This window comes from Ruditapes philippinarum, unplaced genomic scaffold (assembly GCF_026571515.1).
Source record: "Ruditapes philippinarum isolate M1 unplaced genomic scaffold, ASM2657151v2 ctg367_1_1_1_1, whole genome shotgun sequence".
Lineage (NCBI taxonomy): Eukaryota > Metazoa > Mollusca > Bivalvia > Venerida > Veneridae > Ruditapes > Ruditapes philippinarum.
In genome coordinates this window covers 1-144,179 of record NW_026862689.1, presented here as the reverse complement: position 1 = coordinate 144,179, position 144,179 = coordinate 1, and the positions used below count along the sequence as shown (strand labels likewise).

The following is a 144,179-nucleotide window of genomic DNA, read 5'->3' as shown; positions in this document are numbered from 1 at the left end:
ACTGGAATCGCGTATGCTTGTTACTGTTGTTTTATATTAAAATATGGACAATATATACACAACAACTTTACATATTAAGACAGTAGTAATTGCTTAATGTCCAAGAGAGTTTACAGTTCATTGCCTACTCTAACAACTAAGATAAGAATGCGTTGCTTTGCACAGACATTTCTTGCAAACAAGTACATATATAAATATGTATATATGTAATAAAATAGACGTGTTTATACTGGGCTATAAACATAGATCAATGAAGGCAAATATACAACAGATGTTACAAGCTTCCATATGTGACCATGCTATTGACTTTAGTAGTTTCCATGAGTCACCGTTACAAATTAAATCAAGGAAAAAACACATAAATTCACTGTCAAAGACGAGGGCAGTAAATCATATTTTCCTAAATATTACCCTCGAAAGTACAGTTTATCAACTTAAAAGAACATTTATTACCGAATTAGACTGAAACTTATCATAAAACTTTTCTGTTTCATCGGAATATATTGGATTTTATGCTTGTAACGATTGGTTAATTGGTCCCTTTAACGAGATAATGTCGGGTTCTAGATGCTATTTGTTCCCACATTTTCTCTGTATAATTGCCGTTCAGTTGACAGGACCATTTGTACGATGTCATTTAGTGTCAGTCTCCGTTATATCCCAGAAGCTTCTATACAACAAACCGTTTTCTGGTAGAATAATTCTCACAGGAGTTGAATGCTGACTGTCATTATTAATAAGATTAATTACAGTTTCTATTTAACAGAGGACAATCTGTATACCTGCTTTCGGTATATATTCTGTTTTCGACAACTCAACTTTTACTCCTCATTTAGTAGGTAGTACAGTATAACTGAAGAACTCATATCCACTACTTTTAAAGCACCAGGCACCTGTTCCTTTGACTGACTTAATCAGCATGCATGTATAATTATACATTTGTATCACGTTGACAGAAGTCAAGGTCACTTCAATTCTAAATCTTATTATTATTGATCTTTACCTTGAAATTACCATCCTGTATCTCTTCTATGCGTCAATGGAAAGTATTTGAAAGACTTGTTTTAACATATATTTCTAACCAGTATTTTGCGACATCAGCAAATCTTTAAACAGGACTTGGCATACCGGTCTCTTATAGATCTTGTAAGGTATCAGTATTAAATGTCCTTTTCTGACCAACAGAAAACAAAGGGTCGTTGATCCGGTCGTAACATCAATGTAAAATTATATCAGAGCGGTTGTACCTGAAGGTTCCATCTTGGGTCCTCTTCTATTTCTTATTTTTATTAATGATATTCTTGTTGACATTCAGGCCAATATACGTCTATTCTCCGACTTGGTAAGTGCCGTGTGGCAGCTGTAAAATGTTGCCCCGTACTTCACATCAGTGTTGTTATATTTTTCTGGTCCTTCGGAATCATTGATGCCTGCACTATTAAGTGTTGAGAATTGAGTACCGCCCAAGCCGGTGCTAGGGGGCGTGAGGGATGTTGCACTTATTCATTATCCCTCATGTACAGTCTCAATCAAACCGAGTCTGCAATTCTTATGTAATTTTGTTGTGATTAATGCTTCCGAGGGATCACTTTGTTTCCAGATTTTTTATTACAGTCGAAGATCCAGAACCGCAGCAGAAAATGTTAACGCTGATTTACAGAAACTTTCAAAATGGGTCTCAAAGTGACATGTGTTAAAATGTTAGTCTGCTTATCTGTGATATCCGCCATATGAACATATCTGCGAATGTTTCAAGATTCAATATTTAACTCGTTCATGTTAAATGTTGAATTCTGCTTAAACCGGTGCTAGGGGTGGACGGTAGCACGCAATTACCACTACCATCCATGAACAGGCTCAATCATACCGAGCCTGCAACATTTTCAATTTTGCTGTGTTTGGGCTTTCTGTACGGATTCTGTTTTTCTACATTTTCCTATTCCTCTTTGAAACGCAGCAACTATTTCCAATTTTTAAGAAAGACTTATTTACACCAACAAATACTCTACCACAATACTTTAACTTTGGAAAACATAAAAATCAAATAATTCCCAACGACTGTATTCGTACAAACTGTAGCTTACTTGCAGAGGACATCTTTTCCAAAACATATCATGACATCAACTCTTTGGGCTTCATGAAACAGTCTCCCACTTCTTCTTTCTTTATAGACAGTATGATATACTACAAGACCATCCTTGTTTAACATCATCAACAACAATAATTGTTCTTTTTCTCTAAAAAACCATTATTTCAGAGGATACATCTTTACCAATTGGAAATAAAATTAGTTTGAATGTATATTCCAAGATGTACATATATTGAAAAGTCAAAATGTTTTTACTGGACTGAAATGGTCCAACTTCTTTATAGAAGATGCCATTGTGCAGTCCGCAAAGTTCTACAATGTCCAATCTTGTATCTATACATTTTCTTTTTCTGTTATGATTTCTTTCTTTATGTAAACCTTTTTAGCGCTTCTTTATGTTTTCTCTCGATTGTTTTTGTTCTTTAATTAACTTTGTCTTTTAAATTTTTCATATTTAGTCATAGATGTGTAGATATTAGTCAACTATTTGTATCACCACCACATTCTGTGCTATAAGCGAAGAGAATTCAAAGGTTTTAGCTTTCAGTTCAATCCACTTTTTCATGATTATGTATAAATCTTTTGTATTTTGTATATTGTATAAACTTTTAAGAAATTTAACTTTATAAAAATATAAATATGTTTAAACCAAATCGTCAGATGTTGCTTCGTGTTTTTTTTTCCAGTTTCTAAGGATGTCTTTTTTGTCTCAAATCTCCAGCAGTAGTGTACATGTATGTCTAAATCATTGAAATGTTCAATCGCAAACTTGCTTGTACATACTTAAGATGAACAACGTTGTTTTTTTTTAAATAATTTTTAAATTTCTAAAAACACGGGTAAATCCCATTTATAGTTAATGTCTTTCGATGAAGAGTTTTTGCCTTCAAAACAGGATGCGGTGAAATTAAGGGAATTATTTTAGGTCTTATGAAACCTCCACAAAGTTATGAAATGTGTTTTGTTGAACTGTTCAACTGCACCAACGCAAAGTAATTATCACAATTATCATTTAAGGACAAATTTAGGACTGTCTCGACAAGAATAATTATCAAATGATATATTACTTGTCAATGTTATTGATGAAATGAATACCGAAACAGATAATCGGCTACTGGTAAAGAGCTAAAGAATTTTAAAATTTGTTTTCAAAGTTTAAAGAAGCAAACTTTTAGCTTATTTAATTAAACAATCGGACTTTATTCCAAATTAATATCAGTCACGTGGTAGAGCAATTATCAGGAATGTAGAGAAAGACTCAGAACAAAAGACTTTTGCCCAATTAAAGCTTAGTACAATGTGAGTTTTGCCATATCGAGGAGGATGCTAACCATTTCTTTTTTAATTGTAAACTTTTTGGTGTTCAAAAACTCCAACTTTTCACTTCCACTCGCCCTTTTCATCCATTAATTACAAGTACTCTCCTTTATGGAAAAGAAAATTTATCAGACGAGGAAAACTCTTTTTTATTTCATGAGGTTCAAAAATATATAAAAAAATACACATAGATTTAAATAATAACAAATAAGTACATGTAAAAATAACAATCGTTGTTCCAATTTTAATTCTTCTAATTCCCCATATAAATGACATATTTTGACAGCCATGCAAACCATCACATACAGTGCAGGAAAAAAATATGTTTTTTTTTAATATTTAAAAAATTGATTAGCAAATGTTTTTTTCTTTTAAATTTAATGTCGAATTCTATTTGCTACTTTGTTTTTGTATCCGTCTTAATATTTGTAATTGCTCATGTGTATAGTGTTTAAACATGTTTTTGTTTCTATATCTTATAATGCTTAAAGGAAGGGCAGTTACTAATGTTGCTAGAAATTGTTGTTCAACCCTTTTGCCCTTTTTTAAAAATGTTGTTTTGTGGAAATAATGTTCTTAGATTGTATTCAAAGAGCAATAAAATATTATTAAGCTAAACTAAGTACAATGTATCTCATTTGTGGCGAAAACATTCAACCCATCAATTCAGCTACTGCTTCTAAATGGCAAACAGGCACCAGTTAACTAAGGCTGGTTATCCAGTGATGACTTGATAACAGTATATATTAAGATCAATAAATGTATGGAATGATTGAAGGGTTGAAAAATGTGAGTACAGAAAACAAAATCAAGCTGGTTTACACTGGTGCGTGTAGTGGTTTTATAGTTGAAATTTGTTTGGTTTGCAATCTTACCAGTCACGAATATTTTGTCATCTAATACATCTGCGGTAAATCGACAACGAGGCTCAACCATACTTGCGCATGCATTCCACTTCCCTGTGTCGGGATTATACCGCCAAGTTCCGTCTGACATATCACCGGAAATCCAGTCTTTACCGCCTACTATAAACAGCATGCCGTTTAAAACAACTGGTCGGTACCCAAGGAGGTTACGCAATTTATGAAAAATAGTTGTATTCATTTTTGGAAACATCCTGTCTTTTGTCCGTGGATCTAACATAAAGTAATAAACTCTGTCACTTCCGGTTGCCCGGTTAAATAGCAAGATAAACTCATAGTCCGGTCTGTGCTGATGATGTCGTATACTCATGTTTCAAACTTTTGAAAAACCACAAAATCCGTAATTCAGAAATGTTACGTCATACAACATGTAGCAATGTACGCAGTTAGCCAAGTGTAATGATGCACATTAGAAAAAACAGTTATTATAATGCATGTGATACTCAATTGACGTTCAAGTTAAAATATCCGGTAAAGTATGTTTTTGATTTTAATCGTTTATTTCACGACATAAAGCTGCAAATCAAATCTTTTAATCCGACGCAAAACACCTAATTTAAAAACGAAAAGTTTAAATAAGAAGGTAAGTCGTGATTTGAACAATATAAATTTTAAGCGCATATATTGCACCTTGTTTTAATCCTTTATAAAATATTAACAATTAACATGTATAGTTATAGAACATGTTACATCATTTTACTTCATTAAAAAGGTTTTTCTTTTATTTAAATGATAAATATAAAGCATAAGGAGACATGACCATGGCAACCAGTCTATTAAACACTCAGATCGTTTCAGATTAAACAGATGATGTTTTCTCTAAAGCCAATGTACATATCAGCTGCTATGTCACAATATTTAGTTTATTCTTATTGAGAAAGTATTCAAGAAAACGCCAGTAACAAGAGTATAGATGGTTAATGTTCCTATGCAAAAGGTTTGTCTTTAATTGTACAGTACATATTGATATTGTCTCACTTATACATTATTTCGGACATTCACAGGACAGCTACGCAGGAATATGTCTGGAGTCTGCAGTAGAAGTATTTGCAGTACTTATGTGGTTTGTTCTGTACCAGTAGCTTCCAACTTCCAAACATAAATAATTTGAAATATCGGTATTGGACGAATACCATTGAAGTTATTGCACAAAAACTACGGACCATGACAAGGCCTTTAACAACGGCCTTACAGAGCTAACTCGACTTCCGTGTGCCGTGTGGCGGCCGAAAAAGTCTACCCGTAAACTGTTGTTATATTTTCATCCACACGGAATTGTTCGGTACCCGCCTTCATGTCCAGCTTGCATATGCCATTTCGCCCGGTTTTGGTTCTATGCCTTCTGGGTGTCCTGCTGTTGTGGCTGGAGTGTGTCGGGGCTGCGTTCTGTGAATGTTGCCTTTGCCTTATTGATCTTTGTTTTCATTTCTTAATTGTTTTAATTGACGATATCACTAAGTGTGCGATCGTTTGAATTACACAATTTACAGGAACTGTCATGATAACGTCTAAAATATATAAATTCAACTTTTATTTCATTACATATATAAAACAATATTTATAGCATCAAAATATAAAGGTTGGTGACATGGAATAAACAAAAAACATAAAGTACAACTCAATATGAAACATTCATATTACAAAATAGTATTTTATACAGGGTCCTTTTCCTAGTATAAACATAGACTTTAGAGTGCCAAATATTCTGTCAGTGTTTCGTTGTTACAGTATTTTTTACACCAAGGTGATGATTGAACCATCTTTTAAGAAGAAGTTCACTTACGTCACAAAAGTAATGTTACAAAAACAAAAATGTTATCTCAGGGAGGTGCAGTATTTAACCCATTGTATAACTTGTATAAAAGTTGACTAGGCAATTCTATATAACCAACTATAAAATATCTAAACTCTTTCATATAAGGCATTGGCAATTTTTAAGATGTTTAATACGTGTATTACTTTATATGAGATCCATTAGGCAATGCTACATGTCGCATGTATAAGCTCTAGGCATTGCAGCTTCACATAAGAAGACTTCTATGCGTTTTCTTTGCACGCCAATATAAAGTAAGTGAGTTTTAATTTTGATTCTAGAGGCAAGATATATTTTTGTTGTGAACCACCAGGTGATAATACATGCATAGTAATTGTCTTACTTTTTGTACTTTCAGAGAAGAAGATTTCTAAAAGACCATTTTACAATAAAAGTCTATGTAAACTAAGTGAACCCTAGGACGTGCTAATTTTGACCACAGTGCCACTATCTATATCGATTGTGTCTAGTGTTAGCTCTTGTTACCTTCTTGTGCATCAAACTTGAGTTAATGATTTAAAATTTTGCAGAGGGCCGCCTTAGGATCCTTCCTTTGAAGTTTGGTCCAAATTTATCTTTTGGTTTCACGACGGACGATGGACAACCGGCCATAATGTAAGCACATTTCTTAGCATTTTATGCTCCACTGGACATAAACACTTCAGATTAAAATGCACAGCGAATCTAACTCAGAACATTATTTTAACAAAACGTGCCAAATGAGGCAAACCTTTATAAGCATTAATATATTTCGCAGATGAAAAATGTGACAATATCATACAAAGAAAAACATAGCTAGATTGAACATAGAGTACATTGGCGAAATAAAAAGAGCATACAGGTGTTTGAGTCTAACATGGTCTTATACAGGGACAGTCAGTCGGGTGCTAACTGTGTCGTGCATCATACCAGACAATATACAATGTAATACGATTTTTATCCAAATAAATCGCAGTCTTAATTATTGTAAATAACATTTTTGTAAGGCAAGTCAATCACATTAAATCAATATCAGAGTTTCTAATCGATAAATGAAAGGTTATACTAGAATTATATATTGATCTGGCCCTTTGATGATAAAGCCATTTATGTGTATGTACTCGAACCAAAAACTGATTATTTTCCCCCAATTTAAGACTGACTCATCTGTATAAAATGTCGTTTCTTGTTCATAAAAACATATCAATACAATTATATGAACACAATTTTTGAATCTTCACTTAGAGATGGCTATTATTTCGCCTAAAATATTGGATCAAAGAAATCGGTAGAAGAAATTAAGATGATAAAAAGAAGAAAATTACAAGGTTATGAGTTTTAGTACAAAATTCAATTATTTCTTTAACTTCTTTTTCATTCACATCAAATTTACAATTTATAAATATGCTTGTATAAAATAAATTCCGATAAAATAGGAAAACTTATTAATTTCAATATGTTATTTGTCAAATGAAAATAACACATGTATAATTAAATCCGAAAACGATATTTTACTGTGTGTCAGAAACTAAAGCCGCCGTATCATGGAAATGCTCAAATTCAAATTAAATTTTATGATAAATATGTAAATTATTCGTATGATAATAAATGCATATTTTAAGTGTGGCTTTTTCGGTTATGCAACAAGCTGCATTTTGCTGTCAATTGTTTCTTATTCTTAATGAATGTAAAATTTGTATACCGGAGATGATTTAATGCTACTTATGTACAAATTTCGTCCACAAAAATATATAAAAAAAATTAAACAAAACAAGCGTATTATATATGTATTGTTGTGATATATAAGACATTTGTTTACATGTTTATTTACATTCCGCTCTTTACAATGTCTGTCAACTTGACATAAGGTGATACTCTGCGGTTTTTGCGGTTTTTGTGGTCTCGCGTGACAGAAACACAAGTTACGATTACATCAGTTCGCATTTCTATAGACGTGTTGTTCTTTGTTGATTTCATTAACATTCCGGGTATATGCGTAACACAACTTCCTGTTTCCTATATTGTTTTAAAACACACATGTACTATTAAATTGGTTTCTTGCATTACAGTATTATTTTAAGAAGCACGCCTCTAAAACAGAAAGTACGTTTGTATATCAATATCTAGAGATTAAGTAAATGGAGTGTCAGTCATAAATTTTTAGCGAAAAAAATGAATGAAACCCTAATTTATACCCCCATAAGACTTGAGTGTTGTATTTTTCCGGCCGAAAAATACTTTGTATGTGCCAACATAATATTATGCATATGACTTTAATATTTCAAAAAATTTAAACATAGGCTCAATATCATAATCTTTATGATTCTATTAGATACGATATGCAAATAAACCAGTTTTAAGTCGCCGAGTGTCTTTTTTAAAGATATTTGTTTAATATTCTCAGAGAAATGAGCGAGAAGCGTCTGTCTTAAATATGATGACTACTTATTGATATGATGACTACTTATTGGTATGATGACTACTTATTGGTATGATGACTACTTATTGGTATGATGAATACTGATTGGTATGATGACTACTTATTGATATGATGAATAATGATTGATATGATGACTACTTATTGATATGATGACTACTTATTGATATAATGCCTACTTATTGATATGATGACTACTTATTGATATGATGAGTACTGATTGATATGATGACTACTTATTGATATGATGACTACTTATTGATATGATGACTACTTATTGATATGATGACTACTTATTGATAACATGACTACTTATTGATATGATGACTACTTATTGATAACATGACTACTTATTGATATGATGAGTACTGATTGATATGATGACTACTTATTGATAACATGACTACTTATTGATAACATGACTACTTATTGATATGATGACTACTTATTGCTATGATGACTACTTATTGATAACATGACTACTTATTGATATGATGACTACTTATTGATTACATGACTACTGATTGATATGATGAGTACTGATTGATATGATGACTACTTATTGATAACATGACTACTTATTGATATGATGACTACTTATTGATAACATGACTACTTATTGATATGATGACTACTTATTGATAACATGACTACTGATTGATGTGATGAATACTGATTTTACAGCGCTTAAATATAAATTAGTATAATTTATTGTCAAATAATGGCGGCACGGGTATTGGAGGGGTAGAGGGAGCACGGTTTTTAAAAAGTCCGTCAGTGATGAAATTACATTAAGTTGAAAATTAAATAGCTTTTATATGTGGGTAAAGTTGCATGATATTTGAATATTGTTCCTGTCGTTCGTTGACTAACAGTAAACATATAGAGGGAAGTTAAAAATCTTTCGACAAAGAAGATATATGATCAAAATGTAATTGTAAAGCTGACTCATCTGTATTACATGGTTGACAAATTCACACTGTGAGTATGAATATATACGTAGAGTCACATTCATTGATTAAGTGTATGCATAATTCATGTCGCAAATAAGTAAACTTGTAAACATGACCCGGGCATAGTCCTGAATCATGTTCGGTATCTTTGATAAATTCTGTCAATATATTCAACAATTATTTTGATAATTTCTCTTGTAAATTTGTATAATGGAGTAGTTTTTTTTATTAATTTTCAGAAATTAATTTCATAGAGTTCTCATTAAAATATTAAGCAATATAGAGATTTGTCAGACTCCCAGGATGCACAGGCTGGTCTGCTGGTCGAATTTTCGCCTCAATTCTCTCCATTATTGTATTGTTAAACAAGCGCTCAAAAAAGCCCAAACGGCTCATCACATGCTAAAATAAAAGTGCACACTGAATATGCTCATCAATATTTCAAAATACTCATCCATACAGTAAGATATTGTTAAATGAATAATATTTACGTATTGCTAGGTAATAATGATTCAAGCGTTTCTTAATCACTTGAATGAAGCGTGAACCTTGTATCAACTGAGCAATCTTCCAATTTTATTTTATTTTATTCGATAACGAGGTTGATTATAGGTATTAATATAAGGTTAACCCATGATAATCTGTTCAAGTCTTCATTAAATGCCGTTAATCCGGGTTCATGAGATAGCTCTTAAACTTCTTTTATTAAACAGTTTCCAGATGTACTTCCCATTTATTATACATAGTATACATCATAGTTGTCTGTCATCGTCCCAGTGGTGTGTTTATCTGTCAATTAATCGAACTAATTAGTTAATAACACTTTGATAATTTTAATATTTGGTGAAGTCACCCTTTAACCGCATTGTGGGATGATGCATTCAACCTATTCTGTGGGAAATAAGATGAACATGGGCATACTTCTTCACGATCCATTGATAATTCATCATCATAAAATGTAAGGTGTAAACGTCTGTGGTTTTGCGGTTTTTTCATTCCTTCAATTCATTGTAAAGATCAATATTATATTCGAATTTGAGCCCTATTATGCTTTACTATGTAGGGGGGCATATTCTTTTTAATAGCTACATGCTTTAATGGCTTTAGATCATGATTTAATATAATTTTAATGTAATAACATATTTAGCTATATGAAAACTATTTAAGACTTAGAAAAATTAAGAATATTTAAGCCAAAACAATAATACAGTGGGTGTAAGATTACATTTAGTTAAATTGATATGTCGCAAATATATTTTTATTCATAATTCATATGTATTGAAACTTTTTCAAGGTTTTTATCCTACTTTCTGTCTTGATTTAAACGTGAATCAAGGTTTAAAATTAGCAAATTTGGATTATATACATGTATATTCAGCCAAATAAAGGTCGACGTTGTATTGTTTATTTCTTCTGAATTGAATATGAGTTTTTTTTGTACTAATAGTCAATACTTTGTACTTTCAGAGACTTGTATTACATATTAACAAATATAGCTATGTGGTACTTTGAATGTACAGTAGCTAGAAATTATCTTGAACATAATTCAAATCAAAACAGTTTAACAGACTTTTAAAAAAAGCAACTATGAATGGATTCATACTATGATTAGTGCATGTATAATAATTTTATGAAAACAATATATTTTATCAACCCTGCTTCACATATTATACAAGCAATGTTGCTGCAACAATGTGCACACCTCATAAATCGAAGGAGTCATTGAGTATTTAGTGTATTGTATTGATACACTAGAAACTAGAAATAAATATATACATCTAAACTAAATGACCATACTAGAAAAAGGATGTAATTCTCAGAATGTTTATTTGTACTTGAAAACACAATGTGAGTGACTGTGTTCAGGCTTAATTGCAAAAACAGGTTTCTAAGTAAATACTACCTCTGAAAAAATACCATAGTCATCTCGTAAATAAGAGAAATTGATAAAAGTTCAATATAAATACTATGTTTAAGTTTGAATTCATTCGGACAAAATAACCACACATACAATTTTAGTCATTTAAATACGAGAAATTCAACGTCATTAGTATGTAAACAAGTACAGTTGTTTTGTTGATAGATAAACCTGCTTAGTCAGGCATAATCAAACACCACAGATCGGCGATGGTTAGAATTTTATTGACATATCTTTATGTTAAAAGAAAATTTCAGAGAAAATCAAAGCTTTGATGTGAATGCATATACACCATACATACTATGATCAAAATTGTTTCAAATGATTTACACTAGAGATAAAAAGAAACCCTGCGGATTTATACCCCTAAACAAACGAAAATTCCGAATGAATGAGAATTATTTTTATTATTGCTATGGTTACCATGCGGCCGTTTATGGCTCATCAGTTATTTACAGGGCGGGGGTGAGACGACCTAAGGATTTCTCATTAACTATAATGAGAAGAAACAAAGCAAAACTGGTTGGTCATCAAGAATGACTGTACATGTATTCATTCAACTTTTTCATCCCTTAAAACCACAGTTAAAGTTCTTGGCTTCCGGGGGGATATGTTGACAACATCTTCAAGTACATTTTATACTTTCATAATGAACACACATCTATTCATATAAACAAATTTAGGAAATCAAATAAACAAAAACTCACTTCTTCACACAATTTCGACGTGCTTAATTCTTATTTTAAATGTAGAAAGATGTTGATAGTTTAGAAAATTCAATATATACATGCAATGCTTGTGGTAAATCACTTACTAACCAGCTTAAAAATCATACTAAATTTCTCGAGGTCATCCGACTTTGCTTGTAATTCACTTTAAGGAGATGCTGCAAAACTTGTTCCTACTTTTCAGGCGATAAATCAAAATTTAGGTACATATATGTTTATTAATTGTGACCATTTATACAATGCTTGTAATGCCATCTTAGGCTACTTGAACTACTACTACAATCAAGGATATGTTTGAATGAGTAATTTTGATATAATCAAAAGTTACTGTGGTATTGATAATTTAATTTCCACGTAATCATAAAATCATCTTAATTTTAACTCATTATTGTAAGTAATTTCTGGGTAAACCATTAAAACTGATTATTCAGATTATACAAAGTCGCGACCAGGAACATCTTGTTATAACGAGTTATTCTGATTTATATGTGTATTTGATTTACAGACTAATAGTCAAATTTTACAGATGGTCTGCAAAATATATTAACAACAGATGTATGTTGTGTGCCCGGACAAAAGGCAGGAGACCTATAGATTGTGGTTGCCCTGGGTGACCCCTTCGTTGGTGGCAGGTTATTACTAATGATGCGTGCACATGTGTGAATCATAAAAAATGAGACTAACTATTTTAGGCTAGTGAAGTCGAGAGATATTACTACTACGTTTGTCCATCACCATATTTTTCCCTCCAGCATGTATTTCTCAGAACATAAATATAACAAACATGTCATTCATATTTTTGTATGAGTATTTGCGCATGAGTGAGAAATAGATAAGGACTTGGTGAGCCAATCAGTTGAATCATAAATAAACATGATTAATAATCAAAAATAGTACATGCATTATAATTTTGTATCAATCAATCAATTTAGTACATATACATACAGTTGGCAGTATCATTTTGTTTGGGAGTTTTTCTAGCATACAAAAAAAACTTACAATTTTAGATATTTACAATTCCTTAATGTATAATATAAAAAGCTATTCATCCATGTTTTATAGGCGGAATTAGACAGGTAAAGATTTTTTTTAATTTTACAATTTTCTGAAATTTATTAATATAGGAATAAATTGAAAAAAGTATACAGATCATATGGTACAATAAAATTGTAGAAGAAAATGAAATATATTAATAACACTTATACGTATATCATCTATCTTAACATCTACGGTATCTGTGTTTTAATAAGGTTAAAACAAATCTTCTTAATATACTATTATATTAATTAAGTGCGTCATTATCGGCATTGTTAAATATTATCAGACGTATCAGTTACCCCTAAAACTGCTGAAATTCTTAAATAAACTTGATTTGGAACCGTTTTAAGGATATCATGGTGAAGTTGTTTTGTTTTGTTTTTTCATTCACTTTAAATACATTTGATAGATCAGATTTTCTTTTTTTTTATTATAATATATATATTAACGCATGCAGTACATTTATCTAGTGTTGTCCTCACCAGATAATGTGACTATTCAAATAGTTATTTCTTATTACATTTGCACTTATCTGATATTTTTTATTGTTATTAATGAAAGTGGATTGTATAACATTTTGAAACTTTGGTTTCTTTCATCCGATAATTCTGTATTTATTGAACTTCTTTATACATATAAAATCATTCTCCAAAAAAAAGACTTATTTAATAATGGTACTTTACACATATTAAATGTACTGAGATTCTATAGTTTACTCTGTCAGTCACTTTGTACTCAATGACAAAATGTGTTCCGTACAAATAACCCGGAGTGTGACGGGATTGGTTCGGTTTTAGATCATTGATGAAATAGTGGAACATTTCGATTGGTTACGGGTTTTGCGAACAATAAACAAATCGATCGGACAACTTCTAACAGAAATTGGTCAGAGAAACGCAGACGAAATGTGTGTAATAGCTATCTTTATCTAGTTTGCTCATTGTTGTCAACAATTTCACGATGAAAAAATAACTTTTGTCACGTACAAATAGTTCCACTACCAAAACTATTACTCTTTTATTCAAAATTTGTTGATATTATAATTAAAGTACCGTTCCTTTTCAGGGGCTGTAAAATAACAGCTTATATAGTTCCGAGATTAAAAAAATACGAGGAAAATTGGTAGAAATTGAAGATAAGTATGTGAAAAAGAAATAGCAGCTTCATATATATTCTCTAATCGTTTATAAAACCTTTTAAGATAACTGTTGTTTGCTGTACAATCAAATGAACAGTTGTTTCGTTTATTCCAAGTAAATTTAACACTTTTTTGTTCACTGTTCATTACAACAAAATTTGAAATTCAATTGAAGTATGATTTATTTGTATACATGTTTTAATAAGCAACATCTGTCGCGTGAATCGTTCACATATTGTGCTTCAGCGTTATTTGAACATGTCGTCTGTTCTATTGTTTTATCAACATATAATCATAAATATTGATTTATTACATCTTATGTGTCAATTAATATAGAACAATAATGAGACTTAAAGAAATGGGGCAAAATATTGAACAAAATTGTATTCCTCTAAATTCGGATTCATCAGGTTATTATCGTTAAAATGATTGGGTCATGAGTTGCAAAAATACTAGAATCACAGAATTGCCTTCTCCCGCGTTATCATCAACGGGCTGACAGACGGTCACATGAACAGACGAAAACTTACACAGACACTCAAAAAAGAATGAGTGTCATGTGATAAATGCTGACATAATGATTTGCAAATTTTTCAAACGTAAATTTGATTGAAATGTACGACTTGAAGATGACCTATATCTAAATATCACAGGTGAAAAAAATGAATAATTCATGAAGGGATCGGTTACTTTTTAAAGAGTCAAGGTTATGATGACATTTCAATTGGCCTTTGTTAAGGTCTACATCTTAATTATATAATAAATTAACAACAAATTACATAGACATCATCTATAACGCATACAGAAGGTCCTGTCAGGTTTATTGTCCTAAATTAAAAATGCGAAACATCAATTTGAAATTTAGTTTAAACATTCACCATTCTTGCATGGTCATTTGGAACGTTAATTTTCATTTGAAATCTTTGTTTTTAATTTTGTTTGTTTGCCTCACTAATGAATTTGACTTTTCTGTAGATTTAGATCATGTTAGATGCTTATTGCGTTAAGAAAGTAGTTGTGAATGTGAAATATTTCTATAAAAAAGTTGCAAAACGTAAACAAAGTATAATCACTGTTACTTCACTAATGGCAAAAAAAAACAAACAAAAGATGGTTCAGCCTTATGGGAAACTGTATCAGTCCACCAAAATAAATATAAAAAAAAGTTTTAAAAAAATATTTTGGGGCTAATATGGCTTTAATTTTCAAAGCACTTATTATTTTGAATAAAAATTAATTTAGCCTAATCTTGACTGTTCTTGTTTTCGGTATTCCATTTCTGTGTTGAAGTTAACGTAAAAACAAACTTCTAGGTATAATAAATCTTCAATTACCTTTGCCCTCTAATGATGATCGTGTTTTGACAACTATTTTGATAAGTGAACTGTAAAGAAACGCTAAATGGTCTAACATGCTTCACCTCATTAGTAGACAATTATTCCGTGTAAATGTTGCCATAGTAACCAGTAATTAGCTTCGTGATTTTTGCAGCTTAAAATGAATCTGATTAAATGCCCCCATGTCAGAAAGTCAATGGTATGTCATAAACGGACGCTGGCCAAAGTGGCCATTTTCTCGCATAATTCCGTCATCGTGCATGACTGTAGGTTATTATAAATACTGATATAATTATTTATACATTTTTGGCACGTGATAAGATTGTCAGCAAATCCCCCACTGATAGAACTTTTAACATAATTGGCTACAATTATGTCTCTTTATGGGTAAGATCTTTTAGATCTAGAAATATCTCAACTATTTTACAGACTATAGTACATTAGAAAAAGAAAAAAAGTTTTATAGAATGTATTTAAATAATAACATGCGCTAATACAAGTTAATTAACATAACTTTTTAAATTGTATTTTTAAGGTGTCTTATTTCATCCTCTTGACATAAGTTTTTTTGTTTGTTTAAAAACAAATAAGACAGAGCATCACCATGTTAATAAAGTCTGAAAAATTGATGGTTCAATAAATGAAATGTTCCTTTGATATCGATAGAGTGTAACTTTATACTAAGTACGAGAAAATGCTGGTCGTCTCTTTTACATAACTTGATAGTATCACTATTGGTGTCATCACCTTTGTCTTGTGTGAAGTATGTGACCTAGTTTAGACGGCATAGATTACAACACTGACACAGTTCCTTCTGGTTGCCTGTGTTGGGTCTGAACCGGTTTTTGACAAAAAGAAAACAACCAGTCTTAACTGGACGAGAGCGTCTCTTGTTTACTATATAAAAGCATAGGCATGACGTGTGCTAGATCTACATGTATCACTTACTTATTTTCTCCTGATGACCATTATGAAATTACTGTGTCATAACCATATAATTATATTATATATTAACGAACGTTAGTAAGACTTAAATTCTGCATGTATTATATGTGTCACTTAGTGTACATGAATAGTTAGTTATTGCATAACTATACATTAAATGTCAACGTAAAGTTTAAATATAGATCCTTACGAAGATTATTTAAATAGTATCAAATTCATTGCAAATATTAAATACTGGTTAAATCATCAGCTTAAGACAATATTGGTGCAGATTTCATCAGATAAATCAAATATTATTTTTTTAATGGCGTAAATAAAAAGATTTTTAAATTTTCCTTCATACTTTTAAACCGTACCAACATTTCGTCTGCTGTTGTATACAGGAAGGTTAGCCATTGATTCGCCTGCATCGCGCATGCGCTCTCCTCTCATCGCAATGCATTGTGGAAAAATAGCAATGTAAAGATAGCGAATTAGTCTATTTTTAGTTACAAATGATCTCATCCAAATAGGTCATGTGACGTAGCCGAGTAAACTATCATTCATGTATTTCGACTCATACATGAATTGTTGATAGTGCGGAGTAGTTCAGTTTCTTCACATACCGATATTCAAACAGTTGTCTACATTTATGTCAGCAACAGATTTCATCTGTTCATCAATTGTTAGCCAGCCACCAGTGGCACAACAAACGTTTGTTGAGGCTACAGCTTGCGGTGGCGTGTGTTCGTCTGTCTGTCCGTTCCGTGATAACGTACAGCTTGGAAATAATTTAGTTCAAAATGCACAAAGATTGTACAAATTTTGTGTAGACTTTTTGCGGATTATTTTAAGTTCTAGCCATCCATTAGGATTTCAAATGCCTGAATCTGGGGACGTCGAGGTCTTGAACCCAAACGTTTCCCGAGGCGTGGGGGTGCTGGCCAGAAGGAGGATCGGATTATCATTAGACTTTTCTGACATTTCAACGGACGACTTAGTCACCAAAAGGTGCAAAATAGAATCAATGAATATTCAGATAAATAACGGACCCTATCCTCACAATGGTGGGTCAGGGATTGGACATAGGACCATTCTTCCGGCGGACTTAGCATGTCGGATTAACAGAGCAAAAACGGTTCTTGTTTTAGATTGTCGACCGTTCTTTGCTTATAACGCGAATCATATTCAGGGAGCTGTGAATATTAACTGTTCCGACAGATTTAATCGTCGGCGGCTACTTCAGGGAAAGTGCTCATTAGTAGATCTTGTTACCTCTAAAGAAGGAAAGGACCTTTTCAAGAAAAGATCTAATAAAGAAGTCGTCGTATATGACGACCGGACCAAAGACATTAAAGACGTGGCGACCGATGCCTCAATGTATATAGTTCTTTCAGTGCTCCGTCGGGAAGGAAAACAAGCTTCAATTTTAAAAGGTAAATATACAATATTTTAACTTATTTTTAACTAACAGTCTTAAAATCTGTATTTTGGTGTGTTCAACTAAATGGTTTGCACATTCTTTTATAGTTTAAAGATTAAATACCAATCTTTAATTATTTACCAAACTTTTTCAAAATATTCTATACGAAGTGTTTGATACAGCCCTTCGGCAAATATTTTCATTTCTTTAAATTCATTTATGTTTAGCATTTCTTTTCTTGTCTCATGTCAAGATGTGTCACAAAATCTCACACACAATCATAATAGTACATGTACACCATGAGTCATTGTGAAGAATGCCTCGAGGATAAATATCTTGTATTTGTAACGTTACTTATCGATTACTTAGTGTTTGATCGATATCTGATGATAGGTGAAATAAGTAAATAATGGACTTGTACAGAAAAGAGAATTAAAACGTGTAAAGATGCTATTTAAGAGCTCTCGGCACGACACTGATGATTTATCACCAAGAAATCTTGTTGTGACGTAAATCCCTCCATAGATAACATATGACACGGCGTTATTTTATATCTTTATAAACATTGTCATCAGATAATATGAAACAAAAGGTTCTAACTTTCACCTTTATCTAATCTTTAATAATTATACCATATATAATATCTGACGTCACTTAAATTGTATGTTGGCTCTTTTTTTTTAATGTTGTGGTTAGATTTATTTCGAAATGAAATTACGCATGCGGAGAAATTTTACTTCAGATAAGTGCATAATGGTATCCGATGTTGCCTTCATGAATAATGTAGTGTGACATTCACATAATGATGTTTGTGGTTAAGCTATGATTTTAAGATATTTCATTAATTCCAACAGAATGTAGCGTCTATTGAACGATATGGTTCCGTGCCGTTCCGGTATTCTAACCGTATTTTGTTCAACACTGAAAAAGATTAAATCGTGTAATATCAGCTTTTCTGACCATTTTTTTGTATAATTATTCATTAATAGAGTTTTTATGATAACAGCGGGTGTTTGAAGGAAGGTTGTTTATGTTTTCACTTTTTTTCTATAAAAGGACGTCATATCTATACCTGGGATCGAAACAAAGTTGAACTACTAAATATATTATTGATCAGTCAATTTGTTTACCATTAAATTAGATTTGACTTTCATTTATATTAAAATGACCCCTTGGATTTCTATATTTGTCTGCACAGGTAAATGGTCAACAAACTAATCTTTAATCATTAGGTAATTGCCTGTGTAATAGAAACTGACCAGGCGGTGTTAATCTTGTGTACATAATTCATGGCACAAACATTTAGCCCACAAAAACCGCAAAAACAGCGTATACCACCTGATAGAGCTATTATCATGTCAAACTTCGTTTATTATCACACAGAACCTAAATTATCAGCGCAAAACCGCTTTATCTATCACATAAGTCAATTCTGACATACAGTAGTCTTTAAGAAACATATCTATGTATTATCAGATAGCGAGGAGAATACAGAAACTATGTGTATCACTGAAAACACCAGAAAATGGTGCTACAGATATATCTGCATGTACCCATGGGCTACTGTTGGCTTGATTAACAGATAAGCCACATTTTGTGCATAACTTGCCAATGAGGTCATGAAAAGGTGCCTAATTGATCCTAATTAGAGTAGAATTGTATCAGAATATGGTAAAAGAGGACGAAACGTCGAAAGAACCAAACACGCGCTATTGGACTTGCGATTTTCTGTGTCTGTTATTGCATTTCTGTAGAGATGTTTGAATTTGGCTGACTCATCTTCTGAAGTCACGATTTTGTTAGAATAAAATGCCAGAGTTAATTGGATTACTCGTAGCATTGGCATCCCCGGGTTAATAAGATGTAACGTAATGTTTAATTGCCATTTATTTCTGCGTATCTGCGTCTACTATTTTCACTGTTAATGACATACTTTGTTTTGTTTAAATGAGTATTAAAGATATCGACAATAGGCGTTTTCCCAGATCATTTGCAAAAAAATGCTCTCTGGTACGATTGTAAGCGCATGCGATCAGAAAAATCTCAAAAAACAAATCCCTGCGCCGTAGTAAGTGTTTTACTATTTTTGTAGGATAAATGACTCACCTTGATCGCATCTATTGCTCTTAATCTCATATTGCTGAAATATCAGCGATTTTTTTGCTCCACCAGAAGAAATCGGGTATTTTTAGAAACATGTACACTGCCAGTGGTTCTAAGATATATTTCGTTGAAAGAGAAGTTTTGATTAAGATTTGGCAGACATAGTATAAAATACTCCCCTGATACGCGTTTGATTAATTACAAGTTATTTTAGACTTTAAATTCTTATAGTCAGGCGGGCATAAGACATTAATTGAAATAAAGATGCGCCTGATTGTTTGACATTAAATAGTTCAGGATGTACTTGAATAGACTTCTTGTTTTAATTGCGAATTATGACCCGCTGTTTGAAAAGAAAAATTCTCTTCCTTTGTTTAGTTTTCATTTCTTTCCACTGGGTGACTAATCATTTAGAATTGGGGTTCGTTTAGTGACTCATGTTTCAGATTCCCTCTTTGTATAGGGACCATGAGTTTAATGACGTCACTGAACCATTTCGAAGATGAATCTGTCGGCTGCGACGGTTGCACCATTTGCACTGCGCGCGCGTTCTAAAATTAGATTTATCATAGAGATCAGCTGTTCTGGAGATGTAGCACACTTGTAAAGCCACAAAAATGTTGTAACACAGATAAACAGACTCTCTTGACGTAGATTTGTATACGTTAGGAATCAAAACCCAGGTAATAGCTCCTGATTAATGAATGGAAAATACCTTCTTCGTGGGAAGCAGATATGATCAGAACGTCGTAGATGCAGCAGAAGACCGAAAGTGGCGAGCCGCCAATCTTATACATGCGACTCTTACGTCAATAAACTATACAAATTTGTCATCATTTTGGTTTATAATAAAATTACCCCCACCTCCCCTCCTTCCATCTTCCACACAAACAAAGAATTCTTTATGAAAATGCTTTTCTTATTTACAGGAGGCTTGGATGACTTTCAGTCTGACTACGAAGACTTATGTAAGAGTTCTCTGAAGGCCCACGAACATAAGCCATTGTATAGCCCCACGACACCTATTATAGAGCCCGCCATTGAAACTGCGACCGCGTCACAGATTGTGCCTTTTCTTTACTTAGGTAAATAACCTTAATTAATTAATCTTTTTTTTGTATTTGTTAACGATTGGTCTTGCTGATATTGTTTTTCAAAAAATAAATAGAGAGAAAAAAAAACACCTAAAAAACAATGCATTTTAACGAAAGAACAACTACATTTTGCATTTTTGTACGTTAATCAACTCATACTTTTTTTCTTACGTTATAGGTAATGAGCGAGACGCGGCCAACTTACAGCGTTTAAACGATTTAGGAATCACCTACGTTCTTAACGTCACATCACACATACCTCTTCATTTTGAAAATCATGGAATAAAATATAAGAGAATTCCAGCCTCGGACAGTGGTCAACAAAATCTCAGACAGTATTTTGAAGAAGCCGGTTTATTCATAGGTAAGCAATGATAATTTAAAACAGGAAATATATCGGGTTAAATGTTAAAGTTTACTCATGATACCGACATTTCGATTTTTTTTGGACAGGTTTTCTTCATTTAAAGCATCTGTTGTCACAACTTCTTTGTCTTGCGGCGGGAAAACGATGTACGTCGTGCGACTAATGTTTCCGTGATAATCACACCTGTCGCATCAGCATTGGATAAAAAGACCAATTAGTTTCGCTCGATTATTAGGATAGTATGACTAACGTTTATGTCAATATTTGTTATATAACAACCGTTAACCGGTGTTTAATACTGGTTCCGCAGAGCATTATTTGTCGTCTGCAGCCGTATCATTTACTGTTGTTTCTTTGTTAAATATTTCCTTCAGATAAAAAAAAACTTTATGAAAATTAATAATTATATGATACGACTTGATATGGTTGACGTTTTGATGACTCATTCACGGTATCTATGGTATTGAGTGGAGGTTTCAATTCTAATTATTGACTGGATCTTTTGTTACGCAATATTGCCCATGCCACATTTCGTTAACCATATCTCGTAATTTGTTCAAAAGCGGCTTCATCATGACTAATTAGGTTTGGTTAAATAACACTCAATGAATTACCGAGCGCGTCAATTAATTCAATTCAAAAAGAGATAGCTGAAAGAGCGGAAATTCGAATTTCACGAAAAGTGGGTCTTTAGCATGTACCTAAGAGTTTTACTTGCGAACAAAACGGCTGCTGACATGAAGAACCCTTGGTAAAAATAACATGTGTACAGTAGTCAATCTAGAGAGAGAACAGGAAATTAAAACACGAAAAAGATTACCGGGTTAACAATCCGTTTATAAATATCCGCTATGAGTTTTTTCCTGAATACTTTTTTGTATCGACTTCAAGAATTATTATTAATTTTTAATGAAGTAACACACGCTGTGTGAATAAAATGATGAATAAATAATGTCTCATGAAGCACTTAATGATGTGAGGTCTACTTTAAAATTATCATGAAATACTTTTGAAATACTAAGATTGAAAACTACATGTTACAGAGGAAGTAAATAGAAATCTAAGATTTACTTAATTTAATTGAATGTCGTAATAGAAGCAAAGAAAAAAATTATCTGAGAATAGTTTGCTGAACCGTATTTATTTCTTTTATTTTTTGATTTTCTTTGTAAATTTAAAGAGCTGTTCAGAGTCATTGACTTGACTTGACTTATGTATACATGAAGAGAAAAAGAAATGACTCATTATCAATAGACAGTGAATGTGACCATTAAAATATCTCTCTATATCTACATGAAACTTGATAATCATTTATCTATATACATGATAATTTAATTTGAGAATTTTTGTCTGAATAATAGGCCAACCATGTGGACATTAAATCGACTAATTTTAACTCTTACAATAGAGTCTGAGTCACCGCAATTTTGTATAAAACAAACTTTCGATTTTTATTAAACATTTCTCTATTTTAAGTACAGGTTTATTTGTTGTGTCGTCCAGTGAAGTACAAACACTTAAAGAAACCACACGGAGCTCTTACAATAATCATTTCAAATTTTCTTGGATCCGATCCATTGTCAACAAATTTCGCCGATAAATCATTTAGAACATGTTGAACATACAACTTATAGAGAAAGCGTTTTTAGTTGGTTTACCGAGTCTTCGGAAGCTTTTAGTGAAGTGTTGATTGATATTTTATACTTTAAGATCAGCTTCCTGTATTTTGAACGATTTTTATGACTTTTTTTCTCGAAAACGTTTTTTTCCGCTGTCACTTGGGATCAGTTCCGGTTCCCACGAGCTATACTCAAAAACGTCTTTCACTGCAATCGGATACTATTGTTTATGCTTCAGTCATTTCTTTTGTTTCTATTGTTGTTTTTTGGTCATCTTTGATGACTGTTCAATACGTGAAATAAATCTCTAAGCGCCACCATTTCCCGCCGTTTGTATTGTGGCAGACGACACTTTGTTGACACCTGTTCTGAGTCACCATAATGAGATGCTGCCATTTATTGTTTGAAAATCTGTGAAACGACCTTTTTTATCTAGTAAAATTAAAACATTGTGCGTCACACAAACGTATCTGCCGTTTCATTTGCTACTTTCCTTTGTGATTTACCTTTGAAATAATGAATTTTGAAGGAAACAGATGTTTACCTGAAATCGTTAGTGAAAAAAAATCAAACTCTTTTTTCCACCAAACCAGACTTGTGTTGCTAGAATAGTCAGTCAGTCATTCTTGTGACTTTTCATTTTGTATCCATTCGATAGATGAGTCATGGGAAATACTGCAAATAGAGAATTAGAACAGTTATTAATCGAATATTGAACGGCCCAGTGTATTTGATCGTCTGATATTGTGATTTTAGTTCATTTTAACAGAGACATTATCTATGTCTCTGATTTTAACGACTATGTGTCGCGGACATTAAGTTTTAAATAAGCTATGCCTTTTTTATAAGAATATTTCATTAAACAAAAATAACAGAAAAAAAGATCAGGCAATAATAAAACCCCTGTGAGCGACAATAAGCCAATATCTGAAAATATGATATAGATATGTTGCCAGGATATAACGCTGATGGCGGCATATGGTCGACTGACTCATACCTTTTATATCATTAATATACATCAACAACCATATTAGACAAACCATATTGTATACTTGTTTTTTTATTCTGCATATGTACATGTATTGTATACATGTATTAGAGAAAATCAAAAAGTCCAATATTGTAGAATAAATAATTCATCAAGTTTTAACATTAAAGTGACTGTGACCTTTGATTTTTTACTGTTATTTTAGGGTAAATTTCATAATATGACAAGTAACTAAGTTACTGTATGTCGAGGATATATATGTAAATTATTCCCGTACAGTAAATGTCGTGGGACATTTTATTGCGCATTAAGACAATAAATATGTCACGTGACAATATCTTATCATTACTGTATGTTTTGCAAAAATGATAACAGAAAGTAAGTTTAGTATACTCAAAGGTTATGTGCCGTTGATTGTATAATGCGTTATATATGTTTTGAAAGATATTTTATAAATACATGTACAATGTAGTTGCTTGTGTACAGAAATGTATATTGTTCAATTAGTTTAACTTAATTCGGTTTTTAACATTTTTGTTTATATTTACTTACAGACGAAGCACGAGAGGCAGGTGCTAAAGTACTAGTCCATTGCCAAGCTGGGGTGTCAAGGTCGGCTACAATCACGATAGCATTCCTCCTCCGCCACTCTCGTATGTCAATGACAGATGCTTACAGATTTGTGAAATCCAAGCGCCAAATTATCTCCCCTAATTTCAACTTTATGGGTCAACTTTTAGACTTTGAACAGGCTTTAAATCAGGGACTAATTTCAAGAACGTTAACTCCGTGCATTGAAGAAATCGAAACGTTCGTGTGACCCGGATGTTTCAAATTACTCGTTATACGGATGCTCAAATTATATTCGGTTCTTTTCTGCATTTTAAAAAAAAAAACTGAAAAATATGTTCAGAGTTGTCGAACTTTATCAGGGAAACGAACAACGTTGCATGCAGTTATTCATTTAAAGTTATTTCAGCGGATTTCAGAAAATGATTAGTGACAAGAAATAATGATGAAGTGACGGTCCTGCGGAGTATTTGGAAATTATTTCATTCCCGAAATACAAAGAGAGGGGAATTAGAGAAATGAGATTAAACAAAGCAGAGAGTCTAAAATGACAGACAAGAGGATGCAAAGGAATCGCTGAGTCAGCGTTAATTTTCCCCGTACATGGTTTTATAACTTTGCGCGGGAAAATAGAAAATAATTATTTGAAATCCAACTGACTTTGATAATTATACTCTCGACTGGAGAAAAAAGAACATTCCTAGCAGTGACTCATTAATAATGGAAATCAGATGTGAGAGAAAAAAGTCGGGTTGAGAAGAAAATTACATGTCTTTCACTAATTTGTTTCCTGGCCTGTGCAATCAATTTTTGTTCTTTTTTAATTTTTGAACATGGGGATGTCAGAGATGAGCAATGGGTTGGGTGGAGAAAATTACAGAAAGTGAACATTACAGATGGTACAATTATATAACAGGCATACTTTTCTCATCAATTGAGAATTTGTAATAACAGTGGTGATATATCAGAGATTAATGTTACGGAGGCCACAGTGATTAATTTTTCATGGTATGGTGTACTGTTAAGGCCATCTCTCCAATTCTCCATCCACTCACTTTGTAAATATGCTGGTTGAATCATTCTCTGGGTATACGATTATTAAGACATTGCATATGCATATAATTGATGCAGATGGACCTAGGTCAATGTTTTGATCTATGTCGCTTAATTAACGTTATATGAGTAATATATGAAATATACGAAAGGTGGAATATGTGTGAAAAATGATAACTAGACTCACATCCAAAGAATTTCCGACCAGAAATGGCATTTAATGACATTGAGACTAGACTGATCAACATTAGCTATAGGAGAAAGAAATCCTAATTATGTTTAGATATTTTTATATAAAATTTCATTATTTCATGTTAGAATTTTATTTTGAAATATTTGTATTTGAACAGTATGTTTAAATGTTGTAATATCACACACACACATAAGTATTATCCGGGTAAGAAAAACATGCTGTGACTATAAAAAGAACATGGCTAATTTAGTTAGTCAGAAAGAAATCGTGTAAAAAAGAAGAAAATTGCTCAAAAAAGTTAAACATATAATACAAATCATCAGTTTAAAAAATCACGGAGGCCTTAACCTATTATTATGTGTGAATCACATTTTTGGTATTTTTTGGAAAAAAGGGGACCAATACAAAAACACCTTCGAGCAACGTAAACAATTCATTCAAACATTTTGTGACATCTTCAAAGAAGATATTTTGACAGCTCTCTTTGTCCAAAATCAAATACCGGTTGTCAAGTAACAATTCTGTCAATTTTAACAATTAGTTTAATTACGGTAGTCTTGATTTAGCTGACATTTCTTGATTGATGTGATTTGAAAGAATGTTTAAAGGAGACTTTAAGTTTTATTTTTTAACACAATTTAAACTTAAATATTTTATTCGATTTATATTAACGATAGGCCGAATTATTCTGTCGTTAGATAGCTTTTTAAAAAAATTTATTTCATTTTTTTATTAACTTTATTTAAATTATTTTGCGGGCGGTTTTCTAGATGTATCATAGTTTTATATTATTAAGATAAGTTATTTACTTTGACAACCGTTAATAAGATATGAAAGTTCGAATACACTTGACAGTAGTTTTAATGACATTTTATTTTGAATTTGTAAACTTTATTATTTCTTTCAGAAATCGTAATTAACGAAAATGAGATATTTTTGAAATATAATCTTTTATCTGGGATCATTCATATTGTTCGTTCAAGGGAAGTTTTTCACGTTAAGACGTTCTATTTATAATACAAATCTTAAAGCAAACACTCTGGGGCAGCGTACTCTATTGTTCACCAGTATGTGACTCATGACTGTACTATGTGTTAAATACATTTGACAATCTTAGCCGTGAGCTCTCAAATCTTTAAGTCCTCATGTACGCTGTACTAAAACACTGTACTGCGCAATTAAGTTTATACTTCAAGACGTTTAATACATGTTTACATATTAATTGTTTATTCGTGCGTATTTAATATCCTTTTATTTTATGTTTGTTATTGAACTTATGATATGAGTCAAAACTGTAGACTACTTGAAATGTTTAAAGATTTCATTGTTGTAAGTGATTAACGTAGATTTAAAGTTTTAGTTTTAGTAATCTTTTATCATAATCTTTCCCTGACAAAATCTTAACTACTTTTTAAGTTGGATTGATTCTTTTTATTTATTTTATTATGTTCAGACCTCCATTATTATCATATTGGCTAACAGTAATATTTGTACCCAGGATAAAAAAGACGGGCGTATTTTAATGTCGCCACCGTGTATTTATTTAACCAATCATGATGTTTACTTACTTTATGATAACATTGATTTATGATTCAGAAATGTACACTCATTTCGTAACATAGCTAAAATCAATCATCATACACACAAAAATTATGACTAGGTTTTCTAATTACTTTTTGTTTATTTTATTGACCACAACATACAGAAGAAACAAACAAATACACCCGGATCTCTCACCTATAAAACACATGTAACTACCTCTGCTTCATTAAAATTTGTTTTAATAATAAGTTTGATTAAACAAATTTTCTTTATTTTTTTTTATTTTTTTTGTGTGTAAATTAATTGTTAAACTATCAGAATTTTATGAGTGTAATTAATATTTTAATATGATTATGATTTAAAAAGATATTTTTTCACAATATAGATGTAAACATGTACATTTGCTATAGTTTGAGAAGGCAAGACAATTGCCAAAATTTTAATTTGATATGTGAAACCATTGCACTTATTACAGGTTTTACTTCGGACATTTTTTAAACAAAAATAGTATAATTATGGTTATATATATTATCATTTTAATTCATACTGGTTATATATTGTCAATTGGATTTCTGTGTTTTTAATTTATGAATTAAGTGCTCTTCATTATGTATTCATAATCTATATGGAGTCTTGTGACAAATTAGTCATTGGAGTATGTCATGTAGAAAAATTATTGAAAAACAAAAAAAATAAAAACGAGAAATTAAAAAAATATAAAAATGATATTCTAGTTTGTTGTGTATTACATTTTATTTCAATGAAAGTTATGTAAATGTAATGTCAGAAAAGCAAACAGGTGTTACCGAGAGTCATTTACAGTGGCTTACAGCTTTAGAGATACCTAAAAACAAGTTTTAAGACCCAACACCCCGTTGTTGAGTTATATCAAACGTTACACATAATAACTATTCCTAGTGAATACGAATTGTATACATCTTTAAAAAAAACCTACAGTTTTCACTTGTGAGTGAAGGTCGTTTGCCTAGAAACTAGCATAAACTACATAACGTATGATAAACCTTTGTATAACGGCCACGTCCAATACATGTTTTATGCCATTACAGGACCTTTATTTTCCGGCTAGTGTTGTACGTCTTTGAGGTCAATCAAAAACAAATTATGTTTTTCTAACCTACTTCAGTGTAAGCTGCTTTTATTTCCGATCAGATATTTGAGTTACTAAACCATGCTGTCATTCTACGATGGTGGTTCCATTACATCAAATTTGATTGACGTACAAATCGTTATATAGTTCCCTTTACGATAATAACAACAACACTATCTTAGGGTATCTGACGTTAATTCAGGCAATAGTTCAAATTTTGTATCAATATTTAACCGAGTTTTCGTGTTTGGCTGTTTTAAGTACATGTGTACATGTAGAATCGACAGCGACTTTTTCATTATGTGAGGAGAATTTGGTCTGCAATATTTCGAAATTGTGCATTTTATAATTATATAAGCAACGAATAAAAATATTAGTTAATTTTTCATTAAAGACATGTCACCCACCTTTTAGACAGATCATTTCATAGCGAGTGACAATTACATTTACTTCTACAACAGTAGAGAAACCGCAACATTTTCACTTGGTCTAAACGGACAAAAATGTCATTTTCGACACAGTCGACGACCATGTGTCGGAAACGACCATTACGTTTATTTTGTGCAAGTTTAATTTTATCAAAGAGGCTTTAGAGAATTCGCATAATGAATGACAACGCATTTTATTTGATAATTATGCAATTTGCATGACAGAATATACGCGAAGAAACCAGATTGTATCAATGTTTGTTTTTATCTGGATCAGAAAACCTTTCAAGGCCGCCAAAATCATCAAAACAATAAAGTTGAAAACTTCCGTGTCAAAGTTTTGACAACCTCGTGTGCTACTTCACTAACACCTTGCATGAGTCATCATCATTCAGTTGTGTACGGCTCACTGCACCAAAACCATATGGTGTGAAATAGTTAAAATATAAAAATTTTAAAATCAAGTTTCATCATCACCATCATAGTCTGAATCACGGTTTCCATGACGATTTTTTTTTCAAAAACCAATTATTTATGAATGAAACTATGATATTTTACTTTTTTCCAACGAGTGAAAAATTAGTGAGTCACAGGCGCTCGTAAAATTAACCAGCCGTGCAAAATGCACGCAATAGAGTGAAACGAATGGAAAAAAGCGGTGAACGAGTTTTTAAATATCCGAATATTGACAAGTCATTCGGTGAAGTATGAATTATTTCCTCACACAGCTTGTGTAAGATTCACATTTTAATGAGTAAACATTACAAAATATTTTTTTGTGGCCAGGGTGATTTACTCACAACACATGATGCATGAGCAGAAATTCATACGCCCATTTTGATTGTGTTTTATGAAGATGACTACTACGTATAAAATCGCTCGAATAAGAAACAGTCTGGCCTTCCACTGACTAATGTCTGCGTTCGTGATGAAAAGATATTTAGAATTGCATTGAATACAGTTTTTTATATCAAAAATTGACATTCATAACATCTTGAATGTTAAATAGGCACTTACAATGAATAATATAACATAAGCTGTAACATCGTGAAAAGTATACAGCACTGTGCCTATAAGTGTGTGAATTTGTTTTATTACTTGTTAAAATAATCTTCCTTTTTAAAAATTATAAGATTTTACTTAAGAATCAATTTTTTTTCACTTCAAACCGACGCCTATATACTTGTTACATATGATTCATTTTTCATATTTTTTTGTGTTGTTGTTTGATGAAATAACGCGAGCGCATGTTTTTATTTAATTGAGAAATCGGTTAACAAAAACGCTCTTGCATCGTTCATTTTTTTTTGCCTGAGAAAATAATAATGTATCTTGTATGTGTGATAACTTCCTGGCAAGCTGGCTCATGTTTAATATGCACAATGTCCATATGTTATATATGTAAACACTTAATCTACAGGTCAATGTTCTGGCAACCATTAATCCCTATCATATGTTTTATATCATCCAAAAATTAATCATACATGAAGTTATTTCTTTTTCATTCATGCTAATACTCGTATATTTATAGAATCTGTTCGTACTTCTGATGCGAACTGTTTTGTCTGTTTTCTTGTAAACAGTAGACTTTCCGTTTCTCATAGTTACAAAATACATATCCGAATATACCAATAAACTGTCCATTTATTATCAAGAGTTATTTCATTAACTATTCATTTTATCATAATTATCATTATATATTCTCGCAAAGGGCTCTTTTGAGGAATGGACTTTGGTCACTTTTTTCTTATTTAATACCCATAGTGTGGCTCTCCAGTTTCTGGTAAAATATAACTGCTTAGGAGCCATCCGTGCATGGACGGACACCAGACGTAGAGTAGCTAGCTGAATATCTTTCTCATACAAGATAATCCAGAGTATTTACTCCCGCTGATAAGGGGCAAGTGATTTGAAGTCATCAGTCTCCATCGGGCACCAAAACCAGCGAAATAGCTTTCTTAGACTATACTATCCAGAGTATTTGACTCCCACCGATAAGGGGCACGTGATTTTAAAGTCATTGGTCTGAACCACGTGACCCAAGAGGTCCCTACTCTTGTCCAAACTATAATTAATAATTTCTCACTAAAAGTATTTTTCTTATACTCTAACCAACTTTTGTTCTTACATTATAATTATAAGATTTTAAGCAGCATCAGTTTGCATCTGTTAACCTTTACAAGAAATCCCTTATTTCAAACCAACTTTAAAACCGATCCACACAACAATGCGGTAATATACCAGTCCCTTTATGTACCAAATTAATATATTTCATATTGCGGCGACGTTAATACCCGTCCCTTTGCTGTAGTTAAAAGAGTTTTGTACGGAATTGCGGCCAGATATCGCAAAATTTGTAAATTTTGTAACATGCACTCAATGACCTGAGCATTTATGAAATCATTCATTAATATTAGAATTGATCTCAGTACATATTGTGTCTGGTATTGGGATTTTATTTGTAATTTACCGAATATAATAGTCTACGTCATAAAACAAGTTAGACAAAGATGTTGTAATACATAAAATTTATTAATCTACCGCTTGAAAGTAATGATACAACATGCATATAACTTATATTGTTTATAATCGTACTTAACGACTTTAAAGCCATTTCTTCCTCTGTGTAAGTCAAGGTCGAAAGGTCATTACTATTTGAAAATATTTACGCTTTATTGCGAATATTTTTTATTATGACCCGTTTTGTTCACAGTTTGTTAGTCGCACGACGGAAATTCCCACGATAAAAACGGCGAAATCAAAAGACTGACCGACACGGTCTGAAGTGACCGAGGCAATTTTCAATAAATGGCTTAGTCATACCAATAAAGTCAAGCTTAAAACTTTAAAGCGTAAAACGCAAATGTAATGATAGTGTTATTATTGAGGTCATGTTTTACAACCGAAATTTAACTAAATATTTGATGAGTTTAAACTGATGTTTAACCTGACAATAGGAACAAGACTTTATTAGAAACGATGTAATAATTCAAACGGGTAAAGGTAATCCGTTGCCATTCACAACAGTTTTTCTCTGGGAGGGGTCTTTAATACAGGTTTGACCATATAAAAAATTCATAAAATGTCGAAGAATGCTCTGGACTGAGCATTATTTATGTTATGTTTCGACAAAAACAATCTACTGAAGGTAAAAAGTAAGTACGTGTATATACAAATAAATATAAAATACATCTACATATAAATCACCAATGATCGATGGGATATTAGTAAAGTCAATGCTGCTTCTACCAATATAAGTTGTTGAAATGAAAAAAGCCAAATATAAAAAAATACCCATTATCTATGCGTAAACATATTTCAGACACTGGAATAAACAGGTCATAAAACAAAACAAAATCTTCACTGACGGAAATCATTTGTATCTTTAACGAAGTAGCATTGTTTAATTTCAGTCCAATTATTTAATTCCACTCTCCGTGTGGCGCCGCGATTTCTGTAGCTCTGCATTGTTTTTCAACACAATTATGACTAATGCATGTGAGGACGCTTTAGTCTAAACATCTCTTAAACAATCTTACATTAATCATCATCAGTATTTTAACTTCCACAAGGAACATTTTTCTTTCAATAAATGAGCCACAAGAATAAAATATAAATGAGAAGGAGGTGACAAGTGTTGTTTTTTTATCTGTTATTGAATTATGATACGACTGGTTTGTACTGAAAACAGAACGGGAAAACACTTGATATTTTTATTTCTTTTTGTTGAAAACATTTTAAATACGAAATTTAACACACGTTTTTATATATGTTCTGCTAGCTTTTAAATAAGACATAATACCATGTAAAAACAGAAACACACTTTCCGTTTTTTCCTTTCAAATATTGTAATCATCCTATTAACTTGTTAAAATCTATTTATTAAGATGTTTTTGTATGTAATGGAATGGTTTCTAAATATATCTGTCAGATTGTTTTATTTTCTGACAGCGAGTGTTTCATTTTCTTACCACAGTAGCCATTAGAATAAAAAAGAGTGGGATACAATTAAAGTATACTCTATGATAGCATACTGTCGCTTTATTAAATTACTAACCTCCGGCAGGAAATCATTTTAGCAAAACTCTTTAGATCTATATAGATCTAGTTTTAATGTCGCCTTATTGTTTCACAAACAAAACATTACATTAAACCCATGTGTCAAAATAACGCACATTTCCTGCATGTACATCCAGCATGTTTCTTTTTATGAACTCATTGTTTTGCTTATCTGCTGCATCAACAATATTTTAACTGCCAAATTTTTGCAGCAGCCGACACTTTCCAACGCTTCCTTCATTTCACGAGATCTATTTGATGACGTCACAAAGCATCATCGTTTCTATCATAGAACAATTAATTACCAAGGTGTAAAAGTATGCGTAGAAAGGTTACATAGGTAAATGATTACAAAGTGTACCGCATCAAAGACTACTAAAAGTAATTATTATAATGAAAAAAGCGTATTTATTTTAAAATAATGTGTATATAATGTCTTTGATGGGACCGAATTGTACTTAGACACACGCCTCTATAATACTGAATCTAATCTAATGCCTTGGAAGAAGATCTTGATAAAAGCAAAGGTTAAATATGCTTTGATTGACCTGAAAATAACAATGATTTTAGCCAAATAACACTGGTACAAATACTTTTAAAGTATTTCAAGTGTTGTCCATGCTGACAAAAGTTAATACTTTAAATAGCTTGCACGTGCAATGCATTAAAATCAATTCAACATTTTACGTGTTGACAACATTTGATTTTATCTGATAACTTTCGTTGGGTTTATTTTTGTGTGTTACTATTACTAATATATGTTAAATAAGCGACATTTTTTTCCTAGTGTAAGATGTATATTTAAATGATCATAAGATATCATGATTATGACTGTAACAGTTAATCATAAATACGTCGTAAACCATTCATTTTAAATATTGAAATTAACTATATTAGTAATCTGTATATCCTGTTTGTAAACGTTAGTATTGTTGATTCTTTTTTTCTAAACGTTAGGGCATGATATATATGTTGAACCTGATTAAATATATACAATTATGATGACACCAATACTAGTCTTGTTTTACAAGTTTATGACGTAGATTTAATTGATTTAGGTGTTTCCGATATATTGAATTGCTGGCGTGGTACAACCTATCGATCTATTGCTTTGAAAAGTTGTATTCCTGCATTGACGTATATATATATTGAATATAAATAGCTTTACCCTTACAATTTTTCCTTTATCAACATTTCAAATAGTCAGTGTTTTTTTCCAGCACATTTTTCCATTTTAATTATATTACGTGTGCAACCTACCTACGCAGAAAACCAAACCGATTTTTTTCTTAATTATTGATTGGCTCAAAAAGTCATAATTTACGACAACAAACTATTTGAATGTTGTCTTGCACTTTTAGAATATATGTATAGAAAGATTATTTAGTTCAAGTCCATGTAATCGAAAAGATATTTTCATTTTTTGACCCGCCTTGAAAGGATAGTTAACTAGGCACTTTCATCCGTCTGGTAATGCGTCCGGCGTCGGTGGAAAAATCACGATCAAAACAAAACGTCATACTCAAAAAAAGAAATACCTGCTATTTCCATTCTTGGGTGTTTATTTATTGTTATAAAAGTTTTCTACGTACAATTATATTTGTTTTATACCTTTGCAATTACAGGTATAACAGCAAAAACACAGGAGCCTGTGCGTTATTGTAACAAAATGGGTTTTATGATTACGTAAAGGATGCCAAAAAGTAGTTTCTCCCCCGCACAGACACGGATTAATCATTATACCATACCTACTTTTAACTTTAGAAGTCATAAAATACTGAGCGTGAATATCGTGCCACCTTGAACATTAAATAAAATGCACGATTATTTCTAAGTCAGACGTATGTCCTACTTTTTGATGAAAGTTCTCGAAAACTGTACATGCTAGAGTATCGTCAATGAGTAATTGTTATTGTTCTTATGCTGCATCACTCAATATTATGTTAATAATTTTGCCTGTGGTGTACTTAATATTTATTGAGTCATAAAATTTGAGAGATGAATTAAACGTTTGAAAAAAAAAACTATACTATGGAATTCCCAGCATCTTATTGAACACTAAGGATCTAGTACTTTACGTTTCTATGAAATATTTCACATTCTCCGGATCGTTATAATACTAATCATTGCATTATTCATATTATAAGTATAACACAACTGTTCTTCTAGAATGTAAGTATCTAGACATGTTAGTAACAAATTAAGTAGTTAAATCTTGTCATAAATCTTGTCTCATTTCTTCGTTAGGAACATTATGTAAGACATATTTTGAGCTGCATGAACACAGGTTATCAATTATATTTTGTCGCGATGACATTCATGTTACTGGATTTTTTATATAAGATTAGAAGATTATCTACATATGGTATATGGTTTAGAGGAATTGAAATATATATACACTTAACGAAACTTATAAGTACTCCGACCAATTTTTTATTATATTGTGTTAGAATTACTATAACTAGTGTAAGTCGATAAAAGTCTATAAACTTTAATCATAGCATCATGATTTTATAATAGTAAATGCATTTTACAATAACTCAAACTTAACAGAAAATCAGTAACAGTAACAGTAATCACCATTGTAAAAAAATCAAATACCTTCAAGTTTAGTATATATTTTGAAAACCGGAGTTTTCCTGCAAGTTTGAAATCGGAGTACTTGTAAGTTTCGTTAAGTGTATTATTACGAAGCGTATCAGGGCCTACAATTGGTGAGATGTTTTGCGCTAAGTCGACTTATTTTTATTTGCATTGATAAGATACTTTTGCATCTCTCAATAAAATTTACTGACAAAGATGAGAAGCTTTTAGGCATTGCAACTGAATTTTTCTCGATATGCTTGAAGCTTTTGTCTCTTCGACAAAAATTCTGTCGAAACTTCTTGATTTCACGACTTTGATGAAATATTTAGTAAGACGCAATGACGTTACTTGCATTGACAAATAACTCACGTAATTCAACAAAGTTTTGTTGCAATGATTAAAAACTTCTAAGTATAACGTATAAATCATTATGTCTTCATAGAATGTTTTATGTATTACGTATTAATCATAACGTCTTCATGGAATGGTTTTGGTCAAAACGAGAAGAAACAAGTTGACATGACGTGAAACCTTTAGATATGTGGAGGCCCTGATAAGCTTCCGTATATTATAGTTTAGTTAATAATATTTAATTGCAGCTATTCGATACAGACATTTTCTGAACAAACTTGCTCTAATATAAATGATTCCATTTCTTAATTTTGAACTTTGTTGCAAAGAAACGTAAGTTTATTAATATCATACCCAAAATTTTTATTTGGGCGTCGATAAAGTAACCAGACAAGATTTCTGCAGTCATCATTTTCAAAATCACCTTTTTTGATATAATTATATGAAAGTGTTTGAAATTATTACACGCGAATAGCAATCAAAAGACGACCTGTATGATATAACTAATATTACTGTGTTATTGACTATTTCATTGCTTCATAACATTAAGATAAACCATAAATGAGCCGTGCCAACATAATGGGTTTGCTGGTCGCAAACCAGCATGGATCCAGACCAGCCTGCGCATCCGCGCAGTCTGATCAGGATCCATGCTGTTCGCTTACAAACCCTATAACAAGTAGAGAAACTGATAGCGAACAGCATGGATCCTGATCAGACTGCGCGGATGCAAACCCATTATGTTGGTTTTGTCGTGACGCGGCTCAAATGGTTTGTTGTTCATGTTAAAATCATGGAATGAGAAAATATGCGTTTTATACCTCTTCCAGGGTCCTGTAACATTCTTATTACATTGTATGATCAATTTTTGCAGAAGACATACAAATAATCCCTGATACTTTTGACATTTTAAATATTCATAAATATTATAATGCAAGTCATCATAAATGAGATACCTGTATACAATTTCGCCACATCATTTTTCTTGGTTTCAATCATTCGAAAGCATATTTTTTTTTGTCATCCAATATAACATTTTTTGCACAAGCTCATAGGATTTTGCTTTTCTTACAGTGTAACTTTTACAAAATAAGGAACGCATGTTGTTTGTTGTTGTTGTTGTTTTTGTTTTCTTCTCTTTTTTAGGGGGGGGGGGGGATCGTAGAATCGGCATAAATGATGTAAGTAATATATGCCTTAACATACTTATGTTAATTACTAAATGAAATAAACGTCATGACAAAAGTTATTGTATTTGTTTGTTTGGAATGAAATGTTTACTGTGCACGTAATAGATCATGTCACATTGAAGGTATTTCAGAATATGCTGTGGGAATAAAAACCTTCAAGAAACATATCTTAGTGTCATTATTTTGTACATGTATTTATCAAATTAATATATATATTTAAAATATTCCTTATTCCAAGTATACTCAAAAACAGCAGTAATATTTCTTTTCTAACGATTCCAAACAAGTGCAAACTGCTATCATCGTTTAATTGAAATATTTCACATTTTCCAAATGTTTTAGGTGATGCTCACAAAAGAGAATGCAATTTTCTACTCGAATTCTTAAAAAAAATGTACATATTTTATAGTAATTATAGTATAAGAGAATGTCTATTAATTCTCTTTAACACAATTATTTGAATGATGTAAGTAGTATTCTAGAAGATATAAATATTTGCCTCAGGTATATAATTATTGTGATCAAATGAGTAGGAATATACCAGACAGACAACGGTCAAGGTCGCACAAAACTATTATTTATTTTCATGAGGAATCGCATTGTTTTTGCTATAGTTTTTCCCTGGTAATTGATGTTTGTCAAAATATATCAAATTCATGTTACATAACTTACATGCTAGCGAACAGAACACAATAAGCAATAGCCATGGAGCAGATGTCAGTAGTTTTTGTAAAGACTTAGCACACAATTCTGAAATTAGTAATGAGTTTTGTAAGGTTATAAGCTTTAGTTACTGTAACAGTTCAATAAAGTGAAATGAATTGCTAGAACGAATCATTCTTGTTGGTCAGTTAAGATTCAGCATTTCTTTCATGTATATCCGGTACAGATAATGTAGCTGACTTGGATGTGGACGCACATACAGTATGGTGACCAGTAGAGTTTCCTACATTATAAGCCAATGCCATTACAATAAAGCGAGACCAACTTGACCATCATTGTAATCTAACAAGACTCTATGCTTTTATTTGGTCAATTCTTATTTGAATATATTTGGACATAACAATTCATAACTAAAACTACCGCAATGTAAATGCATACTTCGATAATGACTGGTGACTGCAAATGCTCGTCTAGACAACTGATTAAAACTTGGAAATATTTAAATGTTAAGAAAATCTATTTCCTGTCTAATGATGAAAAAACTAAACTAAGAAATTGTTTTTAACCTCTGAACTTGTAATAAATAGTTCACGAGGAGAGGATTTAGTCATCTGATTTAAGACATTGACATTTGTAAACATGTTCAAGTAAACATGCTAGTTTTGTACACCTTTCATTACTTTTATTAGCACAATATAAAACAACGAGACGTTGAATGCTAAAGCGGCCTTTCAGCTTTTATTTTTTGTTGGAAAATCAATTGTGTAATTTCAAACTATTTATTTCAGTAACTTTATCTCCAAAAAATGCATCCTAACACTGTTTTAAGCCTTCTGCAAACCAGTGTCCGAGAGTTATTTAAAGCTCGCCAGTGACTTTAATATATAGTTTCCCTTGAAATGGCAGTCTTGTATGGGCCATTCATAAGCGCGTCTGACGTAAAGATGATGATTGGCAAATGTGGGTATTACAGAGCCAGATAATCTTGACTTCTCAGATGAATTTGAAATTAATAATAAACAGTGTTAAGAAATTGCTGAAAATATGAACTATACTGATGTGTGGTAAATGTGCCAAGTATTAAAAGTCTTTCATGATATGATCACTTCAACTGGAAATTTGAGAAAACAAATGGACTCGTTGAAAATTTTAAACTATGCAAACGTTAATTGTAGGGTGAAACATCTTGCTATTGTATATTATGTTAATGGCTATCTCTATATCTGACTGAAACAAAACATGAAAAACATAATATTCAAGGTTATTTTTAACATGTCATACGTGTAACATAACATCAATCCAGGTACAAAAACATAGAAGGGTAGAAAGTCAACAGCATGTATCTATCTATCCACATAAGTATAATAATCGTACAGTGGCGGGGGATTCACTTTGTTCCTACAATAGATAGGCGCCGACGTCATACCCCCACATAAACACGTTTCTACTAAATGAGAGTCAATACATACACATAACTTCTCATTATACCTTTGAAGTTACAGGTGAAGTAACAAAACATTATAGTCAAGTACGTATTATAGTGGAACAGGTTTAATGGTTACGTCAAGGATGCCAACAAAATATTATACTTCTTTTTGTTCTCCCCCGCATAGCAATAGCAATGTTAATACAGCAATGTTGATACAATGCTACTAATATACCTTCATTATTGTAAATAGCAATATAACTATTATCATTGTTCAGATATGAAAACACCCAGACCAACTATAATCAGTAATTGAAATGCACGAGATATGGGTTCATCGAGCTCATATTGAAAAATTGACATAAACTAATTATTGTTGTTAAAATTACATTGTGTTTCTTTACGACTAAATGGAACTTGTACACTTCACTTGGTATCTTCGACATTTATTTCACTTCCTTGAACAGCTATGTTTATTATATACTTGTATATATGTATGATGACATATGAATGTATTACATACACATATACGACCCGGCATTATGAAAATCTGTTTTGTTGACGAGTGAAACCCGGAATAAGGATGTTGACGTAATGCTAATAATACTATTAATACGATATAGCTGAAAAATAAAAAAAAATAGAATTGGGGAATATAATAACAAGATTATAAGAGTGTATCTTTTTTACTTCTGTTTGGTTCCATGGATTTTACTAACACGGATTCCACTCAGCTCAGCGCCACCTAGTAATATCCGCCAGATCAAGGCCCTATTTTACTTAACTTGTAAACTTGACACAGGAATTGTCTTATAAACATGTGTACATCTTAAATTAAAATATCAAAGCAGCCAAATAAAACAAAGAAATCTTTGCCAAACTGTTTAAACAATTATAGAATAGAAATAGTTTTACTTTAATATAACAAATTAGAGAAGCATTTCTATGCAATTTTTTTTTAATTTACTTTGACACCATGCTATTATTCTTTCATTTCTATTGCGACCATAAAGAATTTTAAACTAAGATGAAAATGTGAATAATTCAACTATTTGTAAATATCTGACATATAACAAAAGCGCGCCGTTACATCGCTTTGTTGGTTTACTATTTGCATGAGAAAGCATTGCGCGTGTGCTCCCGTGCATTTGTATAGTATTTGCATTCCAACCATTCTTTTTACATATTTGAAATTTTACATGGTTGATGCATTAATAATAATAGCTTATGGATATGAAAGAATGAATGACTGAGTAATTTATAGGTTTTATGATCACCCTTTTATGACACAATTAATGGCATGCAGCAAAAAAGAACAAATATGCACACAAATAATGCATATTCAAAGCAATAAAAATATCAAAATTTATCAAGACATACACACCACTAAACGATAATGCTCAGAACTGCACGAACTATGATAATACATTCTGACGTTTAATTCTTTAAATGCAAAAACATTCTCTGTACTGACCCTGGCATCATCTTTGAACCCAAAGCGAAACAAAAGGATCCATGTCCAAATTTTGAAAACATCCTTGGTAGTTTCCATAACTGATCTTTGAACCCATTTGAAAACAATAGGATTCCTATCACCTCAGTACTATTGCTGACAGAACCCATTTGGAAACAAAAGAATTCTTATGATCTCGGTAGTATAACTAACACATCTTTGAACTCATTGGACAACAATAGGATTCCTATCACCTCAGTACTATTCCTGAGTCCTGACAGATCTTAGAACCTATCGGGAACCTATAGAATTCCTATGACCTGGGTAGTTTCCCTGATAGAGAGGCAATAGGATCCATGTTCAAATTTGCAAACATTCTTGTTAGTTTCCATAACAGATCTTTGGATCCATTTGGAAACAATAGGATTCATATCAACTCAGTACTATTCCTGACAGATCTTTGAACCTAACGGGAAGTAAAAGGATTCCCGTGTAGATATTTGGACCCATTGAGAAACAATAGGATACGTATTACTTCGGTATTTTCCTTAACATTTTTTTAGAGCCCATCGGGAAACAATACGATTCCTATCATTACAGTTCAGTAAGTCTGTGTTGCCTTAGCAAGCGATAAAGGTGTAATATTTTATACCATACCGTGTGATTAAATTTATAAAACATTTATTAAGACTCTTTGAAACATCTTTATGTATGAAAGCTAATATATTTATCCTAGAACATGTGGGGTGGGTGGTCAATGACAACATCTTATGCTAATAACATTACATTTTAAATGCTATTAACTGTATAAATTGAAGCCTAGCTTCTCATCATCCTGTATTATGTAGGAGTAATAGTATTATATATTCTAGGTTTGTCACAACTAATAATTTTAGTTATTATAAGGGAACGGCTGGTTGTTCTGTAACCGATTGATGTCAATACCCTTGATTCTATAACAAAGGACGTTCGAATGGTTATAAAACATAATGATAATAGCAACATAATCTAACAAAAGAACTAAGTTGATCAACATTTATTAAACCAACAAGAACAGAAATTAATTAGAACAACACACTGATGTATTACAACTCAAGGAATATCGGTTCGTGACCGCTAAGGTCCATATGTCACATTAGAAATGACTTTAGAAATGTCTGTTCTAGAACAGAAAATAATACTTGAATGCTGAAAAAATAACTTATGATTATATATTCTGAATGAATGGAAATTCCAGCATATCATTCATGAAAATATTATATTGGGGGGTTCAGTGAAATACATTTGATCATGATGATTTTTAACAAGAATTTAGCTCAATAATATATTTATATTCCTGTGTCAAGAAAAAGTGTCAAGAAAAGCCGGATATAATGATATTATAAAAAATACTGATATAAAATAATGCTGAAAGCGAAATAAATCGTATACCCAACGACAAAGTCAGTTTTTTTGATCAAGAACTACTTCCTATTTAAAATTCAAAATCCAACTTTAGGAAGTAAAATACGTTCTTATTACATATAAACATGTTTACAGGATATATTATACTGTCGTGTTGATTCTTATTTGATATTTCACTATGACGTATACTGATCGATTAATCGAATGATTTGGTGATTGAAATAGGTAAGTAGTGGGTAGGTGGTTTACGTAAATACAACATGGCATACATTCGCACCCTTTCTGGTTTTTATTTTCTAATCTTCAAGTTGGTATTTGATCTTGCCATGTCTTGACGTAAATATGGGAATAAAATATATGTCAGATTTTTAATTAAAAATGCTGCTATTATTTGGAATTCATTCACAGAAGGTGTAGTTATAGATTAAAAGAGTAATAACTCAAACTCACAATTTAAAGCTACTTTTCGTAATTGATGTATCTTGCATACCGGCCATGAATCTCAGGTTACGATTATAAAGATTAAAGTAACGTAAATGAAAATGTTGAAATAAAATATATACAAAAATGCATGTTGAAAATTTTGAAATAAGATATAAACAAAAATGCATGTTGAAAATTTTGAAATAAAATATAAACAAAAATGCATGTATACATACATAAATACAGTTCAGTTGTTACAAATAGCGGATATAATAATATATATACATGTATGCACTGTTTTAGAGAATGACCCATGAACTTTACATTTTCCTATATGAATAATAACGTTATCCGGAAACAAAATTTGTTTCATCATGCATACAATAACTGAGGATATGACTGCAACCGTTTCGTTTTCGTGAATTTAAAAGAGGAAGATGATGAAGCGATGTAACATTTTGTACATGTTTAAAGTAGATCTACATCCTCTTACTCAATCTTTCGTTTAAATGTATCTAAGTTATCTAATACAATTCGGCTAGTTTATATTCATGTATGTGTGTAGAAAATAAAGACGAAAAGTAATTTTATTGATATATGTAATCAAGTAGAATTTTTATGGAAGTCCAAAAGGCTACAGTAAAGAGATCGTAAAAAGACAATTAAATTAAATCGTCTGGTCAAACAAATCTAAAAAAGCTTTTTTGAAAGGTTTTATATCATTTTTTACTTCTAACGTATATGTTTTAACACTATAAGCTATTTTTGATGTCAACAAATGTTTGTTGTCAATATCTTAATTGTCATTTCTTTGGATCATACGTGTCTTTCTAAATGGTTAACACGTATTTCAAAATTCATCGTGCAAATTAATTTTGAAAACGAAATAAGCTTTTATTTTACATTTGCATTATCCTTACGTAATACATGTTGCAAATTGTACTTGAACTGTTTACAAAGAAATGACACATATCACATAATGTGAACTCACTGTGTCATGTAAATATATCATGTATTAATTTATTATGTATATGTGAGATGATGTACTTATTTTGCAAGTCCTATATAAAGTTGTAGTTCTGTTCTGACCTGTTCTGTTCTTTTTTAAAGGTATCCTTCTAAAATAAAGATGAATTGAATATTTGTTATATTTATGTCAATGGTTTATATAAAAGAAACAGATGTCTTTCTTCAGAATCATGCGGAGTACACAAAGTCCATGTGGAATATTACAGCGGTATTGCTATCACGTAAAATACAATTTCTATCTCTCTTGTGACGTCACTGTCCGAACAAATGCGTCAATAAACAGACCAAAAGTCGGTATGAATGAATTGTTAGGGGTTGAATCACTATCAGTTATAAAGTATAGCGGCCATTACACTGTAAACATAGGAAGAGTAAAGCTTGTGATATGTATGAATGCCGTAGATGCTAATTATAGTCACGATGGAGATTACTGGTCATTGAAAAGAGGCAGACGTCATGAAAGAGTATGTGTGTTGTAATACTGACGAAAAGTTTTGCAGACACCAAGTGTTTTTAATACAAAATGTTTGGCATTTTTTAACAATTTTTATTCTTTATTTGCAGAATTCTTCAAAAATGTTTCTTGAAGATATTCGCTTTTGAAATTGTTATTGTTACGACATGTTTCGATATTTGTGTCTTGTAAAATTGTGTTGATGTGAACAGTAGAGCTGCAGTGCTATTACTCGTAAATAGTAAGATTCTACCTTTCAAGGTGCACTTATTAAACAAGTCCTATATGTATCAGACGTAAGTATATTATACAAAATACCTGTTTCTACACGATCAATGAAATGAAATTGGAATGGCAAAAATACAAAATGCAAAATGACTTGTTATAAATTTGATATGTCCACGCATTGCGCAATACAGTAACATTGTTTATCATTAGAATTTTACTTGTTTATGATAATAGCATTTATTCATAGTTTAGTTGATAGGTCTTTAAGTTAGACATAGTTTGTCTTATTGGCTTCATATTTTAGAACTAATATTTAATGCAAGTTCATTGTATTAATTGCGAGTAAGATTCAACGATATGTGGTACGCATTCATAAGACTGTATAATGTGTTATATCAAACTGAATTATTACAGTCCTGTCTTTCTTGTCAATTAACCATTCAAAAACAAATGACAAATGAAACTCATAACATGTGAAATAAGGTTTAAACAAGGCCAATCAAAATAGAAAAAAAATAAGTTAAAGACAGCACATGTTTTCAATGTCAATATATATAGCCTATTGATCTTGATATTTAAATTCTTTTTCAATATCAATAATCGAATCTTCTTGTATACGAAAGACAAGGCGTGAACTATGGAGGTATGAGTCACAGTTCGGAATGGTATTTATATATCTGTAGAGGTAAATCATGGTAGCATAACCCTGGATTAACCATAACATTGTCTATTTTAGACAACAATTCCGGGATGTATACAAACATGTGTTTATATATAGTATAGTACTAATAACAGAGATAACCCGAGAGTTGTCGGTCAATGATGGAGAAAAACAACTCAGACATGTTTATCGGATACCTGTTGCTTCTGCCGACTTTCCGAATATGAATATTTGGCAATTCGTTGGTAATTAAATTTTTTTTTGAGCTAGGAAATAAATTTTATTTACATAATCAGTCATGGATACCAACTTAGCATAATTTGCAGGTACCAATCCTAGTTTATTGGTCATCTCCAGGAGGTTGATATGGTAAGCACTGTTCTAAAGTCGATCTTTTATATGTAACAAACAACCTACAAAAACAACATTCACAAACAACAATTGTACGTGTCACTAGTTAGTTCATATAGTACAGGCTAAGATATAAGTAATGCATTTCAAAGTTTTTAAAATAAATTACAAATTAATGATAACATATTGCACATTCCTTTAAGTAACATATCGTTTTTATTATAAAATCCCGAAAGTCTCACTATCTTAAAAAATGCAGTTGCTCGTCTCTGTTGAGATGTCAATGTCCGAACAAGTGGGTAAAATAAGCAGTCCAAAAGTCAGCATGAATTGTTAAGGTTTGAGTCACCATCGGAGATGATTTCTGTTTGTATACCTATGTAAATAATCAACAGGCCATTGCACTGGTTTAGCCATAACAACATTCGCCATGGAAAACAATTTGTAGATATGTCTACAAACATATATGAGGATAATATACAAGTAATGTAAACAGTGTGGGTCAGTTCATGCAGGAATGGGGAGAAATTCATACGTCCATATGCTAAAAATAACTTCATTATAACATCATATTTGGAAATGGGTTACTCTATCTATCATATTTCGAAGTTTAGTTAACATTCATTTGGTTGCCCGGACATTACATTTAACTTTTGTGTTATTTGTACATCTTGAAAAAAATCTGTCCCTATCAAACCTCTTGTTTTAGGTTTTTATTTGAATTGGAAATAAACTGATAATTTTACCTGATATGACATGATATAGACTTTTAAATTTTCCTTACTTAATTTCTTTCCAACAGGTGATTCGTAATGTTTAACTGTTACACATAAAGAGCCAATTTTTTATGCAATTAATTAATTAAGATTTATGTTTGAACAATTATCTGATTTAAAAATTTAGTTTACTTGCACTTTTTATATTTGTACAACCTTCAAGTACAATAAAATATAGTAACATGCCCATTTGAGTGTTTCTTTTGAATCGAAAGGGGAACCAAAAACTTAAAACTGAGTGAAGGCAGAGTGAAATAGTGCTTTAAGTAGTATTATTCTTAAAGTTCAGATTTTCATACATTAACATTTCCATATGCTATTTGGCGAAACAACTATTTAAAAAATAAATTCAGCTAATATGTGTCTGAATATGACGAAAGAGTTAATAACTAAAGTGTTAATAACTTAAGTAACTGATGTATGTAAACGAATAGAACACAAATAAAAGATTATCAGATAAGCAAAACAAATCTGACCCTTACCCTGCTAGAACAGAAATTGATTAGTCATGGCCACCAGTATAGAGCCAGGCCAGTCGGTACTTCCGTGCAGTATGAGACCAAGCTCTATACAGCTGGCAGCTCACATTTTTGTATCAAAATCCCATTTAGAACTTAGAACTCATAGCTGGGCCAATCTATTACATGAATTCATCAGATTAGGGGAAAATAACTGTAATTTTACGTGTTTTCTATCGCATTATCTAGTGAAATGTCACTATTCCAAAATGTAATGTGTGAAAGTAAGCAGACTATGGTATTTAGAAGAAACGATTTCTTTGTTGATTTGTTCCAAATATACTTCATCTGCTCTTTACTTTCATATCAAGGACATACACCGAACAAGTAAGCTTTAGTCTAACACAAATACGTCAATGCATGCAAAGCCATCTGATAATTGTTGGAAAATAAGACAGTTACATTACACATAACACACTGGTTCAAAGTCTGTATAGAATACATAATGGTTGATAGATTAATCTGTCGATTAATGATTTTTAAAGTATTATATGCAACAATGGACTGTTTCAAAACCAAAGTAGAGCAAATATCTGGAAAAAAAGTGTGATCCCTCCGAAGCATTAAAAGCAGCAAAATTACACGAAAATTGCAGACTCGGTTTGATTGAGTCTGTGCATGAGGATAGTGAAAAAGTGCAACATCCCTCACGCCCCCTAGCATCGGCTTGAGCGGTACTCAATTTTCAACACTGAAAGTGCTGGACAAGTCATTCATAACAAGACAATCTAGAAGAAGCATATGGAACATCTGTTACATAACTATATAAATGAGAAGATTTCATTATTGTATTGCAAATTAATATTTTTTATCACTTGCTTTTAACACTGCATCCCAAGTAGTGATTGGTGTACGAGTACTTTGTAAAGGTTCTTTTTTTCTTTTCTTTATCTAAATGATTGCTTTATCTAAATGATTGACGATAATACTTCTTGTCTGAACATTAGACTATCGTTTGTATAAATGTGATTTAAAAATATATATAAGATAAATACATGAAGATTCATGCATGCACATGTGATTTTAATTATCATTCCATTTATCTTTCATGTGAGAAAGCTATCCAGCTAGCTAACGCAACGTCGGATGTTCTACTCAGGTGTCCGTTTGTGCCTAAAATAACTCACAGAGGAGGGGGGGGGGGGGCATCTAAGGTCTTCCTCCACCAGTAGCCATATGACCTGTACTGTGTTGGTGCGACGTTAATCCCAATAAAATAAATTATCACAAGAAGTGAGTAGTGTGACAACTGTGAACAAAAAGATAAACCTTAACAATAATCTTCAAGGAAAAACATTATCTGTATTAAATATTTTGTTCAAATATTGTTTTTAGCGTTAATTTGGATAGTAGCTATGCTAAACAAAACTCCTGCTTATATTAATGTAAGTTATAACACGGTACATATTCATATCGGTACCCTCTTTGCGAAATCTACTAAACGGTACCCTCTTTGCGAAATCTACTATACGGTACCCTCTTTGCAAAATCTACTAAACGGTGCCCTCATTGCGAAATCTACTAAACGGTACCCTCTTTGCGAAATCTACTAAACGGTGCCCTCTTTGCGAAATCTACTAAACGGTACCCTCTTTGCGAAATCGACTATACGGTACCCTCTTTGCGAAATCTACTAAACGGTGCCCTCTTTGCGATATCTACTAAACGGTACCATCTTTGCGAAATCTACTAAACGGTACCCTCTTTGCGAAATCTACTAAACGGTGCCCTCTTTGCGAAATCTACTAAACGGTACCTTCTTTGCGAAATCTACTAAACGGTGCCCTCTTTGCGAAATCTACTAAACGGTACCCTCTTTGCGAAATCTACTAAACGGTACCCTCTTTGCGAAATCTACTAAACGGTGCCCTCTTTGCGAAAGGTACTAAACGGTGCCCTCTTTGCTCATGCACAGGTCATTCTCTGCTGAAAACAATAAGGCGTGACAGGAAACTTATCAGTAGCAAGAGGTAACCGCTGCCGCTGAGAAACCGAAAGCAATGGGTTTTTTTATGAATTTAAAATGCATTTTTGAGTATTTATTGCCATTTGCTTAAAGATAATATAAAATGGAAACATATAGTATGCATGGTGTGTGTATATAATTAAATCACTGGTTCAATGGCAATGGGCTTGGCGAAACATCGCAATTTGTGTAGTGCGGTAACGGAAAAATTGACTCATTCCTTTGAAACATTCAAGTGTTCCGTGGTATACTTCTTTTTCACTCGACATACCCACTTTTTTCAACAGAATCTACATTGGATTGGTGTGTGTCGCCTTATTGTTTTCAGCAGAAAAGGATATGTGCATGAGAAGGAGGGTACCTTTTAAGTAGATTTCGCAGAGGGTACCGATATGGATATGGACCGTGTATAAGCACAACGGAAGAAAATTTCATTTATTACTGTCGAATCAGAACTAACGTATAACTTTGATGCTTTTATCATAGTTTTGGCACCTTTCTGTTGAAAATGTGCCACAGTTAAATTGTATACATATACATGCACAGTGCGTTAGCTGGAGTGCAGGTATTAGTTACCCGTACTCCAGAGCATGCCCATTGATTGGAGTTTACTTATTGCGATGGCAGGGAAAGGGAAAGCGATAGAAATATCATATTCAGATGCTCGTAAATTGTTTTTTTCTGGGGTTTCATATTATGACAACAGGGAAAGTGTTTTTATGTTTGACTATGATACAAAAGAGTAAGAACATCAGAACACTCGGCAATCTGATTAATACTCGGAGGCTACGCCCCCTCCCTCGTACAAATCAGATAGCCTCGTTTTGCGATGCTCTTTCTATTACATAATACTAACTGATTTTTTTAAATTTATTTTATTATTTTAGTTGTTTATTTTAGTACCACGTACATATGAAATGTTATATGGTGACTGTGTTTTATGTGATATCATTCAAAGATATTAAATGAGCAGACTCTTTGTTATAAAGCCACCCAGTTAGCTCAGATTTACGGATGGTGTAAGTCACTTTCGTTGTGCTATCCTTTATACGGTCATTCACACTTTACCTCTGCTCTGGTATGTACAGAAATTATCAGTCTCTTACAAATGTGAAGGATACAACTGGAAAACTGCTTGACAATCTGTCCAGGAACGATGCGGTGGCTGAACTGTGCAGTTGTTAATTCAATGTGGATTACTGTCGAAATCCGGACTAAAAACCACCACCACCCTCACCACCACCACGCTTTTATAATACTTCTTATCATCTTTTAATATGTTTCTTTGCTCTTTCAAACTATTGCATTAAGCAACATGTACCTGTTCATTTCATATAAATTTCATTCTGCGTCTATATTTGTATATCATAAATACTTGTATAAGCAATACAATATTATCTTTTATTCTGTGTGATCGTGATTGTTCTGATTTAACAGGAAACACAAATGGTTAATTCTAAAAACATAGAAACATTTCACCACGTCTATAAGTCGGGAAGGAACACCTGAGGTCTTCCTCAACGAGTTGCAATTTGTCGTTAACAGTGTCATTGTGACTTAAAACAAAACCCCCAATATATATATATATGTGTATTTAAAATGTGTTGTTTTTTGATGTTGTTCTCTTTCTGTTATTGTTTTTATGTTGTTGTTTTTTTACAAATACAGTTTTCCATTTTCAGATACATTTTCCCGTTCTGATGATGAAAATTTTCCATAACGATTTAAAATACAACTTTGAAGTTAAAAATAGCAATGTGGACGAAATACCAGGAGTTCTAAATGATAAATAGATAAAGCTGAAAGTTATTGGAAAGATTCGGAACAACTCAACATGTGGTTTCTGGATCACAGAGATTAGCCCAAAGCTCTAACAGTTAAGATAATTGATAATTGATTATCAGTAAGAATGAACGAACGCACGAGAAACTGGCTTTTACTTTTATCCATCCGAGAAGATAACTGGTTATTTTCAGCCGGTTGAGTTTGTTTGATTCAAGGTAGCTCGGTAAGAAAAGAGATAACGCTTCCGTTCCCTGATTTTTAAAAAAAATCATATTATTGTTTTTGGATGTGCTAGACGCTGCATTTTGTTCGATAATAAATTTCTTGATATTCTTAGGCAAGATCGAATGGCTCTAAAAGGGTTAAAAAGTATTAGAAATTGCTTTTAAAGAAAAAAAGTTAATTTTACAGACATTTGAGTCTTTTATATTTCTTTTTGATATATTTTTTCAATAATTTAATCATAATTTATCTCAATGTAAAATAACATTATGCCAAACCAAGGGTATATAGTGAGTGAACAGGTGAAAGTCAAAATAAGTTTACATCTCGCATTAATTCTTTTCATATTTTTACTTCGCATGAATTGTAAATAACTCGCGTGGCCTAAAGAAATTTCTGTAAATATCCATTGGAATAAATGTATGTAATTTTCAGTTAGGGCAGTTTTTAAATTTTATTCAGATTTATATTTTATCTCAAACATTTTCCAGCATCAACTGTTAGTCAATTATGATTACAACTATCAATCTTTTGAAACAGATAGACACTCAGCTTTTAAAGCTTGACAATGAAAAAAGAGCATGCCACTTTGAAGGCTTACTTCATGGCATGGCACTAAGGTGTCGCATTGAAGGTTCCATAATAACTGCTCAAGAACACATCTGCAGATGTTACTAAATTCAAAATTTCATAATGTTCGTGTTTTAATGTTGAATTCTGCTTAAGCGGGTGCTAGGGGGCGTTGACGGTAACTTACACTTTCCAGTATCTCAATCAAACCTAGCCTGCAACATTTTCAGTTTTGTCGTTTTGGGCGTTCTTTAGGGATTCTGTTTTTCTTCTATTCTACTGTCTCGTAACGGTGTCACAAGGACATTTACGTTAACTTACTGCACTTGTTTTCATGTAATGTATTAGTGTTATCAAATTAGAAGCTGATTACATACTTATAATATATTATCATGTATACAGATAAAGACTGTTACTGTCATTGGCGCATAATTTAAAATTTCACAATATTTATCATCTTTATCATTGTGTATTTTGTAATTCACTACATTTGCCAGTGATTTCACATCGTACGACATCCATTTATTAAAGTGATTACTATCTGTTTCATCGTGTAGGTTATCAGTCTATGTTTGTTGATGATGCTGCATTTTGATTTTACCAGGTACATGTATATAGTAATAATATAATAACTTGACCGACCTAGTGGAAAAGGTTGGTAAAAACAAAAACTTTCTTTTCATGGATTACATGATTGATTTGACAAATAAGATCATTTTCATTTACAATTAGTATTTTGTTTGAAGTGTTTCCTTGGTATTTGAATTGCTCACTGGGTCAGTAGTAACTTTCATAGTATTTTCTCCAGCATGGCTTCATTTATCGAAACCAATTTTAATACATAAATAGTAACTATAGATACCAAAAATCAGTTCTAAGGTCACCCAGTCAACATTTATACTACATGATTAAGCATCACTTATGTGATATTGAGTAATGTTTAAAATGGTCCCATTGTTTGATTAATGTGTAACTTTTTCTTGGGTAAGTATTGTTTGGTTTTAAAATAAGATAATGTGTATAAATAAACCTACATAATGATATTAATTATCGAATGTATACATTTTTCGTTGATGCGAAATTATTTTCCAGTCATATTAATTTTTTGGCTCATTTCACTAGATTTTACATGTAATTGTTTTGATTGATAGCCAGGTATAATGCATCCGTTGTTCATAATATAAAATGATCATAAGTAATTGAATACTTTAGAAAACTTCACAAAACGCGTTATACATGTATATTATCATATCTGTTGGCTCGTCAGTATATGATCGATTGACTGGGTAAATGACAATTAGCTAGAAGGACTGGGTATGGGGAAATTGTAATCATTCTCAATATTTGTATTAATCATAATTCTGTGAACTTAAAAAATGTGTTGCTTGTTCATGTAATTTACTAATTTCACATACATTGACATCTGTACAGTTTGTCCATATCAGAAAAAGAAAAAAGTCATATCTAGTAGATAGACTTCAAAGAGACTCCCAGTAATAGGCATATATTCATCTCAATATTTTTTGTGTATGTTGGCCTTCTAGATGCTAAAATATAACACATTTGATGGATGCACGTTCGTCTGTTCTTAAATCTTAAATGTCTTCGAAATCACAGCAATTATATCAGATAATGACCTATACGCTTCCATCTTTCAAGCTCTTGGTAACGTTTCTAATACACTGCTGTATTAACACTATTACTTCCTGTAAGATGTTTGTCATGCTTAGTAATGTTTTAATTAGCAATTTTGTCTAATACATCAACACATTTTTGTTTCTTTCCTTCAATAAATTGACTATCCAACATAAAAAACTGTAACAAACTCGACGGACCTAGCGTATGACTCACTAAAATGTATTACAAATGGTGCAACAAATTTAAGATAAGTAATTTTATATAAATGTATTAAGTTGTATGTACATATATTAAATAATAATGAAAAAAGATCATTCCATGTGAATCGGTGCATTTAAAAGGGCCCGATGAAACGATACAAACGACGGGAGAACTATACCCTTAGAACTGCCCGGCATTGCCGCCAACTTTCCTAAAGTCTTACAGTAAAAAATAAAGACTTTCTATTAATAGTTTCTTATGATCTATATTGATAAAGACCAGTTAAACATTTCTGTGAGACTATAACATTCGAATCATGAAGCCTTAAGTAATTGCTGATAATGTAGATGGTATACAAAGAAGAAAAAGTATTGGTGAACATGGTCCAGTTTCGAAATATTGGATTTGTGCGGTATGTATCGAGGTTACAGAAGAGAAGGGATGGTACGATGCTAACTATGCTGTGACAATCCTGATTATTCAGGGTCATATTTAGCTCGTTAATGACAAAGGAATTATCAGTCATGACAATATTCTACTATCTACAATGATAGTTGTCTTAAACAAATGCTTTATTATACAATCAAACCAACGCACCTTGTCAGTTACAGATGGTAAAAAGATGACAAATAAAACTGAAATTTCTATATGTAAAATTAGCTGTCCTCTGCATGGTATATATAGATGATGTATATAAGTTAATATTTCAACTGCAAACGGCCTAACCTTTTTATGTCACGCACAGACAGCAAGTATGTCAATATCAACCATCACGCAGTTGACACACTTTATGTTAACAATGCAACAAGGACGGGAGATAAGCGCGTATTTATCTTCTGTTTACGTCGTTCAGTCTAATGATAAAGGACGAACATCTTTGTTCAAGCGTTCGTGAAAAGATGATAAACAGTCTGTTTTCAACAGAGAACAAGGTCACCTTGTAAAAGGACTGCAGACCGAAGGTTGAATCTTACAAATCTTCAGACTGTCACTACCAACAAGCATTTAGCTGTTCCTTTTAGCTGATGCTACTGCGTTTTTTATGATGTTTTGTTGCCCTAAATTGACACGATATTGTTAATTCTTAATCTATGATTTTTTTATGTATTATGTCAATTTATGTGTTTAATATTGGCGCCTTTAAGCGCCACTAACAACAGTACTTTTATGACAGTCTTTGGTAATACTGTAAGGCGATAAAACCTGCCACCTCCTGCATGCATGACGGACGGATTACCACTGGGCCACCGCTGAGCTTACGATTTATTATGTATTATTTTTCAGGAGGAAGCAGGTCTATTGATATCTAAACATTGTACAGATCATGGAGATATAAACGATTATATCATGTTATTGATGGGAGGAAATGTTTTAAAACCACATGATAAAGTCAGAGTGACATTTAAAATTGGGGAACATCTCAGTTTCATGCAGACCATGTAATGTTTAAGTCTTGTTTCATATAAATACAAAAAAGAATGAATTGATATAATTGCAGTGTTCTTGAACGTAACATTTGAAAAACAAAACGGGGTTTTAGTTCATTGTAGAGCAATTTAATTATCGAAACAAAGATTTGGTCCCTAATTTTTACACATTTCTTTTATTATCACAATTAAAGACTACTTTTCATATTTGTTTGTATCCTGAATGATGCCCCCACCCCACTACATAGCATTGCTAATGTGTTCTCGTATGCTTTCACCATGACTCTCTAATGAACTTAGAGGAACAGAACAGAAAGCTATAAATATTAAACAATTAATTAGTTATTGTACCAAAGTATACATGTTTGAAAGATAAGAGTTCAATTGCGGTACACTTGAGAAAAGAAGTTTCATTTAATCGCGAGGATTAAAATATAGAAATTTATACAAGTACCACATTGTGAATTACATGTGTTCTCATTTTTATGTTTGTCCTAACCCAAAATAGAATATTCCGCTATACTAGTATTTCATAAAATTATCACCTAATTTTTTTCTAATAGCATGCCACTAGTGTGTCAAGAATGATCAAGGTTTTTGAAATGTTTGATAGTTTTTTATGTTTTAACGAAAACCATGTTAACTGTTCACTGTTACATCATTTCATATCCCACTGACATTGATATGCAAAAGATTGTACGTTCTAGTTTAGTTTTTTACATCAATGTCATAAAGTAGAATTATACCATGTTTTATTGTTCACCTGCTTCTACTTTTGATATGTCTGTCTGTCCATGGTATAGCGGAACAGGTAAGACACCCAGGTCAGAATACTAACTCTTGTCGGGCGCTCAATTTTAATACTTTAATCTTTTAATTCCAGTGTAAAAAGGGATCAGTCCTAAACAATTATTAGATGACCAACACCTATTTTTACAGGTAAACAAAATTCCTACTCTTATCAAAGTAGACATACAAACAAACTTTAATATATTTTGCACACGATATATCATGGAGATATCAATTAGAAGTATAATTATAATGATAATATAAACAACTGTTTTACAAATTATTAAACATGTGCACATAAAATCATTACAATATTGAAGAAGCACGTGCGTTTCAGCAGAAGAATTTTTTTTTTTAAAGAGTTCGCTGATTTTAGCAGGTGTCTATGCTATTACTGTTTTACTTTATACATAAACATCAATTTCAGATGAAAATTGCCGCGTCATGGATATTGAATTTTGAAATGATTCATTTCCCCAGAATGAAGATGCATTTATTGCACATTTAAGACAAGCATGTCAGTTCAACTCGAGGCAATGATTCATTACAATGATACAAATATAACCGTCTTGAATTATTTAAAGTAAGGTATTTAAATGATTAACCCGTCTTATTTTAGAATATTGTCCGCTTCTTAAAGGAAAACATCTACATAATGTTTGTTGTTGCTGTTGTTGTTGTTTTTGCAGTAATTTTCAAAATCAAAAACATGTTTAACCACTACGAATGAATAAAAGTTTTTACAAAACTCTTTAATTTTAACCAATTCGACACTGTTTCTTTTTCTTTCTTTTGTTCATTGCAAACAGCAATTCATCTGTAAGACGATGATTTAGATCTACAATTGTTTCATAATTTGATTTGATAAGTTTTATTTCATACTGACGTAATAGATGCCTTAAATAAACTGTAAGACCGTCAGTGCAGAAGAAGATCTTGAGGACAAAATTAAAGTGCCGCAAATTAGACTGTACCACAGACAAACAGTAACAACATAATAAGTGTAATTAGATGAAATTAGAGCACTGTCGGTTAGTTTCTGATTGGTTATTACATAGCATGAGGACCTTGATTAGGGGCAGTGGCATCATAAAGCAATGGATTGGATAACACATGATACAACATACTTTTTTATTAATGTTTACGTCTATGAACTTTGAAATTATATGTATATATACACAAGTAATGTTGTTGTACTATCTAGCGTGAATTCTGTCCTATCTAAAGTAAGTTAGAGTGCCAAAATCGTAAAGATAATGAAAGTCTGCTATTGAGAATTCGGTACAAAATTTACTTTGGCTATGTCCTAGATAAGCAAATGGTTAATAAAGAAAGGAGGCATTCGAAAACACCAGGGCTTAATTCAGGGCAAGCATTGAATATAAAATGTCAAAATTCTCTTAAACTAAATTTCAAGTCAATATGTACGATTTTTGTAATTTCAAACTCCGATACTACCTGTTCAGATAGAACGCATCAGTGTTGTTAATATTTGTTTAAAATTTACTTTTGTGATATGTTGCTGACATGTATGTGATGATGTACAATAATTGATATCTTATCTGTGCAACGTGGACTTAAAACTTTATATGATTTGATGAATATATGCATATTTGTCCATAACTGCTGCGTCTTAAATGCAGTAATATAATCGTGTTTATTTGCAGGTTACACTTAATATATTGTATACCTAATTAAATACAAGTCATTAAATATGAGTAATAAGTTTATGCAACGTAGACCGATTTAAAATATCGCACTATATGTGTTCCTTTACAGCATACCTTTTTGGTTAATGATCATTTTATTGTAGGTGAAATATTTAACAACTCCTCAAACGTGAAATATCAAAAGTTTTATTTCAAAACTTTATTTCTAGGTTGTTTCATTCAGGCACGAGAAACCACTTGTTTGTCAGATGACTCAATCTTTTGGCAAAGCCTTATCACTGACGGGACTATTTTTGGCGCAGTAATACATATAATAGTTCTTATCAGTTTCGAAGACCTCGTAAGATTTGCAAAAATGCAGCAATATGCGAAGGTTTGAGATAAAAAACAGCGAGTTAGTTTTTAGTAGGTTAATACTTCATTAGAAGTCTTAAACATCATATTTTGATAACGAGACGCACGTGTTCGTCACGTGACCTTGACCTTTATTGACTTGCAAATTTTTTTTTTTCACCATTATTTATATATAAAAAGCTTTGTTTGAACATAGATTATATAATGGCTTATTGACGATATTCTTAGCTAAAATGTCATTTTTACAAACTTAATGTTCCAGGAATTCAATCTCCATTGTTTATCACTATAAACCAGGGACCGAGACATACAGTTTTATTCTATAGTTTGGATATTTAGAGACAGGAATTATATTTTAAGTGCTACCTGGTATCAACAGGTGGTGATTGATTTAACTTCGCAGATATTTAGACTTCTTTCAATCTATTTCTGTCAATCAACACGGCCTTGTGTATGTGTAGATAAATCGGTCAAACATAGAACAAAATATACATCTTGGAGAAAATTGGTGATTCATTCGATTGGCCTACTGCCATTAGTGTCGAGCTAGACAAGATTGCTCTCTGATCTTTTATGTTAGACCGTTTGGTGCTAGCTATCCAACCCGAAGCAAAGGCGTAAAAGTGTTAACAAAAAGCAACACGTCATACGCCATTATTTTTGGAATCTTTAGATAGAGGTTAAGTTGACCTTTCCGATATGGCTGCTGTACGAGCAAAAGTTATAATAATATTAGATTAATAAAGTAAGGCATAGCTTAGTTAGGATGGTAAGCCTTGGTAAAGGTCAGACTGGCTAGTGTGTTGATTATAGACTTAGGTTTAGGATTCAATGGTCCCTAAATATATCTTAGAATTAGGTTTTCAAGCTAAAAATGTAAATTTTCAATGATAATGAAGTATCTAACATAATATAAAACTGATCTAATATTTTTACAAATACCTTCACTCAAAGAGGATACCCCTCTACCCTTTTCATTAAATGTTCTACTGACATATACTTTCAATACATAAACTATACAAGAAAGGCATTGATGCAAAGCATCAAAGGGCGTTCAAGCAAGAAATGCAGCAGGTGCAGATGAACTAGTAGATATATGATGACAAGATATTCTTATAAACTTTTCAATGGTTCATTGGTTTTTACCAGAATTGTATAACACTTATGAATGAACGGACGAAAGACATTGTTCATTATTTATAACTTTGATTGGCATGCTAGAAATTAGAATATTACTTGTTATTTCTTTATGATCGTGGTTATTAATAGCAACGGATATACATGTATACAATCATTTATAATCCATATGTGTAACGCATGATCAACACCATACTTGTGTAATTGTCCCTTATTATGTTATCGCTATTAGCGAAGACCCCCTCTTAAGGTATCTGTTCACACTTAGTAACAATGTGACACTTGTTATATTAACATGTTGATCATGTTGAGCATAATTGTTTATTATACAATAATTGTAATATCTATTTTAAGATTTTATGAATATTGTTTTCTTTTCTTTTTTTTGTGTTTTATGCGCTATTTTAATACTTAGTTTTTACGTTTACTACTATTTTAAGAATCCAATTGTCATATTGACCGACGATTATAAGTCAAAACTTAACTGGAAAAAAGTCAGTAAATCATGGTTAATCTTTCATTATATAATATTGTATATTCTTAAACCATATACATGTACATTTGTATTTTTCTTTATCATGTTTTAAATTATCAATCAATTGAATAATTCATAAAATCTGATTTGTAACTATGAATAATTCCTCGGCATCTTTACTAAACACGAATAACAAATTAAATAAAATGTTTCAAAGTTGATAGTGTCATATTAATGCCATAAAAATGTACACTTTTTCTCAATTATTGTACATATTTATTGTTTTTATCTCATATAGATAAAATAAAACATGCGATTTGTGTTGTTGGTTTTTTTTTCGAATTGTATGTTTATGTATAATAATAATCAATAAATTTGAGAGTTGATCTGTGTTTATTAATTATTGTAACCAAACTAAGTGACAAACATTCATTTTGATAAAAAGCTTATTTATCTGTAAAATATTTGTTCTGTTCTGTAATGATATCAAACATCTACACCAAAACCGGGAGAGACCGGACAATAAACGTGTGGTACTATTCGCCGGTCACTAGTAAATCCCGGGAGAGACCGGGAATTACCGATAGGAGTACATCCCTCTATAAATAGATTTTCGGAATATTGAGGTCATCAACTCATCATTCTATTAACAGCTTTCGGAATAACATACCATAATAACCCACTGTGTACTACAAAATGATAAACAAAAATACCCCGAAGAGCGCGATTTATTGACGGAAAAGGTTATTTCATTTGAAAATGTTTGCATTGGGAAATTCTCCAGTTCGCCATTTATTGTACATATCGCGACTAATTAATAATCAAGCACCCTCATACCGATCGGAATGATCGGCTTTTATTATGAACAACTATAAAAGGCTCGAGAAGTTGCTGTCGCCCTTTCTCATTCCATAAAAGGCGCCGCGCTTCGGCGCGGACGCCAATAAAAAGGAAAGAATGGAGATTTTTGAAATATTTAATTTCCTTCAGAACATAATGTAGTGTTAGTTTCTAAAATAATTGTCATACTTAATTCATCCAATCACCCGAAGTCCCTTTGAATCTTACGGTTTTCCATGTACGTCTTCGGTCAATCGCTGGCCATGTTACAAACCGATTATTTGACCTAATTGTTTTCATTTGCCACCACTTGTCTTTTTTCCCAGTACTGTTAAGTCAAGAATGTGGACGTCAAGTGGTTGCATATGACTTTGTTGAAAACTTTAACTTGAATGACCAAAAGAAGCTTGGTTTTATAGCACATACTAAACTATTTGTATGATTTTTATAATCAAGTAAAAGTTTGTTAGATCAGTATTGACAAAATAAGTGCATATTCGTCTGTTCTGAAACTGAAAGGCGACAAACTCTGTCATATGTCCTGTCTTTAACGCGAAATACATTTCTATCCACGACCAAACAAATTTTTTGACTAAGAACTGAAAGGCGACAATCTAAATCATATCACCCATACTAAACGCTGGCCCTAACACATTTTGAAGATCTATTAAAATGACAGCCCTCGTCACTTCCGTTATAAAGCTGAAAAAAGATTAAACAGTTTCTAAAATACCCGATTTAAAAGAATATTCTATGAATGGTTATGTAATGGTTGTGTCAGTGTGGGATTTTTCACATTGAAAATGGCTCGATCACATTTGAATAAATGTAAACCAGGTTTTTTGAACTATGTTTTACGTTGAGCCAAAGGTGAGGTTGGCACAATGTTACATGCCCGATTAAATGGGTCAACATTAACTTTATGGTAGAGAAATCACGCAAGATATGTGTCCTCGTGGAAGAAAACACACGAGTTGATACTTGGTAAAATTAGAGTTCTAGCAAAGTCATTTTGAGAAATGTCGTAGTGAAAATGGATCCGTAATGATGAGAAAAATGTTCTCAGTGGCATAGTATTTTTCGATATTTTAAAGACAATGGTGTTCTTTTAAATCTGGCATTTTTAAGTGTTGAAGGCTCATATTTAAACAAATAACAAAAATGTGAAAAAAGCCAGCGTTTAGTAGGAATGTATATGCCCAGTCCTTTAAAAGCGCGAACCATATTCTCGAAATACATTTCTATTCACCACCGAACTCATTCTTTTACTCATAAACTATTATGATATTTTTACATATTCCAGTAACCTGCAAGGAATCCATTTGGAGAAAATGTTAAAGAAAGAAACATGATGATTCATATATTATAGAATTACGGTTTGAATGCAAGTGTTATATTGCTTTGTAAATTGTGAATCTTATATATAATTGGTGTTTAGTCAAAATATATTGACGTGCCAAAGCTTGATTCTGAGATATTTTCGTTCTGGGGCAGAATCTCGCTTTAACGTCAAAACCAAAAGGAGACCTTTCTGTGGTGAAACGTGGATTTCGATGTTAATGTAAAAATGCAGACAATTTAAACTAAGAATCTATTCAACAATACAATTTTAAGAAATCAACAGCACAAAAAGTGCTAGACAATCAACTTAGAAGAAAGTAAACCACGTTAGTTTCATTTCACCGTCTCGTTTGTGTACTAACGCCGCCATATTGTGATGTTGCCACAGTAATGAAACATGTACGCTAAAAATCGATATTGTTCGGTACCGTGCGTGAATGTTGTCATTTTTTTTGCGTGACAAAAAAAATATGAAAAACTGTTAAACAGTGCTTATTATTCTTTAATGTTGTCATTATTAATTATATTTATTGCTACATTAAAATAAATCGCCAGGAAATAATCTTTAATTATTTTTTCTATTTGATTGAAATCTTTAAAATGATGCGGAGAAACTTTTAATTTAGACCTCTTTTTTATAAACATGTTTATCAAAAGGATAAACAAATACCGTATTTCATTAAAATTTATATTGTCACCACTCTGTAGTATTATCTATGTTAGAATAATTATGTAAGTAATAACTTGCTGCGTATTAAAATCAGCAACTCCTTGCCTAGGAAAGTTTTGTTTTCCAAACGTGCATTACGCTATGATTCAAATGGTAAATTCTTGCGTTAATTTTTCATTCCTTAACAGTTTTCAGAAAAGTAAAACTCGTTACTCCGAGCGCCCATTTTTCGTTTGTCTGCGTGTACATGTACCATTTATCCGTGTAATAAAAGACTGTAATCATAGCATGGCGTAATGGCCTGGATATTTGGGTGTTGTTTAAGCGATGTTCCAGAAAAGGTTTTGTTCCGGTATAGAAAATATATTCAACCATGTATTTATTTTTGAAACGTTACGTGTCAACTATTCCACAACGCCGACACCGGTACGCTGACCAATATAAATTTCGGAAATGTTGACACTGCGCAATTCTGTTTCTTTCTTACTTAAATTAGAGGCGAGATATTGCCCAGACACGAAAATAGCACAATATCTCGTCGCGCAGTACAATTAGTTGGACTAAATTGGTGTTGTACAACTGAACACTACTATCTGATATCAAAAGCCTTCAGAGGGTCAAGGACTTGCTAACAGATATCGTACACATTTGATAATTTTACGTCACTTTAATGTTTAAGCTGAACTGTTGTTGTTGTTTTAACCTAAAATTAGACAAAGGACACAACTTTGTAATTCTATATAGACCAAGAGGGCAATTCTTTCTGGGTGTGTGTTGAGTGGAATGTGTCTGTGCGGGGGGGGAGTTGTTGTTTGTTCGGGGGTTGTTTTCTTTCTTCTTTATTTTTTTTTGGGGGGGGGAGGGGTGGGGTGTAGTGTTAATATTTGCTTTTTTGTAAACGTATAATGTTATTATCTTTTGCTGCATTTTTTGCTGTTGTTTGTACATGTATTACTATAATTAATTTTATATTATTATTTTTGTTCAGTCAATTACTGTATTAACTAGGTATGCGTTGCCTGTTGTTTTTAATTTGATTATTAACTGCATGCTTAATAAACTCTGATTGTATCTCAAAAATATATCTTTTTTATCCTGTAAATCATGAACAAACTCGATCAAAGCGATTCGCCAGAGTTTCAATTCGACCTGACAAGTTTCCATTTTGTGAAATATTGAAAAAATAATGTTTACATTCACATACAGTCTGAAACAATTTATGCGCGATTATTTCATCATTTTAAACAATTCACCATTTAAAATAATCAAATTACGATTGATTTCGTTCCAAAATTGTTTTTAGTTAATTTACTTATTTTTATGATAAGTTGGTTAAATTGTTTGCAAATATCCATATCCAAACTACGCCTGCCTCTGAGTTTTAACATATCTAAGACCTCTGTATTATCATTTTGACCACAGACTTCTAAATTTAAATGACATTAACAAATCGCTGTTAACTTCAAAAAATAAATGAAAAAGAAAGAAATATATAAATCTTATAATCTATATTATTCATTTTTGTATTTTTTTTTTGCGAGATCAGCTGTGTTAATGAATTAATAAATTTCTTTCTTTATGTTGATCTACCAAGACGTGTACCGCTTCTTTCTGATTTACAGGAACACAATTGAACATATGTTTACTATCTTTATGAGCAATGACACACGAACATGATCACTTAATTCCTGGATTATTGTTACATATACGATGACGTCGTTATTTGTTTGAATAGAGCTTATGATAGAGTAAATATAAGATCAAAAACCCAGGTACAAATAGCACAACTAAGTAAAAACATGTTACAAACTGAGCTAAAAATCTTCTTTTTATGTACCAGATGATGAGCTGATGAGTATTTTAGGCTTTTATCATCTTCGGGATGCTGCTTTACCGTGGGAAAGTTATTTTTTCTAAGCAAACGTCTGTGAGTGAGTCATGCTTGCGAGTAAAACTGAAAGTTTCGTGTGCTGGTAATCAGAATAAGAAATGTTGCAGGCACGTGAGGTATGTGCAAACACATGACTGTTTGACTATATATAAGATTAGTGTTTAGTCAAATACACATACTAGAACAATGATAGATCATGGCACTGCATCTTTGACTTGAAGGTCAACGAATTTTCTAATTCTTAGTAATTGCCTTCTTTTTTCCTTCAACAAGTCTTATTTTAAATATTCATTATTCTGAAATGAAAATTTGACATGATCGGATCAATATTACATACGAATATTCATTTTGTTTTAGAAATAATGTTTCATTTTTATTGCAAGTAGATTACATTCTACATGTATACATGTAATATGTAAACATGCCGTAAACATCCTTTGTTGTTGAAAGTGTTTCCCTTAATCCTTTTAAATTTACAGTGTATTAGTTTCCTGTCTTTAAGCTTATAGCTAAACTAAAATAAATTCTGTATAAACCAAGCCCGGACAAACTTTAAACTGTGGATTGGTCTGTTTCTTACAAAGATAGCTCAGGCGAGCCATTTGCCCCCTAACACCTGGAGATAACAGTAAAAAGATCACTTTGTATAGCATAAGGACATACTGATTTGTTACTTTCGGTAAGTTTGTTATATACCATCCAAGGGAAATAAATGCTGAAAAACTTGTCATATTATACATTCGGGTACAAAAACTTTACTACTGTCTTATGAAATAATGCCAAATGAGCCGCGTCACGACAAAACCAACATAATGGGTTTGCGACCAGCATGGATCCAGACCAGCCTGCGCATCCGCGCAGTCTAATCAGGATCCATGCTGTTCGCTATCAGTTTCTCTACTTGTTATAGAGATGTAAGCGAATAGCATGGATCCTGATCAGACTGCATGGGCATCCGTGCAGTCTGATCAGGATCCATGCTGTTCGCTATCAGTTTCTCTACTTGTAATAGGGTTGGTAAGCGAACAGCATGGATCCTGATCAGACTGCGCGGAAGCGCAGGCTGCTCTGGATCCATGTTGGTCGCAAACCCATTATGTTGGTTTTGTCGTGACACATCAAATTATCTAAATAATCAACAGTGCAAAATCTTACTATTTTTGTTGTTACTTCTGCCTTTTCTATTTATAATTAATAGCCTTCCATTTTCAACAGTACTAATACACGAGTAGGACTTTAAACACCAAGGCAAAGACATTGGTTTGCCATATTTTTGAGTCATGCAATTTGAAGAAGAAAAAATCTTTCCACGATCTGGATCCCACGGGATTCAAACAAAACCAATGATACAGATTGTTGTAAATATATCACTTAATAATTTTTTTGAACCGGAAACCTAGATTTAGTTTATCAGATAAAAATTATACATGCATCACCATTAGCCAATTTAGACAAACAAAAGATGATTTAACAATACATAGTTTCAGATCCAGTTCAATTCAGAAACAAGATTTATAATCATTTTAATCTGACTAAATTCCCACAGTGAAAGATGCACTAAACAATAGAAGTAAAATGACACATGTAGCAATATGTTTATTATTACAGTCTGAAACAACATAATAGCCTGCAACTTCAACTGAGAACAAATATCCTGGTTGTTCTTCCTGGTAGCTGGTACTATGTACAGTTAAGAATTTAACCAACCCTGACACTGTACATATTAAACATTTTACTGCCTTATAGCGTCGGTTGAATCCTGTTTAAACCGGTGCGAAGGTGCATGAAAGATAACGTAATAATAATAATAATAATAATATCTTTATTTAAAGAAGGTTACACATTAAGAACATACAATAACAATCATATATATCTTATTTCCAATGTGGCCATCTGAAATAGAAAACAACAACAACAACAGGACATGCATAGGTAGAAAAATGAATGTATAATATGTAATTTTTAGAATAATACAACTCATATACTTTCGACAGACACTCAACAATTTGTTTAAACATATACGTATATTGCACCATTCGTTCGTTCGTTCATTCGTTCGTTCATATATTTATTCATTCATTAATTCACTCACTCATTCATTCATATGAACATCAAGATATTAAGACATTAAGGTTATTAACATTACGAATATTTAAAGGTATATTGTTCCAAATGTTCATGTCATAATAAGAAAATGTGTCTTTAATATAATTTGTTTTAGGTCTTGTCCATAATACAATATCTTTTCGTGACCTAGATCTTAAGTTATATATTTTGTTGTCGGATAAAGTCATCAGTTCTGTCATATAAGTCGGTGCCATGTTATTTAAAGTTTTAAAAACAAGCACCGCCGTGTGGTATTTACATCTGTCAAGGAACGGTAACCAATTAAGAGTTTCGAATAGATTTATTGACGGAGATCTTTGAGGTTGCTGTAAAATGATTTTAGCAATTCGTTTTTGTAACTTACAAACATTATTTATGTAGTTTGTGTTTCCTTTACCCCATATAATACAAAGGAAACACAAACTACATAAATAATAAACTAATAAATAACGTACTCTTTATTATATCACATTATTAGAATCTCTCAAACCGTACATAATTCTTTCTGTAATTTCAAAAAAATGTAATGGTTTAGTTAAAACATTTGACTTTGTCTAGCTTGGAATATAATTTAAATCATTATTTTCAATTGATAAATATGTAATCCCTGCAACGATGACAATAGAAGAAGAAGAATAACAATCAGTATCAGTATTGATGGCGTTTATCAAGGAATGTTTAATAGTATCATAAGTTGTCTTTTATGGTGTGATTTATTCGATTCTCTTAGGGCTACTTCGAAGTCCGTCTTGAAATTGTCTGTTAGTCAGTTTTCATTGTTTCGGCTGCAGTAACTGGATCTTCGACCATAAAAGCTGGTATTATCGGCGAACATACTTATACTGGCATTACGTCAACAATAATATCAATTCACATATGAGGATACAACCCGCTCTCATGTAATTCCACCTCAAAATACGACCCCGTGATTTCAGTCCGGTATATAGGAGGAGAACCTATCAGTAAGACCTGTGTGCCAAACCTTGACAAAAGCTTAACTGATGTCGCAAAAGAACCTGCTCGGACCTCCTTTCCTATTGCTCCGGAAAAATATATGATACAAGTAAGTAAGCTGATTTACAGTTTGATTCTGTGGGGACGAATCCGGACGGAAAATATGTTATAAATGTGTTTAAAACAATTATTTCAGACACCTTCCAGGTTGTACATAGAATAGATATGGCACTCTAATTTCCAAGTAATGATTGGTCACTTAGAACCATGTGTTTCTTCCAATTCTTGAGAATATAGAGATGCACGAAGATATTATTTTAATAAGTTAAAGAAAGGAACAGACAGTTCTTTGGATTTTTTAATGATCCTGTTGTAAATTATATCGGGCCCTGATGATCAGCGTTTATAAAATACTCTACCTCATTGTCATGTTAAAGGTTAAGCAATCATGTACACAAAATATATAGGCAAAATCTCTTTATCTGACAAAATGTATTTAAAACACAAACACATTCTTGCACATTACAAGTCAATTTACACATTTTACATTAATAAAGTGACCATATCTTGAAGAATGAGACATTTAAAGACAAATACATTTATAAGATTTTCAATTACTGCTTTATTGTAACTCCATTATGCGCCCAATGATATATAAAATTCTGTTTTAATAACAATTTTTGGCATATTTTATGAAGAATTTAACAAAATTACCAAGTAATATTATGTAAAATCTGCATATGCACAAGTGGTCCAATTCGTTACGGAGGAAAGTTTGTTAGTAATTTCAAAAAGTGATTTATACAGGTTGTTCTTTTAAATAAAAGAAATAAAAGGATTTGACATAATTATATGGAACGCCATAGCTGCCTCATGTTATTACATTTGTTTTTATCTTGCCCAGAAAGCGTCTTATTATGTCAAATATAAGCGTTGTACTGCCATTGTAATGTGTCGACTTATCTAAACATCGCCTTATTTTGCGTAATAGTAGTCTTATCTCTTTAAAATGTGATGTTGACTTGTGTTAACATTGTTTAATTATTTCAAACAGTAGTGTTGTCATGTCAAAATGTCGTTTTGTCTTGTCTGAAATGTGTCATATTATGTCAACTAGTCGCGCTATTTGGTCAAATTGTGGAGATGTTTTGTCAAAATACTGTCTGATCATTTGAAACAGTAGTGTTCTCTTGTCGTAATTTGGTGTTGACTTGTAAAAGCACAGCTTTATTTTATCAGACTGCCATGGAATTTTGTCAAAATACGGTGTTTAAATGCCTTAACATTGTTTTATTGTGTCAAACAACTGTGTTAATTTGCCAACGTACATTTTATATCAAATATTCGAATTATCTTGCCGAAATGAGGTGTTGACTGGGCTAAATCGTGCCTTATTATATGCTATTTTGTCAAAAAGCGGTTTTGACTGATTAAAACTCAGTCTTATAAAGTCAAAAAATTGCGGTATCTTGCCGAATGTGGTAATGACTTGTCTAAACTCTTTCTTATACGGAAGCTTATAATGTAAAACAGATGTGTTATATTTTCGAAATTTGATGTTTTCTTGTAAAGCACAGAAACAGTCTTATTATGTCTAATAATTGTGTTAATTTGTTCAAATTTAGTTCTGTCTTGAGAAAAAGCTGTCTGATTTTGCTGAACTGTCCCCTTATCTTTTTTGCTCTATCTTTTCACGCTCCGCGTGGACTCTGGTCACATGATACTAAATTTTGACAACATCGCATCTGGACATGATAACACGATTATCTGACATAATAAGACGGTATTTAGACATGTAAACGTCATAAACTGGCAAGTTAACGCCACTGTACTACATACTGATACTGTGTTTCAACAAGTAAACACCACATTTGAAAAGGAAAAATGATACTCGCCATAAAAGGACGATGTTTAGTAAAAATAACACCGAACCTTGACAAAATAAGATGACACTTTGACAAAAAGATAGTAATTTTAGACAAGTCATCACCACGTTTCGACAAGATGATATGACTATTTGACATAATAAGACGAATATAAACAAGTTGAATCTGCATTTAGACACACAAGCATGACAGTTTGACAAATTAAAATAGCGTTTTAACAGTGCATAACCATAATTTGTAAAGATACCATCATTATTTCACATAATAAAACGGTGTTTAGGCCGGTTAACATAAAGTTTGGATAAAATAGCATGGCGATCTGAGAGAATAAGAAGTGTTTAGACATGTCAATACCATCTTTCGACAAGTCAACAATACTGTTTGACATAATAAATAACGTTAATACAAACAAACAAAATTTATTGGCAAGTCAACATTAGTATTAAACATAATAAGGATTTTTATAGACAGGATAACAACAGTTTTAGACAAGAAAGCATGATGTTTTCGCAAAATAAGACAGAATAACACCACCTCATACAAAGCAACATAATAGTTTGACAAAACAGGACAGCACTCAGCCAGGTCAATATAACGGTTGAACAAGATATCACTACTAGCCGACATAATAAGACATGAGTTTGACAAGTTGACACCAAGTTCCGACAAGATAACACTACTGTTTCACATAATAAGACAATTTCTAGACAAATTACCACCACAGTTGGACAAGACAGCATGCTATTTTGACATAAAAGGCATTTTCTTAACAAGATAACACCGAATTTTAACACAATGACATGGCAGTCATACAAAATGTGACGGTGATTAGACAAGTCAATACCACATTTGGACAGGACAACGATAGTATAACATAATACAATAGTGTCATAACATACCATGATCACTTTTGGACAAGATGACACCAACTTCCGACAAGATAACACTACTGTTTCACATAATAAGACAATTTCAAGACAATTCAACACCACATTTTAACAAGTCTGTGTTCAGACATATTGAAATCTTAATTCGAAAGGATGGCGTGCATGTTAGACATATTAAGACTTCCATTCGGCATGTTAACACCGGGTTTGCACATGATAACATGACGTTTTGAAATAATAAGACAGTGTTTAGACAAGTGAGCACTACGTTTTGACAAGAGAAAATGAATATTTGACCTATAATAAGACTTCGTTAAGACAGGTTTTCATAAAACGTTGGCAAGCCAACACTTCAATTATACGTAATAAGATGCTTTTAGGGGAAAATAAAACGAAATGTAACAACATGAGGCAGCTATGGCGTTCCATATAATTAAATATCTTTAAAGTGAACCTTCAACGGCGATCATATAAACGTAGTCTCCAATTACAAGTGCTTATGGGTTTTTCTTTTTCCAAAACTTTTAAGGCCTAAAAACAAGAGGCTGTCACTAACGCTACATGTTTTGTAGATGTTGTTGATTAGGAATTTTAAATTTAAAACCATTTACTTGTTTAAGCCTGTGTCAGGTTTATTTTCACACTGACATTTATGGACAGGCTTGATTAAACCAAGACTGTAAAAAAGTAACAATTTGGTCGAGATAGCCGGAATTTCATGCAGACTTTTAAAATTGAAAATTGCTCATGTCAAATTAAAGTTTTATGAATTAGACCGTAAATGTCTTTGTCAGTCCATGGTGGACTCTTGCAGAGTGCTAGTTCGCATGTGTGCTGAAGAGTCGCTTAGTTTTTTGTTTGTTTGTTTTTTTGTGTATTTTTTGTGTAATTTTTTTTTGGGGGGGGGGGGGGGTGGCTTTTCTTGATTGATTTTTGATTTTCAAGTCCACGTTTTACACTTATAATTTAAGAAATATTACCCTTGGACTGATGGGAAAGAGACGTAGACGAGACGAAGAACGTGTACAGGAGTTCAGTATATTAATCGGTCAAAACTCATTTTGAAATTACATGATATCTTCAACCTAAATTTCAATCATTATCAGATTTAAATGACCTGCATACAGTAAATCGTGCACATTATTCACGATTTCTTAACTTATAAAGGAATTTTGAGATCATTTTTTCAGTTACTTTCTACTGGTCACTTACAGTAACAATGAAAATAGCTCTGTTCTGTGTTGTTTTTGTAGCGGTATTTGGTGAGTATACTCAGTCATTTGTAATAAAAAGTAAAAAAAAGTTGTTAAGTGTAAGATACGTGGTCGGATAGGACTTATCTATAAATAGTAAATATAAAATTTATCTAGAACAAAACCTTATTACTAAAAATATAATTGTTCATACTAAATAACTTAAAACACTACCAACATTATTCTTTAAAGAAATATTCAATCCAAATCATAGATTTTTGTTAATTTTATTATATTTAAGATACTTATTGAAAATGTGTCCATTGTAGACAAATTCACGTTAAGTAACAAAATTTATTATTTGCGTGTTCAATTAGATAGATCGCATTAAATGATGTTATCACTAAATATTTGTTTAGATATTTTATGTATTGTTGAATTTCTGGGACTTATTCCCGATTAGGTAAAACATAAGATTGTATTCTATTGGATTCTATTCTATTCTATTCTATTTTTTTGGCTTGCAGCCACGGCTGCAAGCCATTTGTTTTGGATTAGTTGTTCCGGTGAGGTGGTTTCCGGCTTACATTTGTTAGTGCATGATGGAACGGGAACCCAGCTGCAATCATGCAAATCGCAACTTTTCGGCCCTTTCCGTCACTCTTCGGATTAATGATATTAGCCGAGGTAGTTCCGATTGCAATCGTGACAATTCGGGCGATTCCGTCATACTGCGGAATCAGACGAAGAAATATTACGGAAATCTAAGCTATTTTAGTTACTTCGGTAAAAAATATGATTTCTATTTTTACTTGATTCCGTTTCAATTCTTTTTCAAGACGCAAAAGTTAGTTTCTTTTATAATTGGTTTTTGTCTTTATTATTTTTATACAATAGAGAATGGTTACTGTAGTAGTATTCCGTCTCCAAAGGGCGGTCCTGCTTACCAAAAGATCGTGACCGAATCACGCAGAATATTAGTGCATGATCAAGTTATATTTAGATCTACTGACAGAGTTTAAAGGTCTTGGTGAGGTAATCTAACATAACATTGCATATCATTAACCTTACCACGTGATGATCTCCTGTGTTGTCGATCTAAAGGTGTAACATAGTTGATACATGCTTATTAATTGGTACAGCGTAACGAAGTCTTTTAGTGCATTTACTTGTCTCTAAAGCTGCTATATAAATGAAATTAGCAACTGCCAAAACGAATGACTCTCTCTGCGAAAAAAGTGGAAATGAAATGTTCACACTTGTTTCCCTTCGGTATGATAGATTGATCTCCACGTGAGAGCCAATGTTAGTATTTTTACGATTGATTATTTTCTTTATTAGTTTTATACAATAGAGAATAGATTTCGAATCGTTTTTGACAAAAAAATATTCGTTTTTACAAAAAAAGTTGCTACTGTTATCGTCAGCATGTTCCCGTTCAGTTATAATCAGTGGACTTCTGGTCCCTTTTTGGTCCAAATTTGCACGCATATAACACTGGTGCTCAAACAAATGGGCACAGGTGCTCGTCCAGTCTTGGGCTTACCCTACCTATCCCTTTAAAAGTGAAACTTTTTTTCGAGAAAAAAAACTAAAGAAACCCTTTATGATATACAAATGCCGTAATTCAAAAAAAAATGTGAACAAAAAAAATGTAAAGGGAAGGGATGATGGCACAACTGAGCAAGCCTTTCCTTTTAAAAGGAAACTTTATTACCACTTCAATCTATTCTCAGAGCAGACAAGCGTATAATTGTACGATATATGCATGGCATCAGAAAAGAAATACTTACATGTGAAAATTACTTCGCCGCTTAATGAAGTTCAACATATTTTTCATCAATTTTCTTTCTATTAGCATTTTAAAATGGAATTTTCCTGCATTGAACATAAAACAATAATTCATGGTTTATCATCCAAAAGCTTTATAAATAATTAATCACTCAGGACTACCGACATTCCTTATAATTATCATTACGTATTTGAATTAGAACCGTGCATTTCTTCTACAACAAACTCAAAATTGATATCTATTGAATATGTACATGTATTTCCAATGTAAATGGACATAACTGTCTCGTATTACGTACTGTTTCGTCATGTTCTTGCAAAGATAATCAAATGCTTTGATTGCAGTAAAAACATCATGTGGAGCAATATTGCTTTCTCTTTTCAAAATGTTACTGCTATTATTAAGCTAACTCTTCAAATCTGTTAATCATTTAACTACAATGATATGTGTTATTGATCTCTCTTTTATATAAAAATGACATTTTCAGCACTCATTTCCGCTGAAGAATGTCGTTCTACCGGCGACTGTGGTCACGTGACATGCCCAGAAAAGGATTATGTTCTCGACTGCCACAATCGTCAGTGTACCTGCACTCATGGTTAGTGAGATTTTTTTTGTTTTCTGTTACAGATCATAAGTGCTATTTATATTGCTGTTTAGACAATACCTGTTTTCGGTAAATATGTTTGCATCAAAAGTAAAAGAAGCTAACTCTATACACGCACTGTAAAAGCAAACTCCTATTCATTAAGTATAAAAAGGGTGGAACTGTTGAGATCAGAGGAGAAGTTTTGAGAAAGGAAAGTAAAAGGTGATGGTAATAGAACAAAGAGGGTTTTGCCTTCATCTAAACATTGCTATAGAGAACATTTTAACATCTCTACTGTGCCATAGGATTATTTATTTAAAGAAATTTTTTATGTATTTATAAAAGCCGACCTATCTTTGTTTTAGTCCAACAACAGTGTACCACTGACACGAGTACATGTCATGATGATAACTGTCATCGAACCTGGCACTGTATAGACGGCAGATGTCGATGTGGATTCGGCTTTGGAGGTGGTTTTCCCATCGGCGGGGTCGGAAAATAATGTCATGTCATTGTTTCATTTGTAAATAAATATGTAAAACCTACATTTGCGTTCTTTAAATTACATCATTTATATTGTATATACACGGAATAAATGTTTAAGCAATGTCTTTTTTTTTTGTTATATGTTTATTTTACAATGAATAATCTTAACAATACCGTGGCCAACCTCTTCGGCATGTTTGGCGGACTTAAAATATGTACACACTATACGTAAAACATGTACTCATTCATATTGGCAATCAATGGTCTGAAATATATGTAAAATTAATAAAAACTATTTACCTTCGAATTTACGGAGACAACGGTTTCTTTTTTGAAATGTATTTTTTAAATCACAGGTAAACTGTTTTTCGATTATTTCTACAGCCAGTAAACCCTTTTAACATAGTACGTTCAAATAAGCAAGTAGTAAGATTTGACCGCAATGGTTCAGCTCTAAATGGATAAAAAAAGAAACTGTTTATGTATCAGGTGAAATTCAAAATTAGCACAACAAATTATAAAGAGACCACTGTTAATATCCACAGTAACACTCTTTTAATAAATATGAGACCTATATGAACTAGGTGAGCTCACAAATTGTTGTCTTCCTGTCGTCGTTGTCAAGCCCTTTGTATCGATTTTCCATGTAGTTAGCAAATCACGATTTTAAAACTGTTCTCCAAAATATGTTTAGTCAAACAATATGTTTGATGGAACTAAACAGTTCTGGTGAACAGTCGTCAAGAGAACTTGCTTGCAGTCTTAACATTTGTTGTACTAAAACTTCAATGAAAACAGACTTTATTACAGATAACGGATTTTTAAGAGAACTAGTCTGTGACTTTGACCTTGTAGTAACGGACCTTATTCCCGTGCTCGACAATCATCACGGCGGAAACCATTTGTATTAATTGTGTAAATTGATTTCAATCTATCCATGCACCTTTAAACCAAACTCAACAAGTATTAATTTGGGTAATGGTGAACATGACATAACATGTATTTCGAGTAACTAAGAAAAACGAATATGAAAATATACAAGAAAATGGATATAGCGCTAGTGAAAGAAAATTTAATAATCACACAAAACAACTGTTGTAACTCTGTCATAATCGGATTTTGGTATAAAGTAAAGGGACTCCTTTCAATATAATTCAATGAATTGATACTACTAAACGCTGGCACACTTTGGTGATCTGTCAAAAAAGATATCCATCACAATTCCGTTATTGAAGCCCTCGGCCAAAACAAAGATGAAAAAGATAAACAAAGTTTCAAAAGATGTATGCATTTTTAAAGAACATGCTTGATTTTCAAATAAATCAAAAAAAATGCTATGCCGCACATAACATTTTTTTCTCATCATTTTGGACGCAATTTCGACATGAAATACCCTATAATGACGTTGCTGGAACTTTTACCAAATATTAGATTGCGTGATTTCTTTCGCGAGGAGACAATGTTACATGCACGATTACGTGGGTCAAATTTAACTTCAGAAATCGCTCAAGATGTGTCTCTCTAAGAAAGAAAGCACATGAGTTGATGTTTGGTAAAAGTTCTAAAAAGCCATTTTTGGGTATTTCTTATCAAATGTGCATCAAAAATGATAAGAAAATCGTTCGACGTGTACTATTATTCTGCGATTTTTGAAAAACAAACATGTTCTTTAAAAAATAATACTTTTAGAAACTGTGTTTCCCTTTTTCAGTTTTGTTTTGGTCGAATGCTGTACAACAGATGTGTCGATGACTGTCATTCAAACAGATCATCAAAATGTGAAAGAGCCAGCGTTCAATTTACATTTCATTTGTTGTTTTCAGTTGACTTTGCTGAACCTAAATGGCAATGACCATGTAAAAGTGTGGTATCTACAGCACGATTCCTTGTGTAATGATAGCAAGATTCACATTAACCAAACTTTTGATAGACTATCACAGCAATAACAAAACTGGAAAAAAGGCAATACCTTTAAGTACAATGATTATTACACCTTAATTTAGTACAATAGTTATTACCCTTCTCACCTTTGTAAAACCACAATTGATATAAATTCATTTTATTTTCTGTCGATGAATGTGATTTTAAATCTTGCTTTTTAGTTGCTACTATTCCTCAAAATGGCATGTGGGCAATGAATGAATGTTATTAAAAATGTATTATTTTATCTAAAATATACATATTCTTTATTCTTTTGACAATGACTGGTCTTCTATACAACCACGTGTCCCTGGGCCCAAAACTACACCGCTTTAAATTAAAGTATGAAGTGTAAGAATAAATAACTAATTTAAAGTCTATATAGTTTATTAAACATAGAACACATGATGTCACTCTATTTGCCGGGGAAACCTCCACCACTTGGCAGTATCCCATATCCGCATCTACACGCGCCGTCTATGCAATGGACGCTACGGTGACAGTTGTCGTCATGGCAATCACTCGCGTCGGAACATGTTTGTGCGACTTAAATACACAGATTTTTCGTTATTGATTGAAGTAAAATATGCAAAATTAAATAGCAGATTTTGTTATACTTTGCGAAATAAAAGTGTTATGATAATTCAAGAATTATTATAAATATAAAGCAAGGTAACAATCATTTTGACAACTCAAAAATAATATAAATGAGTATCAGGGAAAAGAAGCTGACTGAAATTATCCGAGCATTGATATATGGGACATCTAACAAAATAATTAGAATATAGCGTTCAGGAGAAGATATGTTATGATATGAGTTATGAAATATAGTTGATAGGTAAATTTGCAACGTTCTGTTACATATATCAAACGAAAAATGTTAGCAGAATAACCCATTGAGTATATTTTTCAAAAACAATCCATGTACAGGTTATGTAGACATGTTGTCTGATATTTAATGTGCCATACCAAATTGAGATACATTGAGATCGCCTTATTAAAAATACAATATAAATTTGATAAAAACAGACTTTTTCAAATGTTATAATTTAACAAAATTTTAATTGTAAATTGGTTCATTTGAATTTTTCAATTTCTATTCAAAGAATACACAACACAAACAGTCTAAGAAAATTTACTTCTTAGTAAATATATTTGTTTTATTACATACTTATAAATGAAATATTGATAAATATTGATGAAATAAAATGCGTACTTTTATTTTCCGTATTTTAAAAACACTGTAAAAAATATAATTTTTACTGCAGTGAAACATTTTCAATGGTTTCTTGCCGGACTACATTCTTCTAAATTCATCCAATACACAAAATTAAAAGGGAATTCATCCTATTCATAAGCTTAAAAAAGAGAAAAAGTATATTACAGAAAATTCAAGATTTTTCTATTAATACAGGATTTATTTTCGTATAAAATGTAATTTCGAATGAAAATTATCATATTTCACTCGTGGCAACTATTTACATTGTATTTATTTTCATACTACTCGATGAAAATAAATCCTGTATTAAAAGAAGAAACTTGAATATACTCTATTTACTTACCATGTGTGCAGGTACACGAGAATAAATGACATTCCACATTGTAGTCATTTTCTGGACACGTCACGTGATGACAAGCACTATTTGAAGAGCATTGCTCAGCGCCGATGAAAGCTAAAATGAATAACCATTTAAGAAAAAAAGTTAGAACATAAATTATATTCTTAATTAACATATTTTACATGATTCCTGTGGTTTCTTTACAAAAGAAAGAAAGAAAGAAAGAAAGAAAGAAAGAAAGAAAGAAAGAAAAAAAGAAAGAAAGAAAGGAAGAAAGAATGAATGAATGAAAGAAAAAAAGAATGAATGAAAGAAAGAAAACCATGAACGGAAAATCATACACAGAAAAACCTACAAGAAAAATTGGCACGCAGCAGCCGGGAAGCGAACCAGGGGTTTCTGTATTGCAGGTCCAGTATGCTAACCACTACACAACATTCCCATATATATTGGGGATGAAATGTTTGAGCCATAAAAACGTTATCCTTATATTCATTTTTCAAAATCCGGTGAACTTCGGTAGCCTAAAACTTATAAAAATCAAAACTCAGTACACACTTCAAGCGAACGAAATACTTGCAAACTTTTCAAAATTATCGAAGATCTCCGTATGATATACTCGGTTTAAGATTTCAGTCTCCTAGCTTCTGATTTGACGGGGTTATTCAAGATATAAACTGGTCATGTACATATTTTAGATTGGACCATTCTGGTCGTTTTTTCCATTCATTTTTTTCTAATCCTCGACTTTCACGGGGGAGGAAGATTTACACGAAGGATGGAGTTCTTATGATAACTTGTTTGGAGTTCTTATGATAACTTTCACGGAGTTCCTGGAAAACGTTACGGATTTCTGTGGAAAGCTTTTCTATATACTTGGAGAACTCATGTAAAAATGGTCATTTTTACCTTTAAAAGGGGAGTTTGAGGTGCTAAATTAAACTTTGATAATTAAGCTTGCCCTACATATTGTATAATATTTCAGAAAAACCTTTTAGTCCATTTTTCAACGCCTTTTTTTAAAAAAAATTTGGTAGTTTTGAGTAAAATTTCCAAATTACCTCTCATTCGTACATATTGACCTTTTCATTTGTGATCTCCTTCGTTGCTATACATAAATACATAATTATAATGCATAGTTGCAAACATTAAGCCCGGGCTAATAAATTTATACCCGATTTTTTAAATGTCACGAAGTTCTTGTGATAACTCAAAATATGTCCTGGAGTTCTTATGATAACTTTTGTTACTGCCAGTGTGTTTCTTGTGCTTAATTACGGCACATTTAAGCGTAGTTTATTAGTCAATAAGTGTGTAAATCATTATGAAGCATAGTACGCGTATCATTTGCACAAAAATTGGGTTATATAACGTTTACTTTGAGCGTATTTCAGTTCAAGAGATATTTTCTTACCCCGTTTCGTGTGGGTTTTTTTTGTGTTTGTTTGTGTGTTTTTTTTTATTATTTTATTGGAATGACTGAAAACATACTTGAGTTAGAGCATTTACTTACAGGATAAAAGTACGTTTTGCATTTAATATTTAAGCATGATTTCTTCATGTATACATTATTCCTGGCAGTTTTAGAGAACATTAAGTAATTATGCTATCGATCTGCCGAAACAAATTACATGTAAATGGTTTGCAGCAAAATAGGAAGTAGTATGCACTACCTTTATCTAAATTAAAAGAGGTTGGTGTCATCTTTAGGTATTCAATGGATATCTTAATTTCTAAAAGGTATCAATTTTGTCATAGAAACGTATAAAGTTCTATGAAAATGATATGACAATAGAAAGTAAGTCTTTAATAATATTATGTGAGTCACCATAAGGTTCATGCCGTTTCTTTCTCTATTAAATCTAATGAAGCATCACGTGACGTACAGAAATCTCCATATTGCGGAAAATTATTGCATACACTTTTCTTATCAAAGTTGAGAGTCCTTCGGGCATTCCCCCTAAATAATCCTATTTGTGGAAACTTTTTCTGTAATTGATAACAAAAATATATTGTCGAACTTCTTTCGCTCCAACCCGTAGGGCACGTGCAAATCTGTTGAAGAGATCGATAGTAATCGGTTGATTTTTTATGTTTAAAAAGATCATACATTTCGGGTGCATGGGTGTGAAGGGTATCCCAGATATTTACTTGTTGTTTATGGTATAAAATGATACAAATTACTTAGCCGATTCTTGAGGAAAGCCCAACTATATGTTGTCTGCTTAAGAAAGGCGATTGCTTAAAACATGTAACTGAGAAAAAAGTTTAATTTTTTAACATTTTTTGCTTGGAGGTTTAAGCCATGTTACTGATGAATACAGGTGACCGCTGGTTAAGGTTTTCCTGAAGATAGCACATAATTCACCTGTTTATCCTGCACACCAAAGCAGTTTCATGTTCAATCTATTCTTAAAAGATTTGGGGTTTTCTGACAGCCGAATCCTGAAAAAAATGACAGTTACCCTAAAATTTACGTGCACACCAAGCTATTAACTTTACTTTGTCATCATAATAACGATATGCATGTCTATTTTTGTGTTAGGCTGAGAGTATAAAGTTTCATGATAATTTATACACTTATTGAATAATAAAATACGCGTAAACGTACCGTAATTAAGCACAAGAAACACACTGGCAGTAACAAAAGTTATCATAAGAACTCCAGGACATATTTTGGGTTATCACAAGAACTCCGTGACATTTGAAAAATCGGGTATAAATTTATTAGCCTGGGCTATGTTTATAACTCTCCATTATCATTAGGTAATTAAGTATAGCAACGAAGGAGATCACAAATAAAAAGGTCAATATGTACGAATGAGCTAGTAATTTGGAAATTTTATTCAAAAATACCAATTTTTTGTTAAAAAGACGATGGGAAATGGACTAAAAGGTTTTTCTGCAACATAATATAATACGTAGGGCAAGCTTAATTAAAGTTTAATTTAGCACCTCAAACTCCCCATGTAAAGGTAAAAATGACCATTTTTACGTGAGTTCTCAAAGTATATAGAAAAGTTTTCCACAGAAATCCGTAACGTTTTCCAGGAACTCCGTGACAGTTATCATAAGAACTCCAAACAAGTTATCATAAGAACTCCATCCTTCGTGTAACACTTCCTCCCCCGTGACTTTTATTACACCATTCTGTCAAATTAGCAATCGTTTCGCTTGCTTGAACTAAGTGTGCAACCATATCACGTCATGTCTCTTGTAAATATGGCAAAAATAAGAAAAGTACGACTATCTTTTGATAATATATACACATAAATGTACAATGAAAATATCATAATTATGATTAAAGTTACCCACCAAATACAGCTACAAAAACCGTACATAAAAGAGCAATTTTCATCGTGATTTTGTGAATCCAGTTTATGTTATATGCGGCGATAAGATTACAGAATTCGTTTATAAAGTAACGAAATCGTGCACAAGTTGAACCTTTTTATTGTCAGAGGGTCATTAATTTGATAAGGTACTATTTTTGGATGAAAGGAACAGGCCTAGTTAAAATGGACGAGGTAATAAGAACATGTCTGATCTGAAAAATGCACTTTGACATTGCAAAGTCATACATTCAATCTACAAAATATAAATGTATTGCCACGTTCGTTGATTTTTAAGATGGTCGAAATTATACGAAAGAAAGTCTAAAATACTAGCATGATTTTACACATATAACCCAAGTTTGTGTGTAGGTCTGTTCTGTCACATGCATGTTTTATGAAGCTTTAAATCTATTAACTTAAATGTATTTTTAGTAATCCATCTTTGAAGAATAAGGGTGATGTTCCGTTTGTAAATTCAAGGTGAAACTTCTTCGGATATATAACATAAGAAGAATTTAATTCTATGTATACATTCCTTAGTAAGTTACAATATTCAAATACTATTGAGAGTCAGCGGAGTCAATGAACCCTTTGCCCTTTGTGACTAAGAACTGTTCTGGTGCCCTGCTGATGTGGCTGGTTTGTGTCAGGGGGGAAGGGGGGGGGGGGGCTGCGTTCTGTGAACGTCGTCTTGCCTTGCTGACCTTTCTTCTCACCTTCTACACTATCTGCTACACACTTAGTAACCAACACTTATTTTTTGCTCACAAGGCATATTTACCAGCTAATTATTTCCTTCACAGTTCAGTGTCATGATTAAATTCAAAATTGAATAGCTCGTCAAAAAATTATCAAAACTCCCTACATCTTAAAATTGAAAAAACAACAACAATGGAAGTGTGTATTTGTATAAAAGCATAGGCGTCACTAATAGATATGCCATTACAAAATATATCATTTAGTAATATGCAAAAATGTGAAAACATATTCTGTTTTGTTGATATACTTGAAAATCATAATGAAATTGAACATATCTGCGAGAGATATTAACGTGGAAGTAAAATAATTGTGAATAAAAAGTGTCTTTAAATAGTAATAAAACTATGTACGTTGAAAATATACTAGCACAGGTCTTTATGGGAAATGAAGGCATTGGCCATTAAGATAAACTTGGTTCTATGTCACACGAAAAGCTTTAAATTGAATGTATGTTAGCAATATGTTACGACAATCTAAAACTGACAATCTTTTATATAGGTCAGTCATGTATTTGATATGTTTGATTTGGAAAAACGGTGACAACAATAGGCAAAATATAGTTTAATACAAATGTATTTGCCATGTTGATATAATAGAGGCCAGAGCGATGATTTCAATAAGAAATTCTAGCTTATGTTAATTTGTATCGCCTACATTTCCATATAAAAAAATCAATGTGTACATTTTAACTCGGGCTTAAAATACACAACGCCCTATTTATATTTATTTTTGTGTTCTTTACAAAATTTATTGAAAGTCATTCATTATTTCAAAGTCAGGCTGAACATTTTTTACTAAGTGCGCTTCGCCATCTAAAGTAAAACAAATAATAATGACCTATGTCTTCTCTACGATAATCTGTAGTAGTTATTGTGCATTTTTTATTTGATTTTATATATACATGTATAAGATAAATGTTAAACAAAAGACCTTAGACGAAATATATTTTGTATAGTTAAACTACCTGGTTTAATGTCCTAGGAAAGTGTATGTTTCTCTAACGTCAACTTCTAAATAGTTTATATAAAACATAAAGCGTAAAAATGTTACACTAAAGTAAAAGGGTATATGATGTATATCCAAAAGTGTTTAAAACATTTCTTGTTATTCATTTTTCAGCACTAATTCCATAATGTAACGAGATTAAACACATGTTCATGATAAACGGGGCAAAATGATAATGCATGATGTCATCATTTGGTCATGTGCTCAACGAATAAAATCAAGCAATGAGATATTTAGGTCCCTACCATGATTATAATTAACATTTTCTGGTTAATCACTTTTGAACATAATCATGTCAATTTTATGGAGTGAAATGATAGGAACTAGTGATACGACAATAGTTACATGTTAATCGTACAATTAGAATGCCAAACTGAAATAAGAATATAAAACAAAACAAACAATTGACAAATCAAATAAAAATAATCATAGAGTTTTCATTCAATTTTAATCAATTAATTTCACTAAAATCCTACTTTGCCAAAGCGATAATTCATCTTTATATAATTGACGCGTCACGACAAAACCAACATAATGGGTTTGCGACCAGCATGAATCCAGACCAGCCTGCGCATTCGCACAGTCTGATCAGGATCCATGCTGTTCGCTATCAGTTTCTCTACTTGTAATAGAGTTGGTAAGCGAACAGCATGGATCCTGATCAGACTGCGCGGATGCGCAGGCTGGTCTGGACCCATGCTGGTCGCAAACCTATTATGATGGTTTTGTCGTGACGCGGCTCAATTAAAGAATGATACAAGTGCAATTTAATATGTGCACTCATAGATGATAAACATGCTTGACATTTGAATAAATAATGGCATGTGTTATTTATTAGAATGAACTGAAGGTAACTGAAATAAATGTAAACCATTAATTCTTGTACACCAATTTAATAATTAACAGAATATATTAATAATTATTCGTTATAACAAACAAAAGAGAATTTCAAATGTGATCTACTGCAAGTGAACATAGTCCATTCAAGTGAAGTGGTTGTAGTGAGTGAAGTCCTTGACTCTTTGTCAGAGATAAGTTCCAGACAAGTTTTCTATTATGCCTGTTGTTTTGATGTCATGTAACACTTTGTTTAAACAAAGTCTAAATGTTATCAAGTTGGGGCAGAGCAAATACGTTAACTATTATTGTTAAGATTTATTACACGTGCAATACTTGATCAGTGTTGTGACATTGTAACAATACGCTCGGGAGTCTAGCCAATCAGAAATTCTCTTTCTTTCTGCGACATAAACTATCAGTGATGAACTCTGCTGCTAGGTACAAGTTATAATTCTACGAGTAAGTGACTTATATTGACTGAAATGACTGAGAGACATTTGTTTTAATTGATTTATAACACAATATTTGAATCTCATTGACATTGACTCTGTCATAAAAAGTTAAAGGTGGTTTTCCTGATGTGTCAAATAGACTTTTATTGCATAATAAAATGTGTGTTTATTATTTGATGTCGTTAATTTTTTATTTATTTATTTTCATTGAATTATTTATTTATTTATTTATTTCTATTTATTGTTATAATAAAGCAGCCACTATCTTCATATATACATATTGATACATACCCGTTATAATTAACTATATATTCAAATACAGTTACTAAACGTACGGTAACCAGTGACCAGAGAAGGAGGTAAGCCCTGAAAATGGCTGAACGGTCAAGCCGTCTCTTCGTTTTAGGTGCTCACGTACCCAAGTACCATTCCTTGTTGTCCCTGCTACATTATAGGGTCACTTCCCTCGGCTTCAGTCAGGACATCGACAGCTGAATCGTAGATTGTGAAAAAGGGTTTACTCTCCATCGACGAAGGGGTAGTTTAGTCCTATTTGTACATAAAGACACTCGTATCTCAACCAGTCAATGTGTCCTTGGTGAAAAATTTAGCCAAGCTCCTTATCTTTTGCGAATGTCTTATGTCTTCTCTACGACGAACATGAACCTAAGGGAAAAGAGTAGTTCTGATTGGGCTGTCCGAAGTGTGCTTATGGCCATCGAACTGTTGTTAGATTATGATGAAAATAGAAAATACATAGGCATCTTATAGTTAAGGTACTTAAAGGCCTAAAACATTTTTAATTTGTTAAATCATTTATTCAAATAAAATTATGCGTGAAATATTTAGATGTTACTGGTACAAAAAAGTACGAAATGAGGAAATTTTTCAGTGTACACTTATTACAAATATAATTATCATACAATCGGTTCTCAATAAAAAGTTTCAATATGTGCTTCAGTCACATTTAAAAACTCTTATTTCAACTTCTCATTTGGTAAGGATGGTTTGAGGAAATACAGTGAGATATGAGATATCATGTTGCGAATACTTAGTATGTTACTCGACTTTATAAGGAAAAAAAAATAAAATCCGAATTATGAGTCATATTTCAGATTTGGGCTTGTCGCATAGATATCTCCACATGATTGTTTGTTTTAATCTTAAATTATCCTTATTAGGCCAATCGTCTGGTAAGCTGGCACATGTGATTCCTTTTGTAATCCTCTTATTTCCAGGAAATACGAAATTCCTGGTAAAGCCTTAACATTATTTATGTAAACATTCTACGACGGAGAGCAAACAATTGGCTTTTGTTGATTGCTATATGACTCAAACAATCCACAATCTATAAACTTAGGGACTTGATGGTTCCGGCTGAAGACGGATGTTTGTACAATGCGGGCTTTTATAATAAAATAATATCAATATAACACGTCTTAATAGTAGAAAATAAAGCAAAATCATCTAGATATCTTTCTAATAAATCGTTTGATCTATTAAGATTCTGTTTGAGATCTTCATTGATTTGGGCATTTAAGATATGATTCGAGGGAAATTTTAAAATAACGCGCTTCAACTTAATTTTGATACATCGATCCGCGTTACAGTAGTACTTTAATAATACTACTAGATTAATGTATTTTCACATACTACCTCTAAAATACTGTAAATATAAATCATTTTGTGTCAGTTGGAATTGTCAAGCATATTTTAAATATGCCTGCAGCATTAGATATCAAACGCGAGCCAGAGAAACAAGATTGTCAGACTAAATTCTAAGAACTTTCATAGAATTTTATTTAAGGAATTTAAGGATGAATTTAACCTTATAAATGAGTTTTACACTGATTTTGTGCTAAAGAAGAGGATGACCCTCCTCATTGAAGATTTCTGAACATGCAGCGTGTTTTCGAAATTTGTTAAATTGATTTTTTATGTTTACAGTTTTAGACTTAATACCGTATGTGTGACCCGTGACTATCAATGCGAGCTTGGCAGCGCCTTCTCATACTCCCATTTAGGTTTCTGATCGTTCTTACGGGTATGACTGCCCATTCTTGGATCAACTTGGCTACAAGCTCCTGGATGGTCCTGAGTTGCAGCTGGCGAGCTGAATTTCTAACATGCAGCTCATTCCACATGTGTTTCCATGCGCTCAAAAGACTCTTTTCTAGGTAGTCCATGGTCCTATGGGGGCTGGCATTAGCGTCCATTAGAATGAACTGATCGTCGACTGCTTCAGCATACAACCTTACCTGGTTGTCTAAGATGTCGTATATGTATTGCTGACCTGTCAATTGCCTCTATTTAGCACAACTAGGCCGGTTCGTCCATCCCAGCTGATGCCTCCCAACACCATAACCTATACCCTCCTCCGTAGCGGTCATACTCAGCAATATTTGCAGCCCGAAACCGTTCACTTCGTCTCCTCTAACACGCCTAACTGTGAAGTCTAGGCAGAACCTGGAATCATCAGTAAACGGAACGTGCCTCCAGTGTTGCATGGTCCACCGTGTATGCTCCATGGTCCATTCCAACGGGCTTGGCGATGTCGACGCGTCAAGGGTATACGTATACATAGTCTTCTCGACCGCAAATCACCATCATGCAGCCTTCTACATTGCTGAATCAGAATTTTCAAAACTTGGAAAGAAATCTGTTTTATACTTGTGATAATATAAAAATTAACTTATGGTGCTTAGCAAAATCCGTTGAGTAGAATATTTCTTTAACGTCGCACCAACACAGTTAAGGTCAACATGTATTTCTGAATGAATGAAAAAGACGATTTTTGATATATTTGGACACGTTTATCAACTTAATCAATGTATTCAACTAACATATACTTAAGAAATAATATCGGTCTCAGCGGTGTTTATCGACTATTCAACACCGGTTTGGAGTTCCGATGCGTAGGAATTGACCACGAAGGTTGTAAGTAGTAATTTTGACTGTCAAAACACAAATTTGGTACACGAAGTAGAAATAATTGACTGAAATTTTATAAAAAGAAGTATTCAGGTTAGATACATAAGTAATTTTGGTTAAAACCTAAAAAAATATATGTTTTTTTATTTATTCAGATTGGAAACAGGAAGTAATAATTTTGTCTGAAACTAATAAAAAACAGATGTATTCAAGTTAGACACATAACTGAAATAAAAAAAAATGCATGTATTTAAGTTTTGCTCTAAAATGAAATATACTTCATCTGAATAAGACAGACTGGTTATACATTTTGTATCTCACTGGTGCGAAAACTCTCGCAAATTGAATTATGTGTCTTGTCTTGCACATACAATCATTGATAACTATAAGATTTCGAGTTCTTACATCAGCCAATTTTACGATCATTTCGTGGGAAGCTACTAGGTCGGATACTACTAAAATTTATTTCTGTCTGTAATTGTTTAGTGAACCACTTTGTGTTAATCATCCGCCAATTATCCAAACATTTATAACTCATAAACTGTCAAAAGTAACTAAAGTGAAAAATAAAAATAATTTAGTTACTTTTATTAACTGCCCTCCAACCAATGAATCTCTCCATTAGGATATGTATAGGCGTATATCAGACAATATTGTTTATTATTATTGACATTAGCAATCGTTTTAAAAACATAAATTCATCATCTTCACCCAAATCATCTATTTATAAATGAACACATTAAGGAGGTCACGTGTGTACGCTCTAAATTACTGCAAAATTTTGCAGAGCACGCGCTTCAGTCTGATGCTGAGTACTATTATTCCACCTTTAAATGTTGATCTTGTGTTCTTATTGAGTAAATACTGAGCTACTCCATACATTGCATCACAAGAACTAAAAAAACTACATAAAATCTATAAATACGCCGTGTAAAACTTCATTCATTTAAGAAATGATAATTCATTTCGTGGGAACGTAACAGATCTTCAAATGATTTGAATGAAGCACATCTCAAGTATATGATAAGCTCCGATCTTTCGACTGAAATCATCTAAGACATTTTAAAAGGAACGAAGGTCATTGGCATAATTACATTAAGACAATCATGCACTTGTCGGTTTATTTGCTGCATTGTTGCCGGATAGTTGTTTCGTCATACATGCATTTTTTAATTGAACAAATGATTATTAATTTATGAATTTATAAATAATACGCTTGTTTCCTAAAATTGTTTTAATAGATGAATTTGAACAGTTTAAGAAATAAATAAACACTTGTGAAAGATTTCTTAACTATAATATATTACTATTGTATGTGATGGAATATTTTTTTATGTTTAAAGCTATTTTGTAAAATGATTATTTTTGTAAAATGATGAATATAAAATGCATTATATTGGTGATTATAATAACTTTTAATAATAATTATAAAAGCAGAAAGTTTTTAATTTCGTTATTTAACAGTACTTCCTTAAAATTAACATTTTCATAAAATTCATGCATTATTTTTTTTAAAGTTACAAACTTACCATTACAATTACTACTTAAGGCAGGGGTTAAATTTATATTTAATGTCATCTTAATATTGTATAAAAAGATGCAATGTCTTGATTTCAATTTAAATTGCAGAAAACGTTGTAGCGGGAGGACTTTCAAGTAAATTAAATCTACAAAGTCTCGAATTTCTAATAAAGTACTAAACATAGCATGGTCTCTTTACTGATGAAAATATGAGTATTTTGGATTACAAACGTGAACAAAGGAATGCTAGGGATCTCACAGTGACTCAGATCCTTCAAGAGAAAACTCGAGTCAAAGGTTGACTCACTGTCTTTGTTTTCAACCATATCGCACGCTGTGAGAAACCGTTCAAAATAAAAAATGATTCATTCCGTTGAAAGGTTAAAACTAATGAGTAGGAATTTTATTAATATTAATGATGTGTTTGATATTTTAATTGTTATTTATGCATTGCACACTTGAGGGAGAAGGAATAAATAAGGACAGAGTTAGGAATGGACGCTGAAAATGGTCAATTTAAGGAGAATAGCCAAGAGGAAATAATTTAGTTGTTATAAAACTCTGTATTTAATAACAGAGTTCAATACTCGGTATTTGATTAATACAATTATTGAATACCAGCGGTCAATACTCGCACGAGATGATTAATGCACGAGCTATGCTGATGTTGACCATTTACAGATGTTTCACTTTGATCGCTCTATTCAAAGTCTTTATTTCGACCATTCGGCCAGTTGACTTTAGAATGAGCTGACAATTATTTTATTAAATAAGTAAGATAATTGATATGCAATATTTCAAAATATTTCAACTTTCATACTAACTTTTTTCCGTAATATGTTTTTTCATGGTAAACTGAACTAAACAAGTATTTCATTTATTTCATCTATAGAGCGCTGTAAAACATAGTTCAAGACAAGAAATGTTCACACTAATGTACACGTCATTTCTCGGTCTTCAAATTTATCTAATTTCCTTTTATATTTCGTAATTTTATTTATCATATTTCGTTTTAACATCATACAAGTTATGATCAAGAAATAAAATGTGATATAAAACCCACAAACTTCACCCTTATAATTACATGTAAACCACTAAATATATTTTATTATATTCTTTAGAGGAATAAATGTATGTGTTTAGGTATTTACATATGTTGAATAATATTTTATTGCACGTTAATTTGAGAGCCACTTGAAAGTGAGTTTCCGTTGTTACTAATATCTCCTCACAGAGGTTTGTATTAATTAATAATTGAGTCTTTACAACATTACTAATGAGTCATGTTCTGATTGTCAAGACCCAATCATTCTCGTTCCTGATTGGCTTTATAAATGATAGCGCGTGCGCTGTAGTATTTTCCGATTGGCTGAAAACCAGATAAATTTAATTGTCCGTTCCCATAATGCACATCTGTCATTACATTTCCTGTTAAGTTCTAAAAGAGCTCATAGTCTCCACCAAGGGATTAACGATCTCGTTAAAAACAAAACAAGAAAACAGATGTTTGCGGCAAGGGTCAGAAATTCCAACAAATTCTGCGTTAGTGACTCAGAATAATTTATCAACAGAGGATTCCCTTTGTTCTGTTTATTTTCCAAAATATTATATTAAATCCTGTGGCTCTTCAAATGTTGATAGAAAAGATATGCGTATTATGAGCAATAATTGTGAGCAATAATTGTGTATTTTGATGCATGATCATCAAACCAAAAGAAGAGGACACTCAGAAGTTTTAATATCTTTCTGTCTAATCACAATTTTTTTGTGTAACATATTGTTCATCATGCAAAATTTAAAAGTATTGAATAAATATGTTTCAACCAAACCAAAAACACGTAAAACCCAGGATTTTAAGCTTACACTAAACTGATTTTTGAGTAATACATGCTTTCGTTGGATATATTCAGGTTTTAGATATTACTGTTGTCCGGTGGGGAGGGAAGATGATCCTATAGATGTTTTCCAAAAATATTTAATTATTTATTTCATATTTTATAATACTTAAAATGTGGGAATTGTACATGTCCCCTTCTGGCCATTTGTTGGAAATTTAATACATTTGCATTGTTGATTTGAAATTATGTGTAAAGATATCTGACAGATATTTTTTCTACAATTGTTTTCAAAACCAATTAATTGGAAAATTGCAAAGTCCGCGATTCTATGACGTATCTAAATATTATGATCAAGCATGGCAGAAGATTATTGCTTTCTTTGAAAAATGATAACAAATGATTTTTTTACAAATGGGGTTTGATTCCTTTGTTTGACTTTACTCTGTAAAACACTTGAAAGACAGTTAATTTTGTAGTGGATAAAAGAGACTTAAACAATGGTGTAGATGGTTAAAATATGATCTAATATTTGTAGCATGTGCCGATTATACGAATACATGTGCATGTATTTGCTTATAATGCTTATATAGAACATGTTAGATCTATATAAATAATATACAATAAAAATACACAATTTCAGCAATATGATATATATGTAGATATATATATATAGATATATTATCCATTTTCCAAATTAAAGACTAAAATTGACTTTGTTGGTATCATATAGGGGTCAAAATATCATGTATTATACCGGTAATACCCGGTATTATGGATGAGCTCTGCGAGTTTTGCAGTATTTTTATTTGGTTGTTTTCTGCTACATTTATTATGCAAAATTCAATGTTCATCAAAAGTTGAGTTATTAAATTTAGCTCGATTATGTAACAAGTTTTTTGCAACTTATATATAATTATATTTATCATTTTCGAGTTCGCTTTCCGAAACCACGTAAAGGGTCCGAGGTTATAAAGAGGTCCGAAGTTATGAAGAAACTTTCTAAGCTCCAATTAACTCAGATCTCCAGTATTTGATTGGTCAAAAACAAGCTCAGAATTTACATTGATCAATGAAAAACAGGTAAACTTTAAGCTGATCTCAGATAAAGGTTTTATAACCCTAAGGCCAGTATTGGTGAAATATGAGGTAACAGGGTTGGGATCCCATTTGGGCTCGAACATACGAACCTGAAAAAGGGAAATGTTTAACTGTTAGATATGCTTACCCAAGAAAAGCACTATCTGTATTTCGGGATCAACTATTTCGAATGGTTTTGGTAAATGGTCTCTCAAGAACCATTTTATGAAGATAGACCAATATATCCATATTCTTACAAAAACTTTAATCTCTGTTGCCATAGTAACAAGTTATATAAGCAGTCATGCAAATATATAAACGACTGTGGATGATTTCAATGGGAATATTCAATGATCATTCTTGTGAAGTATGTTCTTTCCATACATTAGTGAGGGCGATCTTATATTCGTTACATCTCATATAAATATAAATTAATTAAATCTAATGAAAAACTAATTCTCAACAATGTCTGTTAATTATATATAGCTTACCACTCTGGATTCATTTGCAAATACAAAGGAACGAACAGGCGGACGGTCTTCAATTGATACAAAAAGGAGTCCCCAATTTAAAATCCGCACATGCGCAGAAATTGTTTACTTTCATATGCAGACATAAATTCATTTAACCACGTGTTAGCACATAATCTAAGGTAAGTGGAACGATTTTAACTTTGGGTTATTATTAGTCATAGTGGGAGCTTAACAAAAAATACATGTAACATTCTGTGTGTTTGTAAGTTGTTGTAATTATTGATGAATCGTAAATGTAGAAAACTCGAGTTTTATTTTGGTAAACACTAGGCTAGGGGACGCTACTCGCTGTATAAAATTACAATTAAGACTACTAAGTTGTCGTCGCTTGATAGTGTTAGTGTCCAGGCTATTTCTTTTTTGTTTTGTATTCCTTTTTTGTTTTGTTATTATTTCTACGCATTTCTGAATATTTTAAAGTTGAATTACGTTCAGGGAGACTTAAATTCATGTTCATTAAGTATTTAACTGTTAAATGGCTTTTATGAAAACCAGAAGAGGCGAATTGATATTTATGTAGCTTATTATAATAAGTACATGTATGCGGATTGATTTTCGTTGTTTGTGAAATTGATGTACAAATGTACAAAGAATGGTTTTATGACAGTACATACGTGTATATGAGCAGATCTTTATATTTCAGAATGTGTGATATCTTAATGCCACGTGATGCGGGGAGATATATATCAGAGAGAAGTAAAGATGTTAAAATAATAGACAATGGTGTACAAAAAGTTGCCATGTTTATGGCGGACTGTGTTCGATCTGGTACATACAATATCAAAAGCTGGAAAATGCACACACTAAACCCCAAGGTCATGGATGAAAACACGTTGAACTGGATTTTTGTTACAGACACTTTGAATTTTTCTTTCTGGACAGAGGACGTGAACAAGAAGTTTAAGGTGAAATATAATGGCGAGGACTATACTGGGTACTGGTCACTATGCGCTGCAATAAACAGAGCCTTAGATAAAGGTAAATTTTACATTTAATGTAAATTGCGTTTGGCTTAATTAATTCAATTACTTTGAATAGTTCCATTAAATACGTAAACACACTAATGGAATACCAGTATTTTAATAATGATAAGAGTACGACATAAATTTCGTCATACTTGAAACGGTTGAATAAGAAATTATTTTTATTTTGGTCTTTCTTTTCAAAAGATAGTAAGGTAAAATTTTAACAATACATTTTCTGTATCAAAGAAACTATTTGATATTTACAGGTATACCTTTTACAAACCCGGAGTATTTTGCAAACATAACAAAGGAGCAGATGACAGACGTTTTACGATCAGATTCTGATTACGACATCCCATTGTTTGAAGAACGACTTACTGTATTAAGGGAGGCTGGACGTGTGCTAGTGGAGAAGTATGGAGGGAGTGTCGCAAAGTTGGTGCAACGATGTGGCAAAAGTGCCCAAACCATGATGAAACAAGTGGTGAAGGATTTTAGCTCTTACAGGTTCAATTTCAGTTGATTTTGCTTTGCTTCTTTGTTTTGTACTGTTATTTTCTTTTGACGAATTGCCAATGAATTATTCAATTTATAAATTGACTGTTAATAAATATAGAACTACCTGTACATGTATTATGTTAAATTTCATCACCATCATTAATATTGCCTGTATATGGAAACTCAATGATAATTCTGACAAAGTTTTCAAAATGACATAGAATAACGTTTTCTAAATTTATCATTCGGTTTTTACATGTCAATGATAACTAATTAAAATTACATCATATTACATTGTACAGTAACACTTATACAATTATTTTGCTTGTTTCAGAGATGAAACAGAATTTGAGGGACAAAAGGTCGCCATCTATAAGAGAGTACAGATTCTTATAGCGGATATCTGGGCGTGTTTTGAAGGTCAAGGTTACGGAGAATTCCATGATATTGACACAATAACAATGTTTGCAGATTACAGAATACCCCAGGCTTTGTTGTACTTTGGTGCTTTACAATATTCTGATGAACTGGTAGAATATCTGAAAACCCCTCATCTCCTAAAATCTGGTATCATTTTATCTTTCTTCTCCTTTTTAGTAATAATTCTTTCAAAACTGCACCAGCTGTCCTTATTCATGAACAGTAGTGTCTTTTACAGCTTCTCTACAAAAATAAGTAAACTCGTATGCTCCAAATACTGGGGGTGGGTGGGGCAGTTGATTAGCCATTGCCCGTCCGTTCCGCTGTCACCCAGACGTCCGTAAACTGACATTTCAATGGATTAATGAGAATTCCGTGTCTTTTGGACACATAATATAGTTTTATACGAAATTGGAAATTCATCGTCACAGTGACGACGATCATAAATGATACTATGATATATCTCATTGAATAACAACTTACAGTTTTTGATAAAACATATCTTAACAAATATATTATTTCAAAGGTGACCGTTACGAGGTGGAAATCCGTGGCTGCAGTATATGGGCAACTGAACTCATTAACAAAGAAACAAGAAAGCTCCTGGATGCCGACGCCGCCGGGAAGAATCTCTTGGTTAACTCAATTCTGATTGATCATTACTTATGGGATTATCGACTGGACCATGCCGGTGAAATGGCCGACCTTCCATTACATAAAATAAGATGCATTTACTACTAAATTTAATATGATATTTTTAAAATATACTTTGTTTTCACAAACATGACATATGTATGTTATGGGCATTCTTATATCCTCATGTTTTCCTTCAAAGCATTTCTACTTTCAGAACTGTCTGAAAAATTGTTTATAAAATAAAAATTATTCAAATTATCGTGTTTGCACATTTTCCTTTGGCAGACTTTTTATTACATGCTTTTCGGTGGTTTATAGAAATATATCAGTGATATAAAAACTGGTAATTTCACTGTTTGAAACAGTGAAATTACAGAGAGGATATTTGTTTGTTTTGCATGTAAGATTGAAATATAATTTCACTGAGTGAACACCAGATGCAATATTTTCACGAGTGGCGTAGCCACGAGTGAAAATATAATAGCTGGTGTTCACGAATGAAATATATTTCAATTTTACATGTAAAACAAATGAATTTTCTTTTTATTTCATGCTTTTTAAGTGATTTTAAGTATTTTTTTACTGATTTTGCCGCGTAACGTCGCGCATTCTCCTATGTGACGTCATCACATCATGACGTCACATCATCAATTTTGAAATATAGTTCTGTTAAATTTCTCTAATTTTGTTACGTTTTTAACATGTGATGTAAGGTGACATCGACTTTCTTTTCCTAAAGAAGCAAAATTAACGCATGACGGCATCTATTTCTGCCTGTTAATCCATTTAGTTATGATTTTTTTTTCATCCGCATTCTGATATAGTCCGGCTACAATGAAAATTATATTTTATAAATTTCACTAGTGGTTTATCAGAATATAATCATCTGATATATTATAATAAAACACTGGAAAGCATGAAATAACATTTTGATAATTTCAATGTTTTGAATTTAAGCCCCTTACCTTGTTTCAGTGAAATACCAGCGTGCACACTACTGGGTACCAACTTAATGACGTGACGTCGTAAATGACGCCACGTTGTATTATTATTTGGCGCGCTTTTCATATAGTATTAGGTTTAATGTCTTTTTAAAACGTTTCTTTGCATATAATAAAAAGAAAATTTGTTTAGTTTATTGCAAGATCGAAATATATTTCACCTTGTGAACACCAAAAAATCAAATTTCACTCGTGACTGCGCCACTCGTGAAATATACCTTTTGGTGCTCACTCGGTGAAATATATAGAGGATATTTGTTTAGTTCAGTGTAAGATCGAAATATATTTCACCGAGTGAGCACCAAAAGGTATATTTCACGAGTGGCGCAGCCACGAGTGAAATATGAACTTTTGGTGTTCACCAGGTGAAATATATTTCGATCTTACACTAAACTAAACAAATTTTCTTTTTATTACATGCAAAGAAACGTTTTAAAAAGACATGAAACCTAATACTGAATGAAAAGCGCGCCAAATAATAATACAACGTGACGTAATTTACGACGTCACGTCATTAAGTTGGTACCCAGTACTGTGCACGCTGGTATTTCACTGAAACAACGTAAGGGGCTTAAATTCAAAACAGTGAAATTATCAAAGTGGTAATTTCACTGTTTCAAACAGTGAAATTACCAGTTTTATATCACTGATATATTTCTATAAACCACCGAAAAGCATGTAATAAATTCCGATCTTACACTGAACTAAACAAATATCCTCTATATATTATATGATATGTAACTTACTTACTATTAGTATTTCAGCTACAGATAAATAATTCCGTATTATATCTATACCTTGCAACACTAAGATAGGATTGGTAAAAGGTTACAAACAACCTCCAAGTACCGTTATATTCTCAGTTGGAAGTTAGTAATTTGGGTGTTTTATTTATCTTGATATAAACACAATGTTTTGAACATATCTGATCAAATAATTAACAAAGTATTGCATGCCTGAAGGAATGCAACAAGAGGTATCCATTTCTTTACCAGTAACTTGCCGAATTTTAGTAATATATTTGCTCTGCTTTGGAACAGTCCATTCCAAGGTTAAGGGATATAAAAATTGAGCAGCTGACAATTTAGAGACTGGTTACATTACATGGACATGCAGTCCGTTTAGCTAAATAGGTAGTGTTGGACTGAATCAGGCGACCCGGGTTCGATTCCCGGACGGGGCAGATAATTTTCATTGCGACTGATCATGAAATCCTTTCTACAGTCATTCACACTAATTCTGCTATGGTTTGCTGGTATGTACAGAAGTTTCAGTTCCTTGCGAAAGTGAAGGCAACTAGTACTGGTTAAACTGCTTCACAGCCTGCCCAGGAACCATGCGGTGGCTGAACTGTGCTCTGGTAAATTCAATATGGCTTACATTCAATATGGCTTACTGCTGTGATCCAGTAAAAACAACCAACACCACTGGACATGCAAACTGTCCAGATTCTATATTGGTAGCACAGGCTCATTACTTTGGTTACAGGAAGTAAAGGTTTCAGTTTAAATGTATCAGCGTTACTGTGACACAAAACTCAAAATAGGACAAACTTTCAAGTACAAGTTTATTTACAATTGTTAGAGAATATTACATATTACTTATTAAATATCATGTTTCTTTTAACATGTTCTACATAAATCTAATTTAAAGACTAAACATAATATTAGCACAGTGGCGTATTTTTATCTACATGTATACAATCATACACCGATTGAATAAAAAGAAATCATATTATATTTTTAACTTCATTTAAGATTATTTTTCTTAACATAAATGAGGATTAGTAATATTCAAACTATGTGCCAGCCAATTTTTCATTTACTAGAAGGGGCTTGTGATAATGACAATACTACTTTAATGACATTGTATCTGATGAGTCAATTGGCAAAATGGCATTTTGACATAATATGTTTATTAAATGTCAGTGTTTCATTTTATCCAGGTCATTAATATTGGTTTGACCATACCCCATAAAAGTTATACAGTAAAAAATAACCTGATAATAACATACTTGTTTTCAATAAATCAAGTTCATCTGAATATTATATTAATTAATTGTATCTTCGCAAAACATTTAAAAAATTGAAAATAACAAACAAATATTGCACAATCAATTCACTACTAGTACATTATCTGAGTGAGTCAATGCACACTGGTCCCAAATCTGATTTTACGAGAGGCTTACCTACACATTGTAACTAAAGAGATATAAATTTTATACAAGATTCAAGGTACTTTAAAGTAAGACGGGGTGAATATTAAATGACCCAAGTTATAGGCTAGCAAAAATTAATTGACAATTCTGTTTTTTCTTCTTTATCAAACTTGTAACAACAAAAAAATGGTCTTTAAATTTTGTATAATTTTTTTTAATTTTTTACTTTTTTTTTGTAAAATTTCCAACAAGTTTTTTTCCCAAAATAAAAAAAGTATTTTTCGGGTAGATTTATAATTTAAATTAGAAAAAGACATAAAAAAACAAAATTATAATTCTTTTAAAACAATTTAAAAATTGAAATTATTTTATGTGCCCCTTTGGGGAATGCATTTAAAATTTCTTTTTTTTTTAAACATCTCCCAAATACCATTTAATAGGATGTTTCCCACTAAATTTTAAGGTTTCTAGTTGCAAGTATTGTTGAGTATTTTACCCAAAATGAGTTACAGTGCCATTCTACTGTTTGAATATTCAATGTTTTTACAGACAATGAACATATTTAGTTTCCATCAAATGTGTGACATCTATCAATTAAGACAATATAGAGTATAAATCTGTAGGCATACCCCTAGTTAACTCAGATATCAAAATAACAGTGCATTAACACTCAAATAATCACAGTGTTTTGTCCTTAAAACTTTCTGGTTAGTTTTGTCAAGTCCTTTGTATCTGAATTTGGAATTTACCTGAAAGCAAACAAAAATAACTGCTTATATTGTCACTTACATAAATGTTAAAAAATATGACAATGTTTTAACAAGACTACTGATGTATTTATCCAATCCAAATGGACTAGATACCCCTAGCCTTTGCTTTTACTACTTAAACCATCAATGATTTTATCAAGAATTTGTTAAATTCTGCATTTTATATTAGTCCAGACATTCTTAAACCAAAATTTAATATGGCTAACATCAAGATCTGAAGATTTATTTTACCTGTAAATGTTTTAAAGATACACATTTGCCTAATAAACAGAAAATACCATACTTGGTTCCCAGTTATAAGAAGGTTAATTTAATTTTTGGTTTGATTTCCAAGGGCTTCGAAGGCAGTTATTATATCAATTTTAGTTCAACATAAAGTAAAAAAAAAACTTAAGTTATAAACGATTACTTACAAGCGGGCATTGCACAACTTCAGCTTTTACTACAAATTTACACCAATTTAGCAAGAGAACCTTTATAATCCCACAAGCCATTGCTAAATACTGAAATACAAATAAACATACAAGTATATAGATATATAACTACTATTTTTCTCACATATTTATCAGTTTTACAAATAATACAAACTAAATGTTTATGTAAACTTTCAAACTTTACAAATAAGTAAACTAACTGGGTGTTCCTTATTTGACTAGATGGATAACATAATCAAAATTGATGAAAAATTGAACAGAGTTTTAACCCTTAACAGTTTAAATATCTTTAATTATCTTGATTCATGGTAACATGGGTAGAATCTGTGGCCACCAAAATACATAGGATTTAAAAAGAACCTTGCTCAAAAAGACTTACTTTAAGTTACTATTAAGTTATTTAGCATAGCTCTAAAGGATTCATGTTTGAACCTTAAAAAGTTTTAATTCTTGTGGGTATATTCTTACCTTTGGAGCTGCATCCATAAACTGTTTACCATTAGAAATTTGTGTAAGAAATCTAAATCTGTTATCTTGTAGAACATATACCCCCTATAAAACAAACAACAGATCTTATTACTTTACTGACAATGATATTCGCAATATATTCATATTAATGTAGAGGTAATGAATTAATAATATCAGACTTCTCATTAATCCCTTTTTTACTTGTCTTTGAAACAAGAAATAAATATCTATCTTAATAAATGAATGTACAGAATAATTTATTCATTTAAAAAGAGAATCAGAGGTCATACATTTTATACATATGGTAGGTATCTTCACATGAAAATGATTAAAGCACATATTGATAACCAACCACATTAAATTCATACTCATACCAAAAACCTCTTACTAAGTCAAGTTTCTTAAAAAAAATCCCGACCTTTTACTTAAAGTAAGTAACATAAAAGAGGAGTTTATATACAAAGTCTTCCTAGGATCTTACTTGGAAAGTAAGTTACAAATTGTAAACAAATGTACACAGAAGTAAAGTTAATTTATAAATTCATAGCCTTTTACTTCAAATGTAAGTTACTAAATAAAAGTTTATCAATGAATTATGTACATGTAAGACTTAGTAAAGTTTTTTTTTTAAATAAAACTGAACCTGGTGATTTGTCCTCAAATTATCAATTTGTTTCTTGAAGACAGAGTTCCAGAAATCTTTGCAGATAAACTTCATTATATCTAGATCATCTTTGAACCTAGAACAATCCTTTGTAAACCTGTAATAACAATTGCTTTCAAGTTTTAATAAATACAAATGTTTCAGATAATTTCAATGTTAAATTGAACAATTGTTCAGATATACAATAACAAGAAATGTAACCAATATCTACATGGGTATTTCTCCTACAATCATTTGCTGATTATGATAGGGCGATTTATTTACAATCAAACTAGGGTGATTTTCGTTTAAAAAAGGATAAATTATTCAAAATTCTATCAAAATAAATACCATACCTTTCCACTAAACTTTGACCGACTCTAAATCCTAATGATTCAAGTTTAGCTATGCACTGATCCTGCAAAAGATATGAAGCATGTATAACACAAGGTATAGATAGGAATAAAAACAAAATTAATAAAAACAAAATTTGATAACAACACTTCTTAGTTCTAGTGTGTCATTTGCGGACTAGTAATCAGTTACAGACAGAAAGCTTAAAACATTGCTTCTAGTCTAGCATGTCCTCTTAGTGGAAAGATTAATTTCATTCAGCAGTATTTGCGAAATTGACTCTTATGGAAGCTTAACAGTTAATGTTTAGCTTGTGAATGGATAGTGAATTTCTATTTAAGGTTGCAGTGTGTAAGACTGACTTACACACAGCAACCTTAAACAGAAATTCACTATCCATTCACAAGCTAAAGTCTGCCTTTCAAATTAAGCTAAAAGAAGCTTAAAGGCTGCTTTCAACAGCCTTGCTTATAAGTCAACCCTTTAACAACATGGTTGAGTGTCTTCCTGGGGCTATAGTATATCAAGGATTAGACCCCCAAGGGTCTAAACCAGGAGTATACACTACTGTCTAGGGCTTCATATTTCCATGTTACCCATAACATAAATAAACAGCCTCTAGTGCCTCCTACACTTGATCCACCTGCCTAGAATTTTACTTTTACTTATGTATTGTATTGTTATCAATTTGTACCTTATATAATGGCAGAAATTAACCATTTTATTCAGATGTAGAATAAAATGAAATATATAACCATTTTAGGTTTAGTTTTCATACCCTTTAGGAAATTGTGATTGTTAAACAACTGTAAAAATATTTGATAAACTTAATTATCTCATAGGGAAAATCCCCATATGCATAAGCGGCTGGGTATAGCCATACTAAAAACAAATGTAACTACTGTTTTTACTTTAGAAACAGTTAAAACAAAATTGCTGTGGAATATGGTAAAAGAACTTAAATTAACTAGGCGGCAGATAGGTGTTTGCCGTCATGTTGTGTACCTTATTGCCGAATGTGAACATTAAATGGAATAAACTATGATGTATTTCCTACAATATTCATGGTCTTTTCCAGAACTTTATTCTTCAAACTTTTGTTATGTTTGTTAAACAGTTAACTTGTTAAGTACCATGGAAGTATTAGGCACCAATATATAGTAGACTCATTCCTATTTTAATATATTATAGGAAGGTCAAAAGCCTGACCCGCAACAACCATCTGGTCAGGCAGTTCAATAGGTAGGGCCTTCAATAGTGACCCTGGTTCTATTTCCAGAAAGTGCAGGTCACTTTTCATTGTGATTGATCATGAAAGCCTTTCTACAATCATTCGCACTGTACCGCTGCTCTGACATGTTTCAGATCATTGTGAAAGTGTAGGCAACTAGTGCTGGTAAACAGCTTGACAGCTTAACAAGAAACGATGCGGTGGCTGAACTATGCTCTGGTAAATTCAATGTGGCTTACTGCCATGATCCGTTACCCAGCTATTCCACTAACAGAATAACCACAACTTTTGCCTTAAAAATATTTGCGTGTACTTGTTCTGACTGAAAATGTCACAGTTCCAGGACTGGGCAGATTGAAATCTGCTGAAATGTTTATCAATATCTGTTACATTTTGTATATACTACAAATATGGAAAAGCTTATAAACGTATAACACAATCATTTTCCATTCATAAATTCAACCTGATCCTCTTTGTCCGTTGTTCTGTAAAGAAATGCGACGATTTCAGAGTGAAACAGTTCGAACAAAACTTCGTCGGCCGCCATGTTTGTGAAGCATAATAAATTAAAGTCGTTTCGTTTGGTAAAATCTAATCGGGTTGACGACCGCTATTTTTTCTCAACCCAACGACATATCTGGCTATGTATATTGTATACTGTATGATTCCAGGAAGACATATAATAAACGCATGGTTTGGTATTTCAACGTTTGTTCAAGTACGTTTGTTTGCTCTTCTCCACCAGGTGTTGAATTAATTTTTTAGATAAATACCACAGACACTTAATTGGGGTGTGGAGCTCAAATTTAAACGCCTTTAAAATCAAAATAAAATGAATATTTGTCAATCCCAGCACATATACTGATCATATATATAAAAAAAAAATATAAGCCGTTTAAAAAAAAAAATCATATTTCAACGTCTTTAATATGTGTATTATTATCAATATGAACGCATGTTGTTTTTTATTTCTTTTCTTTTTTTCACGGATAGCCTATGACATAATTATAAAATCGACTATTTGACTGTCAAAATTAGTAATATTTGTTTCAAAATCATTTTTTTAAATAAACATGCAGATTAGTCCCCACGACGCATTACGTATAAGCAATATATAATAGAATAGAATTTTTATTTCCAGTCATCGGCCTTTACAGGCATATTATCGCATAACAATGATATTGTAACAAGATGTACAGAACTAGAAATATACCATTACAAAAGCTTTATTATAATTAGCAAATACAATATTAATAAAAGGCTTTGTAACAATACGAAACTAAAGAATGTCAAACGACAACAGTGAATAAAGGAGATACAATACGTATACATTATTGTACAATACCGTTTTATTTGCAACGAAAAAAGATAATTTGTGAAACAAAACATGTATTATCTAAACCACAATTTAAGCCAAATGTTAAGATGGCCATCCGAAAAGTCTGTAAAATATTGAAAGAAAATTTCATTTTTCACAATTTAAGTAGGTTCTTTAAGTAATATATTTGTTTATTGACCACGTTACCGTTAAAATGCGTATCTAATATGTGTTTAACATATTACGCGAGGCTGAGCACTATATACGTATATATTTGACTATATATGTTTACACCTACATTTAAACAATTCAGTGGGTGTGTACAATTATAAGCAATAAAAACGGTTAAACTATATAAGTGAGTGTAAAATAAATCTGGATTATATGATGCATCTTAATCATATATGGTTCCGTATGTTAATTCTCATGGACAGTTTGATAAGGTCTTATTGACAACAGTTCACAGAATATCTTCTTATCACTCTATCGAATACTGACCATTACTATAAACAAACGATTCATATATTTGGACATATAATTGTAATGTGTCCAAGTATATAGATATGCTTAAAGTATATACTGCGAGAGCTATTCTCTCTCGAATGTATCATGCCTCTAAATATAAAGTTGACATTCCGGAAAGTTCTGTGACTGACTATATTTTCCGGCGTGTAGGGAACCACGGGCACAAAGTTGCACTTGTAAGTAACTCTTGCAATCATTTTCTTTCTTTTTCATTTTATTAACGCTATTTCTTATGCTCAAGGAATCTTATCTGTACTTTTTTTCTTTTTGCTAAAATTAGTGATATATTTTTAATTTTTGATATTTTTAAAGTATATTTTTGCCGCCTGCATGATTGTATGAATGTTCCAAAGATTGTGCAGTCTACATTCATATACACTTTAATAACATTATTGTTATCTTAACATAAACTTTAATGTACATAATTCAATACCGTCTGTGGCTTTCACTATATAGTCAGAATAAAAGAAACTAAAAGAAATTTTAAAAAAGATTCTCAAATATACATCTTATACACATAAATGTTAAAATCGTAAGATCCCTGTAATATGTTCATCCATTCGTGTATCAAGGTCGGATTAATATTCAATAGTGTTCACGGTTGCTTGACGAACAGCCGAACCTGTTCAACTATTTAAAATAAAAATTGGTGTTACGTTTTTAATTGAATTGTATGCTTTTTCATCAGAAACGATACTCGTATATTAAAAAGCAATTGATTACTTGTGAAAATGGAGGCGTAAGTGAAAAAAGAAGGAAAAAATCGCGCTAAATGCTGTATCGAACTTGTTGTACATTCCTATATAGTAAACACCACATGACACATATTCATTCAAAATACTAAGGTCGCAGATTCAGATTCAAAGTTTTAGCATGTTATTTAAAATTGAAGCAGATCTCTATATAGTAGATCAAACATAATGGCAATCGTTTATATTGACAAAAAATCTCAGTATGTAGTATTAACATTCCAGATAGATGGGATCAATGACCGGGGCTTTACTTTCGACCAACTACATGAAGAAGTTCGTCACGTGACAAATAGCTTAGGTTCATTGGGTTTGAAACATGGGGATGTGGCGTGTTTGTGCGGGACTAACGTTCCAGAATTTGCGCATGTTTTCTGTAGTGTAACATCATTAGGGGCAGCTTTAACTATTGCAAATTCTCAACTCACACCAGGTACATGTACATTTGTATAACCAACACGAGCAAGCACCATATCAATGTGTTAACAATAAATTAAAATGTATTCATGTCTCTCTCTATATATAATATAAAGGTGCACTTACAAACACATATCTAGCTTATACAGGAATGAAAATGACAATAAAATATGTAAATCTATGTATCAATGATAGTGCAAATACTAAAATATTAGAACAAAGATCAACAAGGAAAGGCGACGTTCTCTGAACGCGGCCTACAACGAAAGCCATAAGCGCGGACATGATGCAATTGGGTATTTCTTATAATTCATTAGATTGCGCCCAGGGATACAGCTCCAATTTTAGGGACTCTTATAATAGTCTTCAAACGTTTATTTCAGGCGAAATATTGCAACAAGTTAAGGACACAAATTCTCATCTGCTATTTACGACAGAGGATTGCGCGGAAAAGGCGCTACAAGTTCAGAAATCTAGTAATAATCAAATAAAAGTGAGTAGTACATAGCGGGATTTCTTTTCAATGTATATGTTAGACTATGGGTAAAATTCCTGAAAATTTGAATTAAATGTGTTACTATATAAATCGAGATTCGTTAGTAAGACTATGAACTGGTTAGAAAATACTATAAACTTCATCTTTGAGAAGTAAGGAAAGACTATGAACTTCCTCTTTGAGAGGTTAGAAAACGAAGCAAATACTACCGTAAGACCCACCATTTTAGACTAACAAAACCAAATCTTTACATTTATAAGTGCTAAAGATAGGTCGTATAATTATTTTTGACGTAATTTTGGGTATTAGAAATGAGAAATACATTTACATATTTCAGAATGTCATTGTCTTTGGTTCAAGCACTAACTGCATTTCATTTGAAGATCTGAAGAAAGAAGGACCAGAAGTGGACCTACCAGTGATCGAACCCGAGTCTGATGTTGCTCTCATACCATTCAGCAGTGGTACCACTGGGCTTCCTAAAGGTGTTCAACTCACGCATAGAAATATCGTGGCCGAATTAGCTGCACTTAGGTATAGGATGACCTCTTCTGAATGAAAAAAGAACTAGCCAACATTTTAGGATTTGTTTTGTTAAATTTGTTTTAGACAATGTACGTAACTCTATATAATAGAATATAGCAAAACATATAAACACTCGTCTACTTTGATTTAAATATCTTTGTACGTACATAGCAGTTTTGTGTGTTAATTTCTTTCATATAATGTAATCAGTGGCTGTAATTGCCACGAAGTGACTTGCTTACACAGTAACTTACAAGTAATTACTTGAAATTGTGACATAAAGTTTCCAAGATCAACTTTATTTAATATTTTACAAATAAAAATACTATTCAATGATCGTTGTTTATATACAATTCTCTTGAAATAAACAACATTTGAATAAAGATGTGACAATCATTTTGTACCGATATGTTATTGCAGCCACCCGTTGTTTCTTCCGTTCAACAATGACGACAGTTCGCTTTCCGCTCTTCCAATGGTACATATAGCAGGACTAGTGATCGGAATGTTGAATCCATTAAGCCAGGGGGCGACAGTTGTGACGCTGCCTCGATTTCAACCCGAGGCTTTTCTCTCATCACTACAGAAACACAGAGTATAATGTCCCTATATTCATTTTCGCCAGAACCAAGACATTTAGTTTTAGCTTACATAATTATCCCTAAAAACAGAACTCTTTGGCAATGTTACATGTGCACTTTTGTTTTTTAATTGCAATTTAAACAAAACAGTATTATATAATTGTAAATACCTAGCCATTATTTATGATATAAAATTAACATGGTCTAGATCTTTCAGGTCTCATTTTCGTTAATTGCTCCACCAGTTGTGAATTTCCTGGCGAGTGACCCACTGGTAGACAAATTTGATTTGTCTCATTGGACAACGCCGTACTCTGGGGCAGCGTCGCTCGGGGCTGAGTTAACAATGAAGATGGTGACTAGACTTAATCTTAAAGGCATAAGGCAAGGTAAAAACTGAAGTTCAGTTAGAGAAAGAGCAGTTTCATGTCATAAGTTTTCAAGGAATGTTTAACTTCACTGATGCGATTGAAATGTTTACAACAAGAGGGTCATAATGGCCCTAATATCGCTCACCAAAATATCAAAACTTTTCATGACAAGGAACAAGTAATATTGTAAACTATAAACAAATGCAGATATAAACTAGAACTGTGTCCAAAGGACACGGATGCCCCCACTGACAACATATATATGGTATATAGTGAAAAAAATTACAATAAAGGACCATAACTCTGTTAAATTTGGTCGCAGCAAAAATTCCTTCCTTTACTTCCATCTACACATTAAGGTTGTTCATCCCTGGAAGTTTAAGCAATAATCTGCCATCCGGTTTAAGAGGAGTTGGTTCACAAAATTTCTACATAGTATATAGTGAAAAAATCAACAAAGGGCCATAATTCTGTTAAATTTGGTCGCAGCGAAAATTCTTTCCTTTACTACCATCTACAAATTAAGGTTGTTTATCCCTTGAAGTTTAAGCAAAATCTGCCATATCCGGTTTAAGAGGAGTTGCGTTCACAAGATTTCGGGACGTACGGACAGACGTACGGACGGGCAGACGTACGGACAAGTGCAACGCTATATGCTCCCCACTTTGTGGGGGCAGAAATATAAATCTTTAACTGATATCACAAAGTTCATATTCATATCTGAAATAGTGCATGTGTCAAAACATAACTGGTTGAAATTGCTAGGTGAAAACAACAGTTCCATAAGGTATCACTGTCTGCCATGTATAATAAATGGTTTCCTTGGAGGTCGGTGCTTGCCATGAAATTCAATGCTAGATTCACTTGTTGCTACGGAAAGTTAATGTTTTCTATGGAAGTCACTTGTTGCTATGAAAATTAACAGTTTGCTATGAAAAGTCAATGGCTGCCATGAAGTCACTGGTTGCTATGGAAACGAAGCTTAAGCTCTTATAAATTAAGAGAAGAATTCTTTTACTATATACATATTAAAACCCGATATGGTGATAGAAAAAGATTTTTTAAAGTTTTTAATAAATACATATGACCCCTTGGGGTGGGGCCAATTTTGACCACATGGCTTTTATTTGTACAAACTTGGTAGACACTTACTGGATGTTTCATGCTTAATATCTACGTTTTTTAAAAAATCTTTTTCTACATACATATAAACAAATCAAAGACATCCTGGGTCACTTTGTGACAGGTGAGCTAATAAAAAAGCCATTACAATTTCAAACAAGATGAGAGAACAAGTTCGATCCAAAAAAAGTGAGCATTTTACCATTAAAAGTAAGCGTACACTAATTTTCTACAGGTTATGGAATGTCAGAAGCTAGTCCTGCGACACACACAACACCTCTGGATGGTTGGAAATATGGCTCTATTGGTGTACCATTACCTAACACGGAATGTAAGGTACGACACTCATGTCTTTTCAAGAAACTCTCCTAGCATAATAGTTAACTTTTAACAAATACAGCTTTGACATGTATTTGTGCCTGTCTTTTTAAATGAAAATGAGTCGAAAACACAAACATATGTAAAGCAAGTACATGTAGTCATTCCTTTTGTCGTAATTGATAGAAGTTACTTATTTGTGCTTTATTTTCATGAATTAACTTAAAGATAATGGATATAGAGTCGAGACGTGACCTTGGTGTAGATCAGCAAGGGGAGATAATGGTTCGAGGACCACAGATAATGAAGGGCTACCTGAACAATCCTGCAGCTACTAGAGAGACATTTACAGATGACGGATGGATGAGAACAGGTACTATAATTTACTTTTACCTACCTCGAACCTTTACATCATATAAAGTGTCAACTGTATATATTAAAAATAAACTGTAAATACACATTTATATCCCATTGAAATCACTGCAAAAATAAAATACATACTATAATAAGAGGACCTGACGGGTACAAATTATTCCACTGTACACATATTAATATACACTTACAATATTTTGATAGAAAAATAAATTAAATGTTACAGGAGACATAGGTTACTTTGACAAAGATGGTCATTATTTTGTTGTGGACAGACTCAAAGAAATAATAAAATACAAGGGATATCAGGTATGTCAGTATTAAATCAAATATAAAGTTATTAAAATTATGATTATCCATAGTAATATAGTCAATTGAAGATAATTAAACAATTTATGTTTATGTACTAATTGTACCTTAATTGGAACATACAAAGTCAAAAAGATAGACTTTACACAGAATGCATTGCCAAATGAAACTTCTGAACTTCATAACGTGCAGGTACATCGATTTAACACTTAATTATTACGATAAAGTTTTCCTATCAAACTTATTGGGCATGAAGCTCAACTTCAATACAACCTCTGTAGAGAAACGTGTTTGGGAGACAAAGATTTTTCTTGTTGACAGAGGTGATGCTCTACGAGGTTAAATCTATTGCAAAGTATTACTTTAGGAAACTTGAGACTATTGTTGTAAAGAGGTAATCGCTTTTTAAATAGCAACACTGCGCAGGCTGCATTGTATTTATTTATTTATTACCTGATGGAAAAATCTATTACTTTATGATTTTCAGATTTCTCCCGTTTATCTGGAATCTATTCTATTGTCCCACCAAAGTGTAGAGGATGCTGCAGTTGTGGGTATACCACATGGTGTTGATGGTCATCTTCCTACAGCGTTTGTTGTGTGCAATAATAAAACACCTGAATCTACTCTAGCAGACTTTGTGAATTGTATGTACAGTGCTTTTATGATAACGTTATACATGTATATACATTTCAGTTGAAAGAATAGTTCCCAATTTTAACAAATCCCATGTTTTAAGAATGAACAGACTAACATTGTCAGAAGTAACAACTTGCTAAAAATGACTCTTTAACATCAATGTCTCAAAATCAATAACAAGATCACTATTAATTTGGCAAAAAAAGTTACCGGTATTTTATTATTATTATTATTTCTTTTTCTGTAACACTAAAATTAAATAAAGTAGAAGGCAATGATCGCCAAAATAACCCCTCAGAATAAAGAGATTCATGTCAACATAACATTTTAACTCACAATTTTTTATCAGTAAAAATCAGTAACAGAGTTGATATCACTTATAATAGTTGACATGTTCCTTAGCGATATATTTTTAGTTATATATTTTTATTTATTTTTATCTTTATTTTATAAGTTTAGTTCTTTTACTTTCAGCTAAAGTTGCCCCATATAAACAGTTAAGAGGTGGTGTTCACATTGTTAAAGAAATACCAAGATTACCAAGTGGTAAAATATTGAGGAGAAAACTTGTTTAACATCTTTATTTTATTTACTTAGTTCAAATAAATTACTACAAAAATATTTCATATTTTATTCTGTGTAAAAAAATACATATACATATTAAAGTACTTTTTTATTTTTCCAGATTCAGCACAGTAACAATGCTCCCAATATCTTCACTTCATTGTTTATTTTTTTGTTGAGTTATATTTTCTAAGATGCAATAAGATGCAATTGTTTATGTCTATGACTCCAAACTCAATAACTATCAACAATTGTCAACAAGAAACAAATTTCAATATCCATTACCTTAATCTTTATCTAAAACCAAGTGCAACATTTTTGTCATTTCAATTTTTGTTCCAGTCACAGAACAGATTATATTTTATATTATATTTCGACTTGTAGAGGTATTTACATTTTGTTGCAGCATTCTTTATTGATTTTTCAGACAGTGAAATAGATCAAATGCATTACTGTATTCCTAGAAAAGATTTCGCGCATTTTAAGTTAGCGGTTTTCGCGGTAGGCATGATTCCGCGAATCTTTATAGCCGCGAATATGTCACTTATAACAAATTATATTATTAGTAATTATCATGCTTATTAACGTTATTTGCTAGTCACAGCGTTGACAAACGCATTTACAGTTTGCGAACATTGAATGACTTGGATTTTATTTGCTTGGAGTAGGTGTAATCCTTTGTTAAAAGTACAAAAGCGATAAAGTGCTACATTGATAAACAGCTGTTATGTTGTTATAATGAAAGCGATGTACAGTCCGATAATGTGTAAAAAAAAGTATCGACATTTTGAAGATAAAGTCAGTTAGGATTCAAATGAGAATAAAAGCTAACGGGTCTGACTAAATCTTACTTAATAACATAATGAAAAAAGGTAAGGAAACATGAAAGTGTTCACGGAACAACCGTCCTTGTTCAACTAGTCAATAGATGAAAATGAATCGAGTAACGTTGCGCTTTAGGCGCGACTTGTCAAAAAAATAAAATAATTAAAAGCACCCAACAGGCAAGGTTATGCATCAAAAACGTAGCCTCTAAAAGCTGTAATTTAGACCGTAGCGACTTAACATTCGCGGAATTCGCGGTTACTACATATCCGCGAAAGTTTGTCTCCGCGAAAATGCCGACGTTGTGAAAAACGCGAAATATTGTATCCGCGAACATTTCTAGGAATACAATATTTGATACTTCATTGATTCAAATTGAATTCTATTTTTAAAACTTACAAAAAATAAAGGATAAAAGAAGAGTTTTCATCTTTGTGACATTCACTTTAGATATTATCAATCACATAACTTTCAGCTACAATATACAATCACAAATCTTCTCGATATTCAGCTTAGATTATACAATCACAAAGTTTGATGACAAAAATCTTAGATATCAATCACAAATCTTGCAAGTTTCAACTCAGATATACAATCAAAAATCCTGGTGAAATTCTGCTCAGGTATAAAATCACAAATCTTGGGGACATTCAGCTGAGATATGAAATCACAAATCTTGGGACATTCAGCTTAGATTTACAATTACAATGGAGCATCTCATTTGCAAGAGAATAGGAAAACCACTTCATACGAGTCAGATGTTTAAATGAGTGATTTAAAAATATATCAGATGTCCACAGGTTAATAATCACAGGTGTCAGCCATTTTCTTCATCTTCTTTCTCCATTTGTTCTATCAATCTTTTCCTCTCTTCAGCTTGTCTCATCTTCATTAACACAACACTTTCAAAGTCTTTATTATCACTAGATGCTGGGCCATTGAATTGGTAAGGCTGTGAAAATAAAATAGTTAAATACTGAAACTTGCTTGGCTGCAATTAAGGTTTATCCTCCACCATAAACAATTTGAATTGAACTAACCTAAATACTTTTTGTATTCAAGTGTGAAAAAATATAATTATTTGTGTCTAAAAAGTGGTTGCTAAATGATTTAGTAGATCATGACCATGCAGGTGATTATTTGATCATTACAAACAGGAAAATTAATACAATATACATGATGTACAATTAATTTTTAGCTCGACTATACAAAGTATATGGAGAGCTGTCCTACTAGCCTGGGCGTTGGCATCTTCGTCCGCGTCCAGATTTCAGATTAAAGTTTTGGTGCAGTAAAATATTTTTCATTATAACTTTTTCATTTCTTAAGGTATCAACTTCAAACTTCAAATATATGTTCCTTATCATCAACCACAACTTAAGTGACAAGGTTCATAACTCTAGCACCAATATTTTCAGAGTTATCTCCCCTTGAACTTAGATTTTTTCTAAAAACAAATTATTTTTTTTTACTGTAACTTCTTTACTTCTGAAGGGATCAACTTCATACTTTAAATATATGTTCCTTATTATCAACCACATCTTATGTGACAAGGGTCATAACTCTAGCACCAATATTTTCAGATTCATCTCCCCTTGAACTTAGAATTTTCCTTAAAAAATATTATTTTTTACTGTAACTTCTTTGTTTCTTAAGGGATCAACTTCAAACTTCACATATAATTATGTTCCTTATCATTAACCACATCTTATGTGACAAGGTTCATAACTCTAGTACCAATATTGCAAGATTTATCTCCCTGTTAACTTAGATTTTTTTTTACTTGAAAAATGTTATCTTTTACTATAACTTCTTTAGTTTTAAAGGTATCTACCACAAACTTCAAATACATATTCCTTATCATCAACCAGATCTTGTGTGATGAGGTTCATAACTCTTGAAGCAATATTTTTAGATTTATCTCCCTTTGAACTTAAAAATTTCTTTAAGAAATATTTTTACTTCTCTACTTATTAAGTATCTACTTCAAACTTCAAATATATATTTCTTGTCATTACCCACATGTTGTGTGACAAAGTCCATAACTCTAGTGTGACTATTTTCAGAATTTTCCCCCTTGAACTTGGAATTTATGTTAACAACAATGACTTCTTGTCATAAGAAGAAATATATTTATATCATAATTGATTTTTCTTCCATAGTTTTGTCTCCCTTACTGCGTCCAGTATTAAATTAGTCGAGCTTCACTGTCTCCTGTGAGAGCTCTTGTTTAAAAAACATTCATTAATACCGGTACTTACCATAAAAGTAATAGCTTCATTCAAATTTGTTCTACATTATTAAAATAACAAGAAGCGCCGCAATGCGACGAAAACAAGGTTTTCAACGACCAACTTTTGATGTGACAACAATCAATACGTCAAAGTGCACTGAAGTTATTGAGTAGATACTGAAAATTCTATTGTAAGCAAATTACCTTGACCTTGTACCCAGATATCTAAGTGGCAATCCAAAGCTGCCACTCAGCAAGTTCAGTGTCAAAAGGTCAAAGCAAACTCAAGTTTTAACATGAAAACTAAATGCATTAACCTTGATCACAGACCCCTGGGTAGCAATCCCAAGCTGCTTCTTGATATAAGCTACCCATTCATCAAGTTTGGTGTCAATAGGGCAAAGCAATCTCAAGTTATTGAGCAGAAACTGAATTTCTAATTTTAGTAACAGTGACCTTGACCTTGATCACAGGCACCTGGGTAGCAATCCCTAGCTGCATCTTGAAATAACCTATCCATACACCAAGTTTGGTGTCAATAGGCCAAAGCAATCTCAAGTTATTGAGCGGAAACTGAATTTCTATTTTTAGTAACAGTGACATTGACCTAGATCACAGACACCTGGGTACCAATCCCAAGCTGCTCTTGATATAAGCTATCCATACACCAAGTTTGGTGTCAATAGGCCAAAGCAACTCAAGTTATTGAGCGGAAACTGAATTTTCTATTTTTAGTAACATGACCTTGACCTTGATCACAGACACCTGGGTACCAATCCCAAGCTGCCTCTTCATATAAGCTATCCATACACCAAGTTTGGTGTGAATAGGCAAAGCAAACTCAAGTTATTGAGCGGAAACTGAATTTCTATTTTTAGTAACAGTGACCTTGACCTTGATCACAGACACCTGGGTACCAATCCCAAGCTGCCTCTTGAATATAAGCTGTCCATACACCAAGTTTGGTGTGAATAGGCCAAAGCAAACTCAAGTTATTGAGCGGAAACTGAATTTCTATTTTTAGTAACAGTGACCTTGACCTAGATCACAGACACCTGGGTAGCAATCCCAAAGTTATTGAGCGGAAACCAAAAGTTTACGCCCGCCCGCCCGCCAACCGCTCGCCCGCCGACTTCGGCATTACAATAACCACGGTTTTCGTTGAAAACCTGGTTAAAAATACTTTTTTACTAATCTTAACATAATCATCAATCGCTTACATTAATTAAATCTAAACACTATTTCCCCACTTTTTTATGTTAAAGGAATATTTTAGCACTCTGGTACAGTTATTTTATTCCTTTGATTCTCATATGGCTATACACCAATTTAGAATACACGAGAATAGATTAAACTAGAAAATAAAGACACAGGAAGACATTTTTCTATATTTTTGTTATATTAGCGTGATCAGCGTGATTGACAGAATCATGGGTGCAAGTTATTTTAAAAAAGCCAGGATTAGCAATATTTTTATTGTTTTTAGATAGAAAAAGAGACCTTTCAGGTGCATAAAAAATCTGATCTTCAAGTAAATGCCTTAAAACTTGAAGCCATGCAGAATCCTCAAATAAAACCAAAAAAAAACGAGATTAAAGATCAACAAAGCAAAGGCAGCATTCACAGGACCCCCCCCCCCCTCGACGGCACCAAATAAGTTTGATATGTTTGCAGCTCAAATTTATTGCAACACTAAGCAAGTGTATCTTTAAAACCATAGCAAGCTAAGCTTCAATACAAAGTGTTCCAAAATTCAACGTATCTATAAGTCAGGTTCATCTACTTTAACCATCAAAGAATATGAATCTATTGCAAACAAAAATTCAATTATAAATTAAAAATATAATTATTAAATATATACACTGTATATTAAACTGGTAAAGTTCTACTGAGACCAGCGATAAACGAATTGTCAAGATTTTCACTTTTGTAGGTTATCCTAAATATGTACAGTCTTTTGTGGTAGGCCATTGTTTTGAGTGACCTTTTTGTCACAATTAAAGGCAATACTAGCTCGTTACATATGCAACAAATTTTATCTATTACCTGAGATGGAGTTGAGAATGTAGGAACACTTGTATTTGAGGCAAATTTTTGTCCCCCATCTGTTGCCTCGTTATTATGGTTACCAAGCCTTTCTTCTGGTGGTTGCCCTGACAACCAAGACAATGTTAGTGGAAAATCTTCCTTTCCTTTTACATTCCTTACTGCAAGGTCCTGTGAATAGTAATCAAATAATGAAATCAATAAATAAATACAAGTTTTACTTTACTGCAGAGAAAATCTTTTTTATTTGGTTCTCCATTGTTATAGACTGTAACCAAGTAGTTCCTTTGTTCATTATTGCAGACTATCAAGTATTTAAATTTTCCCGTTATTTTTAAGGATTCCCAAATTTTTACAAAAAGTTTTCTTAAACAAGTAAAAAAACAATTACTTAGATTTAACTAGAACAAAGCTTCAAACTTGTATATCTACTTAGAAAAATTGTTTGCATTTGTAAAAAACAATTATACATGTAGAAATGGGGAGGAGACAAATAAAATTAAAATGATTTAATAAATCTGTTCATTATGAAAATGACAATGAAAACTGCAATATCTCTCACACACCTTAGCATCAGTTTCAGCAGTATTCAACTTTTACTTATAAAGTTTTAGAATCAACTACATGTATCCTGAAGTCATGTGTTGATAATCTAAACGACAAATGAATTTTCAGTAATATAGACAACTTACAGCTGTATAAGGCGATGAATATTCTACAATGGCAGTTCCTGATTTCTTCACTGATACAACTAGATTCAACACTTCACCATACTAAAATCATACAAGAATTTCTGTAAATGACTACCACAGCATACAGCAATGTCATTGTAAAACTTACATATAATTTTCATGCCATTAAAATGCAAGAACTATATCAGAAGTTTTGATGTTAATGTTGTGATAAGTTGTTGTAGAAATAAAGTAAAGTGGTACAAAAACTTAACCAACACCCAGGTTAGTAGGACAGCTCTCCTTTTTATAGAATGTATCACGGACTTTGTCAATTTAAGTCCATGAATAGTCAAGCTAAATTTTAATTTTAATCAAAATTCCATTTAAAAAATCATTTCTGTAATTAATGTGCAACAGATTCTTAGAAACAATATAGTAAATTTTAATTTGTATCATGACATGTGATATGTCATATTTATCCGATCACTACATACCTTAGAAAATATGTCTTCTAACTCTTGTTTAGTGTAGCCCTCATCTCTATTCTCACCTTTCCTTATTTTCCACTTAGCCTAAAAATAACAACAATATTAAAGTTAACCTTTTACCCACTAAATTTGTGAAATGGACTTGTTCAGTTTCTAGAGCTGTCAATGATCAATTTAAGATCTCAAAATGGTAAGGAATGTCAGCCAAACACATCAAACCTGTAACTGCCTTAAATTAATCTTTTTTTTAACAGAAAATATATAGGATTATTAGTCAAAAATAAATAAACAAATCTTATTGTTACATGGTGGCAAAGAAAAGAATATTGTTAGGATGTGCTTAATTGGAAAATGAATTCCCATCTTAAAATACAGGGATAAAACACTTAACATCAAAAGCATCATTTGAAAATACTGTAAACATATTTATGTAATTCTAAGTATAAAACATCATATTCAACTTAGCACTGCCTTTGATACAAAATATTAAGACCAAAACAATATCTTGATTCGAAAGCTGATAAGAGCAGTCAGGGACACGCCTCTATTAATCTCATTATCTTACATACCTTAATTTTTACGGTGCTACAGTCATCATCATCATCATCACCATCATCAGCTGCTTTATTCAACTTCTCCTCTAAATCTTTACGTAATTGTTCCTGTGTCTCTTGTAATATTCTGTTGCCATCTTTACGTAACCTCTCAATCTAGAAATTTATAAAAACTAATCAAGTTAATTTTGCAGTTTTCTACCAGGGTTGCCAGCACTTTGGTGAAATAAAATTCCCTGACTTTTCCCTGACTTTTCACTGACCAATTTATGTTTTTCACTGACCAAAATCGTCAAACACATAAACGGCCTCCTGACCTCCCCTTCAGCCGTCCAATCCTCCCATTATATTTTTGCATGTAAATTTGTGTTTATTTTCCAAAATAAAAAACATTTACATCAAAGTAATGATTCAAACATTGTGTTCTACTATTCTTAACTATTTCTATTCAAACACAGTGTGACTGTTGGTCAGTGAAACATATGACATGAAAATCAGAAGAATCATAATATAAGCATCTGTATTAGAAATCACATAAGTCACTCTTTCCTTCCTAGTAGTAACACATAAAACACCAAGACTATAAGAGAAATACTTGTATGACAAAACTTAAAATTTAAACATCTCTAAACTATAAGAACAATAAACATTTAACACAGTTACTTGTATAAGGCATCATGATAAACTCCACTGATTGTGAAAACAAGAACAAAGGGCTCATTTTGGCATATCATGAAATAATCACTATAAAATTAAAGACTTTGAATGAGTGAAGTAAGTTAGTGTGAAAAAAAGTTAGTGCATTGCATAATTTAGCCAGTGTCCATCATGTTTGCAAGACAAATCCTTTTGTACAATTTCTTAGTGTCAAAGCAAAAAGCAAAGCAGGTTATATGCCAATATGGTAGTTTGGTATACATGTATACTGACTAGATTTTGTTAGTAATTAAAAGCCCTTCTAGTGATCATGCAAATAGCTAGACCAATACAGAATACAGTGAACTGACTAGATATTGCTAGTAGGTAAAAGCACTTCTAGTGATCATGCACAGAAATAGCAAGGGTTGCAAAGCCTTTCAGTCTTTAGGCTGAGTGATGTTCTAAGGTAAATAATGGGTATTATAATCACTAAGTTAACATATAATGCTTCTTAATATCACAGTCTACTGTTATTTGAATTTAATGCTTAACTGTGAGAGTGATAAAGTCAAATATTAAATGCCTAAAGACTGCCATGGCCAAGATAGACCTTCAATGCGTATATTTCTCGACCTTTGAAATAATTTTTCCCTGACTTTTCACTGACTTTTCAGGAATTTCATTTTTCACTGACCAAATTTCAAAATTCCCTGACAATTCCCTGACCTTGAAAAAATACCCAATTTCCCTGACTTTTCAAGTCCGCTGGCAACCCTGTCTACACATAAGACTTCTATTAATGATCTTCGATTTCTATAAAATTGTATTTTTAAGCTGTATGACGAAGGAAAGTTTACTTATACTGACAAATGGCACACAGGTGTCAGATGCCCTATTTTAATTATCTTAGGCAGAAATATGCAGCAAGGTAATATACTCATCTATCTCTTGAGAATTTGAACTACACTGTATGTCAGTATCATCAAACAGTCAAAAGGTATGGGGAAATATTTTCAACAAATACCTTTGAGAGGATGTATGGAACAACAGTGAACTTGATGAATGAAGGTAAAATACATGTGTCTTTATACACTGGTTATGATAAGGTTTATCACAATCTATTTCTGTATCAAGTCAAACCATCATCAACCTACTGTACTGATCTTGTAAAGCAGCAAATAGACAAACCTCTGCCTGTAGTTTTCTAGCATCAGCAGCAGAATCTACCTTCTGTTCACCAGCTGCCCTCTCTCTTGCCTCTAGATCTGTATATAAAGTCAAACACTTCATTGATATTTGATTATTTTATAAATCATAATTTACCATTTAAGTTTAAACAACAAAGATGCACACATACTTTGCAGAACTATGAATGTTATAAGTAGACATCAAATTATTAACATCTAATTTATGTTAAAAATGCCCCTATATCTAGGCATCTGTACAAGGATGCAGTTTGACCATGCTCTATACTGTTGGTAGGTCAATTTTGTAATTCAATATTGAAATCCCTTAAAACATGCCTCCAGATTCATGCCAAATTTATGAAAATTTTGAAAATGTATCTAAAAGTTAGATAATGTGAAGTAAACAAAAAAGTAATTTGCACATTGCAAACAGCACTTACAATCCATGTAAATTACCAGAAATTAGTCAAAATATGCGAAAATAGCCCTTACTGCTTAAGTCACGCAACTACAAAATCATTTTTTAATCTCACGTAAGATGTCAATTATTATTTGAATCTTTTGTAACATCTTAGTTAATTTTGATTTTCTTGAAATACTTGGGTTCATCTGGAGGTGAGCAGCTTTAAAGGTTAAAAGACTGTTCCAATCTCAAAGCTTTTTGCAAACTCATTACAAAAATTCAGCAAGTTAAACATATATATGCACAGTCACCAACAACAATATATAAAGAAGAAACAAAATATCCTTTCCAAACAAATATATTGTAAATAAATTACTGACCTTCTTTGAACTTTTTTCTTTTAGAGTCGTAATGTTTCTGGCGTAGTAATGCAGCTTTTTTGGCTTTGAGTATTTTATCATAGGCTGCCTGTAAAGAATAAAGTATACATCAGAATCATTGTGGCACTACTTTAATTTAACATTGATCATCTATGCTTGATTGTACAACAAATTCTTGCCATAAATAATTATTCACTTTCAAAGCATTTGATGCTCAGATACTACCAAGACAAAGAATTAGTATCAATGAGGAAATTTTGGTTGCCACCAAAGCAGGGCTGGAACCCACAACCCATAGGTTGAGAGGCCGACAGTTCTACAATTCCAGCCACTTCTCCTCATTAGTCATGATTTCATGTAATCACAAATTATGTTCACAACTTATACAGCAGAAGAAATTTTCACAACAAATAAAAAATGAAGGTAAATTAACTTTACATTTTTATCTTGTTGATTTTATAATTTTCCCATTTATAAATTGATCAGTTAGACAGGCCACTTAGACAACACAATACTAGTAAGAGTACCTTTGCAGCAGCATCGGTGAGGATGTCAAGAGCCTGAGTCAGTTTGTGGAACAGTTCAGCTGAAAAATAAGACAATTTTTTACATAATAAATAAATATACTAATATCAGAATTTTAACTTCTCAGCCTTTAGTCCTATGAAACAATGGTTCATACTATCAGAAAATGATTGTGTAGCCATTTTTAATAATTTATTTACTGGCTATTGAGAAATATCATATATTTTACATATATGTACATGTATATAATAATCAAGTTATTTTGTTCACATACAAGTATCATGTGGAAGTCAATTCTTTATCATAGCATAGGGATAAAAAAATAGGTTTAAGGATCTGTCACACACCAATTCATTTACATTTATATCTATAAGTTCTACTAATTTGTTGAAGGTCCTACAGAATATAACCAACTGCCTATGATCAGGTCTGTTATTTTTTTGTTGAAAATTTAAGGTTCATGTATGAAATATTAAAATGGAATAGCCTCATTAACAAATGGTAAATCTAAAAAAAAATAATCAATTCTAAAACTTGAAGAAAATACAATTCCAAATCTGATAATCTGATTTAAAAACAAGAGCTGTCAGTAGGACAGCAACGCTCGACTATTCTTAGTGCTTGATAGTAAAAAAAATGCTTGATACAGTTACCTCCTCCTGTTTACAGGTTGGGGTCATGATGGTGAACAAGTGTGCAAAGTTTCAAAGCCATATGTCAATGGACTTTGAAAATATTTGAACTATTACAAAAACTTTAACATAAATTCTAAGTCGAAAAAGGGGCATAATTCTGTCAAAATGCTTGATAGAGTTACCTCCTCCTGTTTACAGGTTGGGGTCATGATGGTGAACAAGTGTGCAAAGTTTCAAAGCCATATGTCTATGGATTTTGAAAATATTTGAGGTATTACAAAAACTTTAATGTAAATTCTAAGTCGAAAAAGGGGCATAATTCTGTCAAAATGCTTGATAGAGTTACCTTCTCCTGTCTACAGGTTGGGGTCATGATGGTGAACAAGTGAGCAAAGTTTCAAAGCCATATGTCAATGGACTTTGAAAATATTTGAACTATTACAAAAACTTTAACACAAGTGGTCACGCCGACGCTGACGCGGACGCCGACGCTCGGGTGACTGCAATAGCTCTACTTATTCTTAATGAATAGTCAAGCTAAAAAGCACAACATTACCTGCTTTTGGATTATCTGGATTCTTGTCAGGATGGCATTTCAAAGCTTGCTTTCTGTAGGACTTTGTAATCTGTGAATTATAACAAGAGCTGTCGGTAGGACAGCAACGCTCGACTATTCTTAGTGCTTGATAGTAAAAATATGCTTGATAGAGTTACCTCCTCCTGTTTACAGGTTGGGGTCATGATGGTGAACAAGTGTGCAAAGTTTCAAAGCCAAATGTCAATGGACCTTGAAAATATTTGAGGTATTACAAAAACTTTAACGTAAATTCTAAGTCGAAAAAGGGGCATAATTCTGTTAAAATGCTTGATACAGTTATCTCCTCCTGTCTACAGGTTGGGGTCATGATGGTGAACAAGTGTGCCAAGTTTCAAAGCCATATGTCAATGGACTTTGAAAATATTTGAACTATTACAAAAACTTTAACGTAAATTCTAAGTCGAAAAAGGGGCATAATTCTGTCAAAATGCTTGATAGAGTTACCTCCTCCTGTTTACAGGTTGGGGTCATGATGGTGAACAAGTGTGCAAAGTTTCAAAGCCAAATGTCAATGGACTTTGAAAATATTTGAACTATTACAAAAACTTTAACGTAAATTGTAAGTCGAAAAAGGGGCATAATTCTGTTAAAATGCTTGATACAGTTATCTCCTCCTGTCTACAGGTTGGGGTCATGATGGTGAACAAGTGTGCCAAGTTTCAAAGCCATATGTCAATGGACTTTGAAAATATTTGAACTATTACAAAAACTTTAACGTAAATTCTAAGTCGAAAAAGGGGCATAATTCTGTCAAAATGCTTGATAGAGTTACCTCCTCCTGTTTACAGGTTGGGGTCATGATGGTGAACAAGTGTGCAAAGTTTCAAAGCCAAATGTCAATGGACTTTGAAAATATTTGAACTATTACAAAAACTTTAACGTAAATTCTAAGTCGAAAAAGGGGCATAATTCTGTTAAAATGCTTGATACAGTTATCTCCTCCTGTCTACAGGTTGGGGTCATGATGATGAACAAGTGTGCCAAGTTTCAAAGCCATATGTCAATGGACTTTGAAAATATTTGAACTATTACAAAAACTTTAACGTAAATTCTAAGTCGAAAAAGGGGCATAATTCTGTCAAAATGCTTGATAGAGTTACCTCCTCCTGTTTACAGGTTGGGGTCATGATGGTGAACAAGTGTGCAAAGTTTAAAAGCCATATGTCAATGGACTTTGAAAATATTTGAACTATTACAAAAACTTTAACGTAAATTCTAAGTCGAAAAAGGGGCATAATTCTGTCAAAATGCTTGATAGAGTTACCTCCTCCTGTTTACAGGTTGGGATCATGATGTTGGACAAGTGTGCAAAGTTTCAAAGCCATATGTCAATGGACTTTGAAAATATTTGAACTATTACAAAAACTTTAACGTAAATTCTAAGTCGAAAAAGGGGCATAATTCTGTCAAAATGCTTGATAGAGTTACCTCCTCCTGTCTACAGGTTGGGGTCATGATGGTGAACAAGTGTGCAAAGTTTCAAAGCCATATGTCTATGGACTTTGAAAATATTTGAACTATTACAAAAACTTTAACATAAGTGGTTACGCCGACGCTCGGGTGACTGCAATAGCTCTACTTATTCTTATCGAATAGTCGAGCTAAAAATGATGTTAAGACCCTGACATGTGGGGATGAACATAAAGTAAAATCATCTTTAAATGACTATTTTTGTACAAATATAAAACTATCACATTGAAAGTGCAGTGAGTGGACAGACTGATGGTAAAAACTACAATACAAAATTTCGATAAGTTTTGTTTATAACTGTTAATTGCATGATGTTTTTCTCATAACTGCAGTGAGTATGAAATATGTCCAAATTTTATGAAATCACAGCATAGTTTATGACATTAACACCTGTTTCTGTTTTGGATGAATTTTAAAACGAGAATTCAAAGACCAGGACTGCAAAAAATATATAGATTTCTATACCCATCACTGAAATTTTGAGTGTCATTTCAAATTGGGCGTGGCAATTTTCAATGTAACTCAATGATAATAGGAGGGGCATTCTGATAACAGAACGATTTCAACAGTTGGGCTTTATAATAATCGTCGAGGTTTTCAGATTGAAAACGGTAGCAGGCATCATGAAATATTGAATTACACCTTTAACACAGGAAATTGTACAAATTTTTCAACGACTTCCCCATTCATAGAGCCGTTGTCTAATTTCATACTTATTTACTTAACAATTAATAACTGGTCAAAATTACTGTACAGTAATGGTTTGTTTCAAAATTATGTTAGATCTATCATTGAATTATTTATCAACAGAAAAATACAGTGAAGCATTGATTATTCTTACTAATGGGTAACTGAAATTGAGTATAACACCAAACAAAAAGTAGAAGGATACTAGCTACTATTCCTTATATTAAATAGACCATCTTCATGATCTTGTGTAGTTATCAAGTTATGAAAGTTGTTGAAATATTTTGGAAGAAAAAAGATTATCTTACAAAATTAGCAAACGCGTATTTTAAAAAAATTTAAACCAGTGGACATAGTATTCTGTACTTTGATGCCTTAAAAATGTGCATCATCACTGTGGTTTGATTAATCATTATTTTAACATTGTAAACAAAAATTACACATCTTCGCGAAATTATGTGACAATTGAAATTTTTGACATATTACTTCTTTTTCTGTAGCTGTTTCATCCACATCAAGGATCCCATACAAATCTTCCTTTGTTATATCAAGCTTTTTACTCATCGTGACTTTTAGATACTAAGAACAATTAGATAAATTTTTCAATTTTTCTGGGAAACTGGACGAATGAAAAATCTTCTTTGTGAAGAGTAATATTCAAGAACGGTAAGAAGCGGATCCCGTTTATTGTAAATTTTTTAATGCTTAAGAGTAATATTAAGATATTGATTGTTACAAAATTAAAGTAAATGTTTGACATTAATAATGGGTATTAATATTTCCGTTACTTTATGCAAATAAACGTAGTTACTGGCCAGAAATGCTTGTAACTATCGATCGGTGCGGATGTAAACATGTACTCGTACGTATAGTCCTAGCTATGTTATTCACATAAAATAGCATAAAACATTGTGTCTTTAATATCCATTTTGTATGTTTAACACATCTAGTGTACTGGATCATGTAATACTAATAATATTAGCAGACTAGCTTATTTGGGGCTGCTACCTCTCCCCCCTCCTGTTTTGCATCTTTTGTAAAACAACCATGAATGCCAATATAGCCTCAGAAGTCTGAGAAGAGCTTTAATTGTCCCCCGCCTTTTCGAAGAAAAAAGGGGGATATAGAAAAAGGCTCCGTCCGTCCGTCCGTCTGTCCATCCGTCCGTCCGTCACACTTTCATGTCCGGTCCATAACTTTGTCATTTATGAAAGGAATTGGAAATAACTTGGCACAATAAGATGATGTGTCATGCGCCTACCTCCAGGGTCAAGGTCGTACTTGCTCATTCAAGGTCAACATTGTCTATTTGAGGGTATATGTTGTGTCCGGTCCATAACTTTATTATCTATGAAGGGATTTTGTAAATACTTGTCATAATTGTTCACAATAATCAGACGATGTGTCATGCCCAAAAACCAGTCACCTACCTTCAAGGTCAAGGTCACACTTGGAGGTCAAATATTAACATAGTCTGTTACTGGGTATATTTCGTGTCCGGTCCATAACTTTGTCATTTATCAAAGGAATTTGAAATAACTTAGCACAAATGTTTGTTATAATAAGAGGATGTGTCATGCACAACAACCAGACCCCTACCTCCAGGGTCAAGGTTGCACTTGCTCATTCAAGGTCAACATTGTCTATTTGAGGGTATATGTCGTGTTCGGTCCATAACTTTCTTATCTATGAAGGAATTTTGTAAATATTTGCCATAATTGTTCACAATAATCAGACGATGTGTCATGCGCAAAAACCGGTCACCTACCTCCAAGGTCAAGGTCACACTTGGAGGTCAAATACTTACATAGTCTGTTACTGGGTATATTATGTGTCCGGTCCATAACTTTTTCATAGATCAAAGGATTTTGAAAATACTTCGTACAAAATAGTCACTATAAAAAGAGGATGTGTCATGCGCAACACCTGCATCCCTACCTCCAAGGTAAAGGTCACACTTAAAGGTCAAAATTAACATAGTCTGTTATAGGGTATATTTTGTGTCGGATCTAGAACTTCTTCATAGTTCAAGGGATTTTGAAATAACTTGGCACAAATAGTCACAATAATAAGACGATATGTCAAGTACAACACCTGCACCCCTACCTCCAAGGTCAAGGTCACACTTAGAGGTCAAAGGTTAACAGAGTCTGTTATTTGGTATATTTTGTGTCCCGTCCATTACTTCTTCATAGATTAAGGGATTTTGAAAATACTTGGCACAAATAGCCACAATGATTAGATGATATGTCATACGTAACATCTGTGTCCCTACCTCTAAGGTCAAGGTCACACTTAGAGGTCAAAGATTTACTTAGTCTGTTATAGGGTATATTTTGTGTCCAATCTATAACTTCTTCATAGTTTAAGGGATTTTGAAAATACTTGGCACAAATAGTCTCAATAATAAGGCGTTATGTCATGCACAACACCTGCATCCCTACCTCCAAGGTCAAGGTCACACTTGGAGGTCAAAGCTTAACATGATAGATTTTTAAATTCCGTGTTTCATTTTATTTTTTTAACAAATTTATTGTTGCATTTGCAGATCTAGCATTGATCATAATTTTGGACTGAATGTCCTGAGATCCATACCTCAATCTTTTGAAATAGCACAATTTCATGCTTCATATAAAACTTAACGAGGCGGGGGACGTTGGTAACTCTGTTACAAATTCTTGTATTAATATTATTTGGCATGAAGCATTGCTAATAGCCTCTACAAATGTTACATAAGTCATGCCCCTGGGGTCACTTATTTTTCAGAGACATGTATCGGGAAAATGTCTTAAAAATTTTCTTTCTTGAAATAGAAATCCCAAGAGCTTAATTATTTTGCATGAAGCATCACCTTGTGATCCTCTACAAAAGTTATATATATCATTTCCTTTAGGTCAAAATTGGCGCTACTCATTGGTCGGGTAGTTAATATAGACTTGTATAGGAAAATACAATAAAGTCTTTATGAAACTTCTTTACCTGGACCTTAGATATTTGGCATGTCACAATGCCCAGTGGACATCTACAAAAGTTATATAAGTCATGCCCCCCAGGGGTCAAAAATGGCCCAGTTTGGGGTTCACTTATTTTACATAGACTTATTAAGTTGAAATGTCTCAATTTATACCGGTATAAATCGTGCCTGGGTATCAAAAATGGGCCCCTTTACTGGGGTAACTTAGTATATTTCAACTTGCATTTAGGTCTTCTATTGTTAAGTTACAATGCCAAGATAAGTGATATTTGACATAAAAAGATTTTAAGGTAAATTTCTCAAAAACTGTGACAATGTCTTAAAGCACTTCAAACTTGAAATGCTTTTCCAGTTTTTAAATTAGAGTGCATTTTTAAAGGGCAGCTAACTTTTTAATCTATTTTTAGCTCACCTGTCACAAAGTGACAGGGTGAGCTTTTGTGATCGCTTTTCGTCCGGCGTCCGTCCGTCCGTCCGTCCGTCGTCCGTCGTCCGTCCGTAAACTTTTGCTTTAAATGACATCTCCTCATAAACCACTGAGCCAATTTCATCCAAACTTCACAGGAATGTTCCTTTGGTGGTCACCTTTAAAAATTGTTCAAAGAATTTAATTCCATGCAGAACTCTGGTTGCCATGGCAACCGAAAGAAAAATCTTTAAATATCTTCTTTTAAACAACCCTAAGAGCTAGAGCTTAGATATTTGGCATGAAACATCTTCTAATGAGTGTCTACCAAGTTTGTTCAAATAAAAGCCCTGGGGTCAAAATTGGCCCCGCCCCCGGGGGGTCATTGATTTTCCCTATATGCATATAGTAAAAACTTAAAAGATCTTCTTTTAAAGAACTGTAAGAGCTAGAGCTAAGATTTTTGGCATGGAACATCTTCTAGTGAGTGTTCTACCAAGTTTGTTCAAATAAAAGCCCTGGGGTCAAAATTGGCCCCGCCCGGGGGGTCATTGATTTTCCCTATATGCATATAGTAAACACTTAAAAAATCTTCCTTTAAAGAACTGTAAGAGCTAGAGCTTAGATATTTGGCATGAAACATCTTCTAGTGAATGTCTACCAAGTTTGTTCAAATAAAAGCCCTGGGGTCAAAATTGGCCCCGCCCCAGGGGGTCATTGATTTTCCCTATATGCATAAAGTAAAAACTTAAAAAATCTTCTTTTAAACAACCCAAAGAGCTAGAGCTTAGATATTTGGCATGAAACATCTTCTAGTGAATGTCTACCAAGTTTGTTCAAATAAAAGCCCTGGGGTCAAAATTGGCCCCGCCCTGGGGGTAATTGATTTTCCCTATATGCATATAGTTTAAACTTAAAAAATCTTCTTTTAAAGAACCGTAAGAGCTAGAGCTTAGATATTTGGCATAAAACATCTTCTAGTAAATGTCTACCAAGTTTGTTCAAATAAAAGCCCTGGGGTCAAAATTGGCCCCGCCCAGGGGGTCATTGATTTTCCCTATATGCATATAGTAAAAACTTAAAAAATCTTCTTTTAAAGAACTGTAAGAGCTAAAGCTTATATATTTGGCATGAAACATCTTCTAGTGAATGTCTACAAGTTTGTTCAAATAAAAACCCCTGGGGTCCAAATTGGCCCCTCCCCAGGGGTCATTGATTTTCCTTATATGCATATAGTAAAAACTTATAAAATCTTCTTTTAAAGAACCCAAAGAGCTAGAGCTAAGATATTTAGCATGAGACATGTTCTAATGGGTGTCTACCAAGTATGTTCAAATAAAAGCCCTGGGGTCAAAACTGGCCCCGCCCTGGGGGTCATTGATTTTCCTTATATACATAGCAAAAACTTAAAAAATCTTCTTTAAAAAAACCCAAATAACTAGAGTTTAGATATTAAGCATGAAACATCTTTAAGTAAATATCTACAAAGTTTGTTCAAATAAAAGCCCAGGGGTCAAAACTGGCCCTGCCCGAGGGGTGTCATTGTTTTTTACTCTATGTGTATAGTAAAAACTTAAAAAATCTTCTTTTAAAAAACCCAATGAGCTAGAACTTAGATGTTTTGCATGAAACATCTTCTTATGGGTGTCTACCAAGTCTGTTCAAATAAACAAATAAAAGCCCTTGGGTAAAAATTGGGCCGGGGGGGGGGGGGGGGGGGCTATATACAGGTGAGCGACCTCAGGGCCATCATGGCCCTCTTGTTTCAGAGTTATACCCCCTACTGACTTACGTTTTTGGTTTAACTTTTTGATTAAGATTTAACTCACTACAGTGTTGGAGCAGTACCTATTCTAGTATAGACACTTGCAGAAATCATGATCACAAAGTAGAAAAATATCACTTTTTTCACTGATTCTTACATTTTTTATTCATTATTGTATATAAATTGGCGTGAAGAGATGACTTAGACATTTATAAGTTTATTCCATTGAGTAAAAAGACAATATTTAAGCATTTAATCATTCAAGCACCTTGTCTGGTATATACCAGAATACAGTATTTACATTGTAGTGAGTGCTCCAACACTTATTTTAGTCTCTTTTTTTAAGGGACATTTCTCAAAGAAACTGTCTTAGAGTACTTGTTCACTATCAAATTTGACATGCATTTTTAAAGGGGTGATAATCCTTAAAGTCATTTTTGCTTCATTATTTCCCTTTTTTCTCAAAAACCGTTGAAGGTATTTACTTCAAACTTGAAATATTTATTTAATTAGTGTTCACTTTAAATTTGAAATAATTGTTGACTAACAAGTGCAAGTTAGTCTGATAAGCATGTTTGCAGAGTAATGTCACCTTTTATATGTTATATGAGAAAAGTGTCCTTGTATATGATTATATTGAGATTTTTTATAGAGATACCATGGAACAATATGGCTTTGTTAGAAGAGATGTCAACAGTTCGGTGTATAAAGCAGTATCAAAATATCTCCTGGAAGAGAGAGGGAATGACTGGAAAAAGCTTCCTTCAAATTCTGTTTCTTTCCACTTGATGTTTGGAGAAAGGAATAAACTTCCTTTTGGTAGACTTGGTAAGTAAATATCAGATCCTTACAATTGAAGGAAATTTCCATAAATCATACATTAAAATGCAGAATATATCTACTTTAATTAGAATGATTTATTTGTTGTTAGGTTTACATATATGTTACAGAGATAGCAATAAATAATGTTTTGCCTCATTCGTCCTGGTATGTTCAAATTTCAAAGCAGGACTTGCCCATTAAAGAAAAACAGTAGGTAAGTTACATGTTAGTTGAAAGCAGTAATAATGGTTTATTCCATACCCCAGAACCAAACACAATAATATGATGAATTTCACTTAATTTTGGTCCTCTTTTCTGTAACTCTTTGACAATGAGTGTTTAGTTTTTATTAAGATTTAACTACATGTGTTTTACAGGTCATGATCCAGGAAAAGTTCAACTTGTCAACTATTATAGAGGCTCTGATATCCTCTGTAGAAAAACAGCATTAGTGAAGTAAGTTGCCAATACATACATGTACTACATAGGTATCTGTTGTAGGAATAGTAATGCTAACAAAACTGTTACTAGTAGATTTATAATACTGCACGTCTGTAACGTCGCTTTTCATTGGATAATCGTGATGTTAATATAGTTTTATATACACAGCTTCTGTCATTTGATGGAGAAATCTCACTTTTTACTCTTAAAAAAAAAGATGCTTGCTGTATTATAAATAACTTATTAATATTTCTGACAGGTTATATGGTCATATATAAATGGTGTTTGCAATATAACTCTCATCTAGCGGCTCAGGTTATATTTTTAAACAACCGTGTATATAGGGCCATTTAACCTTTCAAAAATCTTAATAACTAATAATGTAGTTTGATCTGGACCCTTATATATTAAATGGACTTATCACGCTTTCAATATGCACAAAACCATTCATCTTTTTAATTGATAATTTAAAAATGTATTACATTTATATGTAATACTAACTGAATAGCCAAGAGTGCAGATCATGATCAAATGAATTCAAATTGCACAGAAGAGTTGTCTGCTCTTTGTCTGCACTGATCCCATTAATAGAATCATTTTCCTCTAGCCGGCAAAGAGTTAAGTGAACATGTTCATTTTTACTCTTAGAATAACTATTAAGAGATAGATTTCATTTTAAGTCGAGAGCATTTGTTTTACATGAATGTAAGGAAAATATTTATATTTCATGCATAAAAAACTTCTTTACTTTGAATTCATATGATTTGTTTGTTTGTTTTGGATGTTACGTCACATTGACACAGTATAGGTCATATTGCATCGTTCCAGCTATACTGGTGAGGGAGACCCCAGGTGCCCTTCCATGCATTATTTCAGGCACGAACGGGCACCTGAGTAGAACCACTGATGTTCCATAAGCTAGCCAGATAGCTTCCTCACATGAAAGAATCCAAAGTCCCCTGTCGGGAATCTACAGCAATGTCGGGAATCTGTCGGGATTCAAAGAATTCATATGATTAATTGTAAAATGCTAGAACTGAAAATTATAGCTATGCTGCAAGTATTAGAACCAGGTCAGGGTGCAGGTCCATGCAGTTTGAATGGGCTATGTACTATGGCACACCTAATTTGATAATAGACAAATTTTGAACTTCAAACGTAAAATTTTAAAAAATTGAACAATATATGTATTAACTTTGAAAATATACATTCTTATTAATTGGTATGACATATATTCAGTCTCATTAAATATACTTACTTTTTAGAGTGTTTAAAGAATACTGTAGTGTAGTCAAATACAGCTATCCAAAATGGTTGCCCCAATCATTCCGAATAGTTCCGAAGAATGTTGTGCATACAAGTTTACGTAACTCGTCAGTTTTAGTACGAGGGGAGAAGCCAGATGACCGAGGTGAGTTGTTGGAGGCTTACACTCAAATGGTAAAGGAAGAAGAATCTGTGATATGGATAGCCAAACATACTGCAGGAGCCAAGGGTATACATCTTTGCTTATTTAGATATTTTTTAATACATACATTGTATATCCCGTTAGGTTTAATTTTTATCCAAGTTAAAAGCAACCTTGTTGTTAGGTTTTTGTTTTTATCTGAACAGCAAACAGTACTGACCATGGTCAGACAACAGGGATGGTCTGCACTGGTTGCCTGGGTATATTCAGTTTCTGCCAGCAGTGTAAGAGTAAATTTATTTCTCAAACTTTTGATAGGTCTTTGTTAATGTTATCACATTTGTTGGTCATCATGCTAAATATTAAGTTTATATGAATTTATTTTAGTTTGATTGTGTTGAACGCTATAAGCTTATTAAAACACTCTCAAATCCATTCCCAGAACTAACCAGTACTAAGCGAAAATGAATGTAAACTTTCTTGCTCAAAGAAACATTGGCTTGCCCCTGACGAGGTTTGAACTCATCCGGCCAGCAATCCTTTGATTACTATTGTTTAATATTTGCTTGAAGGAAATATTGAGTAATGGTTTCTGTATTATATAGGGGATGGAATTATGATATCAGACGATGTACATGCCTTACTACATTATGTAGATGATCAGAGTAAAGCATTTGTTATACAGAGATATATCAATAATCCATTTCTACTAGAAGGTGGCAGAAAATTTGACATCAGGTAGGATATCCTTACACTTAACAATTGGACATGATAAAGGTCAAGCATGTTAGTAAAACTGAAAAATTATAGGGTTTTTTGTATGAAATTTAAGACATTTTTGTTTGTATCCTGTTTTCATGATATGTTTTGTGTAGTTTAGTCCATTAATTGTGTGAATATACTTAGTCTTCTTTATATTCTTGCATACCTACTTACTTGCAAATAGTTTGATTTACAAGTGTTCTCTGTCTCTGTTCTGGTTTACGTCCACACTAATTAATTTTTTTCTTAAACATAAACAATGCAAAATAGGCAAATGTTCACTGTTTGAAAAACATCATTTTGTACTTTCCCTAAGTTCCTGATTATACTTAATTATTGATATTTATAACATAAATAGTGACAATATTAAATCACACTTGCCCCCCACTACTGCAGCTTAGAATCGCACGAGGAACTTTTCTGGAATTGGTCATGTGAAGAAGCTATCAAGCTAGCTTATGGAAGGTAAAAGGGTTCTATTCAGGTACCAACTTATGCTTGAAATAATGCATGAAAGTGCATGCCCCTGATGTCTTCCTCCATCAGTAAAACTGAAATATTCACCAGTGTTGGTGTGACAGTAAACCTGATAAAAAGAATTAATGTAATTGCAATATTATATATATTGGGTAGATCTTAAACTAAGCACAGATACATGTTTTTTTCAGGAGCTGGGTACTACTAGATTCCAATTTTAATGTATATTTGTTTAGAGAAGGTGTTTTAAGAACTTCCTCTGAATCCTATGACCCTGATGACCTTTCAAAGGTCACAAGTCACCTGACTAATCATTGCCTACAGGAGGAAAGGTCATCAAACTTTGGTCTGTATGAAGATGGGAATGAAATGTTCTTTGATCAGTTTAACAGGTAACTTGTAACATGTAAATTTGAAAAAAAATAATTTATCTCCCTTTATTTTTCAAAATGCATCAGTATTATACATTGAAATAGTCTTGACAGAAATATCTGTGATAAATTTTACACATAAACTCATACTGTAACATTCAATATCAAATATAGAGAGAGGTTTATAGATGTATATAATCAAAGAATTGAGTTGAATATTGTTTTTCTTTCTCCTGCATAGGTATATACATGTACATGTTATACAATAATAATCCAAACATTGCTTTAATTGTTTCAAATGTTTATTAGAAAATATTTACATGTACATGTATGTAATTTGTCATACCTGTTGCTTGAGAATATTGTACAAAATCACTATGACCTTGTAACCTTAACTGCTAAAAATAAAAATTGAACTGGAATTTGTACCATCCAACTTTCAATTTCAAAATACTTTGAAAAACAGTCAACAGAATAAGATATAGTCAGTCTGAGTAAAGTGATTACTGTTCTGAATAAATGGCACAGGCAGGTTATTATCAACACAAGCATTCTGACACTTAATGGGACATACTATAGTAACTTTATTCCTTAAATGTATTATTTTAATAAGGAGAGAGGTGGTAGTTAAGGCATTGTAGTTAAGATGTCTGCCTCTCAACCCAGGGACTGTGGGTTTGAGCCCTACTTGTGATACAACTATATTCTTCATATGACACCAGTATTGGTTAGTTTCAGAAAGCAGACTAGAGAGTATTCCAGATCTGCTAAAATAAATATATTTTATTTATTATTTGGGTTTTTAGCTCGACTATTCGTAGAATAATCAAGCTAATGCAGTCACCCATTTGTCGGCGTCGGCGTCCCTGTGGTTAAGTTTTTGTATGTAAGCTGGTATCTTCATAACTACTGAAGGGAATGGATTGAAACTTCACACACTTGTTCTCTGTGATTATCTGAGATGATTGGCACAAGTCCCATAACTCTGATTTGCTTTTTTACATAATTATGCCCCTTTTTCGACTTAGAAATTCTTGGTTAAGTTTTTGTATGTAAGCTGGTGTCTCCATAACTACTGAAGGGAATGGATTGAAACTTCACACACTTGTTCTCTGTGATTATGTAAGATGATTGGCACAAGTCCCATAACTCTGATTTGCTTTTTTACATAATTATGCCCCTTTTTCGACTTAGAAATTCTTGGTTAAGTTTTTGTATGTAAGCTGGTATCTCCATAACTACTGAAGGGAATGGATTGAAACTTCACACACTTGTTCTCTGTGATTATCTAAGATGATTGGCACAAGTCCCATAACTCTTATTTGTTTTTTTACATAATTATGCCCCTTTTTCGACTTAGAAATTCTTGGTTAAGTTTTTGTATGTAAGCTGGTATCTCCATAACTACTGAAGGGAATGGATTGAAACTTCACGCACTTGTTCTCTGTGATTATGTAAGATGATTGGCACAAGTCCCATAACTCTGAATTGCTTTTTTACATAAAAATGCCCCTTGTTCGACTTAGAAATTCTTGGTTAAGTTTTTGCGTGTAAGCTGGTATCTCCATAACTACTGAAGGGAATGAATTGAAACTTCACACACTTGGTCTCTGTGATTATCTAAGATGATTGGCACAAGTCCCATAACTCTGATTTGCTTTTTTGCATAATTATGCCACTTTTTTATCTTAGAAATTCTTGGTTAAGTTTTTGCGTGTAAGCTGGTATCTCCATAACTACTGAAGGGAATGGATTGAAACTTCACACACTTGGTCTCTGTGATATTATTTAAGATGATTGGCACAAGTGCCATAACTCTGATATACTTTTTCGCATAATTATTCCCCTTTTTCGATTCATAAATTCGTGGTTAAGTTTTTGTGTGTAAGCTGGTATCTCCATAACTACTGAAGGGAATGGATTGAAACGTCACAGACTTGTTCTCTGTGATTGTATTGAAACTTGAAGGGTTTGTACCTTTTCGTACAATTTTATGTATTCATATAGGTAAGCATTATTATACTCAATGAAACACCCTTGTGACAAATTTTCGAATAGTCGAGCGTTACTGTCCTCCGACAGTTCTTGTTTTTGCAGCATTCTTTTTTTTTTATCAAATTTGAGCATTGCCAACCAAAAGAAAATTCTAATGATTTTTTATTACAGTATTCACTATTGTTTTATAATAAAAAAAAACATTATTTTTAAACCATAAGTCTAAAAAGCAATACTAATGCTTTGTATTTCACTTATTCAGATATTTAATGGATACACATGGCACTACAATGGAAGCATCTATTATACCACAAATCAAGGACATTGTGAAAAGATGTTTCTTTCTTGTTAAAGAGGTAAGATTCAACATTATTCAGGAAGGATTTTGTTCCCAAATTTTAGTGTTTATTTTTCTTTTTCAACAATTTTAGAATCACTACTGAGACGCTACACACATTTGACCCTGTGTCTTCATTATTGTAACATTTGATTTTTGTTTATCATGCAATTTCATATCTCTTTAACCACTGCAGGTAGTCATGTGACTTTAAACTTCACACATTTTTGTGTGATATTTAATGTAGCTCTTGCTGAAATAAGCAGAGTGTTATTTATTAAGGAGCTTGTTTCATAATCTTGATACAAGCATGTGTTGTTAATTTTCTCTTTAATTTGTTGCTGATGACATTTCTTTATTTCTGTAAGATACCAAATTATTGAGTTATTTTTGTTTGCTTGTTTGTTTGTTTATGTTTCTTTGTGATATTCTGTATGAATAGATATTTCACTCAGTGCCATAGGAAATATAATTATAAATTTTATATGTGCTTATATAATTAAAAGGTTGTCTTAATTAGTGATGGAAATTGGATGAAATTTGTCCCAATCGATCATCGGTTCAGTCGGATGGGACATAATCGATAACTTTTCAAATACAGTCGCGTTAAAAAGAAATAGGGAAGTAACATTTGTTCCCAAGGCACTTGATAACATTCAGTAACATGAACTTCATTTAGTACTTTTCAATACAGTTTTAACCTTATATAGTCATAAATATATGAAATAGATTTTATTTTTCAATGGATGTCAAATAACATTCACATCACATTATATTACTATATTGATCCTGTTCAACTCTAAATTGTCTCTGAGATGATTTTTTGCGATCGGCGAGGTGTTCCTAAAAGAAAATTACCGTCAGAATTAATTCCCTTTGATACTTAAAACATTTTCGACGATGTCACGGAACAAATTTTTGTGAATTGATTATAGTTGCTTTACATAACAGTAACTGATAATAGGTGACTTGCGACAATCGGAACATCACTAGTCTTAATGCTGTAATGAAATAAAGAAAATCAGCTTGTTTATTTTTTTATTTCAGAAAATAAATACAAAGGGTCTGGGATATGTGTGTTTTCAGTTGTTTGGATTTGATTTCTTGCTAGATGACAACATGAAAGTTTGGTTGATAGAGGTGAACGGAGCTCCAGCATGTGCCCAGTATGTTTTTACTGTCAGTAAATATGCGGAAAAACGTTAACACATTTTGCCACCTCAACACATTTTGCCACCTTGTCTCCCTCTTCACCCGTCATACGTACATTGATGACAGTTGTTCCAGAAAGAAGCCATGACATTATTGTAATTATACCCCCACCACTTGCCCCTCATCACTGTGGGTTCGAATCTCAACAGAGACTTTGAATTCTTTCATGTGAGGAAGCTATCCAGCTAGCCTATGGAACGTCTGTGGTTCTACTCGGGTACCAGTTTGTGCCTGAAATAATGCACAAAAGGGCACATGAGATTGAGGTCTTCCTCCACCAGTAAAGCTGGAACGTTGATATATGACCTAAAGGGTTGATGTAAAACCTAATAAAGTCCATTTTTATGTCTTTAAATTTATTTACTATAATATTTCTTAAACCAGAACAGATATTTACTTGAAACTTGAAATTGATATGAATGGTTACAAGCAAGCTCAGATGACAAAAATTCTACAATTCCATTGAATTATGACACAAGTTATGTCCCTTTTAGGCTTAGAAAATGTTCTGATATAACCATTAATACTTAAATGTTTCTGAAACTAGAAGAGATATCCACTTGAAACTATATAATATATGAAGGGTCACAAGTAACCTCAGTATGCAAAGTTTTTCCACTCTGAATTACATTTTGACATAGTTATGCTATTTTCTCAACATTACTGCTTTTGTTTGTTAAGTACATTGGGAAAATGAAAGGTTATTTGTAACTGTTTCAAACATGATTTGACAATATATATTTATACTATTACCTGTACAATTTGTCTTTTTTTCACCAGAGATAATTTCTTTTTATGTATATGTATTTGTGCCACTAAAGTTATTCTCTTAACCACCTTTCCAAGTCGTCTTCTGTCAAGGACATTGGTGGGGGTATGAATCTCATTCAGCGATAGTTCTAGTTTGAACATATCTATGTAACACTAACAGAATGTCATGTGACATTCACTAGGTCCAAGTTTTATTTTGCAATAGCTATGATCTGTGTGAAACAGCAAAATTAAAAGATCCCCATCAGGTTATTCATAAAACATGCATATATTCATGCTATAAAATGATATTCTGCCCTTGCTTAGCTTTAAGCTTTAGAAATATTATGAAAATCTATCATTATTATATTTCAAAACAGAGTAATTTTGAAGAAAAAAAATGTTTAATTTTGAAAAAAAATAAATGTTTAATTTTAATCACAAATGTCATGAATGTATAATTTGTTATTTGAAGTGTAGATTTATGGGGAAACATGTTACAGGGCTTGTTCTAAAAGACGTATTTGAGAAAATGACATGCTCATTAAAGTACTTAACTTCAAAAACTTTGTCTTTGGAAAGTTTTCTCATCCTATTTTTTGATTTTGATAAATTCTGCTTTCAAAATGTCAAAAAATGTGGAAATAAACAAGATATGAGATTTTCAAAAATTATATAATTCTGACATTATTTATTACAGGCACCTGTTACCACACATGGCTCGAAGTATTGTCCAAACAGCAATAGATCCTATATTTCCACCAAGAAAGCCAAGAAAAGGGGATACATGGTTCACCAAGATCTCTTGATGTACTCTTGTTGCCATGGAAACATTATACTATATAATGTCATGTTATGTTATAGGGATTTAGGGGAGTCTTTTATGTTTAATGTGCAATTTTTTTTCATCTGTTATCTTTGTTTATTTGAGCCTCGTCATGACAAAACCAACATAATGGGTTTGCGACCAGCATGGATCCAGACCAGCCTGCGCATCCGCGCAGTCTGATCAGGATCCATGCCGTTCACTATCATTTTCTCTACTTGTAATAGGGTTTGTAAGCGAACAGCATGGATCCTTATCAGACTGCGCGGATGCGCAGGCTGGTCTGGATCCATGCTGGTTGCAAACCCATTATGTTAATTTTGTCATGACGCGGCTCATTTATCATTGTCAATATTGTTCTTATAATAAGGTTCAAAGATTTATGTCTTAGATATTTAATAGAATGTGGCCAAATTGTTTAGGAAATGATTGTGTTTGAATGTCTTAAAGAAGTTAAAGTTCATATGTATTAACAGGTTGTCCAGTCATGTCGGAAATAATGAATTGTTGGGTCTTCCTTTAGTTTATATGAACACTTGTGTTTGTAGAAATTAAGATTTAAGACAATTATAGCTATAGAACTGGTAATTTCAAGAATGATATTGTCTAGAATGTGTTTATACAGATTACCATTGTTTTAGTTACTTTTTGGCTAGTAATGACACATAGTTATTTAAAATTGTTTATACTTTTTATTAAGATTAAGTTTCCTCACTGCATTAATTGTTATAACTAATATTTTAATTATTTACATATTTGAATTCTTTTTATATTATTATGTACAATGTTTTAAATGTAAATTTTAGTGTTATGTGCAGAGTTTAATCTATTTTTGAGTGTGTTCTGCCAGGTTGTCTTGCCAAAGACGCTAAAAATGGCACCTGTCCATTTTTCCAGTTTTAAATCAGTACAAGGGAGATAAGTTCTTGTGTACTGATTAATTCATTGATATTATAAATTATTTTCCATTTATTAACAAGTTAACAAAATAAGATCAACAAATCCATGTGGTTTTAAACAACTTTTATTTTTACACACATACTAATCATTTTAACATATAAATGTTGTATTTTGGTGTGGGATTTTTTTGTTGTTTGAACAATGTATGTAGAATATGTACATATTTAATAGCAAAATTGTTCAATGTCAGTTTAAGTTGACACTTTATATAATATGTAAAGTAATTAATTCATGTATGTTTAAATGTCTTTTCCTTTGACCAAGAATAATATTTTCACCATCCTGTGATAATTAACCAGTTAGTTCATTAATAAAACACACATGTTTTATTCATTTTAGTTCTTGTTTATCTGTGATAGTTAATTCTTTCACTTTATTTCTTTTCCTTTTAACATACTTCAGGTATAAGCATATTGCTGTTGCCATGGCAACAAGAAGAATTACGCATCCAATTGCAGCACCTATTATTAGTCCTATACTTAGTTGTTTCTCTGAAATATAAATACACATGAAATGGTAGAAATTGAATGTAAACTGTTATTGATCATCAACAAATTTATTTTCTTAAGATATAAAAATGTTTTCAGATGAAGGTCATAAAATGGCTTTATTTACAAAGGAAACATATCTTTTCAATTTTCCATTGCAAAACCCTGGAATTATTTTTAAAAGGGCTAAGTAAGAAGTATGTGTGTTAAGTTCGTACAAATATCAATTTACATGACTGCAGTGAAATAAAACATTACCTTCACAACTATCATAATAGCACGTGTAATAATGCCAGTAGTTCGTGCAGTGCCTACATGGTTTATCAATGCACGTGTCATTCCGTGCACATTCATCAGTATCTAAAATGCAAACACACTCCTTTTCAAAATCTGGTTACCTCAAATATGTTGCTAATTAATATAGAGGGGTTTTTTTTGTTTTGTTTTTTAAGGAACAACGAAATTTTTGAAGCTTCTGATTCAATATGTGCAAACGAACCGATTAATTTGTAAGTTATCAAGTTCATGTATATGAAAAGATAGAGGGAAAAAACCTATGGAACTCCAAAAATGGCATAATCTAAAATTGTGCAGGTTCTGTTTGATTAAGCCTGTTCATGGACGTTGCTGGATAAAAAAAAACTACCGTCTGCGCCCCCTACCACCGGCTTCAGCAGAAATACTGCATGAATAAGATAAATAATCACTTTCTATTTCTGACTTAAAAGGAGACACATGCACAATTTTCATTTCTTCGTTTTGAATATTTCATTCATTAATCTGTAAATGTCCTCAAAATGAATACAATAGGCAGTCACAGGACTTATAAAGAATAAAATGGTGGTTTCTTAACTTGACCCACATGGGTCACAAGATATCACATTAATTAGTTGTCTCAGTGAACTCTGGAAACATTAAAGAACTCGTCAAAGGAATGATTTAGCTTTGTGTCAATCATACAATATCCACAATATCTGTTATTGTAACTTCCGGGGTTTTTTCAAGTCACATGACTAGTTTTAAAACTACTCGGTGATTTTGTCGGCGGTTAAATTTCGTACAACATATATAGATATATTTACGCTTCAAAACCAAATTATATAGCAATTATACAGAAATTCGTTGAGGGACTTTTACAAATGTCATTTTAGCGTGATTTGATTACATAAGATATTTTTGTCATTAATTTGCCTGAGTATCCCTTTAAATTGAAATATGGACATTTCCGTCTATGAATATTGAATGATTATCAAACTAAAGTTTTTGACAAAACTATTCTACTGACCTCCTGCCAGCAGTGTGTCACATATAGTTTCACCAGGGACCCTTAAACAAAAATAAAAATAATAAATTAAAAAAAAACATGTAGGACGAACGATTTCAATTAAAGAGAGACATTTATTTGTTCACACTATGATATGAACGACAATTGTAGACATATTTGATGAATGTAGATGGTTTAGTTAATCAATCTGGTTAACACAAGAATCAGAACTTTAGTCAGATTGGTTAACTAATGTAAGTTTAAATTAATAGTATACAAATACTTAATAAGCTCAAAAACGTTTTAAAATCACCAAAAGTTTGGTAAGGTTTATATGTATTCCACTATAATGTTTGAATCCCAATATTTTACTGCGATTGAATATTAATTGTTAGTTGTGTTGACAGTGCTTTGTATTTTACTTATTTAATTCTGTTGAAAAAAGAAACCGTTTACCCATCACTGTCGTACAACATAAAGCAGGTTCTATAAACACCAGTGTCATTAGCGGACAGGGTCCACCCTGCGGTCTCTGTTGTTCCAGAATTGTTGGTATTATGCTGAAAGATTGTGCCTTGGTGTCCAACTGTGAGAATTCTGTAAAATTCGTTTAAATTTTTCTCAGTATTGTTTATAAAGGACACAAATTTAAGATATATGTTTATAAAATGACGCCGCCTGTTTGCAATCTATTGCGGGAATACAACAAGTCTTATTAGTAACACATATCCATCTTATTTCTTTATACATGTAAAAAACGGCAAGAACTTCCGTAAAACGGCAATTTTAGCGTTTAAGGTTGTATCAGGAAATGTGTTCTGGAAGCTCGTCAGAATCGCCAAAACTCGTTTATAAAATGATAAACCATGCAAAGTCCTGCAATACAATACTATGGAACGCCTGGACTGTCTTATGTGTAGAATGACTGATATACATGGTTAAATGTGATTCTGTTTTGAGTCCGAGATACAATATGCTGAGTCAAAAATCCCAATATACTGGGTGGAAATCCAAATGAGCTCAGTTATTGAAGTGTAATGTTGTGTGCTGACTGTATTTTATTCAGTCAAGTCAATGTATTGTCGGGTGCATAAGTCGTTATGTTCAGTTCTTAAAACAAACAGGCATGTGGTAACACAATTATGTTGAGTTAAAAAGATATGTTGTAGGGTATGACAGTTGTTATGTTCGGTTGAAATAGCTCTTCTCATCATGTTCAACCCATGAAAATAAACTGTTTAAGTGATACTATCATTTCGTTTGGCTGAGGCAGTGTATTATTGGGTGATCCTTTTATCATTTTCAGTTGAAATGACATGCTGTTGGGTGCTTTATTCAGACTGTTCAGTCGTGAAATAGAACTGTTGAATAGTACTATCATTATGTTCAGTTCAGATGATGTACTGTTCGGTGCAGAGGTCATTCTGTTAAGTAGTGAACACAAAATGTTGTGTGATACCGTTATTATGTTCAGTTCAGATGATATACTGTTCGTTGCAGAGGTCATTATGTTCAGTTCAGATGATGTACTGTTCGGTTGCAGAGGTCATTATGTTCAGTTCAGATGATATACTGTTCGGTGCAGAAGTCATTATGTTCAGTTCAGATAATATACTGTTCGGTGCAGAAGTCATTATGTTCAGTAGTGAACACAAAATGTTGTGTGATTTGACCGTTATTATGTTCAGTTCAGATGATATACTGTTCGGTGCAGAAGTCATTATGTTCAGTTCAGATAATATACTGTTCGGTGCAGAAGTCATTATGTTCAGTAGTGAACACAAAATATTGTGTGATACCGTCATTATGTTCAGTTTCAGATGATATTCTGTTCGGTGCTGAAGTCATTATGTTCAGTAGTGAACACAAATGTGGTGTGATACCGTCATTATGTTCAGTTCAAGATGATATACTGTTCGGTTGCACAAGTCATTTGACAATGCGCTGAGTGGGTCATACAATTATGTTGGGTTCATTCGGATTTCTTCGCGTCAAACAAGATGGCGGGCGGGAGCAACTTAATTTCCATAGGTCACGTCGAGGCTAATGACCACTAAATTGCAAAAACAATTACCTATTTTTGAGTCCACACATGGCCACAGTATAAAGAACGTTTAAATATTAAGTATGGAACCCCCTTTGAGACACACATGACCACAGTAAATGGAACATTATATATTAAGTAAGTGTGGCCTAATAAAAGTCAAACATGGCCAAAGTATAAAGAAAATTCTTTATAAGTAAGTGAAACCTAATTGAGTCACATATGGCCACAATATATTAGACATAATGTTTAAGTCAGGGAAATGTATTTGAGTCTAATTTTATTAGGCTTAACCCTTACTTACATATAATGTTCCATATACTTTAGTTTATGCGTGACTCAAAAAGGTTTCCCTTACTAAACATAATGTTCCATATATTTTGGCCTAGTGTGACTCAATTAGGTTTCCCTTACTTATATAGAATGTTCTTCAATAATGTGGGTATGTGTGACTTTATTGCGCTACCTTTACTTATATCTAATGTTCCATATACTGTGGCCATGTGTGACTCAAATAGGTTTCCCTTACTTAAATATTATGTTCAATTTATTGTGGTTATGTGTGACTCAAATGAGTTACCGACAAATACATTTTAAGTCGTATATGCTGTGGCCATATGTGACTTAAATAGGCTACCCTTACTTATATGCTCCATATACTGTGGCCATGTGTGACTCAAATAGGGTTCCCTTACTTGAATATGATGTTTTATATTTTAAATTTCGTTTGCTGTGTCCACTTGTGACTCTTATAGGTTACCAAACAGATAAATTTTAAGTTTTATTTACGGGTGGTCACGTGTGACTTTAACAGGCTACCCTTACCCATATTTTAAGTTTTATATATACTGTACCCATTATGACTGTAACAGTATAGTATAGTCATGAATTAACTAATAAATACCCATAGGGTATTTAAAAGTCCAATTTATGAAAATAACGTTCTTAAGCCGATAATATTTATAGGGAAGAAAATTGTTTTGGCAATTTAGTGGTCATTAGCCTCGACGTGACCTCTCCCATCTTGTTGCCCGAAAATATCCGAATGAACCCAACATAATGGTTGTATCACACAACAGTTTGTGTTCACTATTGAACATAATGACCTCTGCACCGAACAGTATATCATCCGAACTGAACATAATGATAGTACCAAAAAACCACTGAACATAACGACCTTTGCACCGAACAACACATTGACTTGACTGAAGAAGATATAATCAGCACACAAGATAATGATAGTACCATTTAAGATAATGATTGTACCATTTAACAGTTCTATTTCACGACTGAACAGAAGGAATAAAGCACCCAACAGCATGTCATTGCAACTGAAAATAATAAAAGGATCACCCATAATAACACTGCCTCAACCAAACAAAATGATAGTACCACTCAACTGTTTATTTTCATGGTTGAACATGATGAGAAGAGCACCAAACAGCATATTATTATAACCGAACATAATAACTGTAACACCCTACAACATATCTTTTTAACTCACCATAATTGTGTTTCCACATGCCTGTTTGTTTTAAGAACTGAACATAACGACTTATGCACCCGACAATACATTGACTGGACTGAATAAAATACAGTCAGCACACAACATAGCACTTCAATAACTGAGCACATTAGGATTTCCACCCAGCATTTTGCATCTCGGACTCAACAGAAAGACATTTAACCAGGTATATCATTCAATCTTAACATAAGACAGTCCAGGCGTTCCATACAATACTCATTGTCCTGTTATGACCAGTGGTACATTGGATCGTTTTGTGTTTAATCGCCTGCGTGATCGTAAGAGGCGACTAAATGGGTTCGAATAACTGGAGTCTATGCATCTCTTAGCTCCAACGGGTGAAGTGGTTTTGACCCCTGGTGTTGTTTGAAGCTTTTAACACCCGAGGTTAGCCAGTCATCTTTTATGTGTCGGCACCATATGACCTATATGGTGTTAGTGCGCCGTATAACCAATCAAACAAGCAATCCATTATCATATAAAGGCGAACAGGCTTTACTTCAAGACAATCACTTACGTTGCATTTCTAACGGAAGTTGTAACAGATGCTGAGTAATTTGATAGTGCTGGATATGACCGAGCGACAGTATCATCTCGGGGTTTAAACCTAGGTTTGGATGAACAACTACTAGGGTGTGTGAGCGCCTTGGTAACATGAACGGTGAACTGAAATTCAAAATACATATGAATGATGAAGTAAGTACACTTGGAGAACAATCAAGAAACGTTTACGTTTACTTATATAATTGGAACTTAATTGAATATGTTATTAAGCTCATTTTTTGTGTAATATATAGTTAATAGCGGTGAACGTGATGAGTACTCACATAT

At 32.4% G+C, this 144,179-nt stretch overlaps 10 protein-coding genes across 12 annotated transcripts in view; 5 read left to right on the top strand and 5 right to left on the bottom strand.

Annotated features, from left to right (window-relative positions):
* Nucleotides 1-5,439, bottom strand: part of LOC132719904 (kelch-like protein 17) — a 15,918-nt gene extending 10,479 nt beyond the window's left edge. Inside the window, exon 1 of the mRNA XM_060703857.1 lies at nucleotides 4,282-5,439. Coding sequence (XP_060559840.1) covers nucleotides 4,282-4,639 — 358 coding nt within the window. The 5' untranslated portion in view covers nucleotides 4,640-5,439. The remainder of the gene's footprint in view (nucleotides 1-4,281) is intronic.
* Nucleotides 5,440-16,986: 11,547 nt separating this feature from the next.
* On the top strand, nucleotides 16,987-28,270 carry LOC132719910 (dual specificity protein phosphatase 10-like). The gene is made up of 4 exons (XM_060703865.1): nucleotides 16,987-18,030; nucleotides 21,050-21,205; nucleotides 21,393-21,578; nucleotides 24,743-28,270. The coding sequence occupies exons 1-4, from the start codon at nucleotides 17,247-17,249 to the stop codon at nucleotides 25,006-25,008; spliced, it is 1,392 nt and encodes a 463-aa protein (XP_060559848.1). The 5' UTR covers nucleotides 16,987-17,246; the 3' UTR covers nucleotides 25,009-28,270.
* Nucleotides 28,271-70,569: 42,299 nt separating this feature from the next.
* On the top strand, nucleotides 70,570-73,582 carry LOC132719903 (serine protease inhibitor Cvsi-2-like). Its single transcript, XM_060703856.1, has 3 exons — nucleotides 70,570-70,725; nucleotides 72,936-73,046; nucleotides 73,403-73,582. Exons 1-3 carry the CDS (start codon nucleotides 70,683-70,685, stop codon nucleotides 73,537-73,539), a joined length of 291 nt encoding a protein of 96 aa, XP_060559839.1. The 5' UTR covers nucleotides 70,570-70,682; the 3' UTR covers nucleotides 73,540-73,582.
* Nucleotides 73,583-75,812: 2,230 nt separating this feature from the next.
* LOC132719901 (serine protease inhibitor Cvsi-2-like) lies at nucleotides 75,813-80,452 on the bottom strand. The gene is made up of 3 exons (XM_060703855.1): nucleotides 80,318-80,452; nucleotides 77,006-77,116; nucleotides 75,813-75,989 (listed from the first exon to the last, which is right to left on the bottom strand). Exons 1-3 carry the CDS (start codon nucleotides 80,358-80,360, stop codon nucleotides 75,859-75,861), a joined length of 285 nt encoding a protein of 94 aa, XP_060559838.1. The 5' UTR covers nucleotides 80,361-80,452; the 3' UTR covers nucleotides 75,813-75,858.
* A 10,808-nt stretch (nucleotides 80,453-91,260) lies between these two features.
* Nucleotides 91,261-94,071, top strand: LOC132719900 (queuosine 5'-phosphate N-glycosylase/hydrolase-like). 2 transcript variants are annotated; one of them, XM_060703854.1, is made up of 5 exons: nucleotides 91,261-91,412; nucleotides 91,937-92,271; nucleotides 92,525-92,765; nucleotides 93,091-93,323; nucleotides 93,703-94,071. In XM_060703854.1, the coding sequence occupies exons 1-5, from the start codon at nucleotides 91,342-91,344 to the stop codon at nucleotides 93,915-93,917; spliced, it is 1,095 nt and encodes a 364-aa protein (XP_060559837.1). In that variant the 5' UTR covers nucleotides 91,261-91,341; the 3' UTR covers nucleotides 93,918-94,071. The 2 variants fall into 2 exon arrangements, with proteins under 2 accessions (XP_060559837.1, XP_060559836.1); XM_060703853.1 differs by having other exon boundaries at nucleotides 91,320-91,412; nucleotides 91,922-92,271.
* A 3,547-nt stretch (nucleotides 94,072-97,618) lies between these two features.
* Nucleotides 97,619-101,474, bottom strand: LOC132719922 (trafficking protein particle complex subunit 6b-like). Its single transcript, XM_060703881.1, has 6 exons — nucleotides 101,335-101,474; nucleotides 99,643-99,704; nucleotides 99,287-99,404; nucleotides 98,644-98,727; nucleotides 98,155-98,244; nucleotides 97,619-97,720 (listed from the first exon to the last, which is right to left on the bottom strand). Exons 1-6 carry the CDS (start codon nucleotides 101,416-101,418, stop codon nucleotides 97,619-97,621), a joined length of 540 nt encoding a protein of 179 aa, XP_060559864.1. The 5' UTR covers nucleotides 101,419-101,474.
* Nucleotides 101,475-102,525: 1,051 nt separating this feature from the next.
* Nucleotides 102,526-109,236, top strand: LOC132719909 (uncharacterized). The gene is made up of 11 exons (XM_060703864.1): nucleotides 102,526-102,890; nucleotides 103,689-103,896; nucleotides 104,264-104,373; nucleotides 104,714-104,910; nucleotides 105,322-105,496; nucleotides 105,700-105,871; nucleotides 107,211-107,311; nucleotides 107,522-107,666; nucleotides 107,892-107,974; nucleotides 108,462-108,621; nucleotides 109,088-109,236. Exons 1-11 carry the CDS (start codon nucleotides 102,753-102,755, stop codon nucleotides 109,186-109,188), a joined length of 1,590 nt encoding a protein of 529 aa, XP_060559847.1. The 5' UTR covers nucleotides 102,526-102,752; the 3' UTR covers nucleotides 109,189-109,236.
* A 510-nt stretch (nucleotides 109,237-109,746) lies between these two features.
* Nucleotides 109,747-123,170, bottom strand: LOC132719908 (dnaJ homolog subfamily C member 17-like). Its single transcript, XM_060703863.1, has 10 exons — nucleotides 123,008-123,170; nucleotides 120,323-120,392; nucleotides 119,134-119,192; nucleotides 118,607-118,694; nucleotides 117,825-117,901; nucleotides 116,013-116,153; nucleotides 115,450-115,527; nucleotides 114,974-115,054; nucleotides 114,282-114,452; nucleotides 109,747-110,954 (listed from the first exon to the last, which is right to left on the bottom strand). The coding sequence occupies exons 1-10, from the start codon at nucleotides 123,083-123,085 to the stop codon at nucleotides 110,820-110,822; spliced, it is 978 nt and encodes a 325-aa protein (XP_060559846.1). The 5' UTR covers nucleotides 123,086-123,170; the 3' UTR covers nucleotides 109,747-110,819.
* An 18-nt stretch (nucleotides 123,171-123,188) lies between these two features.
* Nucleotides 123,189-137,223, top strand: LOC132719907 (tubulin--tyrosine ligase-like). 2 transcript variants are annotated; one of them, XM_060703862.1, is made up of 9 exons: nucleotides 123,189-123,210; nucleotides 128,319-128,494; nucleotides 128,866-128,944; nucleotides 130,195-130,424; nucleotides 130,943-131,075; nucleotides 131,768-131,968; nucleotides 134,205-134,298; nucleotides 135,327-135,445; nucleotides 136,942-137,223. In XM_060703862.1, the coding sequence occupies exons 2-9, from the start codon at nucleotides 128,326-128,328 to the stop codon at nucleotides 137,048-137,050; spliced, it is 1,134 nt and encodes a 377-aa protein (XP_060559845.1). In that variant the 5' UTR covers nucleotides 123,189-123,210; nucleotides 128,319-128,325; the 3' UTR covers nucleotides 137,051-137,223. The 2 variants fall into 2 exon arrangements, with proteins under 2 accessions (XP_060559845.1, XP_060559844.1); XM_060703861.1 differs by lacking the exon at nucleotides 123,189-123,210 and adding an exon at nucleotides 123,238-123,383.
* Nucleotides 137,224-138,010: 787 nt separating this feature from the next.
* LOC132719906 (uncharacterized) lies at nucleotides 138,011-144,109 on the bottom strand. Its single transcript, XM_060703860.1, has 5 exons — nucleotides 143,866-144,109; nucleotides 140,236-140,376; nucleotides 139,801-139,841; nucleotides 138,774-138,875; nucleotides 138,011-138,518 (listed from the first exon to the last, which is right to left on the bottom strand). The coding sequence occupies exons 1-5, from the start codon at nucleotides 144,030-144,032 to the stop codon at nucleotides 138,358-138,360; spliced, it is 612 nt and encodes a 203-aa protein (XP_060559843.1). The 5' UTR covers nucleotides 144,033-144,109; the 3' UTR covers nucleotides 138,011-138,357.
* Between the last annotated feature and the right edge of the window lie 70 nt (nucleotides 144,110-144,179).

Coding starts and splice junctions, on each gene's coding strand:
- LOC132719922 (XM_060703881.1), bottom strand. CDS start 101,418: ATGGCGGCCGACGAAGTTTTGTTCGAACTGTTTCACTCTGAAATCGTC. Junction 98,728..99,286: donor ATTTGAGGACAAATCACCAG/GTTCAGTTTTAT, acceptor TTTGTTTTATAG/GGGGTATATGTTCTACAAGA. Junction 97,721..98,154: donor AAGTTGTGCAATGCCCGCTT/GTAAGTAATCGT, acceptor GTTTGCTTTCAG/GTAAATTCCAAATTCAGATA.
- LOC132719903 (XM_060703856.1), top strand. CDS start 70,683: ATGAAAATAGCTCTGTTCTGTGTTGTTTTTGTAGCGGTATTTG. Junction 70,726..72,935: donor TGTTTTTGTAGCGGTATTTG/GTGAGTATACTC, acceptor TGACATTTTCAG/CACTCATTTCCGCTGAAGAA. Junction 73,047..73,402: donor TCAGTGTACCTGCACTCATG/GTTAGTGAGATT, acceptor TCTTTGTTTTAG/TCCAACAACAGTGTACCACT.
- LOC132719908 (XM_060703863.1), bottom strand. CDS start 123,085: ATGAGTAAAAAGCTTGATATAACAAAGGAAGATTTGTATGGGATCCTT. Junction 119,193..120,322: donor TCCAGATAATCCAAAAGCAG/GTAATGTTGTGC, acceptor CTTATTTTTCAG/CTGAACTGTTCCACAAACTG. Junction 116,154..117,824: donor CTAGAAAACTACAGGCAGAG/GTTTGTCTATTT, acceptor ATAAATTTCTAG/ATTGAGAGGTTACGTAAAGA.
- LOC132719907 (XM_060703861.1), top strand. Junction 131,969..134,204: donor TTCTTTGATCAGTTTAACAG/GTAACTTGTAAC, acceptor TCACTTATTCAG/ATATTTAATGGATACACATG. Junction 135,446..136,941: donor GGAGCTCCAGCATGTGCCCA/GTATGTTTTTAC, acceptor TATTTATTACAG/GCACCTGTTACCACACATGG.
- LOC132719900 (XM_060703853.1), top strand. CDS start 91,342: ATGCGCAGAAATTGTTTACTTTCATATGCAGACATAAATTCATTTAAC. Junction 91,413..91,921: donor GTGTTAGCACATAATCTAAG/GTAAGTGGAACG, acceptor GTATATGAGCAG/ATCTTTATATTTCAGAATGT. Junction 93,324..93,702: donor CCCTCATCTCCTAAAATCTG/GTATCATTTTAT, acceptor ATTATTTCAAAG/GTGACCGTTACGAGGTGGAA.
- LOC132719906 (XM_060703860.1), bottom strand. CDS start 144,032: ATGTATTTTGAATTTCAGTTCACCGTTCATGTTACCAAGGCGCTCACA. Junction 139,842..140,235: donor ATGTTGTACGACAGTGATGG/GTAAACGGTTTC, acceptor TTTTTGTTTAAG/GGTCCCTGGTGAAACTATAT. Junction 138,876..139,800: donor TGACACACTGCTGGCAGGAG/GTCAGTAGAATA, acceptor TTTGCATTTTAG/ATACTGATGAATGTGCACGG.
- LOC132719910 (XM_060703865.1), top strand. CDS start 17,247: ATGTCAGCAACAGATTTCATCTGTTCATCAATTGTTAGCCAGCCACCA. Junction 18,031..21,049: donor ACAAGCTTCAATTTTAAAAG/GTAAATATACAA, acceptor TCTTATTTACAG/GAGGCTTGGATGACTTTCAG. Junction 21,206..21,392: donor TGTGCCTTTTCTTTACTTAG/GTAAATAACCTT, acceptor CTTACGTTATAG/GTAATGAGCGAGACGCGGCC.
- LOC132719909 (XM_060703864.1), top strand. CDS start 102,753: ATGCTTAAAGTATATACTGCGAGAGCTATTCTCTCTCGAATGTATCAT. Junction 104,911..105,321: donor GCCGAATTAGCTGCACTTAG/GTATAGGATGAC, acceptor ATGTTATTGCAG/CCACCCGTTGTTTCTTCCGT. Junction 105,497..105,699: donor CATCACTACAGAAACACAGA/GTATAATGTCCC, acceptor TAGATCTTTCAG/GTCTCATTTTCGTTAATTGC.
- LOC132719901 (XM_060703855.1), bottom strand. CDS start 80,360: ATGAAAATTGCTCTTTTATGTACGGTTTTTGTAGCTGTATTTG. Junction 77,117..80,317: donor GGTTTTTGTAGCTGTATTTG/GTGGGTAACTTT, acceptor TATTCATTTTAG/CTTTCATCGGCGCTGAGCAA. Junction 75,990..77,005: donor CTCGTGTACCTGCACACATG/GTAAGTAAATAG, acceptor TGTGTATTTAAG/TCGCACAAACATGTTCCGAC.